This window comes from Lygodium microphyllum, chromosome 10, assembly GCF_053477565.2.
Source record: "Lygodium microphyllum isolate KBCC chromosome 10, Lygodium_microphyllum_v1.1.10, whole genome shotgun sequence".
Taxonomy (NCBI): Eukaryota; Viridiplantae; Streptophyta; class Polypodiopsida; order Schizaeales; family Lygodiaceae; genus Lygodium; species Lygodium microphyllum.
The window spans coordinates 114,297,019-114,441,197 of record NC_141144.1 but is presented as its reverse complement, the minus strand read 5'-3'; the positions used below and the strand labels follow the sequence as shown (position 1 = coordinate 114,441,197).

Genomic DNA, 144,179 nt, shown 5'->3' with positions numbered 1-144,179 from the left:
TTCTGGTTCCTATATCACCTTGACCATATATGCATAGTGAATGGCTGTAAATCCATCATATTTCAGCCTATCCACAGGATACCTAACTCTGGTAGACCTGCGCAAGGTGGGTTCACTCCCAGGTGCTCTCAAAACATCCCTGGTCTTCCTTACTCCAGGTGTAACAATAGAAGGAATACCCAACTCATCATCAATGCTCTATTCTGAGCCACTGGATTCACCATCCACATAAGAGTGACCTGCATTCACATCAAACATGGGCTAATCAACCTTCTCTTTTCCTTTTCGTGATACCTACATACCACTATCTGCATTACTTTGAGAAGATTTTCCTAATCTCAATCTGCCTGTCCATGGTGAAGAATGTAAACCACTGCTAGAGGACGCTCCAGGTCCACTAATATTTTGTGACTGCTGCTGTGAATTCTGTGCAGCATTACCATTTTGTGCATCTACATCATCAATCACATTTACTGGTTTATACCAGCTACTCATCTCATCAAAAATAACATCTCTGCTCACTGTAAACTTACGAGTAGAAGGGTTATAGCATCTATACCCTTTTTGCTGCAGAGAGCAACCAATAAAGATGCACTTCTCAGCTTTTGGATCCAACTTGGATCTCAACTCATCTGGCACATGTACATAGGCAATACAACCAAAAATTTTCAAATGAGAAATATCTGGTTTCCTACCAGTATACCTCTCCTCTGGAGTCATTCCATGTATTGCTGCAGTGGGAGTCATGTTCATTATGTAGACTGCTGTAGCAACTGCTTCAGCCCAATAAAAATCTGGCAGGTCTTTTTCATTGAGCATGGCACGAGACACCTCTCCAATATGTCTGTTTTTTCTTTCTGCAATTCCATTTTGCTGTGGGGTATGACTGCATGAATATTGCTGCTTTATGCCATGCTCCTGCAGGAACCTTGAAAACTCATTTGAGAGGTACTCTCCCCCTCCATCTGACCTTAGGCATTTTATTTGCAGGCATGTTTCTTTTTCAACCATAGCTTTAAGAGTTTTGAAATGCCCAAAAACTTCACTTTTCTTTTTCATAAAATACACCCAAACTTTTCTGCTATAGTCATCAATAAAACTGACAAAATAATGACAGCCTCCAAGAGATGCAGCTTTAGTAGTCCACACATCAGAGTGGATTAATTCCAATGGCTTCTTACTCTCTTGAACATGTCTAGGAAATGGTTTCCTTTCCTGTTTTCCAAACTGACAAGCTTCACATATCTTATGCATTTCTGCAACCTTGAATTTAGGCAATCCTGCAACAATATTTTGGGCCTGCATTGATTTAAGTCGTTGTACATTAACATGACCAATGCGTTTATGCCAGATATCAATATCTGCAACTACACCGGTCCCAGGTGCAAACATTGCTGCACTCAACTCAGACATGTCTGCATCCAACGTAAACATTCTGCCCTTCTTCTTTCCTTTTGCTATCAAGCGACCTTTATTTTTCATATCCTCAACAAAGCATCCATGAGGATTAAATCTGACCTGCAAGCCCTGTTCAACCATTTGACCAACAGAAACCAGATTCTTGGTGATATTTGGAACATGAAATACATCGGACAGGTATTTCTTTTTCCCATCCTGCATAGACAAGGGAATTTTTCCAATATGCACAATAGGATGTGCAGTATCATCACCAGTCTCCACAAATCCTGGTTTTGCCATTTTCCTTGCATCCTCCATCCATTCTGCATGACCTGTCATGTGGTTTGATGCACCTGAGTCAACATACCATACATCATTGCTTTCTTCTGCACTTGTCACAGAATTGTTCATGTGCTGCACCATGAACAAGTGCTCATTTTTGTCATCACCATGTCTACTAGAAGATGCATAATTCCCTTGTTGCAGTTTTCCATTCATGATGTCATTCTGCTTTTTATAGCAGTCTTTAGCCATATGACCCATTTTACCACAGTAGTAGCATTCAACATTGTTGTTTGCATTTTGGCCTCTTTGCCATCCACCACGACCTCTTTGGCTCCCCCTACCTCTAGAGTTACCACATCCTCCTCCATAGGACTGGTTTTCTTGAGTTTGCTGCATATTCTGATTTCTACCACGGCCTCCAAATCGGCCTCCTCTACCTCTGCCTCTACCTCTTCCAGCATTTGAGTAGAAGACAGTTTCTTTTGAAGTTCCTCCTGAAGAAGATGCACCACCATTTCTCTCCTCCTCAGAAATTAGAAGAGCAATCAACTCCTCAAAATCAGGAAATCTTTCACGGACGGAAATGGATGTCCGAAACTGCGCATAATCCTTTCCTAGACCATTCAAGGTCACAGAAACTAAATCATCATCTTCCACTGGCGACCCAATGGAAGCAAGTGCATCTGCAATCTTCTTCACCTTCATGTGGTAGTCATTGATGCTCATATTTTCTCTTTGCACATTGTGCAACTCTTGCTTGAGCTGCATTTTCCTGGCTTGCGTATTTGTGCTATACATCTTTGACAGAGTATCCCATGCCTCCTTTGGCGTACTTGCATCCTGAATATGCACAATCATAGAGTCTGAAATGCTGATAGACAGCTAGTACATAACTTTCCTGGCTCTCTCATGCCATGCCTTGAATGCTTGCATTTGCTGTTGATTGGGAACATCAGGAAGAACTGGTTCTTCTTCATTTCCTGCAACAAATTCCCAATATCCTTTTCCCATAAGGAAATTTGTCATTCTAAACTTCCATGCTTGGAAGTTGTTCTTGTCAAGCTTTTCAGTGACAATCTGTGAGAGAGAATCAGACGCCATTACAGAACACTGCGAAAAATTCTGTCACTGCAAAAACTCAGCTTCACCCTCACAAGGGCAAATCTGCAAAACTAGCGAAAGTGGTATTTGACCACACAGTCACTTCCTAGTGACGATTTTGCATAAACAGGAACCAAGGATGATTCTGTAACTCCCAATGTCTCTGTGCACAAGCATACGATGCAATTTCTATAGAAACTTTTCACCGACCTGTAGAACAGTGGCTGCACAACATAAAACTGGGCCTTTTCCTGAGTGCGTGCAGAAAACTTCCACCTCCAAAACAAGCCCCGAAATGGCCTCAAATAAAAAAAATAAGGTCGCCAAGGGCTAAAGCCCTTGCCCGCAGCATATACTGCCCTCTTGCTTCACCGCGAAGGGCGTCTCAACCTGAGACAATGCACTCCTGCACTTTCCGGCTGTGCTACGTACAGAGATCTGCTCCCAAAACAGAAAATGAAAGCAACACTACTCCTCTTACCAGAACACGCGAGCTTGGCTTGCTTTCTTGAGCTCCTTACCATGAACAAGGCTCTGATACCATGTCAAGATTGTGGGAGAGAAGGAAGGAGTCTCACTTGTATCTTTCTTGCTTGCACAATGGGGGAATACACACAAGGGTGGAGGCTGAAAACAGTTTTCCTCTTCTTAGTTGTGTAAGCCAAAAGAACTCTAATACAAAGAAATAGAAGAACCCTATATATGGGTCTCAAACCAAACTCAACTAACTAAGGTGGCATACTAACTGAGCCACTAACTAGAGTAGATAGGGATAGCTATCATGTAGCTATTATTCATGGGCAGTGTACCAACCGCATCTGCAACTAACACGTCGGTGACATAAATGCACAACGGTCACCCTGGCATATCACGAGTGGAGCTCGATATCTCAACACGTCTGTCTCTAGCAGACCGTCTCACCGCAGGCTCTGCTGCCTGTCTAACTGCCTGTCCAACACCCTGGCCCTGTGGAGGAACTACTGCAGGCTGTACTACTGGCTGTGCTGGAGCTCTAGGCTCCTCCTGAAAGATCACTCTGCGGATCTCAACCACCTTCTTAGGCTGCCTGTGCATCTTGTCTTCATGGAAGACGACATCATGGCTGCGTACTATTTTTCGCGCATGCGGATCCCATAGGCGATAGCCCATCTCTCCTGACTCACCATAGCCAAGGAATATGCATTTAATGCTCTTTGGATCCAATTTACTCCTCTTGTCCTTGGGCACATGGCAGAATCCCTCACATCCAAAGACACGGAGATGCGCATAAGAGGGTGGCTTACCAGCCCAAACTTCCTCTGCAACCTCGAAATCCAATCCACTGGAAGGCGATCGGTTTATGACATGCACTGCCGTACTAACTGCCTCAGCCCAAAAACTCTGGGGTAGGCCTGCATGGCTAAGCATAGAGCGCACACGCTCCTGAATAGTCCTGTTCATGCGCTCAGCCAAACCATTCTGGGGTGGGGTGTAAGGGGTGGTCAACTGACGCTTAATACCCCTGTCATCACAAAACTGCTCAAAAGCATGCGAGACATATTCTCCCCCATTATCTGTCCTAAGGCATTTCAGCCTATACCCAGTCTGGTTCTCAACAAGAACAAGCCAACGCTGAAAGACTGCCAAGACATCGGACTTTTGCTTTATGGGATAAGCCCACACTTTCCTAGAAAAATCATCAATGAAGGTAACAAAGTACTTCGCGCCACCCATAGACATGCAAGGCATAGGCCCACAAACATCGGAATGCACCAATGCCAAGGGCTCACTCATGCGTGGCCTACCCGATTTCTTATGCGTAGACCTATTCTGCTTACCATAAAGACAATGATCACATGAGTCAAAACATGCATAATCCAAAGGCGGAAGATACTGCAAACCAGATAACATTTTCATTCCCTTCAAAGACATGTGCCCTAAACGAGCATGCCAAAGTGATACATGTGGGATAGAACCCACTGCCAAAACATGGTCAACTGAGGACCCAGATACAACAAGAGGATAGAGGCTGGCAGACTTGGCGCCTCTAGCAAGCACAAGTCTGCCTTTGGTAATTTTCCAGGCAAAATCCCCAAAACAGACATGAAACCCTGCATCATCCAACTGTCCTGCAGACATAAGACTGCGCGTAAGCGCAGGTACATGACGTACATCCCTGAGCAAAAAGGAACTGCTAGTAGAAAACTGCAACTGAATATCTCCACAGCCTACAATATCAAGAGACCTATCATCTCCAAGTCTGACTGATCTAGATACAGTACGGTAAGAGTGAAACCACTCACGGTAAGGCGTCACATGGAAGGACGCACCTGAATCCAATAACCAGCACAGTGCATACATACTAGATCTCTCAGTCAAGTGTGAAGCATCAGAAGAACTAGTTGCAAGTATAAACTCATCACCACCATCGGACTCCTTAGTCTGCGTGACATTAATTTCCTCAATCTTGACGCTGGACTTTGTAGGTACTATGCTGCGATCAGAGGACTTCTCCTGCACTTTATCTTTCCCCTTATCCTTGCGCTTCTCATTGAACAACTCATGACACTGTGGTCTAATATGGCCCTTTTTCCCACAATGATGACAAGTGACATTTGCATTGCGCCCACGCGACTTACTACGCGACTTGCCACGAGATTTAGACCGACCCTTCTGCGAGTCACGGCCTCGGCCATTACCACGGTCATACCTATCATTCCTGCCTCTAACTGTCAAAGCATGACTACCACGAGAGGCATCCAAGTTTTTGCGATTCACCTCTTCCTGAAGAAGAGCACTCTCAACATCTGCCAATTTTAGAGTAGCACTAGAGGCACAAAGAGCAGTGCGGAATACATCCCATGACTCATTCAGAGTCCCAAGCAAGAAAAGAGGAGTTACTTCCTCTCCAAAGGTGATATCCTGCGAAGTCAGGTTCTTCAGTATAGCATGGAACTGGCTCAAGTGAGCAGACATAGTCGCATTATCCTTCATGCGCAGATCCATAAGCTGCTTCAACCAGTACATCTGACTCGCCGGACTTTTCTTATCATAAAGATTCTTGATCTTATTCCATAGATCCCATGCACTCTTTGCTTCCTCAAATACATTATAATGTACATGTTCAGTGAGAGACAATACAATCGTGGACTTGCATAGCTCATCAAGTCCAAGCCAGTCGTCATTGTCCATAGTTTCAGGCTGCTCCCCACTCAACTAAACTGGCTTAATCTGAGATTTCTGCACCAAAACCTGCCATATTTGACTCTTCCAGTAAGAGTAGTTGGTACCATCCAACTTTGTAATGTTAAAGATGGCACTATCATGCGAAGATGATGCCATTATGCAGGCTGGAAATGCCCAAACAGTCCAAAACTGCTTGCTGTTTTACTGCAGAAACTGCCCAAAAATGACCAAAATGGGGTCCAAAGGGCAAGCAAAGTGTGCCAAAAGTTGCTGCCCACTTAGTACTAGGTGCGGTACACCAAATCAAGATATTTCAACATGAAAAGTACACCTCAGTCCACCAATAATTGCTTGCTGTAATAAATTGCAGGTATGCAGTCTAGAGAGCAAACTGTCCCAAAATAGGATCCAATGTCAAGCAAACAATGCTAGGTCCAAAGCCGGCATGAAACGGACATAAGCAAGGCCAATGACAGTGAAAAGAACATGAGCTCAACACCGATTCATGTCAAAATAACATCTGCCCCAGTGAAAGGCACACCCCCAGACACTCTAGGCAAAGTGTTCCTATAACTGCCAAAACCTGACACAAATAGGTGTCTGCTCAAAGAGAAAGATCCAAATATGAGACTCAGCTCATAAGCATCCTGTGAACCAAGAGTACATCAATGCATATCCATAAAGATCGGAGTATGATCCCAAAGTCTCAATGCGTATGTAGCTGCTCAAGACATAAACTGCTCCAAATACATGTAAGTGCTCCAATAGCATGCAACTGTCAAAGGTCAAGCAAGCATGTAAAATGCTCCCACTGGCACAAAAGGCATACAAAGCGAGCTCAGAAGCTCAAACAACCCAAGAGAAAGCACCAGTGATAAGTGACCCTGTCAATGCATCAAGCGCATCCAAGAGAGCATGACATACATGAAGCACCAGTCGTATTAACCATGAAGCAATACATAAGCCCAAATAAACTCTCGGTCAACTCAATGACATCCAAATAGCAACCAAGATCAATGATCAAGTAAGCCAGGAATGCTCAAATACATCCAAATCCAAGCTCCAAATGTCGGTATGGCATACACGAACCAAATAGCATATGTCACGAACCAAAGCATGTAATGCAAAAGCCTAACTGTCAAGCAGAGACATGAGGCATAGGCGGTCCACGAGCATGCCAAGTCGGTCCAAATGCCAATGAAGACGGAGCTACTGCGAAGCTCAAAAGCATCCCATAATCTCATACATATGCTCCAAGTCGTCCCCAAATGTCAGAGACATCATGCCAAAGCTCAAAGCATACATCCGGTATCGGTAGGTAAGTGCCAAAGCATGTAAAGTACCTTCAGCCCACTGTTATTCCAGCATGTATTTACTGTTGTAAACAGTAGATTTCAGCCCCGTATTCAAGCCAAAATCGCTCCAAGTCATCCCCAAATGTCAGAGACATCATGCCAAAGCTCAAAGCATACATCCGATATCAGTAGGTAAGTGCCAAAGCATGTAAGGTACCTTCAGCCCACTGTTATTCCAGCATGCATTTACTATTCTAAACAATAGATTTCAGCCCTGAATTCAAGCCAAAATCATGGTCAAACCAAATGCATACATCCCCAATACATCCGGGTAGGAAGTAGACCGCATACGGGCATCAAATAGCTCCAATGGAATGAGGCATAAGCAACAAATGTCAGTGTCAGGGGTGCTGCCCTGTTTCAGCACTATTATGCAATAAATGACAGTTTCAAAACTGAGAATGATCAGCTCCCAACCTCAATGTCAAGCCAAAGCATCAAAATGACATCCAAAAATGGCTCAAATGCCCTCCAAATAGGCCAATGATGAGTGCTCCATGAGCAACAAAGCATTCAACTGTAAAACGTGGAGGTCAAAGTCTGAAAATGGGTGCCATATTCAGCGTGTTGAGGCCTGGAGTGCTGCTTTAATCACGTGGCTGAATGTTGAGTGTGGGGGGGCTCAATGATGGCCCAAGGTAGGCACATACCAAGCCATGAAGGCCCAATGCAAAGGGGAGGGAAGATATGAGCTATGGAGCTCAAGAAGAGTGGCTGCCCTTTGTTCCTGCCCTGTTTCAAACTGAGAATACACTCAAATGCCTGCAAATGCTGAAGCAATACCTCAAGGGCAAGGCCCTGATGAAGCTCAAGAAGGCCGGGATGGAGCTCGGGAAGCCGGGGAGAGTCGGGAGCTCAAGAGGTTGGCTATGGCTGCCGGGATGGAGACCCAATGCGTGAAGCGAGTCGATGCGAAGGTTGGGAAGCACCGAGTCGAGCTTGAGCAAGAGAATGCAAAGCTCTGATACCAATTGAAAGGTGAGAAGGATCGAAGCTTGCACGCGAGCTATGGCGGGAGAGCAAGAGCAAGAAAGAGAGAGACAAGAAATGGAAACTCCAACAGTCACAATGTGTGACCGAGCCTTCCTTTATTCAAACTGTCACTAAAAGAATAAAGAATAAAGTGACATGACGGGCGCCCGCCACCTGCAGTGTGTAGTGGCGGGTACTGTCAGTGTAGTAATACACGGGGCGGCACGGCGGAGGCACCTTTACCCCCAACAATTCTTAACCGCAAATTCCAAGGGGTAAATTGGGTTTGTACAAGATGTACAAGGAGAGTACAAGGAACGTACAGTGTCCCTAAAAGACTTAATATTTTTTATTTGTATTGATCTAACGAAACCTCTAATGGATAAACATGGACACTAATTCTCGGTATATAAAAGACCTTGAGATGAAATTGTCAAAAGTATACTTTTGGTAATAAAACTAACCAAGATCCTTTTTTAATTACTGGCAAGGACCCATGAAAATCCATTGAGAAAAGTCCACCAAGGGAGTTATTCTCAAAAATAGAATTCTTGTTTAGATTCAATCCGAACTAGATCTCGAGGAAGGGGAAATCCGAGAAGACTATTGGAAGGTATTGTCACTTACGCTAAGTTTTGCCTTTATATTATTATTTTTGAAAAGAAAAGATTTGTCTTGGAAATAAAATTGTTAAAATTTTATATACAATGCATGCTAAATAAGATGTTCATGATTATAAGTTAGGTACTAATCTTTCCTAAAATCATGAGGCTAAAAGATGGATGATCAAGTACAGATCGCCAATTAAGGTAATATTTCGATGAGCATAGAACACTGACAAAGGCAGTGTTCTTGATGGCGCTAGACCTCCCCAAAGCCAATGTGAATAAAACCTACTCCAAGGGGGGTTTTTTTTTCACGTCAGTGAGTATAGATCAATCATGACACAAAAGCTTTTATCGTAGGGAACTTTAGTCAGCAAGAGGATGTGAGGAAGCAGCTCGAGCAGGCACGTTACAGTTTGTATCAAAGTGCATGTTGATATAGGACACGATGCAAATAAATAAAACTAGTTATAATCACATAATAAAATATCTTTCCCTTAAGTGGTGAAAATATTCTCTTGTTAATATATGTTCTTCATTTCTGGCACAAAGACAAACCTTGGGAACGATTCTTGATTTTCTAAGTTATGTTTATGTTAGTAATGCACTCTTGTAGTTTCAATTAGAGAAACCAAATGATGTAAATATTAGATCAAATATACAATCCTTCGCCCTTATATTATGAAAGACGATGAATGTTAAGCGAAGGGTATTGTTATATTGATGCAAACCATCTTGATTACCTCCAGAATAATTTAAAGAGGCTAAGGTGGATGGAAACCCTTAAGGTTGCCAAGATTTATCTCTTCTATGAGGCCAGAGTAAACTCAAACATATTCACTGGAGAATGACAAGTCAAATTAAACCGATACATCTATGAGGAGGTTATAAAAGTTATATCAATTGATTGAGTCATGGTTGTAGAACACTCCAGTTACCGTAACTACAAAAAAGATGGATTAGCTTATCTTCTCCTAAAATATAGATTTTTTAGATATTCATTCCCAAAATCTTAATTACTATATGTAATGGATGTATCACAATGCCATGCCTAGATTGTGGTAGAAAAAAAACATTTTCCAAGAATACTATGAGCTCCCAAACTACTCAAATAATGTATTCCCTTTCTATTAACGTAAAGAATTATTTTTGTTCACCCATTTGTCTACTTCATAATCAAGAATAGTGGGAGGATATTATCCGTTTGATAAAATTTAAAAAAAAAAGAAATTAAAACTCTCTTTTGAAGTGTAAACCTTGATCATTATCAGAAGGCAAGGAGAATATGATTGCAAATACCCTAAGAAGCGGTAAATCATTTCTTAATGCTCTTATCCTAGAGGAACCCTCTAATGCTGGAACCCTTGCTACAATGATTTCAATGCTCAGTAACCCTCATAGAAATGGCTAAAGAAGAGGCAGTGAAGGATCCAAGCTATCAGAGATTATTAAGAGAAAATTCCATCAATGATTCAAATCCAAAACTCAAGTCTAAGTATCAAGATTTTTCCATAAACGAGGAGCTTTCCTATTTTAGGACAAGACTATGTATTTCTACAAGTCATGAACTCAAAAAGAAAATACTCTGTGAAGCTCACAAATCTCCATTTTTGGGTCCACCTGGTTATGCTAAGACTTGTAATACAGTGAGAAGAAGCTTCTATCGGGAAAGACTCAAGGGTGATGTACTCAAGTATGTCACAAAATGCCTAAACTGCCAATGAATTAAGGCCGAACGTGTCAAGTTGCTAGCAAAGCTCTAGCCACTTGACATCCCTCAAATGAAATGGGAGTATATCAGCATGGACTTCAGAGTTGGATTACCCTTGAAACAAGGAGAATATAACTCCATAATGATAGTCATTGATATGCTAACAAAAGTTACACACCATATTCCTGTAAAAACCAATTACAAGGATTTTGATATCGCCCGGCTCTTCATTAAGGAAAATTTCAAGTTACATGGATTACCCTAGAGAAACATTAGCGACTGCGATTCTCTCTTCACATTAAACTTTTGGAAGAGTTTGTTCAAAGCTCTAGGAACCCAATCAATATTGCTTACCATCCCCAAACCAATGGTCAAACAGAGTGGGTCAACCAAGTTATTGAAGACATACTAAGAGCTTATTGTAATAGGGAGCCCAAATGGTGGATCCAATACCTACCCTTAGTTGAATTTGCCTACAATGCATCATACCATCAACGTATTCAAATGACCCTTTTTGAAGCACTATATAGGCAAGATTGTCTTACACCATTAAATTTTTCTGATCCTACCGTGCGGGTAGTAGAAACATCTAAGAAAATGTTAGAAGAAATGAATCAACAAGTAAAGACTATAAGGCAAGATATTCAAGCCACCAAGGATCGACAGAAGGCATATGCCGATCAACGAAGACAAGAACGCATTTTCAAAGAAGGTGATATGGTTTTTATATACGAGTTTCATCCAAAGAAAAGTTCCTTATCTTTGGGGCAATTCAAGAAGCTAAGTCCCAAGTATTGTGGGCTATATAAGGTACTAAAGTGTCTAGGACCAAATGCCTACAAGCTGCAACTCCCTAATAACTTGAAAGTACATAACATATTTCATGTCTGTCTATTATGAAAGTGCATGTTCCTAACCGTGACCATGTACTTAACAACCAACAAATTGTGATGCCAAGTCAAGGAGTCCTCGAAATTCAACCAAAAAATATAATTGACATGTAGGAGAAAACTCTAAGAAGCAAAACCCTTAGATAATATCTTGTCCAGTGGAAAGACTACCCTAAAGAGGATGCCACTTGGGTTGACCAAAAATCACTATGTAACTAATATCCCCAGTTTCATTCGAGATGAGGATATCTCGATTCCTCTAAGGGGAAGAGGACATGATATTCTGACTTTATTGTCAATCTTCTTGACTTCTCACAATTAGATTTGAAGAATTCTAGACCATTAAATAGAGGAAGTCTCGAATAAAATAGTCCGAAGTTCATAGCCCAACACGTTCCTAGGTTGATAGGGACTATAGCCATCCTTCACAGAAGTCGCCACACGAACACAAGTCACAAGTCATAAGTCACAATTGACTAAACCCATTTAAAACTTAACAAGCAAGGCAAGTTTAAAAGCTTCAATCTTTAAAGCTTAAAGCTTTATGAAAAAAAGAAGAAGATTAAGAGGAAGATGACGATAAACATGCCCCCCCCCCTTTTTGACAAAAAAGCAACACACAATTTCTCCTAAATCGAAGATCCTGAAAGCATGAGCAAAAGCTTGAATTCTCCTCCTCAATCATAGCAAAAAACTCCATTAATCTCCCCCTCTTCTCAAATATATTGAGGGAAATCTCACAATAAATTTTGCAGTGTTAAATCTTCACTTCCTTTCCATTATTGTGGGCAACAAGAATGCATACAACCATAAGTTGCATTGGAATAGGCATGATAAAGAAAAAAAATGCAAAATAATTTAAATCATTATCACTACATCACTAAATACACTATCAAGATTGAAGAGATTAATACATTGGAGTACTAATCAAATGACTACATATTGGTTGCTTCTTCACTTGCTACCACACAGTTGATTGATGGTCTATCCTCATTTTCTTAGTGTTGGTTATTTGATTTGGAGGTTTCCTTTCATGTGACCTCACATCACAATTGGTTTCATACCTACCATACCATTTTAGGTTCTATATAATTGGGAGATGATCATGTAGGTGACATCATTGGCACTAGTGATTTTTGCTTGTAGTTTTCTACATGTACTTCTTTCGTTTTGGATGATGTATGTCATGTCCTAGCTTTGATATGAAAAGCCTTATTTTTGCTAGTTTTTTGGATTATGCTTGTTTATCATGTCTCATTTTGTGATTCTTCTTATAAGATTACTCATGGTAACCTCATTTTTGCTAGAGGTGCCAAAGTTGGTAGTCTTTATCCCTTGCTTGTTTTTGGATATACGAATCACATATCAGCCATCACTCATCTTCCTCATGTATCTTTGTGGCATCGTCACCTTGGGCACATGTCACTTAAAGAAATGAAAGTTTTGACTCGTTTGCAGTATCTATGGTCCTCCCTACAACATTCTTGTTTTGATTCTTGTGATCATTGCTTATATGGCTAGCAAACTTGTAATGCTCATAAGAAGTTTGGCTCTATGCATGTGGGTGAGTTGTTGGCCCTTGTTCATTCTAATGTTTGTGGTCCCCCATGCCCTATTGGTCTTTGGGTAGTGCTAAGTATTCTAAAAAAATTTTATAGTCATTTTGAAGAGAAAGGCTTTGATGGAGCTAGAGAAGACTCAAGTGCAGGTTACTTTTGAATATATGTTTTCACTTCTTTCCAAGCATTCTTTCAAGCTCCCATGGCAGACTTAAGCATACAACTCCATTTATCTCCATGATATTCATATTTCATGAACAATGGATTGTTGAGAAAGATTCCAAGCTTCATGAGCTTCAAGTCGACTACCATTTTGAAGAGCTTTAATGGAGTAAGGGTTAGTCAATATATCCTAAAGAGCCAATGCATTGTGCACTATTTGAAGAGTAGTAGCCCACAAAAATATGCATTATATGGCTACTTCTATGGCATTTATATCTTGCTTCAAGTGCTAGGCAAGCAATACATCAAGTTTGAAGCATTCTTCCTTCATCTTATTGGCATTTTCTCTTCGAGAAACCATAGGAAGTTATAGAATAGGAGGGACAACCATGGATCTTTCCCAACAAGCATCAATTTGTGCACTCAATTTGTGATCATGGTGGCCCTTCAAGAGTCAAAGAAACAGTTTATTCATGGAATATAAAAAGATATAATTTTAAGTCTTCAAAGAATCATGGACAACAAGAAAATTTTCAACAAATTGATAGAGATTATGACATTCATGGATGTGATTCCTTCTACAAACAATTTTATCCACAAAATTCCCAGGTTCCTAATGCAAGGAATGGACAAGATCAACACATTCATGAGGCACCAAGAAGAGATGACAGATTCACCATGATGAAGACCTTGATGACCTAATGCCACATGTTTAGCCCAACCAAAATCGTCAGCCATATGGGACTAATTCACTTGGTCATTATTCTTTTCACAATAAGAAAAATAGACAACGTTCCTTTAACAATAACCATGGATAGCAAACATTTGGCAAGTTCTCTCATAGACAATAATCAATTGGTCTACCCAACAACAATGGACAATATTACTACTATAAGAAAGGACACAAAGAGAAGATTAGTACACCTCAATTCAAAGGATATAACCATCACAACGGATTTGGAAGAATGGATCAGCAAGTTGAAAATGTACTTTATCATCTATCCATGCAATGATGAAGCAAATATATATTATGCAACCCTAGATCTAGAGGGTTATGTACATACATAGTGGAGATACATGATAAAACTTTTTTTTAAAAATCAAACTTGGGAAGATTTTAAATCAGCCATGACTCAAATATTCATGTTTCCAATGGAAAGATTACAAGGGAAATAGTATGATCTTAGGCAAAGAGGATCTACAGTTAGAGAATATTCCAGCCAGTTCTTAGATCTTTACATGTATATATGGAGGATATATCCAATTCACCAAAATTGAATAAGTACATTTTTGTTTTGATCCAAACCTTTTAGTAGAGGTTGGGCTAGCAAAGCCTACAAATGTACATATAGGCATACAATACACTAAATGCTATAGTAAAAAATTATAGAAGAGAATCGAGCTCTTTTCAACCCAAAATAGGAGTGACTTATCATTAAAATTAATCAATAAGAATTTGAGAGCAGTTTAGCTAAAAAAGAGAGGGCTATAGACAAGAGAACAATGTTCCAAATACTTTTAGCAATATTCCCACTTATCCTACAACATATACTTCTAAACAAGGCAACAACTTTAGGTATGATGCTAAATCAATAGAGGATTTTAAGAGACCTAATGGTGGAGCTAAATAGCCACCTAATAACATCAGCAACAAGCCCTTTTTTTCTAATGATAAGTTGAAAGGATTATGTTCCAAGTGTGGTGAGAAATGGTCACCCAATCACAAACAACAATTTAAAGCCAACAATGCCAACTTTAACATGGTGATCATAGAAGACTTTGATGAAGATGAGCCACAAGAGGAAAGTATATTATAGGTAGAGTAGAGGCAATTCCTACTTGTGATGATCAATGCATTCAAGAGGATTTAGAGCCAAAGAGGTTTCCATTTGATCCACGTGGTTCATTTGATCCAAATGGATTACAGATGGATGATTCTTTGACTATTTCATATTCACAAATGTTATGTTCTATATCCCAAGATCCTTGAATGGTTGTAAAGGAGATAATACACTTCAGCTCAAGGACACTATCAATTCTAATATTGCTCATATTCTCATAGAAATGGGCAACACACATAGCTTTGGCATGCCAAATCATTATATGAGTTGAATTTATTGCCTCAAGAAATAGTCTCTCCACTGAAAGTATAAGTTGCAAATGGAACTCAAGAGTTGAGTAAGGATATATGCCTACAAACTCCCATTGAGTTATCTTAGTCTTGTACTATTAAGATGGACTTGATTGTCTTAGATATGGTTCCCATTGATATCATTATTGGCTATGATTGGCTTAAAATCCTTAGCAAATTCTTTTTGGATCTCAATCATATGTTTATGGAGTTTGCTTGGAATGGGCAATAAGTAACACTTAATAACATAGAGAGAAAACAAGTGAAAATAATTGATAAAAAGAAGAAGAAGGAAATCAATTCTATGTCTTGTATTTTCACACTTTTCCTTTTGAAGGAAAATAAAATCAGTAATATTCTTCACCCAAGGAGTATGATCCATGCCTATGTAAACTTTTGGAAGAGTTTAAGGTTATATTTATGCCTCCTAGATCATTACCTCCTAAGAGAGAAGTGGACCATCCCATTGAATTAACACCTAAGACTATACTTATCAACAATAACCGTTACAAGTCATCAAAGTATGAAAGAGAAAAAGTGGAGAAATAGGTTAAAGACTTGCTGGAAATGGGGTGTATGCAATCTAGTCAGTCCCCTTTTGCTTCTCTTGTACTACTTGTCAAGAAGAAAGATGGCTCCTATAGGATGTGTATTAATTATAGAGACCTCAATAAAAGTACCACAAAGAAAAAGTATCCAATTCCATGCATCGATGATTTGTTGGATGAACTTAAGAATATAAAGATGTTCACTAAGATTAAATTGAGATCAAGATACCACTAAATCAGAATGAAGGAAGGTGATGAGTACAAAATGGCTTTTAAGATAGGAAGGGGTCTTTATCACTCCTTGGATATGCCATTTGGGCTTTTCAATGCACTTGCTACTTTCCAGGCTGCTCTAATGAATAAGATCTTATATCCATTCTTGTATAGATCAATCCTAGTATTCTTTGATAATATCCTTATATACAACAAGAATAGAGAGGACCATTTACAACATGTCTAAGAAGTCCTCCTCACATTGAGAAGACATAAGCTTTTTGCAAACAAAGGCAAGTGCACTTTTATGGCCAATGAGGTAGAATATTTGGGTCACATTGTGGGTGAGAAAGGGATTATAGTGGATCTAAAGAAGGTACAATGCATCAAGGATTGGCCCATATCACAAAATTCTACTTCATCATCAAGAATTATGCCCATGTAATAGCTTCTCTCACTGATAGATTGAAGAAATAATATTTCTTTTGGGATGCTACAACCATGTGGAGTTTCAATGAGTTGAAAAGTCTTCTTATTTCAACCCCTATTTTAGTATGCCCAAACTTTTCTAAGGAGTTTACCATATTTGTTGATGCTAGTGGTCGTGGTATTGGAAGTGTTTTATACCAAGATCATGGTGTTATCACCTATGAAATCAAAAATTTGGATGCTAAAGAAAGAGAACTCCACATCTATGAGCAAAGAATATTACCTATACTCTATAGCATTAAGAAGTAGCATCACTATATTTATGGTAGCCATTTCAAAGTCAAGGGTGATCATTGAGTGTTAAATTATTTTCTTTCATAGCCTAATCTTTCTCACAACCAAAGAAGGTGGTTAGTTACACTATAGGGCTATGAATTTAATATTTATTATATGGTAGGCAAGGATAATGTAGTGGTAGATATATTATCTAGAATGTGGGCATGTTCCGTTTCTACCATTTCTACTCTTCATAAAGATTGAACCTAGGATATTCAAGATAATGGATGAGCACACTACCAATATAATGAAGAAATTATAACAAGACAATGAATCTGAATTTTCCAATGTTATCTACAAAATGGACTTCTTTGATTCAAAGGGAGAGTGTATTTGACTTCTCAAATATCATTTAAGCAACGCATCTTACAGGAGATGCATTCTTCTCTTTTGCAGGGCATACTAGATTATTCAAGACCTTTGACAAGATCTATAAATGCTTTTATTGGAAAAGACTTTGGAAAGATGTCAATGACTATGTGAAGCAATCATTACCATATCAATAGAATAAAGATTCCAATTTGTTGCATAATAGTGATCTATTTTAGCCATTACCCATTTCACATGGTAAATGGATTGACATAAACATGGATTTTATTACAGGATCACCTACCGCTAAAGCAACAAATCAACTCATGGAAGGAATTTTAAGATCTCATGGGTTACCTATGATAATTGTTTCTAATAGGGATAGAAAGTTTATGGAAATTTTTTTGAAAAGCCTCTTCACTTCCATGGGAACCAAGTTAACTCTAGCATAGCCTATCATCCACAAACACATGGACAAACTAAAAGTATTAGTAAATCACTAGAACTCTATTTGAGACACTATTTCAATGATGCACAATATGCATGGGATCCTTGGACTCATCTTGTGGAGTTTTGTTACAATAATACATATCACATGAGTATAGGCATGTCATCATTTGAGGCATTGTATGGATACAAGGTCTAAGTACCTTTAGCATTATTTCACGATACAAGCCTTAATGAAAAAATGCAAGGAAAATATTAGAAAGGCACAAGAGGCAATGAAATCTTATGTGGATAATAAAAGAAGACGTGGATTTTGAAGTAGGGGGATAGGTATTCTTGACGATACTTAAATCTCTTTATGCATCTCTTAAGGGAGGACATAATAAGCTTACTCATCACCATTTTAGTCCATATCAAAGCACAAGGGAGGTTGGAGATCCTACTTACCAACTTGCTTTGTCTTCAACCACATGCATTCACAATGTTTTTCATGTCTCCCAACTTAAGAAGTATATTGGCCCTGACATTCAAGTTCTTGAAGAACTACCTCCCCTTGATGAAGATGGATTGATCATTTATGAGCCCGAAGGGAGTGTTAGCAAGAGGGAGAAGGTTCTAAGGAACCATATTTCATGGAATGTCTTGTTAAGTGGAAGGTTTTCCCATTAAAGAGTCTTGGAAACAAGCTTCATATTTGGAACAATTCCATGGCTTCTTCAAGAGGATGCTTAGTACATTGAACAATGGATAGCTTGTTGGATTAATTTTTTTGTGTTGAGATTAATTGGCCTATCCTCATCAAATTTAATCTTGATTATATGAATGGATACCTTATGAATAATACTTCATTTCTATACCTCATACATGCCAATTTGACATTTCTATTCAAATTTATGGGCTATTTTCTATAGCTACCATATTCATGACAATATGCAAGATTTCAACTATTTGAACTTTGATGATGCTTCTACATGGTTGCTTCAGCATTGGCCTCTCATTTCTTCATTTTGCCATCCATTTACCATTTCATTTTTCAAAGTTTTGAGGAAAAAATTTTGGATGGGGATGGATTGTAATAAAATAAATATCATAATCTTAGTTTAGAGAATTAGCTTATTTTTAGGCTAGAGTGTAAAAGGCAAGAGGGTGCCAATGTGAGTCATCTTTTGCACATTTGTAAGCTTCTCCATTTCTTAGGGCTTGAGAGTTTCTCAACTTTCCCACCAACATTGAGGGTGGATACTCAATTCCCACCATTGCAAGGGGTGGATTTCTTTTAGTAGCTTCTCATCTTAATTCTTGTTGTACATTGATTCAATTCAATTATGGCTACCATGTAATGTAGTTAATACAAGTTTAGCTATGGCATGGCTATGGCTAGTTGATTCATATTGTGTTTTCTTGATTTTCTTGGTATTTTAATTCACGATATGCTGAGTTTATATTGATTTTTAATTCTTGATATTTTAAAAATAAAACACAATATGAATTAACTAGCCATGGCCATGTCGCATGAACTTGTATTAAGTAGAGCACAAGGTAGTCATAACTGAATTAAATCAATGTAACAATGAGAATCAAGATGAGAGGCTACTGCAAGCAATCCACCCCTTGTAATGGTGGATATTGAGTTTCCACCCTCAATATTTTTGGGGAAGGTAAGAAACCCTCAAGCTCCAAGAAATGGAGAAGTTTACAAATGTGCAAAAGATGTCTTACATTGGCACCCTCTTGCCTTTTGTACTTTAGCCTAAAAATAAGCTAATTCCCTAAACTAACTATATGAAATTTATTTTACTACACTCATGCCTCGCTCAAGTGCTTGACCAACATTGTCCAATTAACATGGTTTTTCATCTTTGTTCTCATCACACTTGTGTGTAGCCCTCTTTATAGTGGAGGCCCCTCCAATGTATGTCATCCTCATGTGCCTCCATGGGTTGTTTTGGGTCTTGACTTTCAACTACTCACATATTGGAATCCTCGTCATCATCTAGATGTAAAATGTCCACATGAGAAAAATCATTCCCACTAAAAGCACCCTAAAGACCATTAGCCTTTGGGGTGGCCACAACTCCCATTCTTTGATCAAAGTCCCATCTTAATGGTTCCGCACCCAATGTGGCATCTTTGGTGCACTTTCATGTATGCCTTCTTCAAGTTGTTCCATTAATTTTGGCACTGACTCTTTATGAATTCTATTCCACAACTTGCATTCACATATCTAGAAATTTCAGCCCAATTATTAGCCTTTAGATTCCCTCAATCCAAAGAGATTCATTTATCTTGATAATAGTTTAGAAGAGTGGAAATTTGGAAAGACAACCAAATCTCATTCTTCTTTTTGCATGCAGTTGGCCCTTCCACCACTTGGGTTGGGGTTGGAGAGACTTTTTACAAGGATGGAGTATTTCTTTGTGAGAGGATTGTCCAATGAGAGAGCTTTCAAGTGATGGGTTGTTGAAATGCACATTTGAGGAGGGTTGAGGGTTTGGGACATTGGAAGAGGGTTGAGGACTTGGAACATTACTTGACATTATTGGATTGACATAGTAGACGATTGAAATGGACTAGTCATATTAAGTTATGGTGTAGGGTGGACATTACTATTGATAGGATGTGAGATAGGTTGGGATTTGAACACTATGTCATCTTCTAACTCATTAAGATCAAGGGTATCATCTTGACTACACAATGATTCCAAGAACCTATGGTGTGAGTTAAAAGGTGGTCGTGTAGAAGGGAATCTTATTGGAGGGGGGATGAATGTGGTGGAATGCAAATCCTACCCGATAAATGGGTGATGTATGCCCACCCACAAACCTAAGGTGTGAGGGGTATGTGAATTAATAGGTTGTACTTGTGGGGGCCAAAATACAGTGAACGTGCCCACTCAAAGGAGGACCTAAGTTGGTGCCCTCCATTATGAATACAATACCTAGTCATGATCCCAAAAAGAAGTGAATTAGTGCTCATTGTGCCCTCTTGTTCCTTAAGTTAGATAAGAATTGATTTAGGAACTCTTGCATATATGAGAAAGACTATTGCACAAAGATTAGCAATTGTGATCAATTTATGACATGAATTGAAGATTGTAGATTTAGCAAATGCTCAAAGGTTAGCATTTGGTAGATTATATGTTGTTTTAGGTAAGCCATTGTAGATTATGGATTTTAAAAATGCACAAAGCAAAAAGTTCAGCAATTTATTTTGGATCAATTACAAAAATGAGATACAATATTGGTGCACAAAGGTTATAGATTGAGAATACACATGAGGGGATGAGAGTATGTCCCTTGCAAACGAAGATCAGTAAATTCACACAATGAAACTAAAACTATAGGGTCATATAAATGAAGTTATAAATGATATAAGATCAATAAATTGACTCAAAGAAGTCTAACACAACTTGTTGCTTGTTGAAAGAAACATTTTGAACCACACCATTTTCAAATTGAAACTATAAGATCATACAAATGAAGTTAACAAATGAGTATATAATATCAATAAATTGACACAAAGAAGTCCAACACAACTTATTGCTTGCACAAAGAAATACTTGGAATAATGCACTTATGTATGTACAAAATGTCAAACAACAGTATTGAATACATCAAATCTATGGATCATGTCTCATGTTGTTGATATTGATATAGAGTTACATTTAACATGAAGGTTTGGTATACATAAGAATGGGTATGGTCAAATGTACCCCTTACAAATGTAAAAGGGATAAAATAAGGCTTATAAAGATTAAAAATCACAATGATTATTGAAAGCATTTGAACCCATAAAATTTATTAGAATAATGATTAAATTAAATTTAAAAACATAAATTATAGCTTACAATTTGATTTTTAAAAATGTATAATGGTCTTGGTTGTAGCTAATGAAGGGTAATGGGCAATAGACAATAATAGATGGTAGCAACACTAAAACAAAAATGAGAATAGTAGCAGCAAATGGAAGCAGTAGCTCTTACCTGGGATTGTAGAAAATGGCAAGAAGGATTGAGTAGTAAGAGAACCCCTAGTTTTGTGGGTAGTTTTATGGGGTGCTTCAAATGGCTCTTTCCCCTGTATCACAAACAAGTAGAGAACACATCCTCATCATCATGTTCTAATCCCATTAGAGCCAAGTTGATGGGATTTTTCCTATTTGTGAGGCATTTTGTAATGGGTGATCCTTTATTGCAAGCTAGGTCACAAAAAGTGCATCCTCTTGAGGTATATGTAACTCATGTGTGGACTATATCAATTGAGAAGCACATAATGCTACAAATGTAAAAGGGCTAAAATAAGGCTTATAAAGATTAAAAATCATAGTGATTATTGAAAGCATTTAAACCCATAGAAATTATTAAAATAATAATTTAATTTAATTTAAAAACATAACTTATAGGTTACAATTTGATTTTAAAAAATGTATGATGGCCTTGGTTGTAGCTAGTGAAGGGTAATGGGCAATAGACAGTAATAGATGGTAGCAACACTAGAACAAAGATGAGAATAGTAGCAAAAAATGGAAGCGGTAGCTCTTACATGGGATTGCAGCAAATGGCAAGAAGGATTGAGTAAGAGAACCCCTAGTTTTTTGGGTGGTTTTATGGGGTGCTTCAAATGGCTCTTTCCTTTGTATCACAAACAAGTAGAGGACACATTCTCATCATCATGTTGTAGTCCCATTAGAGCTAAGATGATGGGTTTTTTCCTATTCGTGAGGCATTCTATAATGAGGTGATCATTTATTGCAAGCTAGGTCGCAAAAAGTGCATCCTCCTAAGGTATCTGTAACTCATGTGTGGGCTATATCAATTGAGAAGCACACAAGGCTACTAGTATTCTATTTCTCATTTTGGGGCTAGTTTTTCTTTTCTTGACCCCTAGAGAAGTCCTTGAGTAGTCAACCAAAACACATAGTGTCCACATTCATCACCGTCCAATCTCCCCTCAGAGATAGTACACTTAGTTTAGCAATGCAACTTCTAGTTGTTGTGATGAATATGGATACTAGGGGTTTGGATCAACTACTCAATGACTCCTAGTTTAGCAATGCAACTTCTAGTTGTTGTGATGAATATGGATACTAGGGGTTTGGATCAACTACTCAATGACTCCTTTAGGGTTATAGAGGCAGTTCATGTGTGGTATCAAAACATGGTTCAAATTACTAAGCTAATGAAACTTTAGCTAAGAAAGATAATAACTATTGTTTGGATTAAACTCACAAGACTATTTTCACTGACTTATGTGAACCAGTAATTAGGAATACTTTGGATCATGCAAAAGATGTTTATTCCTCCAACAATTACATGTCCCCTAGGAGAATGATATATGCATAACCTATGGCCACATATTTGGACACATTTGGGAATCTATGCATGCTAGATCTACTTGAAGAGTCTGATGGGGCCAAGAAGTTGAAGATAATAAGTCTTTTTTACCTCTATTCTTGAAGGATTTATCACATCAAGAAGTAATACCTAAAACTTTGTTCATTTATTAGCCAATAACATAAGTAGTTTTGGTGGAGGAAAGAGTTGCTATTGTTTTGAGCAAGTGCCCTACTCAAATTCAAGTTTTCAGATGCCAAGAAGTACTGCCAAATGCTACATTGTTTGCTATCCTCCAGAATGAAGATATGACCCTCGAGGAGCTTTAAGCTCTTCACCTAGTACTTGTATGGATCACCATCTAAGCTTCATAGTGGAATCACATGGGTGAACATAGCCATATTTGTATCACTTTGTTTGAAATTAAAGAATTTGTTGTTCTTCTCACATTTGTTGTGTATTCTCTACTCCTTGCTTAGTTTTTACTGGACATTAGTTATGATTGATTTGAATGTTTTTCATTTTAATGCTCTAAAAAGAATTTAAGTTTTCTTAATAGTGGAGAAAGAGTTAATAAGGAACTTAAATGGTGATTACATTCAGAGTATCTAAGTTCTTTGAAAAAAAAACTCTCAAAATCTTAACACTAAAATTGTAGATAAAGCACTAATAAAGAGTAAGAGAATTTTTATGAGGAGCATCCCCTAAGAGATGGAGAGAATCTAGGGTTAGCCTAGGGTAATTTTCCTAGTTTCTATTTGAGGCCTATTTGTGTATGCTCGTTTTAGGATGAGTATGAGAATGAATGTGGATTTGTTCAATCCTGGGAGTTTGACCAGCTAGGGTAAGAAGAGTTTAAATGCTAGTGCTTGTTGGGCTATAGAAGTGGTTTTCAAGATAAGCTTGGAAGGTGAGCAATGTGTATTTATCAATAGAATCCCGCCTAATCTAGTGCAACAACCCTTGGTAGTGAGCTTGCTACTTGGACAAAAGTGGCTTAGCCTTGTAAGTCAATGAGATTGTTGAGGGTGGCAACAGTTAGTGGCATTTAAGCAAGGGCTGCTAGTGGCACATTAATGAGCCAACAGGTTGTGCAGGAGCAGTTATGACCATTGTCACGACACACGAATGGAGAGAATATCATTGCTAGTAGCTGGCTATATAAGAGGGAGAGACCTACCTAAATAGGAGATCTGAGATTAAGGATTTGAAGGCTTGATTGTATTGTCTCATCATTTTCCTTGTTGTTTTGTTTGTGTGTCCCTGTGACCAATCCTTTGACTAGCATCCTAAGCGCTACAACGGTAGCAAATTTGCCTCTTTTGTATGTCCTGAGTCATGACTCCTAGCAGTAGTACTGCCCTTGTCTTTGAATCACTGGTTGTCTTTGAGTCATGAGATTCTATTGTCTCTCTTAAGTTATTTATCATTAACATTTTCATATATGTTGAGAGTGTTGTACTAGTTTCATATATCAATATACATTTGGGGATTTCTTTGGTTGAGTATTTTTGGCATCCGTTCTCATTGTTTGACTATATTGAGCTTTGTACACTAGAAGCTCATTGTAGAGAGTAGGATGTCAATGTCCACTTATGTTAACTTTGAGTATGAATACACTCTACTCTATGGGCGGTGGTGCTCAAACACGATTACACATGGTGACCATGATCATTGTTCCTCTGCACACTAAGCTAAATGCATGCATGTTTGAAAGGCTTGGCCAATGTAGTTTTGGCTCGTCTAGCTCAATGGTCTAGGTCTGATCAGCACCAAATGGTACGATATCTCGAGGCTCCTTCTATCCTCGACAATGATGTGTCATTAGGGCAGCAACCCTCTCTGCAATTGCAAAAGTACCATTCACATTTCACTCCATGGGCTAGGAGTGCATTTGCACTTCTGTCAATTGTTCTCATTACTCCACTAAACTTGGTGGTTATTTCTTGACTTCTATTCAATCGATTGCTATCTCATCAATACCCCCTCCTACATCTTCACTTCCTATTCCAATAGCCCACCCACCTAGTATTTCATTTCCAAAGTTCTCTACGTCTTCTAACAAGGATCCAAATGCCTTCATCCAATAGTTTGATGTTGCTTACACGATCAACTTACCTAGTCAATTCACAATGAGTGTCACAAAGTTGCCATATTTGAATCTTTGATGTAAAAAAAGGATGCAACTTGCCAACAGTAGTAGAGCATAGATGGCTTACTTGGAATGATTCCCTCATCACATTTTGTATTAGATTTTAATGTAACGTGCCTGCCTATTGGTTGTCCAGGCATGTTTTTAGCGGTCCATCGAATCTAAGCGATGCTGCCTCGCACTCCCATGGAATGTTATGGGGTTTGTCACCTAGGGTTTCTCGAGTCCGCCTCGCAACGGAACGTTCACGACTGAACCCACTAGGATTGACCTAAAATCTAGGTTCCTAGTGGTCAAGGCCTCCTGACAACATTCTAGCGTCGAGTCATGGACATCCTACTTTACACAAAGATACCCAATCCAAGTAGATCCATACCATACTTGGTTTAAAGAGAATGGAAAATGAGAGGGATGTGCCACTCAACCTCTCTACCCGTTCGGCATGGTCCCATTCCGGTCCCCTAAAATGGTGTGAATCAGGGTTCTAACCTAACAATTCCTAAGGATCGTTGATCATCAGTAAAACCTTATGATAAGCCTCCCAGTTCTCTGGAACCACCTTGCTATTGTAGGACAGACCCGTCAGGGGTTCCACCCACCCGCTTCCCTCAATAGGCATTCTTTAGTTATCTAATTAGATCTTATCACATTTATGTGCGACATTTAAAAGTACCTTCCTTAATTAAGCCTTTTAGGGAACAAGATTCGTGTAACTTTCAGCACTAACACAAAAATAGAGCAAGCAGTCCTTTTGACAAGCAAGTTCCTTAACTTATCTTCAAGTTAATCTTTTGTCCCCTGCCCATACAAGAGAAATTAAATGTCCCTTCTTCCCAGCAGAAGTACCCAGTCCAAATCACATGGCACCATAATTTCTATCCTTTATCTAGAATAAGATCTTCCAACACCGCAGATGTTGGGGCCACGGCAATCTTCAACTTCATTCCGGACTTAGCAAGGGGTGTCCAGAGCTCCACCTGACCCATAAGCTGCCTAGGAGTGAAACACCATTTTTGTGGTTGGCCTTTTCACCACTCGACCTTCGGCCCGTGAATCAAGCAATGCCCTTCTCAGGTTAATCTATGGTGCAATCTTGGAGGTGATCCACCTGTGCAAAGAACATTTGCTTAATTAAATCATTTAGGTATCAATCACAGTCAAGGCAATCATCCCTAATATCTTTTTCTAAGAAAACATTCCTTTATCCCCATGGCAATTTGTCATCACAAACCCCCACCATGAAATTACCACAATCCAACAATCAGTTGCATGTAAAAGCATTTAGGGTGTTGTTTGATCAACCAATAAAAATAATGATATTCTTTTCCAAACATTGCAAGAATAGTTGTGATAACCTTTCCATCGCATATTTACTCTCCCCCTTGGGGTCTAAGAGCAATACTATGCAATATTTACTTAACACTCCCTTCCTTTGGCTAACGCGTATGATGAGGTCTCCTACATATATACAATATGTGAGTCCTATCATTTCAATGCGAGATAATCAATCTGGCAAGAGCATTTATGCCTCCTCTCTAAGTGACATTTGTCTCTTAGCCTTTCCCTAGTGCAATACTATGCAGAATTTTAACTTGACTTTATCTTGCTTTCTCCTACAGCAAAGAATGCAATACAAATTTGTAACAATTATAAGCTCTTATACGATGCAAGACTATCTTTCAATGTAAAATAATTCTCGAATTATTGTGCAAGTTGTAATCAATTCATGGTTTGGCAACACAAGGCAAACTCCTTAACCGTTATTTTATGCGAAACCTTCATTGGATGGATGCAAGACTTTAATACAAGATCATTTCATGTAACATTAATGAATATTTCATATAATCTTTCCCATGCATGAATTGTCTATGTGCATAATCCTGAAGGTAACCTTGCGAACCTTAAACACTATTGTCCTAAGTAAAGACTAATCGAAGGCTTATCAATGCTTAACACTTTCTTGGAATCACACATGAGCATCCAAGTGTGGTGAAGCACAAGCCCCACTCTTGCCACATCCACAATGAACTCACCTATATGCTCTACCAAGCACATAGTGACCAAGAATCCCTCATCGTCCAAATACTCATCCATGCAACTCATAACTAGACCCTTTGAGAATGTATTCCACTTGGGAATAGTCATATCCTCTAAAAGAAACATAAGGGTCATAACATATGGGGAGTGATTTTGATGTAAATCTTGTATAAGAGAAAAACGTAGCTTGCCCAATGGAGTGGGACCTAGAGCATCCACAAGCAAGCTCATAGGAAATTCTGCAAATATCAATCAAGTTACCTCTCGACATGGAATGCCATCTTTGCTATAAAGATACATCTTCTGTGTTGCAAAAAACTTGTTGATGCTATTCAAAAAACAACACATAGTCATTGATGCTAAGTAAACAACGATGTAATGCTACATGCAACAAGTAAATTGAGGTTCTTGCAAAATGTGGTCATCATGTTTACCTATCAAGGGTAAATCTATCAATCCGAGTCACATTCACTAGCAAAGCATCGATGTATGTTTGATACTGGAACCCTACAACAATTATTTCAAGTACTATATTTTTAATTATCATACATATAAGTCTTCATCATGAGTGCCAATTAAAGCAAATGAATTTCAAGTTAATATAAGAGATTCTCCCTTAATGAACAAGTCAAGGGTTGCGTCTCCCAACTCTCTAGGCACAAGACATGACTTTGCAACAAAGGAGGTGGTGGGCACCATAAAGGATTGTGTCACATTTTTTCTCCTTGGATTTGTGGGGGTACTTGATTGTTTCATAAGCCATTTTCCTCTCTTGTCAATGGTGCTAGCAAGAGGTGTAGTAGTGGCTCTAGTGGTAGCTTGAGTAGTTTGCACATTATCTTGAGTACCTTGGGTGGCTTGTGTAGTATCCTTGCAAGCTTCAGTGACCTATGTACTTCCTTCTGCACCCTTTATACCCTTAGTTGCTTTCTCTTCTGTAGTAGCAAGCGTGGCAAGTGAATCATGAGCAAAAAGCTCCTCCATGAACCCTACAAGCATGATTCAACCTGTAAACCCTCATGCATGAGCAGAAAAACTAATTCTACAAAAGCGACAAGGTGCTTTACATGGGATTAAGTACTTACTTTCATGCAAATCTTTCTCTTGCTTGGGGCTAACCCCCACATGATAATCAAGCCACCAAAAGGACAAAAATTTTCCTCCCATGTTGTCAATTTCCTCTCACATAATGTTGGAGAATACATAGTATTCTCATCATGGATATCAATCCACTCTCTTGTGAATTCTAGAGCGCATCCAACCTCTTCTCTTCTACACACTATAGTATCCACCTACAACATTCTCAATCCAAATGACTCCATAATGATCAAAGCACTTACCATAAGAGAACAAATAATTATTCCTCATGCATAACCATGAAAATAAACCTATAAATCACGCATTTGGATGGATGCACAAGCTCTAGCATCTTAACATTGACACGTTTTACAAAAACTTAACATTGACATGTACATTAAGAAAAAGCTCAAGAAAGCAATATGAATGTATTGCATTGTTTCAACCTGCATGAATAACTCCTCAAATGAGTTTGGCAGTTGTGGACCTTCTACTTGTATCCTTTGGATCTGTAGCACTACCTCATAATGCAAATGAGCCTAGTATGTCTCTTTCTTCATATAAACCCAAAAGAGCTTGTAATCACCAAAGTGAGAGTATTGGGGATCTTTAGACTTTGTAAGAATCATAAGATGCAACAGTGTTTTTTTCCTACAAGCAATGCATAACAATATGCATAAATAGAAAGCATAGAAGAAAAAAGCAACATGCACACAACTTGCTTCATAAATATAAATTACCTCTCCAAAGAGAATTTTGAGCTTGTAAGACAATAAAACTTGTCTCTTGTGATCTTGAGCATGCTTGCATCATCCCACCTTAGGCTAAATAACAACTTAAAGAAATCATCCCCATTTTGGGGATTGGCAATGCATAAGTACTTGTAACCCCTATCTTTAAGGTGCTCCTCTTCTACTCTTATAAACTTATCTAAAATTTTCTTCCTCTTTGCCTCATCTATACCAACAGCCTAAACCTTCATAGTTTCTTTTGAGACAAAGGCATAAAATTCATCTTATCATGCCAAAAATAAAATAAAATTTATAGCCAGAGATAGAATAGCACATTCCATATAAGAGAGCTAGAGATAGAAGAGCACCTTCCATACAAGCTAAGATATTAAACTCCAAGGAGAGTTATACCATGGAGCAACACCATGATAATACCTTCCCTCTATACTCATCTCAACCTCAGCCCAACCTCAGCCCACTTCCTCATGTCTGGACTCAATCTATCTAGAATGGATTCTTTGTTTGTAGTACCAAACTTTTGGAACATGTGCAATATTTGGAGCAACATATACCCTAGAAATACTTTTGGGAACAAACATAAGCATAATATGAGAATTTAATCATAACATATGACAATGAGGAGCACAATTGAAGGAAGAATACTTATGCATTGGTGATATCCAATGCAACTAGACGCTCTGCTTCCTTCCCCTTTGGCACCTCAATGAATTGACACTGTACACAAATATGGAATTGAGCATTGTTAGAGTACTATATAATTGAAAATCAAATAACATAAGAATAGGATACATGTATTCAATGCCTACATGTATGATGGACAAAGCTTACTTACTTTGATGTGTATCCACCATGTTTTTAGCCTATGGTTCCCATACCAAACCAAGAACTTCTTGCCCCTAAGATCTTGCCATTGTCTCCCAAGACCCCTCTCACATTCCTCATTTCTTTGATGCCAAATTGGACCCCACTCATCTAGATTGTTGGCTACCTAGGCATGGTCTTCGCTCTGGGACCCACAACTGACAAAGGAAGTTTTCCATAGTCGCAAGATAACCAGTGGAATCAAAGGAAGGAATCAACTAGTGGGCATCATCTGTTGCAAATCATTTGACTGCCTCATGAGCCACCAATCTATAAAGAGGCATGGTAGGAGGCAATGTCCTCTTTTTAACATAAAACTTGCTCAGTACATCCTTCATCAAGCTTAGAGAGACTTGCTTACCTAGGTGCCTTGAGTTATTTTGTTGTTTTCCTTCCTCAGCCTCCCCTTAACCACTATCACCGCTCACATTTTCATTATTGTTTAGACCCTTATGGTGCACATTGGTCTCTATAAACATAGATGTTAATAAGCAACAATAAAAAACAATTGTTGCAAAGCAATTATGTATATAATGATAAATAGAAATTAATAACAATAAGCAACAATGATATATAAATGAAATGGACATATAAGTAACTACATGTCCCCATCTACTTGTGCTTCGTCATCAATGAACACACATCTTGTTGGACCACATCATTTCTTTGTTGGAGGAGTGTCTAAAGGTCTCACACATGATGACACTTCCTAGTCTATGATTTGTCGGAACACATCTCGAACGTAGCTTCATGCTAACTTGACGGTTACTATGAGGTGACATATATTTATTTCTCTTGCTAGGCACTCTTTTTGGTGCCATAAGATGCAAATTGAGCATAAAGCACAAAAACAATGAAAATCCACGATGGCCTTATTTACTACTTAATATTTTTGAAATCCTCTTTTAGCATAGTCACAAAGTGAGCACACCCACACAACTCTTTTTGATCTTATGCATGTGTCATCATGTCGGCATATAGGCATACACATATATGCTAAGATACACCTTCTCTCTTGTGGTGGATACACATGAAAAATCACACAACAATTCCATATAGACATATACATATATATGCTAAGATACACCTTCTCTCGCATGGATACACATGAAAAATCACACAACAATTCCATATAGACATACACATATATGCTAAGATACACCTTCTCTTTCGTGGACACACATGAAAAATCACACAACAATTCCATGCATGTCTCCTAAACCCATACAAAAATAGATGCCTAATCAAGCCTATAGGTGGAGGTGGGGATGGAGGTGCAAGTACAACTATCTTGGTCATTGATTTATTGGGAAAAGTTAGGATTGTCTCAAAGGAGGCCAAGAGTAGAGGCAATAGGGTAGTTGTTGGTGCTACCTCCCTACATGCAACAAACCTAAAGTCCCTATAAGTTTGCCACTCTCTCTCTCTCCAATTACCTCTCATATCCACATCCATCCTACCATTTCTCTCTCCCATCTTTGTCTCCATCTCCTCCTCTACCTAGTGACATGTCATTTCTACTACTTTTTCTTAGGGCTAGGATCTACCTCCCCCCTCATTCTAAAAGGGGATGTATTAAGAAACCTATCACATGCACATATTGCGACAAGTTCCACTACAAGGTTGCCTATTATCCTACAAACAAAGAACTACCTTATGAGCCCAAAGCAGTAGACTGGCTAGATCAAACATCCACCATTCATGGATCTTAATGGCTAGAGAAACGAAGTCTAAATTAAAGTAGGTACCATTACAATGGTTGTTAAGTACCAAGGGGATCTCCTAGAGTTGGCACCTGCAAAAGTCATGTCCCTTCGAATGATGCATCAACACTTGCATTCAATTATGCTCTCTCAGGTAGGATTATGTTTGCCCATGTAGAACCTTATGCTCATGTAAGCATGCCACTTTTTGTGTGGGGAAAACAAAGCCTTTAACACAAGACTACAACTAATCGTGTGTACTCTTATATAATTCTCTATTACAAAAAACCAAGGATGTGAAAGCCAATTACAAACAAGAACATAGATAAGGCCAAGAACTCCCCCCTAAACCTTTATGTGGAGAACTGAGTAGGATGTGGGAGCCAAGAAATGAATCAGGTTATCCATGACAAGGATACTATATAAAAGTTTACCATCCACCTATTAGGATGATCTCTTAGAGAACCCAGAATGAGTTCTTTCATTTTCCCAACGGGACTTTATAAGGTCTTAGCTTGAGTTTAATTGGATCATGATCAATATCATGATAATATGAATATGTGTAAAAGTTCTTAATGTAATTTGTTCTTAACATAAGTTGATAATGTTCATTTGGAACCCTTTTAATTGGAAATGGTCCAATAAATGAGTTGGCATGCTATGTAGTAGGGTAGCTATACCACTTATAGTTGGTGCAACAATAGAGATGCACCCAAAAGAACATGGAGACATTTATACCACTTATGGGATAGTCTATAAACAGACTACAAAGGCCTTATCTCTATAATGTACTTGCAATTACATAAAAGAAGTTACACCACAAACTATCCATACATAAGAGAACATGCACCACTTATAGTTGGTGCAACAAAGGAGTCTATCCTCATTGTTTTACAATGGGGTCTATCCTCAATAGCAAAATATTTCTACTCACATGTGCACATACTCACATGTGCACACACACACACTCTCTCTCTCATATATTGGCCTATGCACTAATCATCTCACATAGAATGCTCACATCATCATAATGTGCAAAAGAAAACGGGGGGTGGCAACCCCCCCATCCTCCGTGTGCCACAAATGATGGGGGGGTTGTTGCCCCCTTTTTTCTTAGTGTAGGTGGCAAGAATATGCAAAGGACACTATCCTAAGTTAGTTCACCTATACAACTCCCCTATGATATGCATGTGTGTTTTTGACCCAATTGCTTTGCAATCTAGGATGATGACATGCATCTCGATGACCCAATGCTTCACAATCCTAAGAGAGAGAGAAAGACATACACAAAGGTTGTGTGTATGTGTGAGGGGAGAGTGTCTCTTGGCTCGAATTAGTCAAGGTTTGAAAGAGAGGGGGGGAGGGGAAGATGCACACAAATGTTTGAGAGAGTGAGAGTGAGAGTAAGACATTGACAAAATCAAGAGTTCATGTTGAAAGATGTCTTCTTTGGGAAGGCAACATTCTTAAGTAGGATTGTATCAGGCCCTTGCTAGCAAGGTAGATGGCAATGACTCTAAAGATTATATTACTAGGCCTGGAGGGTCATACTAATGCATGTGTAAAATGTCCTAGAAAACAGCCCAAAGGTCCTTCTGTGTTGTTTTCTTTACATCTATCACTCAAGTCTGTCACTCAACCTAATGTTGTTTTAGAGTTATTGAGTCATCACTAGTAAACATTCACAATGGTGTATCATAAATGGATAGTTATGTGACTCAACACTCTAAAATTATGATGAATCTGCTCATTCATTGTGGCTCTTAAATATTGATGATTCTGCTCATTCATTATTTAGTCTTCTCAATTTGCAATAACATTAACTACAACTTTTATCTTATTTAAACCCTCTTGAGACTTCCTCTGTGCCGCCCTTTTTCCTTTGCATGTTCCTCAATTCGTATAAGTTGTTGCCTTCCCTTTAAAAAATCAACACTATAAGCTCAATATAGAGTTGTCTTATTTTTCATCAAATTCCAACCCAAAAAAGAGCACAACATGTTAAGTTTTGCCATTTTGTCATGGACAATAGCTGGTGACTACATAGAGCACAAGGTTTCATTAAGAAATGGAGCGGTCATTTTGAGTGAGAACTACATGCAGAATCTATTGCCTCTAACAAAAAAATTACAGGGGTTGCAAGCCTTCATAAAGAGCATGAAGGTGGAGCAAACAAGGTCAACTTGTCTCCAAGATGGGATCATGAAGAGCATATGCACTACATGATTAATAGCACATTATCAACCACCTACTTCATCATGCACTCAAATGATTGTGTGCACATGCTGATGGCATTGAGTCAATAAAAGGTGGTATTGGTGGCAAATCAACTTCAGTATATCTTGATATACCCTCAAATGATAGCAAGGATGTTGACCAAGTGATAATGTCAGAATTTGAATACAATGATAGAGGTGTGCAAACGGGGATGCACGATCTATTATCTGTTTCCACTGGACCCTACAATGACATGGTTAGTGATCCATGTTGGGGAGCATGCTCATAGTGTTCAACATGGCAGAAAGAGGGCAACCATTGAAAAGGTGTGGAGCCTTGTTAACAAAGTCCTAAAGATCGAAAAGGGGGGGGCTAAAAAATACATATGCTAGTTGCTTGACAGATGTTGTTTGAATATTTGACAAAAGAAGATTATTCAAATTTGACCGAGGTGGATCTTAATCATTTTTAGGAAGAAATGATGCCACTAGTGTAGAGTAAAGTGTAAGCTTTTGTATCATTACTTTCTACTAATGTTGTATGCCTTGCATTTAAGATAACCATCTAACAAACACACAGGTTCAAAGGTATTGTTTCACAAGAGAGAGCTAATCAAGGTCAGGTCATTGGTGATGGGTATGAAAACATACTTCTTTTGCAAAAAATTGTGTCTTTCCATTTTTCCATGGAAGTAGGTTTCTTGGGCGGCAAGGTGATGCCAAGGAGAAGTGCTTCTTATTTAAAATGTCCACCAAGGGACTAGCATCAAGGATGGACTTAGTGAATTGTATGAGGTGAACAAGAACTGGAGACTTATGAAGTGCACGACTTCAATCACACCCATAGGGTTGATGGGTGGGCAAGAATGTCTTGTTTTGTTTATGATCCTGCGTATGTGATAACATTATTATAACTTAAATTGAAATTGAATTGTTGCTAGCAAATATTATACTAATGTATCAATCATCAACTATTTTGAGAGAATTGCTGGTAATTGTAATATGTGAATTTAAAGAGAAGGATGAAGAGTCTCAAATATTTTGGAGAAATTTGAATTTCATCATGGTTCAATGTGGCCATGATCCTCCTGACTTTGTTGGATTGATGTCTGATGAGGCAAGTGAAAATTGGTTGGTAGTAAGGGATGTATACAATGGAGGATCGCATAACATAATGAAAGGGAGGGAGTGCTCTTGTCTTTTTCTTTGGGAGCAAAGTTTACAAAGGCACATCAAGAAATTAGTCACTATGGATAAACAAATGCATCACATTGAAACGTATGAAGCATAGAGGCTAGCAATGACAAGTCAACAGGTCCCTTCATGCCTCTACTACTCAAGATTGATGGGCACAAAATGTAAACAAGAATAACATTAAGGTTAAAATGGTGGCAGCAAGGAATTGCCCAATTAGGGAGGAATTGAATCTTGTGTAGGTGTGCTTGTTTTCTTAGCTTATTAAAAGAATTGCTACACAATGTATTGATGGGGAGAGATACTAACTTTGTTCTTGGATTTTACTCTACATGATAACAAAATTCCGTGGAAACGTGATCAGATTCCAAGCATAAACTTGTCAGAAAGCGTCCATGGTAGATGGTTAGCTGGTGCATGCGTGGAAAATGAAAGATATCACTCTATGATGCATGTGATAGTGATGTTTTAAATGCATATATTCAATGTGCGAAGAGGTTGGGCTATACCGTAGGTAGGCTTATTGGATTTGGGCCTTCAATGGACTCTTTGATGGCTAGTGCTAGCAAAAGAGAATCCCCAAATCGTGCCTCTATTGCACATGCATTGCAAGGTGTTGTAGCTAGCAATCCTTTGTATGAGGAGCCTACAATGCAAGGTGATAGAGAGATTGCACATAGAAAAAGAAGGGAAGTGGAGCAACTGTAAGTTCCCACAAGCCAAGATACATGATGGAGTCAAGGCAATGGAAAAACAAGGGCAGGCCAAGGATTATACAATTTGATTATGGTGAGATGGAAGAGATATATATTCAGGATGCTGAGGAGAATGAAGAGATACCAATCAAGCCCTCAGAAAGTGGAGTAAATGTGCCAAATGTAGGAACATTGACCTATGTAGAAGAGGTAGAAGGGGCACAAGAGGAGTGGGTTTTACAAAGGATGCCACCTAGCTATGTGAGAAAATGTTTTGGTATGGAGGGTAGAAAGAGTTGCAGTAACAAGTTACAAAGTCAGGAAGTGGGGCTAGTCACACCATGCTTTACGCCTAAGAGAGCCTATAAGGACAAAGCCATTGCACAATGGATATGGTTTCGCAATCATGACTTCCAGCATACAAATGCTATGCATAAACAAGTGATAGTATCACCAATTGTTCCATCTTTTTGGCCGATTGATATAGGGACAAACATATCAAAGGAAGATATCAAAGGAAGAGTGTAGCAATCTAAAACAGGCCAGTCTCAAGTTTGCCTACTTTGTAACACCATCAAGGAATGAGAAGAGAAAACCTCCTACTTTCACAAAGGGTGGTTCAAGCGAGAGGAGACACAAGTGGAGGCATCGAATTACCAAAGATGCACAAAAGAGAATACAAGCAACTACTTGCATGGTTGCAACCTTCTTGGAGGAGATAGTGAAACTTCAGAGGCAGCATTCAATATTTTGAGACTTGACAGAGAGATGTTATGATGTGCACATCAAAGAAGAGCTTGGGTGCACTTGCCTTGATTTTCAAAGAAAAGAATCTACCCAAAAGGCATTTCTTGACTACAAACATATGTATTGTGTGTGCATGCACATACTTCGCCTTCCACCCAAGGAGCACATGGTTATACATCAGCCTACACTAACTCCCACTAGCCTTGCCTTTGTGTTAGGGCAATCATGTAAGATATGCCCCATCATGTGGGAAGCCCAAAGATAAGCACAACTCATTCATTGTTTTGGCCCACTTGTCATTGTGCTCACATCAGTAGGGTGTGGCATGTCTTTTTTTATTGCAAGAAGATTAGGGTGTAGCAATTTTGGAAAATTTATACATATTGTACTCTTTTTGGGAGATGCATAAGTTCCCCATTGCTCACTCGAGGAAGGTGGTATGTACTCTTTCTAGATATTGTACTCTTTTTGGGTGATGTAGAAGTTTCCAGTGTAGCAATCTTGGAAAATTTCTAGTATTTTGTATTGTAGCTTCCTCAATTTTGGATAATATATGTCTTGTTTCAAGCTTGAAAAAGCTCCAAAAAATCAATTTCAATTACAAAATCACAAAATTGAAAGCTCTCAAAAATAACACACTCCCAACCTCATGGGATCAAGCAAGGAGATATGTAACTTCTCTTCGAGGCTTAGACTACACTTTCATCCATGCATGCATCAATGATTTTATTCTCTTATAGAGTAGATATGAAATATATAGATGTGTGTCGCAAGGTTTTACACCATTTTCCCATCATTCCTCACATATAGCATATGTTTAAGTGTAAATTTATAGCTAGCTCACGACATAGCATTCATCTTATTGATCAACTAATGGCAATTAGTGTAAATTTATAGCTAGCTCATGACATGGGATCATCTCATCAATCAACTAATGGTGGCAAGTGGAGAATTCAAGTAGACACACCAACATGGAAGCATATCGATGACATATGGTCAATCTTCAAGGAAGAACGTTGATCCTTGTTGAAGCTTAGTTTGGGAATGGATGGTGTAAATCCATTTGGCATCAAAAGCATCTCTTATCATCTATGGCCACTAATGCTAGTGAACTATAATATTCCACTCCCAATGGCAATAAAGAAAGGGCATGTTATGTTTTCATTTTTGATTTTGAAAAAGCATAAATTCAAGAATATGGATGTGTATCTAGAGCCCTTGATTGAAGAGTTGGACATACTCTAGACAAGTATTGAGATGCATGGCATATGTCGACCTCCATCATCGCAAGACTTCACATTGCGAGCCATCATGATTGGACAATACATGACTTTCAAAGATATGGTGAATGTTTAGGTATGAATCTCAAAACCTCTGTGTGTGTGCGTGTGCGTGTGCATACGCACACACACACACGCACCTGCTTTTTGGATTTAGGGCTAGATTTTATGAGCATGTCATTCAGGTCTCTCTACCTCAAGCTACCATGCATATCCCATTTGTGGTCATCATGAACCACCATAAATTTCTCCCCATTGATCATCCTACATACGAGGCACCTTCAAATGGGATTTTACCACAATCCTGGTCCATGAAAAACTAGAAGGATTTATGGAGTCGCATGAAACATCCACCTCCACATGGCATGAGTCGGCAAGACCTAAAACCATTGCCTATATAGGAATAAACTTTTATATAAATCCTATAGAATATGCATTATGTATTTCTTAGATGAAACACTCTATATTCTTTCAAATACTTTATTCGACCCACCCAACCACCTTCTAGATCCTATGCATGTATTCAAGGATGTGGGCTTTGGCACATATGGGTTCACTTGAGTGGGGTTCAAGATTCTAAGCATGTAAGAAAGGATCGACATAGTATTAGTAGGCAAAGAGCACAATATGCTACAAGTGAAAGTTTGGAGTAAAACACATAAGTTAGAACTATTATTTCTAATAGCATAGTGATTGTGTGCATATGATGTTAGTATTTTATATTTCCTACCACTATCTCGCATTGTACTTGAAAGAAAGTATGAGACACTATATACAAGATGGGGGAGCTTGTAAGATACTATGACTACATACCAACTAGAAATTCTCATATATACAAAATGTAAATAACATTTCATTTTCTTATGCTAATTAATTTTTCATGTTTCTTTCATTACATGTACATTAGGTCAAAAGTAATCAATCCCACAACACTTTTGAATGCTTGAGTGATGGCAATTAAGGCAATGTGCTTGAAGGAGACTTTTCCACAAACCATGCTTGTAAGCCAACTACATCTCATCATACATTTGGTGGATGAGACGACTATATGTGGCACAGTTCATGCTAGATGGATGTTCTTTCTTGAGTACTTTATGAAGATGTTGAAGGATCTAGTGAGGCAAAATGCAAGGCCTGGTAAAGGTTAATTGGTGCAAAAAATCACTAGCACAATAAACACTATACTTTTGTATCTATTTTGTAATTCCATTACTTTTACATATTTTATGTCTCCCATATCAAATTATTCGTGAGGATGTATAGATGTTTAGTAATTCTATTAATAAGTATGATGTTTATTTGTGACTTTACATAACAATGTGCTTGCAAGGTTAATAAGCATTTTTATTTATAAATTTAAGTATTTGACATATTCTTGATGATTTACTGTTTCTCAATTTAAGTAATGCAACAGGACAAAAAGTTATCATGACACACTAAGTACTCTTTTTCATGTTCATTGTATTGTATAAGTAAGCATCCATAGACATGTGCAATTTTGCATAATTTTGTATACATATGTACCTATGCTTAGACAAATTCTTTTCTACACAAATTTAAACATGTAAAGCACCAAACCAATTACGTGCATATTTAACTGGGATGTAGCAGATCCAAGCAGTCTGCACACGTGAACAAAGTGTTTCACGAATACATAGGTGCACCTCCAAATTCACATCAATGGCTCGTGTCTTTGCTTCGGTTCTCTTGTATTGTTTGGGTTAACCCTTTGTCTATAAAAGTATTGCCTATTTTAACTAGATGCATCCCTAATTTCATAGGTTATAGAGTTTCATTCCATAAGATCTAAACCCTTCATTCATAATAACTTCAAATCTACAATTCTAGAAAATTATTATACCTTTTTATTACATTAGGCTTATGTGATAGTTTCAATCTTTGTTAACTACAATTTTGGAAGGACGAATTCAAAGCAAGTCAAAGAACAAGTACCATAATTTATTTTTGGAAGAAGTATTATTTTAGGATTCAACATATTATTTTGGGTTCTTGAAATTTATATAGAAGAATTTCTCAACTTGCAATGCATGTGAGGATTCCAACAATGTACTCTATTTTGTTTTAGCCTAATTAATCTAAGATAGAAGCATGCATCAAGAGGAGGACGAATCATGAGTCCACGAAGTGAATAGGGTGTCCAAAAAATGTAGAAATCCAAGTTCATAAGAGGCCTATTAATGTTATTTGTGTGTGCTCAAACTTTGAGCAACCACTCATCTTGCTTCTATTGTGTGTGTGTGTGTGTGTGTGTGTGTGTGTGTGTGTGTGTGTGTGTGTGTGTGTGTGTGTGTGTGTGTGTGTGTGTGTGTGTGTGTGTGTGTGTGTGTGTGTGTGTGTGTGTGTGTGTGTGTGTGTGTGTGCGCGCGCGCGCGCGCGCACGCACATGCATGCACACATGAGTGAGGAACTTGGAATAGCGCGCGCGCATGCATGCATGCATGAGTGAGGAACTTGGAATAGTGAAGCTCTATTTTATCTATTCCTTTTCTTGTCTTCATTCCATCTAGATAAGAGGCTAGGTTTGAGGTTGTGTGTGAGGGAGAGTTTGTGAAAGAGTGAGGAACTTGATGAGGTGAAGCTTTCTGCTTCTCTATCTTATTCTCTCAACAGTGGTATGCTTGATGTAGATGTGAAGAAGGAAATGTAAGTTGATGAGTTCACTATACCTTGCAATTAGTATTGTGTTGTTTTCTTTCTTGGAATATAGAGAAAGAATACATCATTGGTTAAAGTAGAGTGTGAAATGATTAAGTGAGAGATAGTTGATCCAAAAAGGTTGAAGCTTTTGAAACCATAGAAGTTTTGCCCAATGTCCCAACTATTGTGTGTTTAGCCCAACATTTTGGTTCCATTGCTCGTTCTCATAATCTTACCATGTGGAAAAATAGGAGGCTTGTCCATGATGTGAGTGTGGGGTAGGATGGCAAGGATCCAATCCCTCATATGAGCTCATGACTTGGTTACTCCAAACATGTACAACTAGCTAGCTTAAAAAGGTCAAATCAGATGAAATTGGTTCATTGGAATGAGACTGAGAATATTGGAATGGGCTAGGTGGTTAAATGAAAAAAAGACAAATCCAAAACTTTGAATGAAACCCTAAAATATGCAAAAAGAAACACAATTCATCAAATAGGATTGGTTATACTTATCAAACAAGCCTAGTTGGATTGATAGGCTTAAGTTCAAGAGTAGGCTTAAGTTCAAGATTAAAGGGTGATTGGAATAGCAAAGGCCTTTTGTTTCTCAAGAAGGTTTCTTGCTTTTCTCTCACCTACAAATGTAGGAGTTTGTGTGTTTTGCTTTTGGGCTTTTAGAGATAAAAGAGAGAAATTGATAGCAAGGGGTCTGCATAGCTTCGCATGTACAAGGTGGGTGTGCAAAAAGGGGGAGTGTGCACTAGAATGCCAAGGAGGTGTGCTCACTAGGGTGCACACAAGGATGAGTGCACTATACTAGGTGCAAGGTCAATATACAAGTGCACGAGTGCACTAGTTCAATGTGCAAGATTGGTGCACTAATGCACATGTGCACACTGGTGCATAGGTGCACAATGGTGGATATACATTGGTGTGTAAGAGGTATGCACACAAGGAGTGTGCACAAGATAACATTCAAGGGATAGGACTACTACACACAAAGACTTATGCTCCTGTGTAAAGGTACAAGTGTTGGTTGTTCTTAGGTGCAAACCTAGTGCTCTAATGTGAGAGTCCACTAATGTGACAATGTGTCCAAGGCCCTTTGCATACAAGGCATGTGTCTATAAGTCTCTACATATGAGATTTCCCAACAAGGCTGTGTGCACAAATGTAGAGGTGCAAGAGGCTATGTGCGTGATGCAAGACTTTTTGTGCACAAGAAGGGGCTAGGGGTACCAATGTACCTATGGTGAGATATAGTGAGAAGGATGGTGTGCAAGGGTCTTCTACACTAGGGTGTATGCACTAGGCCAAGTGTGGGGTGGCTACACTAGTACATGCATGCACTAGGTTTTGTGTGTACATATGTGCACAAAGGGGTATACACATGTGCACTAAGATGTAGTGGTGTGCACTATGCTACGTGCAAGGAGGTGTGTGTAAGGTATGTGCAAGTAGTTCAATAGTGTGCACTTGTACACACTATAGATCTATGTAGGGGGCTATTCGATAGCACATGGTGGATGCACTAGTGTATAGGTGCAGAAGTGCACATTGGTGGGTGTACTATGGGATGTGTGCACAAGTGCATGTATATTCAAGTTGCAAGGGTGTGAACTAAATGCAAGGTATGTGTAAGTTTTGTGCACTATTGATAGGTGCACATGTGTACAAGTGAACTCACAGTGCACAATGATGGATGCACGGGTGCACAATAGTGGATGCACCAAGAACACGTATGTAAGGTATGTGTACTGTGTATGGTAGTGTGCATGCATATATGGGTGCATGTAAATATTAGTAGAAAGTGGAGAACTTAATAAAAAGGAGAGCACCCATCATTTTTTTGTGATAGAGTGGTACATGTCAAGATATACCCCCAAAACTGAATGCAATATATTGGCCACTATTCCCTTATTAACTCCCCTTAATCCTCCCTTATGCACAAGGAGGGTGATAGAAGAAAAGAAAGAGGGAAAAGGAAATCACACTTCCAAGAAATTTATGCTACTTGCTACCCCCTCTTAATGATGGTAACATGGATAAAATTGAGGCATACCTTATCTCCTCTATAGCATCCTCTCTCCTTTGATTTATGCTCTTCCAGTAGTGGCTCCTCCTCTATAGCTCTTGATCCTCTCTTTGCAATGTGGTGATGGTGTTATGGGGTTATGGTGGCAAGATGGTTAGGCTAAGAAGGAGTGGATGAAGAGAGGGGTGCATGGAGAGGGTGGTTTTATGGTGAGGTGGATTGTGGAAGTGAAAGGGCTAAGCAAGAGCATGATGCACCAAGTCGCATGGCTCTCTCTCACCTAGCCAACTTACATGAAAAACCTAGCAATGAATCAAAATTCACCATTTGCAAATAAAAGATTAATGTGAATCTTGGATGTAGTGAGTACACATACCTTACTTACCTCATTGTAGTCCTAATACATTGATAAATGATGCTCCATGGTCCATGAGTGTTGCTCCAAGCTCACACTCTCACTTCCATTCTCGCACACATCATGGAGAGGATTTATAGATGATGAGATAGAGGAGTAGAGAAGAAAGAGAGCTTCTCATTGCATGTCCCTTTCTTCCTCTCACTCTTAACCTTATATCTCTCACTCAACTCACAACTAACTGTATAGGGATAGAGAAGAATGGAAGAAGAATAGTAGAGTTTCACACACACTCTCTCTCTCTCTCTCTCTCTCTCTCTTACAAGAAGGAAATAGAGTAGCAAGAAGACATTGGGGTGTATATGCCGCCTTTTATTTACTTCACATGCCATGACTACACACTTGTACACTACAGGTGGCCGATGCCCATCACTCTCATTTTCTTTATTCTTTCAATGATTATTGAATAAGGCAAGGCTAGTCAGACATTGTGATTGTTGGAGTTACCATTTCTTATGCCTCTCTCTCGTGCTCTCTTGCTCCATCCTCCATAGCTCTCATCTCTCTTACTTCCACTTACCCATGATTCCATTCAAGTTTCTCCCTTCAACTAGTATCAGAGTCAACCATTCAAGGAGCTTCTTCTTCATTCACTTCAGTCCAGATTCAAATACCTACAACTCAAGTTCATGGCAACCATTGCTTCAACACTTTAAAGTGAGCATTGATCTTCCACTTGTTCTTGGCTTGATTGGGATTCTTCAAGGGACCCTTGAGGCTCTCTTAATCACTCTATAGTGCTTCATTACTACTATATTCAGATCCAAAAGAGCAACATGACCTACAATATTTTGTACCATTTTTTCAACTCCTACTCCTAGCACTACTGCAAGCATTAGTAGCTCTTGTGGCTCTTGTAGCACTTGAACAATCCTTTGGCAACTCCTTGGCACTGGTACTTGCTTCAAAGCATCACTTGAGAGCTCTCTAACCTCTATCATTGTTGTAATATACAATAGACCCATTGTATATAGATTTGGGACAAATTTGTTTCAGGGTCTAGAGCTCATTCATGCTTCAACCGATGCTCATATGCACATTATTGATGTCGGATCACTTATGGATGTCTTGAACTATCTTTGGAATGCATTCGAGCTTGCATTAACTAAGTTTTGACATGGTATTTACTACTATACACTATTTGGAAAGTAAGCTTTTAAAATGGGAAGGTTATGCTTATTGAGGCTTGATGCTATTCAAGTATGCCCTTTGTATGTATTGATGTCAAGCATTTATACTTGGACCCAAATACTATTATGGATTGCTTTACCACTCAGATTTGAGCTACATTGGATGCTTTGGAGCTTTGGCTTTATGCTTTAGTTTCTTTAGTCATTGACATTACAAATTTGAAGACTTGCTTGGGTTTCATGCTCTCAAATGTATCAGGTGATGTCTATGGGCATCCATGCTGTTATGTATCTTTTGGTGATTCCATATGAAAGATTGCCTATGGGAATCATATTTTTGCTCAAGGTGCCAATGCTAGCAACCTCTATCCTTTATTTGTATCTAGATTCCTTGATCATGTTTTGGTTGTGGTTGACATACCACATGTATCCTTATGGTATCATCACCTTTGACACATGTTCTTAAAGGGAATGAAAATGCTTACTCATTTGCAATATATTCCATATCTCTATTACAAATGTTTTGATTATTATGCCCATTATCTTTATGGCAAGCAAACACGTAATCCTCTTAAAAACTCTAGCATGGCATGCATGGGTGAGCCTTTGGCTCCTGTGCATTATGATGCATGTGGCCCCATGCCTTTTCAGTTATTAGGTGGTGTGACGTACTTTGTTACATTTATTGATGTTTAGAACCAATATGGATATAAGATGAAATGCCTAAGGTGTGACAATAAGGATAAATATATCTCCAAGTCTTTTGAGCAATTTTGTGATTAAAGAGATATTAAGCATCAATTAATTATCCCCTATACCCCACCCCAGAATGGTGTTGCTGAGCACATGAACATGACCCTTTAGAAAAGAGTCCAAAGCATGCTTAGTCAGCAGGCTTACCGCTGTATTTTTGGATTGGGCAATTACTACTACCATACATTTAATCAGCAAATCCGCATGCAGTACTATTGGTTGTCAAGTTATAGGGGAGGTATAGTCTAGAAAATCTCTCTCATATGCACATCTTAGAGTCTTTGGATGTGAGGCTTTTTGGCATATCCCCAAGAACAAACGCAATAAGCTGGATCCTTAGTCAGTGAGATGTATCCTTCTTGTTATGGGGATGCAAGTAAGATGGGCTATTGCTTATGGGATATGCAAGCTCGAAAGATCATCCACAGCCATGATGTTTTTTATGAGGAGAAGATGTATAAGCAGCATAAGCAAGTAGTTAAGATATGTAGGGTGATCTTTTAGAAGAAGTCACCTATTATTGTACATCAAGTTAGCCTGCAGTTGGTTCTCTAGTGGTGGCCAATAACCATGATGTTAGACATGATGTATAGGCCTCACAACCTATTTTATGACGGTCTACTAGAGATAGGCATGAGTCTGATCGGTTTGCACCCTCTATGGACTATGTTATGTTGACAAATTCCGGTGAGCCACTTTCTTAAAAGGTGGCTATGCGCAAAGGTGATAGTCACTCTTGGGAGAGGGCCATATCATCTGAGTTTAATTCACTGTAGGAAAACCATACATGGGATTTGGTTCCTTTGCTTAGTGGAAAACATGTATTACCATGCAAGTGGGTATATAAGTTGAAGAGTGCCCTAGGATGGCCCAAGCCATCATATATTGCTTGATTGGTTAATAAGGGTTTTAAGCAAGAGCATGGTGTTGACTTTGATGAAGCCTTTTCTCCTATAGTCAAGATAACTACCCTAGGATTGGTTTTGGCCTTGGTTGCACAATTAGATCTGAACCTTTATCAAATGGATGTGAAAATAACTTTTCTATATGGGAACTTGCATGAGAATACCTATATATTACAACCTAAGGGCTTTATGAGAAAAGGCAAGGAACATATAGTGTGCAAGTTGAGAAAGAGCCTTTATGGCCTTAAGCAAACACCTAGGGAATGGTATCATAGGTTTAATGCTTTCATGCATTCATAGGACTACACTCGCTGTGATATGGATCCATGTTTATATATAAAGAAGGCCCATGCTAGTAGCCTAAATTATCTTGATACTTGATGTCAATGACATTGATTATTGGGGATAAAGGTGTATGTGCATATGCCGCCCCTTGTTTACTTCACACATCGTGATCGCACCCCTGTACATTGCAAGTAGTGAACACCCATCACTGTCCCTCTATTCTTTATTCTTTCAGTGAGTATTGAATAAGGGAAGGGCGATCACACATAGTGACTGTTGAAGTTTCCACATCTTGCATCTCTCTCTCTCTCTTGTTCTCTTGCTCCATCCTCCATAGCTCGCATCTCTCTTACTTCAACTTACTCGTGCTTTCACTTGGGCTTCCCTCTTCAAAAGATAAGAAGCTCAAAATTGCACACACATAAATAACCTTGCCTATTCCCTTTCATCATTTTATACATATTTTCTAGGGTTTCTTATGCTCATGCGCATCTTGCCCATTTCCATGGTCCAAGGCCAGTCATCTCAAATTGCTTGCACCATACATGGATTTCTTACACTCATGCGCATCCTACCCATTTCCATGGTCCAAGACTTAATCAACTCAAATTGCATGCACCATTCATAGCTTGATTTTCATCCCTAATGTATAATTACTTGTGCATGCTCTAACCAAAGAATTTCCAACTTCACACAAAGGAATGCCCAGCTCTTGTTCTTTACATCAAAATAATTGTGTAACATGTCATAGTTTTCAAAAATTATCCACCATATATCATGACTTCTTTGCTCAATCTTGCATCCCATTGTCATTTATGGTTAACATTTATCACCCTCGTAGACAAATACTATTAGCAGGGCATACATGCATTATTGGCATGCTATTAGATTGTTGGTGTGCTATCCCACTCCTAGCCAAAAGATGATTGGTGTGCTATTAGTATAGTGCACACATGCTATTGTGAATGTCAAGGAATGTTTTGATGCAACAATTCTCACATCATGAAAGCATGGCAAAGATACAAGTATTGATAAGAGGAGAGACATGGATGAAGATATCATGCTACTCACAATTTTCCTAATTATGTTTTTCTTGTCTCACTCTTACATAGTACTCAATTACATTGCAAACAACTAAGAGAAGATGCAAACTTGAAGCTATCAAAATACAATTGAAGAGCACATGAATGTCGGTTGAGGATGTTCCTACTTTGGTGTTCTACAAATCCACCAACTATTCAAAGAAGAGAATGAATCTCATCATCCTAGAAGAGGGTGGAAACCAACACTTTAACTAGAGTTTGTGGAGCACCTCTCCAACATTGTTGGCTAATCCGCCTAACATCAAACCTAACCAAGGTGCAGCACCATGAAAACAAGCTTTAAAGAGCAAAATGAAACCAATGAGTAAGTTGACCACAACTAGAATGCACCAATACTCTTAAGGATTTCACACCACATCTATCACCCATAAACCGAAGCTCTCAAAGAAAACTGCTAGCAATGGATTGACTTGTTGGGACACAAATAATCAAAACCCCATTAGACCAATAGGGGCTGATAAATTCTCCTTGGATCAAACAAAAAGTACATGGATAAGGGTCATGATGCACAAGAAGAGGGAGGAATGGCCACCAAACTCAAAGGTAGGCCTAGATGACCTCTGGAAGTGTCTAGTAAACCACGAGGGCAGGACCACCAACAAAATGAGAGTCAACATTTTAGCATATGTCTATCCTAAACCGGCAAACATTTTAGACCAAGATGATTGTCCATCAGCAAATTGTTTGGAGACCATCCTTCTCATAGTCAATTAGCTAACACCCTTCTTACATTTCTTGGTCCTTTCATAAAAACTTTGTTACCGCAAACCGAATCAATTTGAACTTTAGTCCGTAAGATAAAAGGCAGGAAAAACCTTTATAGGTCATGATGATAGATTGAACAACTTTCAATGGACATGCCAACTTCATATAGACAATTTCCCGTAATGACATGGATCCCCAATTTATACAAAATCCAACCTCAAACACAGAATAATCATAATCATAAGTTAACTTCCGTGGTGCCCAATCATTTGGTCACAGGTTAACTACGTAGCATACACCTTAGGCCATGAATATACAGGGAATAAGAAACCCGATCTGTGGGTGAGAGGCCAAAATTCGTTTACATTTTTTCAGCTGACACATTCAGATTCTGAAAAACTGTATGCATGTAGCTGACTCCAGAACAATCATAAAAAGGGTGGGTGAGTTGTGATAATGGCAGAGTTTCTGACTTGGAAAACTACCTACTGAAATGCTTGCATGGTACACTCAGCTTTTAAACACAAGTCTTCGACAATGTATGCACCAGCTGGACTAACAAATTAGACAAGAACTGTTCAGATGAGCTAAAAAGAGAATGTTGGTAAGAGTCCAATCATCCATTAAAAATGATTGGGTATTATAAGCGGGCAATCGATTCAATCAGCCTTGGCTGAATACTCGAAAAATTTCAGTATGATGAAAAATGACATGAGAATGTATAATCCCCACAATTTCTCCAGCATTTACTGCCTGTTTCATTCTTGCTGAAACAGCATGTGAGCTGTTGGGCTAACTGTAGTACGCAGCAATGTGTCAAGAGCAACAGAGCTTATAGGAAAGGCCCCTGCATATACAAATTTCAGCATTCACTAGGTACCAGAAACCAGTGCAAGTGAAGCAATCTTGAGGACTTCCACGCTCCTGTAACCTGTTATAGCACATGTGGTGATGAACAGCACTGACTTAGCTGTTAGCACTGTGAACTCTAGAAACAATCACCAGTGCCTGTCACCATGACACAAATCGCATCTCATGCAATCAAATCTCCTTTGTGTAGACGATGGCATGCAAAATAAAAACCTAGAACCGATAGTTCATGTCCACATCCATTGCCCATGCAAACTTTGCCAAAAGAGATTTATTGAACACCTGAAAGCCATCACATATCTGTTAATAACAGAAAGGGAGCTAGAGCAGTAGCATATAAATGGGAGACTGCAATGCAATATTGTGTATTGCAGTCTCGTGTTTGAGACACACTATACTCACCTTCTCTATGGGAACCTCATGCCGTTTGCACCAGGCAACAGTAATGCGAGGGTCCATATAATTGATCTTGGATGTCCCAAGAGCTACAGTTTTCAAGTCATCTTTGATCTTCATATCCAGTTTCATTTTCTCTATTTTTTGCTCTGTTTGTGCAATCTTTTTCTCAAGCCTGTCAGCAGTAAAAGGAAAGACTCCGATAAGAACTACTGTGCAGACTCAGAAAGTGTAGTCAGCACAGGAGTAAAAACTCACGCTTCTCGATTCTGATTTCGTTTGGGTTTTCCATCTGCATCCTTGAGAGGTGGCTTCCCTTTTCTTACCCTATCCAGGTCAGTCCGCAACTCCTTGAGTGTTTCCTGAAATCCCCCAACCAAAATCACACAATATTTATTTTCTGTTAAAGAGAGTACAGACTTCCAGCCAGAAGCAGCAAAAGTTGGAAGCTAAAAATTCAATCAAAAATAACTTAGAACAAGTAAGAGAGGAGGAATTGTAGAAGAACAGCCAAATAACAGACTTAAAATGAATCCAGCACACCTTTATACATGATGTGCAATATTAGAATTACCTCAAGCTCTGCCATTTTTCCTTCCAATCTTTCCATCTGAGCTCCATGTGATTTTGACACAGACCTTTGATGGTTACATAGAATTGCGACCTGCCATAGTATTCACGTAAGAGAGAACTGTGGCTCTGGTTTCATATCCATCATTTAGAAACAGGGAAGAAGACTAACGAAAGATATAATACTGTCTGGTTTTTGCTAAGACCAAATCCATTACTCTTAAGATGCCCAGAAATCTAAAAATGCCACCAAAAGAAATAATATTGAGCAGAACCCTAGCTTGAAAGCTGCAGCTTAGATGTGTAGTTCCTGGTTTCATCAAATGCTCTCATTAATATGGAGCACATCGATCGGATTATCTTGCACCACTTGGCCTACTAAAATAAACAATATCAGTTTCTTTATACACATCAATAGTATATTCTTCAATTTTATCATGAATCTAAGCTCCCCTTTAAAGGATTGCCTAGGGGGTAAACCATATCCCAGCATAGCTTCCTTCTTAGCTTTATAATTCGGTAAAAAACATCACCTGCCCCTTTCCCATTCCATCTGTGTCCCTCATTTCATAAAAAGTAGCCTGAATTCCTGTAAGTGTTCTAACTCAGAAAAGTTTTACATAACAGGGACCGGATCTGTTAATCTAAAGAACTTTCAAAGAAAGTCGGTAATATAAGAGAATCTCCACAAAGTTTGGGGCTGTGCTAGCCTTGTAACTTTACCCAAACAAAATACCTAAGAGAAGCTGATTAAATCAGCTGTCAACCCACTTGTAAGGTTACTCAACTGCCCCAGTAGGAGCTTTCCTATGTCAACCTCCAACTGGTCCCAAGTAAAGCTTGAAACCAACTTTCATATTCCACAACGCTGCTTCATGAGAAGCTTGAAGAAGCAACTCCATATAACCAGCAAACACTGATAAGATTACTCCGTCCAACCACAGTAGAAGCTTAATTATCAAGGTTTCTTGGAGTCATCCAAACCACAAATCTCCAAGGAACCAGAAAACACCAAATCACCTTACAAGCCTATCACAAAGTCATAAGTTGTTTCAATAAAAGCTTCCCTCAGTTTCAACCCTCCTATTGGTGATTCCTATACTCAATGATTTTCCCATCCACGGTAAATCAATTAGATCATGAATCATGATAACAGAAAAGAGAACAACAAGCATGAGAATTGGCATAGTTGGTGCTAAACAAGTAATGTACTGGTAATTGAACTCTACTGCATGCACAGGTATCCTCTCTTAAGAAGCTAAGCTCAATGGGAACTTACAATGTAAAAGATAGGACATTAAATGAACATTTCTTTTGTCTTTTCATGCTCTGGTCAAAATCAAGGTACCAAGTGACTCTTAGCATGTTAATACAACAACGACCATTTCTCCAAGGAAGATCAAAAAGAGTGTCTAATTTGATATTGAATGTCACATCAGCTGAAATAAATTCTTTTACAAAAGAATAAGTACCCAAAAGTTACCTCCTTATTAGCCCTTTGATAAGAGGCGATTTTCTCAGGCACAAGATTACCATCTGTTTCTCTCAACTGTAAACACAAATATAAGCAGTAAACAATAAGGCTGAAAAACCTTTGCTTGTGTTGAAACTCGTCTTTAATTTCTGTGAGCAATCAACTGAAAGGACAGTATTCAAAGCCTTACCAGGTTATCCAAAGTGATGGATGCATTGTAAGTACGAAAAACTTTTGCTGTTAGATGAGGCATTATATTTTTTAAATGTGCATTGAGTTTGCTTGTATCCAATTTATCAAACAAATCTCGTCCAGCTTTCTTGGCTGAAAAGAAAAGAAGAGGACCATTATATCAGGTGATGTTCCAGGCTGCCATTATAGAGGCTTAATCATGGCAAGCATAACAGACTGATTCAAAAAGCAACAATGGGTATGAATACATACAAGCCTTGAAGTCACCAATCGCTTTGTAAACTGGTTCAACAACTTCCACACAATTGAAATACCTAATGGAGTCCTTACCAAGAAAATCGAACTGCAGAGCCAAAAGCACATCATAGCCATAATGTCAGCTAGCCATTCCTTCAACAAAACAATAATGCACAATGACAAGCCTTTTAAATGCTTACTTGAAGAGATCTTGGAGGAACAAGGGTGACATGTTCCACCTTCAGAGAACAGCAACCTACAGTATCTGCTTCATCATCATCCTGGCCAAGAAAAATTTGTAAATGTGGTTCAATGAAACCAAAATAAGGTACACTAGAGCTTAGCATCTATTAGTCCCAAAGCTAGTTTGCCAAAGGAACAAACAATAATTTCAATCTCTCTTATGATAGTCGTGAACAATGTTTGCAATTGTTTGTACTTGCTATGGGAGAAACTTATGTTTCGAGGAGAAGTCCCACTTGATACAATTCTAAAAAAATCACTTGATGTGAAGCATGTTGAGCTAAAAATCCATTACCCACTGATGAGCTCTTTAAAACAGCCCCAAAACAGTAAATTACCAAAACTTTCATTAAGCAAGGAGTGGTTCTAGAGAAAGTTTGTGTCCCTCATGCAAAACCCTAATTTGGGAGGATCCTTCTACACATATAAATAGATCAAGCTTCCCACCATTCAGCCCAATCCTTGTCTTCTAGATTTCAGTCCACCAGCCCTCTTCCACTAGCTGTCCAGCCCCCAACAACTATTGCTATGTGGTCTATGCTATCGCCCAGCCTCCCACTGCTGCCAGTGATCAGCTTCCATCATCTACATCAAGCCATTTTTGTGTTTTCAACACTTTGCCTCATCAGTCTCTACTCCAGCTCATGGTTGCTGCACTCGGGATCCATCTTTGGTGGACGATACACATCAATACCTCCCTCAGTCTGCTCCCACAAGAGCCATTGGCTGTGGGACAACTCTGCCCTTGAGCATTCTGTACATTCACTCATTCGGTTACAACATTGATTCATTCACTTCACAATTCTCTTCTCTATTTGTGTTTGTGTTGTTGTGTTTAATGTTCTGTGTTTTCAGTTTGGATTTATCAAGCTTCTCCATCATCAAAGGCCCTAAGGAGGCATTATGGACTCCGTGAGGAAGACGACACTCCACCTTCATCTTCACCTTCTTTTTCTTCTCTTGTTCCAAATTTCAGTCACTTGACAAAGAAGGAGTTTGAATAGAACTTGCGCATTGCGTGTAGTCAAGCTTACACCCCTCCTACCAGCTTTACTACTACATCCAGACCAATTAGTGAGGCTGATCACCTCTCCAATCATGGAAGACATATGACATTTGGAACGATCACAACATCTTGGCTAGGCCCAATGCCAAGTTTATACAACCCCTTTGAGTCGTACGAATCAAAACCCTCTCTTGTTTCTCCTTTTGGTGTGCACCAACTTTCAATTCCTGTAGTGTTTCAGCTGTAAACTAATAACATATATCTTTAGAATCTGTAAGCTTGGGTGCCTTGACACCTTTTCATATAGACCCTCACTTTCTGTGGAAGCGGCAAAGCAATTGATCTCACCTTTTTGCCTAATTTCCCCATTACTTAGTTTATTTTAATGTGCATATACATTCCAAAGAAAATTGATTTATGTTGCACAGCAAGCGTATCTACATCTTCTGCTTCATTTGAGGACACGAACCAATCTTCTCAAATCCCTCCCATCCCCTCCTCTTCTAATCCACACATCAATTTTCTTTCTTCTTCATTCCAAAACCTTGGATTGCACTCCACTTTCGCATCTAAGACCCTAGGAGTTGGATCCTCCATCTCCGCTCCTAGAACTTTCTCTTTCTCCATACCATATTCTACCTACCCTCACTGCAGTGCCTCTTTGCACCATGGCACATCGTTAGGGGGAATGTCACCCTTTAACTTGTGCCTTCCACATACCCATAAGTGAGCACTTCTTTTCACCCTAGGACAGCTTCGATGAGCATCCCCCTCACTACCCCCGATCACTCATCTCCCCATTCATTGACCTTCTAGACACATGGATTTCTATACTCTGCTTATGATGCATTATCACACATTCCATGGGTCACTCCAACCCAAGGATTTCCATCTTTTGCTCGACATCTCTCTCTCTCTCCTCCATGGGCTATTCATGTGGTCACCATGCCCATGCCCAATCAATCCATATCCACATTTGGATCCACTGTGCACGCTTCCTACATGCATGGTGGGCACTCTATTCCTAAGTGTACTTTAGTTCCCCACCTTGCCCTACCTCCCACCTTCCCCATCCTAGGCACACTTCCCCACCTTGTCATGCGTTTCATTGGTGGAGACTTGCTGATGAAAGATTGCAATAGTGGTCACATCCTTAGCTTTTTCTTCTTTAGTCTTCCACTACATTCACTCCTACATACACACTCATTGCATTGTGTTTTTATTTTCATTTAGCTCTCATTTTTTGTTTTGTTTTGCTTTGGAGCATCTCACCACTAACCTCAATATTGTAGATTTTGATTTTGCAAGGCTTTGTATTTTAGTGTAGGACTAACATGCAGGTTTTCACGTGTCCTTCTTGGGCTAGAGACATGTGATACGTACTGTTCCTTCCATGGTTTCACCTTCCTAGGAGATTTTCTCTTCTACCAACATGGAGGCTTCCCTCCAAAGCCAGATTGTGCAACATCTCTCTTGATGCTATCATAACAGTGACTTCTACCTTGCTCTTCCAATTGGGATGCTTCATCCTCATCTTCATCTATCATCATGGTTCTCGACACCACATAAAGATCGACATCATGCTCCTCTTCCTCCTTTAGAATCGACATTCAAGGTTGAGAGAAAATTTTTACCTCTTCTTGGTATTCTACACGATTCGGCACTTGTCTTCGACATTGGCCTCTCTTCCCTATTGTACATCTCCTTTGCATTGCATGACATCATCATCTTTGTAAAGGGCGCTTGGACAAGTGAACAATTTTTCCACAAGGGACACTATCCAAGTGACACTTGTTGCATCCGCATTTTTATCGCGTAGCACGCTACTCTATGCATCTCATTGCACAGAGAAACCCTAGGCAGTGGATCCGAAGCTATCTTCACCAGCGTTTCTTCAACATCTTACCACTACCTTACTATCCTTCGTCCCCCTTTCCCTCGTCATCGACACCCTCGAGTGGTCAAGTAAGCTTGTCTCTTTTGTGGTGTGTTGGATCTAACCATTCCTTTTCATTCTCCCCACAAGGCATAGTTACTTGAAAGGCCACAAACCATATCCATTCTCCAAAAAAAAAAAAAAGGAAAGTTCAATGTGGTTCCATCTACCTTTGCAGGACTTGGTAGGTCACTAGGCAACCTTGAGCACCCTTTGTCCAATGCCCTGTCCTCTCTAGGGTGACTACTTGGACTCCCTTGGTAAGATAACTATCACCAAAACAATTGCTTTAATGGGATTCATGAGTAAAAGGCACAAGCGGCCAAAACAACAGTCAACTACTTGAACTCCCTTGGTAAGATAAGCATATTTTCATAATGCACCAATGAGCTGCTTTGCACATGGACTGTTGTTTTGGCCGCTTCTACCCTTGACTCATGAATCCCATTAAATTATGATATTGTAGAGAGCATTCAATGTATTCGAGCATAAGGATTCAAAGACTTCATTTCTCCTAAAGTTTTCCTCATTAGATTGCAGCCTATAGGTGAGTCTCTTTTGACTCAGACAATACATGGGTGCCAAAGATAAGTAAGCCTTATAGAAAGGTTTTGCCATATTACAAGCTCATGCAATATTTGCAACCTTCTCTAACATTAGCCAAAGAGCACTTTTGAAAGTAGTTACCTAGAATTTTGGGTTCAATCACGAATAAAGGCCTGTGTATCTGAAGACAAGTTTAATTGCATGAGTGTTGTGTTATGCATGAATGAATGTTGGTCTCTATGTGTTGTTAACTTGTGATTCAGGCTTAGAACTGCATTATGACAACACTTCATTTTGCTATTTGGGGCCATAAAATATGGTGTCTTTTGCAGTAATTGCACCTATACACTCCTTTTTTGCCCGCATTTCCTCTTCCAACCTTCTCATGTGCAAATGGTGCCACTTTGCATCCCAAGTGTCGATTTGTTGAAGCAACCATAATTGCATGAGCAGCTTATCATTTAGGATAGCAAATTGAGAGCCTACTACAAAATGCTTTCATCCACCCCAACTGTATCTGCATGTGCACACATGCCATTGAGAAACCACTTCTTCAGTTCACACACTTCATTTAGGGTTTCGCATTGACAATCCACATTTTGGCCACTTTTTCCGTGGGCACCCACACATTGGTGCACCACCCTAGACAGCTTATGCCTATAAATAGGAAGTAACTTCGTTCATTCTTCACTTCTACCGCTCCTACCACTCTTCAATCATTCTTCATCCCTCTTCCTCCGTCATCAAACACCCTTCTCTTTTCTCATCATCCCCTTCCACTACCCTCACACCCCTTCAAGAGGACCATTGTGGTTCGTGGCTTGTGGCTGCCTTCACCCTTCCTCTTCTCCTTCAAGCACCCTATTCCATCATTACGCCTTGCGTTTGGAGCATCTTCCAATTGGCATCACCATTATTTGCTTGGCGTTACCACCCTTTTCCATCAAGGTCCATCTTCACCTGCGTTTCTCAATGTAGATATCTTCTCCTTGCTTGGCATCATCATCTCCAGCTTGGCATCAGTATCCTAGCCTCTGCCGATAGTCTACATCACAGAGCATCAGTGATTTCATCACTCGTCTATCACAAGGGCTGTTGGGACCTGCGTTTTTGCAGCCTAGCTTCTCCTCCATCACCTAGCATCACTCGTCTATCACAAGGACTGTTGGGACCTGCGTTTTTATAGCCTGGCTCCTCCTCCATCACCTGGCGTCACTGGTCTCTCGTAAAGGCCACAAGGACCTACATTTTTGCAACCTGGCTCATATTTCACCATCTCACGTCATCGTTATCCACCTGGCGTCAACATCCAAGCTGACAGCTCTGACACTCTAGGATTAGTGTTTTGCTGCCCAAATCACTCCCCAGCATCCGAGGACTACGGTTCGCTCCCTCGACAGCTGGTGATCATCTTCCACATCTCCGATGCCATTAGAGAATTATGGTTCGCTCCCTTAATAGCTATCTTTTACCTTCCAATGATTACTTCGATAGCCCACTGCTCGGAGGACTGTGTTTCGCTTCCTTCACTCTGCAGATTTCCCACAGGTGTTGTCACCTAATTCAAGCAGGACACTGTAGTTATCTTCTGAGCTTCAACTCCATTGTATCAACTTTTCTTCTCATAGGATGATTCAATGCATCATCACCGTGCTCTTCTTATTTCTAAGTTTCTCTTCTCTCTTAGTGTTTGCCATACGCACTCTATGTCACTCCCGCAAACCCTATTGTCTCTCTGCATTGTTGCTTCTTTTGATATAGTATTAGAGCATACATGTTATTTTTGACATGGTATCAAAGCATACCTGTTATTTTTGACATGGTATCAAAGGAAAGAAGCTCAGAGAGCTAAAGACCTTGTTCATCAGACAAGACACATACAAGTTGCAAGTTCGGCTTACTTCCCCCCTTTGTTTCTGTTGCATCACGAGGAGACAGGGATACCCTTCTCTTCCTCTCCCACCCATCCCTTTTATAGGTTGACACTCAGGTGCTATGACTTCTCCATAGACAGATGGACAAACCATTGGGTGCTCCTCTTCTACCATCACTGGAACCCCCACCCATGCTTACCACCATGGACATTTGCTCCCTACTGTGCCGGAGTATGTGTCTATCCCCAGGCACTCGTGGTGGTACCTCTTCTTTCTGAGCCATAGAGTTTATTCTACACCGGCTTTCAAATTTTTATACTCAAGGCAATAAGACGCATCCGATGCGCACTAGGCCCTTTCGAGCTACAAGAGGATTGACTCGCACCACAGCCTCCTCACGACCGACGTAATACACTACGAAGGTTGCTTCTACTTCTTCTAGGGTTTCAAGAATGCCACCTCGACAACCCGCGATTCTGCAATCTACTCCCCCAAGAGACAGTGATTGTTGAATACCGTTCCCTCAACAGTCTGCTCCTTTGAGAGTGAGGAATTGTTTGACACCTTCCATTACTTCGGCTTTGCAATTCGCTCCATTGAGAGAGAGAGTGACCGTTGCCCACCCTTGGCTCCGCATGAGCCTCACCTCTCCCCAGCCTCAACTACTCAGGTTCAAGAGGCTACCTCTAAGAGTTCGACACCCCAAATACCTTCTTCGGTAAGATCAATAGCACTTCCTTCATCATCCGATGATTCAGAATCTATGATCCATGAGTTTTTAGATTCCCTATCTCAACAAAGATTCAAAGGGAGATATACTTTTTTTACCCTCTAAGGAGCCTCCTACCTATTGGCCTCAGAGGGAGCTATACTCTCTTCGCCCTCAAAGGGGGCTTCCACTTGTTCGACTTCCGAGGGGCCCTTGCACCTCCACCCTCAAGGGGGACACCTACTCATCATGAAGTTCATCACCCTCGATTTACTCTTCAGGTACCGCCTAGATTGGGGCCTTGGAGGTTTTAACCACGACTTGGTGACGAGATCTTTGAATTCTTTCTAGCATGAAGCCAAGAAGCTAGTACCTTCTCTCCCAAGGTGGAGTTAGGTTCTACAATTCATCCTGTCTACTATTCCTTACTACATGTTACCTTTCATGTGGAAATCTGGATCTTCAAGATCCTCTTCTTCTTCATATCTCTCTTCGCTCCTCTTTCTTCATGCCTTTTTGGGCCTCAAAGGGGTTGTTGAGAAACCACTTCTTCAATTCACACATTTCATTTAGGGTTTCCCACTAACAATCCCAAAAAGAGTTAGTGTCCACATTTTGGCCACTTTTTCAGTGAGCGCCCGCACAATGGTGCGCAACCCTAGACAGCTTATGCCTATAAATAGACAATCACTTCATTCATTCTTCACTTCTACCACTCTTGAGACATTCTTCACCCCTCTTTCTTTGTCATCAGCCACCCTTCCCTTCTCTCATCGGTCCCTTCCACTACCCTCATACCCCTTCAAAATGACATTGCCATTCGTGGCTCATGGCTGCGTTCACCCTTCCTCTTCTCCTTCAAGCGCCCTATTCCATCATTAGGCCTTCCGTTTGGAGCAACTTTCAATTGGCATCACCATCATTTGCTTGGCATCAGCACCCTTTTTCTTCAGGCTCCACCTTCACCTACGTTTTTTAGTGTGGAGATCTCCTTCTTGCCTAGTATCATCATTTCCAACTTGACATCAGCATCCTAGCCTCTGGCAATAGTCTACATCATCTAGTATCAGTGATGTCATCAATCCTCTATCGCAGGGGCTACTGAGACCTGCATTTTCGCACCCTTGCTCCTCCTTCATCACGTAGCGTCATTCATCTATCATAGAGATTGTTGAGACCTGCGTTTTTGCAGCCTGGCTCATCTTCCATCATTTGGTGTCATCGTCATCCAACTAGAGTCAACATCTGGGCTGCTCTCCTTGCATTTGATAGCTCTGACACTCTGGGGTTAGTGTTTTGCTGCCCGGGTCACTCCTCAACATCAGAGGATTGCGACTCGCTCCCTCAACAGTTGGTGATCGTCTTCCACATCTCCGACGGCATTAAAGGACTCCAGTTCGCTTCCTCAATAGCTATCTTTCACCTTCCAATGATTACTTCGATAGCCCACTTCCCAAAGAACTGTGTTTCACTCCCTTCATTGTGCAGATTTCCCACAGGTGTTGCCACCTCATGTAGATAGGACAGTGCAGTTATCTTCTGAGCTTCGGCTCTGTTGTATCAGCTATTCTTCTCATAGCATGATTCAGTGCATCACCACCATGCTTTTCTTGTTTCTGAGTTTCTCTTCTCTCTCAATGTTTACCATACACACTATGTTACTTCCCTCGCAAACCCTACTATCTCTCTGCACTGTTGCTTATTTTGACATGGTATCAGAGAATACCTGTTATTTTTTATACATGCAGCTGTGTGTGCATGTGTATGTGGGTGGGCATGCATGCATGTGTGCATGAGTACAGGGGTGTGTGTGAATGTGCAAGTACGTTGCTCTAGCTACCACATCTGGGCTCTTTATACTCCTAAATCTACTCTAAGATAAACTACGTACCAACCAGTAACCTCAAGAGAATGTACCTCCCACCTAGCACCCTCATACCTCAAAGCAAAAAAAATGTAAGAAAAGAAGGGATGGTGGTTATTTATTAAATAAAAGATTCTTAGAAGAAGCTAAAGAAGGGTAATGCTGATAAAGCTTCTTGACTCTGTTGGCAGCTCTTTGGGAAATGGATTCATCACAATTAACTAAAATGCCAACCACAAACCTGAACAAAAAAACAAACAAACAAACAAACAAAACTATCTAACCACAGGTATTGCCATACCCAAAAACAGATCAACTAGCTCATCAATCTTGCATGCTTGCCCCTAGCATGCACATGGCACACCGCCCCTCTTCAAAAGAGCTCGCTCCTGAGCTCAAAACACTCACAACCACTTGTAACCTTAAAAGAAGTGTCACCAATAGTTTCGAGAATTATTTTGAAAACATATTTGTGTCATATGAATCTCATGAGTCATTCTAATTTGACAGTTTTCCTACTCCTAAAAGTAAGCAACTACTATCCTTAAGAGACCTACCTTAAATACTGCTCTCTCTCATTTGAACACTAAACATTACTTTGAAGTTCTCTGTAGAAGAAAGTCAAAAATGGAAAAACCAGTATCCACTAGTGAATCGAAAATTGGAAAAAGAAACATAAACACTGGTCGCTTTCCAAAACACAAAGAAATTGTCAAATATCAACAGACCCTTCGATTTTTTTCCAAACTTGCATCCTGAAGTATCTTCTTAATTGCTCGATCGAGTACCCTCCTCTTTCTTGCACACTGGTAGCTCCACGATCCTTGAGGCAAGCTCAAGCAACCTCAATCCCTCTCCCATGAGCTTCATCCTCCATAGCCATGCGTGAGACAAGAGAAGAGAAGAGAGGAGGGGGAAGATGAAGAGAGAAGATGGAGAGCTTCTTCTCCAAGATCCCTCACTCTCACACAATCACTCCCTCACACTCTCTCAATCCCTCTCTCAAGCACAAGCAAGAAGGCAAGAAAACAAAGTCATGATTGCCTTGCTTGCACATCAAAGGTGTCAAATGCATGTGGCACAGAGGAGTACTATGTATGTAGATGCCCTATTTAGAGAGGATGCTATCACTACCTTTATCAGACTTGCTCCCTTATGTCAAGCTATGGCAATGCTTGCAGCAGCTTGACCAAACATACCTAGGACTCTACATCTTGGAGATTTGCAGGGAATGAGATTCACTGACCCAGACTTGAGCAGAGAAATGTGATATGCAGGACAGCAGACAATGGACATTGGCAGACTTCTTCAGAATCATAACATCACCATCACAAACACAACAGTCAATACTGGCTCCACCCCGTAGAGGACTATTGGGGTGAGTGTAGATAGAGCAACATGCCTATTCTCTCTCTCTCTCTCTCTCTCTCTCTCTCTCTCTCTCTCTCTCTCTCTCGCATGCTCCTCCTTCCTTTTGCAACCATAGCCAGAACAAACTTGCCAAACGTTTTCCTTGAGGCAGTCCTCCTTCGAAGTGGCTTTGGCCATTGTCAAAACCCCAGTCAACTCTGAGATCTACAAACAACAATATACATTTGCAAACACTACAACTCCTGACCCTAAACCATGGAACAGATACATATCATGCTATAGGCACACCATCAACCCAGTACTGCTCGGTCATGGATGACTTGTGAAGCTGTTTACCCCCTCTAGGCTCTCACCCCTAGCTTCTCAGACTGCCAAGAGCACCTACCTCTCCTAAGTGGACCCTCATACCTGTACACGAACAACACCGGCAGCCTATCTATTCCCACTCTTAGCATTTTAACTTATCTTTGTTGTTCCTGGGTCGCTTGGAAGCTAAATTTCATCATGGGAGATCAAGATGGCCTGCCAAGGATCCACAAGTAACAACATGGGAAGTCCCAGCAGGATCCTTCCCTACACATAGATTGTTTGGAGCTACCTGTAGCATGTGCACAGTAAGAGAGTACTTGAGAGGCTTAACCTTGAAGACTGTAGAATAAGCCTCAACAAATTCAAGATGATGATGGTGGACTTTACTTAGCTTTCATGAAATTCAATAGATCTACACAAAAGAGTACATCAAAAATTAGACAAACATGCACTTAGATGCAATGCTAAAAACATGTAGAGGCTCTCTATATGAGCAAGTGCTTCAGCTCTCCTACTATCCTGAAAACGTACGTGTGTGCGTGCGTGTAGAGTATAAGAAATGAATTTGTAAGAAAAGAAGATAGGTAAGTACTAAAAGCAAGTGCATAATTTTCAGATCTAGCAAAAAAGCTAGAGGTTAAAAGTTGCCATAATTTATCTGCAGTAAACAAACCTTCTCATTCCCTGCTCTCAGGGCAAGCCGATCAATTAAGTACGTTGCCACAGCTATCTGCCTTTTCGTTTCGTCTTTAGAAGTGAAGTTCCTTGTATATGTTTGCCGAATGTCATGAATGTAGTCCTGCCAATTTTCCCAATAACTTGAGAATTAATAAGTAGCATTACAAATGAGATCTGAATGTTCAATTCTAAAAACAAATATGTACCTTCAAAGTCCGAGCTTTCTCATACTTTTCCTTGTCACTTTGCCCCTTCAAACTGCTACTTGCAGCCAAAAAGACATATTTGAATTCCTTTGTGTTAATTGGATCATTCCAAAAAGCCAACCACGTGACAGTATTGTCATTGCGAATCTCCTTCCATCTGCGGTCACAAAATTAGTCATAAGCTGAAAAAGAAGTAACTACGATAGGAAGTCAAGTAATTAAGATAGAGAGTCATGAGATCCTCTACAAGAAGCTACCAAAACTATTACAGCTGGTTAGGACTTGATGTCTAATGACCATGTTAAGCCACAAGAAACTGCCCCTTAACTAATCATACTTTTCAGGCATTTTTCTGGCTTTCAAAACAGTCCTAAAAAACATTAAAACAATTAATACAAAACTCGAGAATATCCAATAGGAGAACTGGCTCAGAAAGTTCTATAAAAGGGGACTTACCATGCACTGCCACTTTCATCCCCTTATTCCAACGCAGTCTCCCTTCAGTGCCAGCTCTCCTCGCTGCCTCTAGACCAGTCTCAAGCTTCTCTTCCCCCATCTCATCATCATCATCCTACTACTGCCATACCTTAAGGAGTTGTCGCCTACATCTCCAGCTCTCCTAACATGTCTTTTCTCCCCCTGCTTGTAAGCTGCAGCCCAGCTGTCCTCATCACACCCTACTGCTGTTGGCTGCATCCCCAGCCATGCAGCCTGCTGCATGTTCATCTGCAGCCACTCCCCATAGCTGTGTTTTGTCTACCAGCTGCTGCCCTTGCCTACTAAGGCTGTCACCAAGCTGTCTACCCCTGCATTTTTAAATCTTGAACCCCCCTGCACTGCTGTATCATCACTCCGGTCTACAGCCCTTCTGTCTTCAGTCATCACTCATCATCTATCCTCTCATAACCTGCTGTGTTTGACAGTCCTCTTTGTCTACACTGCTGCCAAAGTGATCTACATCAGATTTCTGCATCGACATTGGTGATTTGCTGGCACTAGGATCCATTCTTGGAGGACAACACTCTCCAACCTCTAACTCACCCTGCTCCCACAAGAGAGACTGGCTGTTGGACAGCCTCTGCTCCTTGAACCTACAATTGTATCTATTTCTCCCTCTTTCATGATTCATTCAGATTTTTCTTCTTCATTTGTGTTGTTGTCTAAGTTCATTGTGATAGTCACGTACGTAAACTGTTTTATGTGCTAACATAGTCTATCCTCACAGGGTATCAAAGTCAATGCTCTTCTAAAGAGCACCCTATTAGCATCGTAAGTATCTTGGGTTGCATGGACATTTGGGCAGAAAAATGGATGGAGTTGGGTGCCTTTCTCACTAAAGTCTAATTAGGCAGGCATTTCTGAGGCTGGATCTTGATTTTTGGCCCTTTTAGTGCCTAGCCAACCTACTCTCATTTAGGCTCCATCTCCTCCTCCATGTAGATCATTCTAGTACGCAGCATCTTGTTGGAGAGGGGGAATCTAGGCACACTAAGCCAATTCATGCCCACAATATCTATGGATTTGTACACACACTCATGCTTCAGTATATGGATTCCATTTTTCCAAGTTTAGTGTCTCTTAAGTTCATATGTTCTTGTTCTTCTATTAATTTCTCTATGTATACAACGGCTTCACTGCTTTGCTTCCATTGCTCTATATCTATCTCACATGGTATCAAGAGTCCAAGCCTCTTGGTTCTAGTCATCCTACTGTTTTTGACTGCTGTTCCAAGTCTTCTACACCTTGCCTGACTACTCTTATGTCTCAAACCTTCCAATTTACTGCTGTCGTCCCACAATTGGCCTGGGTGCAAGCCTCTTGGTTCTAGTCATCCTACTGGTTTTGACTGCTGTTCCAAGTTTTCTACACCTTGCCTGACTACTCTTAGGTCTCAAACCTTCCATTTTACTGCTGTCATCCCACAATTGGCCTGGGTACATCATCTTGCAACTCAACAACCTGCTATAATTGTCACAAGGATGTGTATTTTTAATGCTTAGTTTTTGAAGGGGAGAGAGTGTGCAATGAAGTGCGAGATCGAGGCGTGAGCTGCAGAGCTAAGAGTTAGAGAGAGTGAACGCAGAGATAGGTGTACCAGATCATGATGGTACACAAAGAATAAAAGAATGTATTTATATGTTAGGGTACAATAAGGGTGTTCACACCCATATGACTATATACACAGAGACGAAGGGACTTTATGGAGACGAAGGGACTTTACACCCAACAACCTCCCACTTAAAGGCCCAAAGTGGTACCTTTAAGCCAACCAACTCCCACTAAACGAATGCAATGCTCATGTTGAGATCCTTCACCATACGGCCAAGCCAAATAGCTTCCTTAGAAGCTACTGTGGCTGAAATATATTTAGATTCTGTAGTACTCAGTGCCACAGTTTTCTGCAACCATCATCCAAGACCTGTCGAATGAAGTGATACCAAACATCTATATATTTGGTACGTGCATGGAACATGGCATTCTTAGCCAAACATATTGCACTCTCACTATCACAACCAAGCATTGGAGTACGTGAAGAAAGACCAAAATCCTTCACCAAATGGCCAAGCCAAATAGCTTCCTTAGAAGCTTCTGTGGCTGAAATATATTTAGCTTCTATAGTACTCAATGACACAATTTTCTGCAATCTTGAACACCAAGAGATAGCCCCACCAGCCAAAGTGGTAGATTTCCTAGAGTCAAGATCTCTTGCCATGTTTGAATCACAAAATCCTTGCAACTCTAGTGTACCCTTTCCATAGCATATACACTTTTCTTGTGTACCTTTCAAGTATCTGAAGATACATTTCACTGCTTCCCAATGTGGCTTGCTAGGATTAGACATAAATCTACTAACAACTCCCACTGCATAAGCAATGTCAAGGCGAGTTGCAACCACGGCAAACATCAAAGATCCACAAGCTAATGCATAAGGTATTCTCTTCATGGCACCAGTAGTTGCATCATCCTTAGGGCAATCAGATTTGCTAAGCTTTGTACGTGGCAGTAAAGGCACACCAAGAGGCTTAGCATCAGCCATATTAAACCTTTCAAGTACTTTGCTGATGTACTTGTCCTGTGAGAGAAACAACAAACGCTGCCCTCTGTCTCTTTTAATGCGCATGCCCAAAATGTGTTCAGCTACCTCCAAATCTTTCGTGAAGAAGGCTGAACTCAACTGCCTTTTAAGAGCATTCAAAGTACTCTTATGATGTCCTGCAATCAGCATGTCATCCACATATAAAACCAGCACAATAAGGCTTCCATCATCAGCCTTTTTAGTCTATAAGCAGTGATCTGCATGACTATGTTTAAATTCATGGTTAAGCATAAAGGTATCAAATTTTTTGTACCATTGTCTGGGGGCTTGTTTCAGCCTATATAAGCTGCATTTCAACTTACAAACCAAATGCTCTTTTCCTGGAATAACAAATCCTTCTGGTTGCTTCATGTACAACTCTTCATCTAAGTCACCATGAAGAAAAGTAGTCTTCACATCCATCCAATCCAAGAATGCAGTGAGAGCAAACAAAACACGGAGCGTAGTCATTTTCACCACTGGTGAAAAGACCTCCTGGAAGTCTATGCCTTCCTTCTGTGTATAGCCCTTAGCAACCAGCCCTGCCTTGTACTTGGGCTTCCCATCAATACATTTCACTTTGTAAACCCATTTATTAGGAATAGCTTTCCTATCCTTGAGATAAGGTACAAGCTCCCATGTGTTATTTGCATATAGAGACTTCATCTCTTCTACATAGCAAGCTCCTACTTTCTCTTGTTTTCACATGATTGTGCCTCTTTAAATGTCAAAGGCTCACCCTCATCAGTCAACAAAATGCAATCCAAAGATGGCTCAAACCTCTGTGGCTATCACCAAGTGGTGATACTTTTTGCAGTTGCTTTTCTTATTTACTTATATAAAAATTTTCTTTTTCTTTTCTTTAGTTGTTGTTGCTTCTTACCCCCAGAGATCCCTTGGATTAAGCCGGGATCTTTCCATGGCCAAAAGAGGCAACCATTGGGACAAATTGGACTAATGGTTTGTTTGAGCCTTAGAACCAGTTCCATATTGAATGGGCACTGAAGAATAGAATGCCAGTGGTTTGGGAATGTGTGCTTAGCCACTAGAGATGGTGCAGGACAATGAGCCTGGCCAAGACAGAAGATACAAATATAAGAATGCTCACGGAATAAAAGTCACCGTAACTGAGCCACATTATATTTTTTGATGTGGTTGCGATGATAAAAGTTGCTCATAACAACTTGAGGAATGCAAGGGTCGCCATCCCTAAAATTTAGGGAGTTACTAATTTTAGACCCCAGAATCTGTTCGCGTCATTATCTTCATTTTTGCAGGAGGATTAATTCTCTTGTCTGTGCCGAGATCAAATTTTGCACCGAACATGGAGAATTTTAGACCAGAAGGTTTAAACAGAAAATTTGTTACATGTTTGCCATGTGGCACAAATTTCCAAAAGAGAGAGAGAGAGAGAGAGAGAAAGCATTTTTAAAAAAACGCAATAGGCATAAGAGGCAAATCTGACAATGAAGTTTTGAGGAGCTGAGGGCAGATGGCTGCAAGAACATCAACTATGGAGAGTACTTCTTCGACTCTGACTCATGTACGGAGGTAGAGCTTGCTCCCTCTGGTCAACTCTCTCTTTATTCTCAGAGGAAATGCTCGACATGATGGACTGATTCCATCTAAGGGTTTTTCAGCTCTAATTTAATGCTGTTTGTGGGACTGTTTTAATGTTGGAATGATGCTTTCCCAAAAGGGATGTTATTCTGGACATGCTGGACAGTAAGAACAGTGAATTCAGAGATCTGTAGACTGCAAAATCTGCACATGAATCATTGAGTTTTGGTCACAAAAAATGCTTTCCTAAAAGGGATGTTGTTCTGGACATGCTGGACAGTAAAAACAGTGAATTCAGAGTTCTGTAGAGTGCAATTCTGCACATGAATCATTGAGCTATGGTTACAAAAAATGCTTTCCTGAAAGGGATGTTGATCTAGTCATGCTAACCTGTCCTTATGCAGCTGGGATTTACTTGGAAAAGATGAAAACCAACTGTTCACAGGTTATGTATTTTGGAACATTTCATTTTTGTACTTTTCCATCCTTTAATTGATAAAGAAATACCAAGAGGGGCGCCGGTCTTCGAGCCCAATCTGGTGTTGAGAGAGGGGGTGAGATCTCTGTTTGTGTGTGTGTGTGTGTGTGTGTGTGTGTGTGTGTGAGTAAAAAGGCCAAGTGTTAATTGAAGGAACTGCCGCTTTAGTGAGTCATAGACCGGTTTCATGGTTCCATCCCCGGGATTTGAATTCTTTTCTGTAAGAATTTAAGCTCGGACAAGTTTGGGTGAAAAGGCCATACACACAGGTTTTACAAAGATTATCGGACTAGAGAGATGGCAAACATGGATAAAGGCAAAGGAAAACTCCCTCATGAAGAAGAGAGTTCTTTTGCTCATAGACATCGAAGAGAGAGTATTGGTGCACAGGTGTCAGCACCTTCTAGAAATAACATTGAACCACAAGATGAGGAGCAAGAACAAGAGGACTTGTTTATGCCACAACTCCTCAGTATGGTTGGCTCTTTCTAACAGCTTGTAAAGAATCCTCGGATGCAAAAAATTTTGAAGTCACATAATGAGGATTCTCAGGCTGAGTCATCACATCATACCATGGAGCACTCAAAAAGGCAAACCTCTAATGTGCATGGGCATGTGGAAAAGACACCAAATATGGAGACAAGTCCAGTGCAACAAGAAGCACAAGCACAGGATCAAGGAGTGAATGGTCAAGGTAGTTATGCACAAGTGGGACATCAGACTATTCCTCCTCAGTTTGCTGCTTATCTTTGTTTTTTCTGGTGGGTCAGTTTTTCAAGCAATGGCTGGATTACCCACTAATTATCAAAGATACTTGCCCAAAGGGCCACCAGGAATGATGCCTATTGAGGCGGTGAACCCACTTTATGGTAATATTGGCCTACAGCCCGGTTATCAAACTTTGCAGAGTCCTTATTTCATGCCTGGAGTACAAAATGCAGTAGCTAGTTTTTTTCAGCCTAGTGGGCATATGGCAGCTAAGACATGTGAAATGAATGCTGATAATGCCCCTAAGGGACTCCCTTTTTTACAGCCACCTGTCTATGACAACCTAACACCAAAAAGTGCAAAGCCTAAAGACTATAAAGAGAGTGGTCAGGCATTAAAGTTTGAAACCTTCTGTGGTATGCAAGATAAGCTGAAAGCTTTGACATTTATACAGCAATTTGATGCAACTTACACTGGAGGGAATTTTACTGAGACTTCTAAGGCGCGGAAGGCTACAACTTTTTTTGAAAGGTAATGCTTTGCAGTGGTGGAACATATTCTTGATGCAAGGATATGCACCTACCACTTGGGTCCATTTTAAACAGTTGTTTGCAGCCGCATGGTTAACTAACACGTTTGAAGTAGATGTCATGACTGCATGGCATAAATTGGACGCGGCAAATTGTGTGGATTTAGAAGAGTACAATAAGAAATTTTGGGAAGCACTTTTGCCCGTGAGTTCTCACAGGATAGTGCCCCTGTCAAAACAAATTGAAAAGTACTGTTGCGGTTTTCCCAAAGCCATCAAGGATTATTGTACCAAGACTAGGGTTTCAAATATAGTACAGTTAATTGAAAATGCTAGTGTGGCAAATGCATTGTTGAAAGGAAAAGCTGACAGCTTTAAAGACATTGAAAAAAAGGATTCTCAATTTAAGCAGGATCCTAGCAAGAAGAAGAAGCAATTTCCAGAAAAGACCAGTTTTACAAAGAAGTCTTTTTGGAAAAAAAGATTTCAGCAGCAACCTCAAGCTTCTTTTAAACAGGGCAAAGGACAGAAGATAAGTGCCCACATCAATCTTCCAAAGATGCGGAGGATAAAGATGCGCCAAGTAATAAGAAGCCTAGCATTGGTTTAGTGTCTGATATGTTACAAAATTGTGCAAAGCTTGGGGAAAGATCAAAGATTCCACAGTGCTTATTTTCTTTGATCCTGGAGCTCATGCAAACTTTATCTCACCGGCATTGGCAGCTAAGCTAGGTATACGTCTCGAGGAAATGGGACCAATTGGACAAGCTGATTTGGCATGCCCAAGACATACTGAACCTATCACCCCCATTCTTGGCAAACTCCGTATGCACATTCAGAGCTATGTCGACACACGGAAGTTCCATATAATGCCTTTAGAGGGCTGTGATGTTCTGTTGGCTATTCCATGGTGCCACAGGAAGCATGCTATCTTGGATACTTCCAATAGAACGATTAATCTTATACATAAGGGCAAGACTCATGTGTTAGATGTGAGGCTTAAAGGAGAGTCTGTCCCAGTTGTTTCTGCTTCTGCAATTACTTCTATAATGAAAAATCATATTTCTGCGTATTTGGTTTTTGCAAAGCAAGTTAATGAAGTTGATAGTAATGTGTCTCTACTAGATGAAAGTAGAAGGGCTTTCTTGGATAAATTCAGTGATTGTTTCTCAAATTTGTTACTAGGAGAGTTACCCCCTGAGAGGCCTGAAGATCATACCATAGATCTTATTCCAAGGAATACTCAGCCCAATAGACCACCGTACAAGGTCAATGCAGCACAGCAGAAAGAGATTATAACAGAGGTTAATGAGCTTTTAGAGAAGGGACTAATTCAGCCCAGTAAATCTCCGTTTTGTTCACCTGTGTTGCTAGTTTGAAAAAAGGATGGCTCTTGGCGAATGTGTATTGGCTATAGAGCCTTGAACAAGAACACGATCAAAAATAGGTTTCCGATTCCGAGGATAGATGACATTCTTGATCGATTACAAGGAGCAAGAATGTTTAGCACGATAGATTTGAGAAGTGGATACCATCAGATCAGAATCACGCCAGAGGATATCCATAAGACTGCTTTTAGAACGACATTTGGTCTCTATGAATTTCTAGTCATGCCATTTGGATTGACCAATGCTCCTACTACGTTTAACAGGATGATGGATAAAATTTTCCGCCCTTATCAAAGTTTCGTTGGCACATTCTTTGATGATATGATTATATTTTCAAAGAATGAAGAGGAGCATAGAAAACACTTAGTTACAATCTTTAATGATGCTTAAGCATAATAGATTGCTCATTAATGGTAAAAAGAGTGAGTTCTTTTTAGAAGAGATTCACTTCCTTGGATGCATAGTTTCTAAAGATGGTGTGAAGATGGATCCTGCAAAGACAAAAGCAATTGTCTCTTGGCCAAACTTGAAAGCCGTTCATGATGTCCACAGTTTCCTGGGCCTATGCTCTTACTATAGACGATTTGTAAGACACTTTGCAGAGATTACTTCTCCTTTACATGCGCTTGAAAAAAAGGATGTCAAATGGCAATGGACTGACAAAGACAAATCAGCATTTAGATGTTTGAAGAAGGGGAAAATGACTACAGATCCAGTACTTATTTTGTCAAATCTGTCTAAGTTGTTTGTAGTGCAGTGTGATGCATGTGGAAATAGCATTGGTGCTATATTAATGCAGAATGGCCGAGTTGTGGCATACGAGAGTAGAGTACTTTCTATCGTTGAAAGGACTTACCAAATTTATGAGAAAGAGTTATTGGCTTTGATCCATGCACTCTCTAGTTGGAAGCACTATTTGCTTGGTGCTGATTTTGTAGTGCAAACGGATCATCAAACACTTAGATACTTTCTCGCACAAGCTAAATTGTCGGAGAAACACATGCGTTGGGCAAATTTCCTATCTATGTTTCATTTTCAGATAGTGCATGTGGAAAGCAAGAAGAATGTAGTTGCAGACGCTTTATCTCGCAAACCACAGGTGTCAACTGTTTCAATTTCTTATCACCATGAATTGGATGATATGAAAGAGCAGTATGCTGATGAGGAAGATTTCTCTTAAATCTATGAACAGTTGATCAATGGCCAACATCATGAACATTATGTGTTCAAAGAACGCTTTATCATGATGCATGGAAGACTATGCGTTACAAAACAGCTAAGGCTAAAAGTTTTGTTAGAAAGTCATGCTCCACCGTATGCAGAACATCGTGGTATTGATGCTACAGTCAAAGTGGTAGAGACTTTCTTCTATTGGCTAGCCTTGAGATCTAATGTTGATGCGTATGTCAGATCTTGCCTTGTATGCATCCAAAAGGTCAAATTTGATAGACAGAAGGCACCAAGGTTATTGCAACCACTGCCTATTCCAGAAAGACCATGGGAAAGTATTGCCATGGATTTCATTTTTGATCTTCCAAGAACTTCTTCAAGAAGTGATGGAATCTGGACTATCATTTGCAGATTCAACAAACAGGCACATTTCATTCCTGTAAGGAAAAAGGTTAAGTCAAAACGCATGGTAAATATATTTATGCATAATATCTTCAAGTACCATGGAATGCCACGGTCAATTGTGAGTAATAGAGACCCAAGAATGACTAGCCTGTTTTGGAAAGCATTGTTTGAAAACATGGGCACTACGCTGAAATTTTCGTATTCTTTCATCCACAAACTGATGGACAATCTGAAGAAGCAAATTCAACTATTCTAGATCTACTGAAGTGTTATGTTTCAAATCATAAGACTTCTTGGGAACACTACTTGCCATTGGTTGAGTATGCATACAATAATACAATGCACTCATCTACTAGCAAAGCACCTTTTGAGATTGTGGAACGTGGAAAGAAACTGCCTTCCATTTTACAAACAAAAGATAACATTTTTGAAGCAAATCGTTATGTAAAAGATTGGGAAGAAGCATATAAAAAGGTCAAGTATGCATTAGAAAAGTCACAAGCTAAACAGAAAAGAGCTGCTGATAATCATCGTCGAGAACTCTTGTTCAAAAAGGATGATTGGGTCTTATTGTGTTTTGAAAAGGCACATTTCAGAAAACAAAAGGGCAAGGAACGTTTGTTTCAAAAGCTGAGTATGCGTTATTATGGCCCTTTTCAAGTCTCAGAGAAGATCAATTATGTGGCATATAGGCTGAAATTGCCAGAGAATTGGAAAATTCATAATGCATTCCATGTGAGCCTATTGAGGCCTTTTATTGGTGAAGTGCCAAAAGATATAGTTCAAGAGAAATAACATGAAGTAGAGGAATTAGATGAGATTCTAGTTCCTGAGCAGATCCTGGCACATAAGGATAGGAAAGTGAAAGGTAGAGTTATAAGAAGATTTTTGGTGAAGTTCAAGAACTATTCACCAATGGATGCCAAATGGATGGAAGAGGCTGAATTGGCAAATTCACCTCAGTTATTGCAACTTTACCGAGAAGCTTTCTTACTAGAACCTACAGTGACTTAGAATGCTTTTTGAAGCAATGTACATTCTCTATTGTACAATTGAATAGTGCATCTCATTGAACAATGCACAATGTATGGTTTACACTTAGCATTAACATGTGTATCATTGAATGAAATCTTAGTGCTTTGAAGTTGTATTTGTTACACTTCAGTTGAATGATTATACATGTTGTGACACTAATAGTTCGAGGATATGTGCTATTCACCTTGTGTTGCATTCGGAAACATGTATATTAGAAAGGCTCCTAGTAACCATCGTTGGATATAGGATGTGATCCTCCACCTATGTGAGACTTGACCTTGCAATGGCACAAATGATAGTGGGGTAACTCCTACCATCGTCCCGTGTCATCTGTTAGCAACTGATACATGCGATGGCACTAATAACATGGAGAATCTTGCTATCGTCCTGTGTCATCCATTAGCATGTGTGGCATGCAATCAAGGTCGCTTACTTCTTTCAAGAGGGGGATATGTACCAAGTGGTGATACTTTTTACAATTGCTTTCCTTATTTACTTATATAAATATTTTATTTTTATTTCCATTAGTTGTTGCTTTTTACCCCCAGAGGTCTCTTGGATTAAGCTAGGATCTTTGCATGACCAGAAAAGGCAGCCATTGGGACAAATTGGACTAATGATTTGTCTGAGCCTTAGGACCAATTCCATATTGAATGGGCACTGAAGAATAGAATGCCACTGGTTTGGGACTGTGCGCTTAGCCATTGGAGATAGTGCAGGACAATGAGCCTGGCCAAGACAGAAGATGCGCATGTAAGAATGCTCACGGAATAAAAGTCACCGTAACTGAGCCACAATACACTTTTTGATGTGGTTGCAATGATAAAAGTTGCTCAAAACAACTTGAGGAATGCAGGAGTCACCATCCCTAATATTTAGGAAGTTACTATTTTTTGACCCCAGAATCTGTTCGCGTCATTATCTTCGTTTTTGCACGAGGATTAATTCTCTTGTCTGTGCCGAGGTCAAATTTTGCACCGAACATGGAGAATTTTAGACCGGAAGGTTTAAACGGGAAAATTGTTACATGTTTGCCATGTGGCACAAATTCCCAAAAGAGAGAGAGAGAGAGAGAGAGAGAGAGAGAGAGAGAGACCATTTTTTAAAAAACGTAATAGGCATAAGGGGCAGATCTGACAATGAAGTTTTGAGGAGTTGAGGGCAGACGGCTGCAAGAACATCAACTATGGAGAGTACTTCTTCGACTCTGACTCATGTACGGAGGTAGAGCTTGCTCCCTTTGGTCAACTCTCTCTCTATTCTCAAAGGAAATGCTCTGCATGATGGGCTGATTCCATCTAAGGGTTTTTCAACTCTGATTTAATATTGTTTGACTGTTTTAATATTGGAATGATGCTTTCCCAAAAGGGATGTTGTTTTGGACATGCTGGACAGTAAGAACAGTGAATTTACAGATCTATACACTACAAAATCTGCACATGAATCATTGAGTTTTGGTCATAGAAAATGCTTTCCTAAAAGGGATGTTTATTTTGGACATGCTGGACAGTAAGAACAGTGAATTCAGAGTTCTGTAGACTGCAATTCTACACATGAATCATTGAGTTATGGTTACAGAAAATGCTTTCCTAAAAGGGATGTTAATCTGGTCATGTTCAATTGTCCTTATGCAGCTGGGATTTACTCAAAAAAGATGAAAACCAACTGTTCACAGGTTATGTATTTTAGAACATTTCTTTTTTTTAATTTTCCATCTTTCAATTGATAAAGAAATACCAAGAGGGGCGCCGGTCTTTGGGGCCAATCTGGTGTTGAGCAAGGGAGTGAGGTCTATGTGTGTGTGTGTGTGTGTGTGAGTGTGTGTGTGTGAAAAGACTAGGTGTTAATTGAAGGAACTACCGCTTTATGTGAGTCATAGACCGGTTTCAGTGGCTGCCTTCTGACATGTGTAGACCTTCTTACCCAATGATCTATATTATCAGACAGTGGGCCTACATCCTGAGGAATGTGCACACCATTACCACATGGCTGATTTTCAACATTTTCTTGCTGCTGTAATCTGTTTTCAGCATGTTCTTCTTGCTGTCCTATTTCATCCTGTGCATCTATTTGTTGTCCATGAACTTCTGGCTGTAGCACAATAGATTGCTGCTCATTTTCAACATCAAAAGGGATAGTACTTTCAGCTAATGGCTGTTGAATGGCTGGCTGTTCATGCTGAAATTCGACCTTCTTTTTGTCAAGATCACCATGTGTAGCATTTTTCAACAACTTTGCCTCATTAAATACTACGTCTCCGCTGTGTACTATCTTCCTGCCCTGAGGAAGCCAAACTCTATAACCCATCTCTCCCTCATCTCCATATTCCAGGAAGATGCCCTTGATAGATTTCATGTCTAGTTTGGTCCTCTATTCTACACCTACATGCACAAAGGCATCACAACCGAAGACACACAAATGGTCATATGAAGCAGGTTTGCTAGACCAAACCTCTTTAGCAATGCCATTTTCCAATGCACGATTGGGAGAGTGATTGCATACATGAATTGCAGTTTTAAGAGCCTCCCCCCAAAACCGATGCGAGAGATTAGCTGTGGACAGTAGGCATCTAACTCTCTCACAAATTGCGCGATTAAATCTTTCAGCCATGCCGTTTGATGCAGGATTATAAGGGGCTGTCAACTTCCTTTTAATGCCATGCATCTCACAAAACTTGTTAAATTCATTTGAGACATGCTCACCCCCATTATCTATTCTTATGGCTTTCAACTTAAGCCCTTTCTATGTGGTAACAAAAGCATGAAACTTTTTAAAAACATCCAACACTTCCTTTTTGCTCTTAAATACATACACCCATGACTTTCTACTGAGATCATCAATGAAAGTAACAAAGTATCATCCACCACCATACGAACTAACAGACATATTGCACACATCAGAGTGTACTAAGTCGAGAGCATTAGACTTCTTAACGACACCAAAGTAATAAGGAGACTTCACTTGTTTTCCATATAAGCAATCATTACAAAATTCGAGACCATAGCCTTTTACATCAAATCTCCCTAAAGAGGAAAGAACTTGAAGGCCTTTCTAGCTCATATGACCAAGTCTTTTGTGCCAAAGCTCCATCTGTGAATGGACTTCAGCCACAACTAAGAACTTGCCAAGTAATGCTTTACAATGCAAGTAAAATAAAGTCCCCCTTTTGCTGCCTTTAACAATCAACATAGAGCCCTTATGGACCTTCCAAGATCCACCACCAAAGGTAGAAAAATACCTTTTAGCATCAAGTTGCCCAACTGATAGTAGACTTTTCTTTATGCCAAGTACAAATCTGACATCCTGCAAAATCAGCTCTTTGCCATTTTCAAGGGCCAAGTAAATGGTATCAACACCCTCTATCTCACATACATAGTTATTACCCAAGTAAACTTTGCCTAGGCAACCTGCAATGTAGTCAGAAAATGACTCCAAAGAGGGGGTAACAAGAAAAGAGGCACCATTGTCCACTATCCATGATTGTGACAGCCCATCATGAGCTGAAAGTAAGGCATCAATTACCTCCTTATTGGTGATGTGCATATCACCTGCTGCTACATAATATCTGCATCATTACATGAGGCTACAACAAGTATCTCTTCAGTGTCAGGAAGCTCTTCAATGACCACACTAGATGCAACATTTGCCTTTGCAACTTCTTTTGAGAAAGAGCTGTCATCATCTTTCTTATCATCCTTCTTTTTCTTACCCTGCTATTGCTTTCTTTCTTGCTCTTTCTTGAAGTACCGGCAATCACGCTTTTTATGCCCTTTACGCCCACACTGATAGCATGTGACAACCTGTTGTTTGGCCTTGCTTTGGCTTCTGCTTTTGCCTTTACTGGCTGCATTACCCCTCTTTTCAGACCTGCCTTTTACATGGTAAGCTGAGCCACTGCTTTCACCACTAGACTTTCTTCTGATTTCTTCATTAAGGATTGAACCTCTAACGCCATCAAAAGTCAAAGCGGGGTTGTTGCTAAGTGACACAACTAAAGATTCCCAGCTGTCAGGCAAAGTCATCAATAAGAAAATGCCTTTCAATTTATCATCGAAAGCCACCAAACCAGAGTCCTACACAACTGACTCAAAACCCCTGTGAAGGCACTCAAATGCTCAGATCCTAGCTTAGACTCATCCAACTCCATGTTCACAAGTTTACGCATAAGATGCACTTGATTCACAGGAGTTGTATTTTCATAAGTGTCCTTAAGCTTTTTCCATATAGCATAACCTGTATCAAGACGCTTGATGTTTGTAAGTACATCATCAAGCACTCCCATCTTAATGTATGCAATGGCCTTCTTGTTAAGTCTAGCCCAATCCACATCTATCATAGCTACAAGCTTAGTCTCCAAGAGAGCATCTTCATAGTCCTTGAGAAACAAAATGCCTTGCATCCTATCCTTCCTCAAGTCAAAGCAAGTGCCATCAAACCTCTTGATTTCAAAGAGGGATTTAGTATCACTACTGCTAGAAGCATTTGCAGCCATTGTTCAGCAATACACCAGAAACTCAATGCCGCAATTTATGACAGCAAAAATGAGCTGAATATTCAGCTGATTTCAGCCCAAATTTTCAGCAAATAATAGCAAGATTCAGTCCAAGTACATGTACAGCAGTAGAACGAATGACTTTCAGCAGTATGACTGCAATTTTAGCATATATTAAATGCATATATCACTACTAGGTAACTCCCACTTCAGCAATATCACCAAAAAATTACATCTGCGACAATCCCAGATCTGCAAATGATCACTAAGACTGCTGCAACATGAATAATCAACAATACATCAACTCAATGGGAGCTGTCCGCAACGTGTGTACTGCATACATATGTGCTCGTATCAACTTCTGATACACAAAACACCAAGAAATCTCTGCAATTTCTCCAAAAATGCACAAGCGGGAGATAAAAATGCTCAAATCACTCTACTCATGGCAACAAGATTGCTTCAGCAATATTCCCAAAGTGCATTTCACGCATCAACTTTGCCAAAATCCACAGATTTCAAAAGCCCCAAAATTTCACTATCAAATCTGCCCCAATTGCATTAATGCATGTTCCCTAGAGCGTAAAACAAGCAAATTTGGCAAAATTTCACAAAATTTTGCAAAAGCCCCAAAATTTCCAGGTCCAAGTGTGCACGAATGTCAGCCAATCTAACTCGGCTGAACAAAATTTCACCAATTCAGCAAAAAGCCCCAAATTTTATGGGTCCAATGTTGAGAAATTTTACTCAAATGAGTAAAATTTTACTAAATTTGGTGAAATCCCAAATTTAAACGCACAGAATGTTTGCAATTTCTAACGCAGATGCCTCAACTATGCATGAACAACACTAACTCTGGAAAAGCCCCAATTTTTTGGGCCTCAATCTGCACAAATCTGCGCACTGTGCTTGCGGGCGTGAACCCCCATCAAGACAAGGGGAAATTCAAATAAGATTTTGAAGAAAAACAGATTTTTGACTTTTTGTAAAAATGGAGTGACAGGGTATGTTGACCCATCAGGCGGGTCGCATGACTGACGGCCCGCTGGCGTCCATGCAACCACGTCACGTGACGGCAGGCTATCACTCGTCCAGCCGCCTAACACGTGACGGACTATCACTCATCCAACCACCTAACATGTACACCTTTAATCGCCCACTAGTCACCACGCTGGTTCCCCCGTCAGACCCCGTCTCGTTGCAAACGTCACTTGTCACGCAGCAGTTGCTAGTCTGCTAGGACTGCCCTATCACATGTCGACCACTGCCTATCTTGGACCAGACACCTATTACGCAACCGCTTGTCCTACAACCTAACACTTGTAGATATGTCACCTCAGCTATCGACTACTGTGCAAAGGCAAGCTTATTCTCTTGTGCAGACCTGATTCGCACTTCTTGGGAAGAGTGTACACCGTTACCAATGCTCTGATATCGATTTAAAGGGGAGAGAATGCGCAATAGAGTGCGAGATCGAGGCACAAGCTGCAAAGCTGAGTTAGAGAGAGTGAACGCAGAGATGGGTGTACCAGATCGTGATGGTACACAAAGAATAAAAGAATGTATTTATATGTTAGGTTATTTAAGGGTGTGTTCACACCCGTATGACTATATACACGCAGACGAAGGGACTTTACACCCAACAGTTTGGGTATTATTAAGTTATGCACATATGAGGTACACATGTGAAATGCAAGTCAGTTAAGTAACAGTGAGACCTTGGTAACCTTGTGATCAATGTGTGACATTGGCAAAAGTTGTAATAAGTTATGCCTAGCAGGTACTAGGTGGTACCCAGTGTCAAAACTTAGCCTAGAATATTTAATTAACCATTAGATGTCAATAGTGACAACAGGGAATTGACATTAATTAATAAATTAATTAATGCCTGTTCCGAGCTAATGAGTGCTCAAGATTGCTTGGGTGATAAATTGGCTTGGCTTATTTAATTGTTGGCCAATTATATAATTTTTTTGAGTCATAAATAGTTATTAAATTAATTTTCAGAATTAATATTCTGAAAATTAATTTGATGAAGCTTGATAATGTTGAAATTTGTTTTGGAAGGCTACCACTTGACAAAACTTGCCCATGCAAGTGGAAAAAACGTTTTTGAGATTGGGTCCAACAGTGTTGGGGGTGTGTGTGTGGTGTGGGAATTCCAACCTTGTGCAAACTGAGAGAAAGGGGGAGAAAGTTGCCATTGCTACTCAAATAATTAGCAGGCCATCTCCAGCCAATGGAAGACCCTCCAGGAGCTGGTGGCATGCCTAAAAGAGACTAGAACAATAGGTAATGGCAGTTTTGAGGGCTATTTCATCCAAGCAACATCATATTCGCAATGTTCTATCAATAGAGACAACTTTCATCGTTGTCTAGACAAGGCAACAGTTGATTTATTCCATTGTCTCGAGATGGGAGTCTAAATTTTCTCTCCTCTCAGCATTCTCTCTTATCCTCCGCCCCATTCTCATTCCTCCTCAGCAATTTCCAGCAAAATCAGCCATTGAAGCTAGAGATTTTTACTAATCTTTGTTGTATGTAAACCCTAATTTACAACAAAAATTAGGGTTTGATAACCGCCTTTGGAAGCGTGCAAAGAAATTGAAAGCCTAGAGACTTGAATTTCAATCACTAAAATTGGGCAAATTTCAAAAGATTCAAGTGGCCATTCTGCTAGCAAACATTTGGACCTAAATTTGTCAATAACCAAGGAACACAATTGAAGGATAATCATTGAACAATCCAGAGGCAAGTTGGTTTGAAGGCTTGCCGGTCATTTATGACAGCAAAAGATAACTAAAGAGCAAAGGAGATTTAGGGAATCTCTTGTATTCCATCCAAATTGCAATTCAAGATAAAGAAATACTGTAAGGGGCACAGTTTTGGGGCTAACACACTATCCATTGTAAAAGTTTTGAGACTAACAGTTGTCCAAGAAGTTTTCAAATGCTAAAAAGAGGGGAAAATCTGAAAATAGGACTGAGAAAAGGCAAAAACAGCAAGGAAAACCTTGGAAAACACTTGCAAAATGGAAAGAGTTAATGGCTGCAAATAAATGCTTTGTATGTGGACAAGGACACATGGCAAGGGATTGTCCCAATAGATAGCAAGCTAAAAATAAGAAAGATTAGAGATAAAGTTTCCATGAAGTACTTGGTGGAATTTCAGAATTATTCACCAATGCATGCCAAATGGATGAAAGAGGGTGACTTGGCAAACCATTCTCAATTGTAGCAACTTTACTAGAAGCCTTTCAATTGGAGCCAACTTTAGATCGGGCTCAATCAAGCTCAGCAGAACTTAGAAGATCCAGAGCATTACTTGATGCTCAAGGGGGAGGTAGCACTTCCACTTCTTTAGTGATGGATAGCTTTTGAAACTAACATTCCTCCTCGAATAGGGTGGAATGATATGATTTAGCAATAATTACAGCAAGCATAAAATTCACATAACTGAAAATGCAAATGTTAACCACTTTAATCTTGGACAATGGCTAGCCTATTGGCCCCAAAACTGGCACCGCTAGCATTCCTTTAACTTTTATTATAAATGGATGGAGTACAACTAAGATCCTCTAATCTCCTCCACTAATCCAAGTACCACTTACTATTAAAACTGACCAACAAGCCTCAAAACCAATTTTCCCCTTGGTTTGCTCGGGGATTGGCCTTCACCTTGCTTCTTGAAAGACAAATTCAGCCCCACATCTGATATTGGCTAGCTGGACTCTTGAATCTCCCTAAAATTTCTCAATTTCAAATATACTCGAATTCAAGTCCTAGGCCCTCAATTCTGAGCACACATCTCGAGGTGGCTATCAAACTCTAATTTCAGCTATAAATTAAGGTTTACAACAAAGATTTTCCAATATCTCCTTTGATGACTCAAATGACTAGATTCCGCTAAGATAGTTTGAGAGATAGTTGGGGAATAAGAGAGAATGATATAGAGAGAAATTTCAAAGTTTCGTTATGAAGGCAGGCTGAAAATTTGTTGCTATCCTACTCAAACAGCCATGGAAGCTGTCATCTATAACTTAGGACCACCAGAAAGGTTGTTGCCTCCTCGTGTATGTTGTCACTTGCACTAGAAGGACCTTGGGCCACTGTCACCTGCACCTAGAGGGCTCCAAAGTGTTCTAATCTACTATAGGATTGGTCTCTAATGGCTAAAATCACATGAGTAATATCTTCTTGCTCTCTAACACCCTCCTCCTCTCTCACAATGGCCGAATAGACTTTCACCAAGACTTTCACCAACCCCCAAAAATGTTCTTCCCAATTGTATGGCCAAATTTGCTAAGTGGCAAGCCGAATCTCAACCTCGAGAGATACGTCGAATGCTAGTCACAAAGTGCCAAATAGCAATCCACCATGCAAATGGATGAAGAATGAAGACTTGACACTCCCCAACTGAAAGAGCAAGGGAAGCCTCCACCACCAAGGCAATCGAAATATAATAGTACTACTTGATCCCAAGAGATGGCTTCAATGCTGACCAAGTGTTGCATGCCCGAAATTGAACCTCGAGAGATGGCTACTATACCAACCAAGGATACAAAGGCATAACCACCAAGGTAGCAATCCATCTAACATGAAAAATAAGCAACTTGTAGAGGATGCCCAATCTAGAGACAAAAAATACTCTCTCAGTCTCTATGCTGATAGAGGCAATACTTACCAAGGCAAGAGCCAAAAAACAAAACTTCAGCCCAATTAGGCCTAGTAAAATACTTGCAAAGTTAGTCTTAAACTAAAATACAAAACCTAGCCTAAGGGTCTAGAAAGAAATCTACAGATGCTAGCAATAGTGTTGTATGGGCAAGTTTTGCCAAGTGGCAAGCTAAATCTCAACCTCGAGAGATACGTCCAATGCTAATCTCAAAGCATCAAGATAGCAATCCATCATGCAAATGGATGAAGAATGAAAACTTGAGTAGGAAAAGCCTCAACCACCAGGGCAGTCAAAATATGATAGTACTACTCAATCTCAAGAGATGGCTTCAATGCTGACCAAGTGTTGCATGCTCGAAACTGGACCTCAAGAGATGGCTACTATACCAATCAAGGATACAAAGGCATAACCACCAAGGTAGCAATCTATCTAACATGAAAAATAAGTAACTTGTAGAAAATGATGTTTAAATTATAAAAACACCTATCCATGTTTAGGATCAATCAAGCAGGATGAGATAGGGTACAACCTCAAAAAAGCCTCCATTGTAGGAGTAGTCTGAGAAAACATCACAAGATCCGAAGATAGGGTTGTACGAGCCATCTTGAATCGGCACATGATATATAGTGTGATCAAGAACAAACCAAGCAATCCATGATAACCGCAGGATACTCTTCAAAAGAGCACCAACTCTAATACCATGTGGAGATATGCTAGGGTTTGCAAAAGAAAGCACCAACTGTACAACCATGACTGAAACACAAAGAATTCAAACACAAACAAAGAAGAGAACTCTAAAGTGAATGAATGAATGATGTTATTGAAGGAGAGAACATACAAGATGCTCAAAGGAACAGGTGTCCCACAGCCAATTCTCGTAGGAAAGGGCTAAGGTAGGTGTTGATATGTGTCATCCACCGGAGATGGATCTTGATTGCTCTAACCACTAGTAAAAGCAAAGGCTCATGAAGAAACGCAAAAACCACCTATTGTAGATGATGATGGCATTAGCAAGCTAGAGCGAAACTACTCATGCAAAGTGTACATCAGCCTACAAACCACGTGTATTTAGGAAAATGTACTTCTCTTATAAGACCTGCAAATGTACATTGCATACTATCCATGTGTCTCATACATGCCTTACAGATGTACATCACATCTAAATGTACATTCCATGTACTCCATACATGCCAATAGCCTTGTAAATGCATAGTTTCAAAGCCTAGGTGCAAACTGTTGAGTTAAAAATGCATTAGCCTGACTTAAACAACCCCAAAAAACGCTTCATTAATGAAGAACCTTCTTATAATAAAAAGAAATATGACCCTAGAGAGTTACTATGTCCCACATGCAAAACCCTAATTTAGATGCCCCAAACTTTCTATAAATAGACATGCAGCTCACCACTCTTCCTGGATCTCGTTTTTGTAATTTTCAGGAGCTATATCTCTACTACCCACACCCCTTCACAGAGGACATCGCAATCAAAGCTTCTCATAGCCATTTGCTACCATCTAGCACCTAATTCTAGCCTTTGCCCACATCCTACAGCTATTCCAGCCTTTGCCCTCATCTTACAACTATCGCTTGGTACCCTAGATCTATCACCTACTGCTAGATCCTTGTATTTGCTACTAATGTCATCAGCTCAACCTATTGACATCATCCAGACACAATTGCCATCATCCACAATCTATGTTTGTTGAGTTTGTCTCTCCTTTAACTGTTATCTACACTTCTTCCACAATCGTCCATTGCTTCTAGCTGTCGCCCAGTTGTTCTCTCTCCTCATGTACCTCCATTTTTTTGTTTTCTCTCTCCTACACTGATTGTCTACATCAAATGTAGCCTCTCTGGCTGCATTTGCAGATGTTCGACACACAAAGGTGCCTTGCTGCGTTTTGAGACCCATTCAAAGTACGACACACTCTCCAGCTCATAACCTCTACCTTAATCCCAGATATACAAGAGTTCGAGGTTCAATATTCACTACATAGTGTATTTGCTACTCGAATTCCAGTTGCTAATCTCAAGTACTAAGTCTAAAATTTATTCGCATGGGACCCAAGGTAGTTAACATAGCTGCTCTTCATGAGGGCCTGACAATGGCTGAAAATGCTGAGGGATTTCTTGTAGAGGAGAGAGGAAGCTGACAAGAGGAAGATTTCTGATCTCTATCATGGGAAAGTGCCAAAATCAGCTGTAGCCTGATTTTTTATCGCAAAATTACTGTCATCAACTGCTCAACACCCCCAAAAACCTGTTGTCAGCAGCCTCAACGGCTCGAACAACAGTCATCTAAACCTAGTGCCCTTTTGATACAGTTGTCAGCTGCTGATGGACCTAGTGGCTGGAAAATGATGTCAGTTCATGGCTTAGTCTCTACATGTTAGTGGGCTAGGGCACCAGGATATTATCCTTATTATTTAGGCATTTTTCTTGCCATTTTATGATGGTCATTTCAGCATTAAATGCTGGCTGACCTAACATTATTTATGGCATTATTGTTGCCTATTTATTCAGGCTTCTCCTCCACATTCATGATTATGATCATTCATCACCTAATTGGTTCCAATGGAGGGAGAGGAGCAAGTGCCAATGCCTTCACAGCTGGTGACTCACATTGGTTTTGTACTGTCTCATATCTTGGTGTATGGATTCCATTTTTGAGTATCCCTTTGATTCTGATTTCCTTGTGCAGTGTCCTTTTCTTTTGCAATGTTTCTCTCTCTTTTCTTTGTCTCTTGTGTTTAGCAGTTTTCCACGCTTTCATCACTGCATCCACTTCTGAAATGGTATCAAATTGCAGGATCATTGTTCCTACTACTGTTTTACACTATTTCAGGTCTGAGTTTTGACTTTTTGTCTGCTGATTGGACCTGTTCTAACTGCTGCGACTGATTTACAGCCTAGGCAACCATCTTCTAATCATTTTTGGCCTGACTCCTCAACGTTTTGTAGACTGCCATTTTTGTTTTCAGCTTGTTGGGCCTGTTTGAGGGCTGGGGACCTGTTACTGACCCTTTCCAAATCTACATTTTGGTGTCTACTGCTTGCGTTTTACTGATCGGCACCTTCATTTTGGCTGTTTGCTGCTGTGCAAGGCTGGGCGAAAGTATTTTCAGGCTGGTTCTGGTTATTTTTGGTTCATCTTCTCACTGTGGTACATTGCTCAGCTTTAGAGAGGGTTCATGTGCATCCAGTTGTCGTGTTCTCATCATTACACTCTAGCTACTGTTGATCTTTTCTCTATGTGATTACTTTATTGCTTGGAACTCGTGCAATCCTTGTGAGTCTGTATTTTTGGAATACTTTTCTCTCTAAAGATCCCTTACCTTTCTTCATCTTCTCAGTATCTCCCTCGTGATGGCTCCTCCGGCATCTCCTCCTGATGGTCATCATGCCAATATTCTTTACTCATCTACAAGTGTTCTGTTGGAGACTTGCTATGTTCAGCTTTAGGTTTTTGTGAGGATGCTATCTCTTGGTCCTTCAAATGTTCCAGTTTCAAAGAGGAGTGCCATACCGTGGAAGACAAAGAAGTCTCAATGCTACTATTGTGGCAACAAGGGACACCTCGGAAGGACTGCAGGACATTAGCAGCTTTACAACAAGAGCAGGCGCAGATGGTGACGATGAGTGACGACCCTCTTGGTGAATCTTCCTCTTCTCCAAGTCCAAGTTTAGGCTCCATCTATGTGGCCCCAACAATGACTACAGGGGCCTCCCTTCTTGGCTACTAGTACAGGCGATGGGGTCATCCCTCACAACTCTCTGATGCCAAAGAGGGAGAGAGAGGGTGGTGAGGTGGGGTTGGTGAACCTCATCTATACAGGTATATAGGTGCATAGGTTCCAAAGGGGGTTTTCCCTGACGCACCACCCAAAGTCTGGCATGTTGAAATCCTGGAGCTAGGATTGACATCCAGGTTCATGATGAGCTGGTTATTTGATAGAGAGCGGGATTGGCTCCTAGTCTAAGCTCACATGAGGGGACACTTTGGCGGTCTAGCCAAAGGCAAGGAATCCATGGTCACATGTGTTTAGAGGCATTTACACGATGGTCTTGTATGCTACTACGAGCCATTGTTGATAGATATTGAGAACTGCTATGATTCTTCTCTATTTTCAAGTGCTGGTATAATCGACATCCACATCAAACTCTCTCCAAGGCACCTTGGTAGTGGCTTGCACACCCACTACTTGGGTATCCATGGTTCTACTCCGGTGGTCCTTATTGTCTGTACTATGATGGGACATTATCATTGTATATTGTATTGTATCAGATGGTGTTAGCAGATATGTCAGTTCATGGCTGAGGCTATGCGTGTTAGTAGGCTAGGGCACCAGGATATTATCTTGATTATTTGGGCATTTTATGATGGTCATTTCAGCATTAGATGTTGGATGACTTTGACATTATTTATGGCATTATTCTTGCCTATTTGTTCAGGCTTCTTCTCCACATTCATGATTATGATCATTCATCACCTGACCAGTTCTGGTGGAGGAAGAGGAGCGAGCAGGTGTGCTAGTGCCTTCACAGATAGTGACTCACATCGGTTTTGTATTGTCTCGTATCTTGCTATATGGATTCCGTTTCCCGAATATCTCTTTGCTTCTAAGTTCCTTGTGCAGTGTTCTTTTCTTTTGCAATGTTTCTCTTTCTCTTTTCTTTGTCCCTTGTATTCTGCAGCTTATTACAGCGGTTTCCATGCTTCCATCACTGCATCCACTTCCAACAGAAAATGCCTCCTCTCAACCAGAGCCTACTATCTATAGCTTCTCTCAAATCCCTCTCAGTCTCTACAATGCTCAAAATGGTTGAAATGACCCTCAGCCAGCCCCCAATAGCCTTTCCCCCAACTTGCATGAGATAGTTTCCACTTGGCAGCCTGTTTTACTACTTGGTAACCTTCTAAATGGATTTTTTTCAGTCATTTAATAATTCTGAAAATTAATCTAGCCCTTTGGCCCTACCCAAAACATTAGTAGTGTCCATCCACAATTAAATTGGCTAAGCCATTTTTACTCCCGACTGACACTTATTAGCCAATTAAATACCCTAGGCCAAAACTAGCACCAAGTACCATCTACTACTTGATTAATATCACTTATTACAACTTTTGCCAATATCAAACACTGCACACTTAGGGTACTTAGGCTATTGCCACATGACTTAACTTGCACTTCACATGTGCACAACTTAATAATGCCAAAGCTAAGCATCAAAAATACACATCCCCATGATAGTTTACAATTGTGCGAAGCTATTCTGGAGCTGTCCAAGAATTTCCACAACTGCTTTTAGCAGTTTTGCTAAGGTTCAAGGATTATTGGAGAGTTTTGTCCTGACAAAACATGTCAAACTAGGTTTTCCTAACAAGATCCAATGTTAGGCAAGTTGATCTTCATGTGCTCCATGGAATCTCAACCAATTGATTCAAATCTAGTGCTTTTAGTCTTGGATGATAAGAGCAGTTGAAAATAGGTGCAAAAGCATGCCAGATTCGTGAACAATTGTAATTATCTTTCAATAATGATAAAGAAATACCACAAGAAGAGCCAAGCTTTGAAACTAATGTATTTTTGTGTTATCATGTAGGAGCATTTTAGCTCCACTAATTTATTTTGTTTATTATGTTGCTGTATTTCTATGTTTAAGTGCTTGCAAAGTTGAGATTCACCTACACTTTGATTCACCCAAAGGCCAATTTCAAGTACATTCATGGCACTTTTCCCTATGGTCAAGGACTAACCCTATAAAAATACACCAATTCTAGCTAGGCTAGAGACTTGGATGCTTGGTGTTTTCATACTGACTACACGTATTCCTTGGGCTCGGACATTCATTTCTTGATCAAACCAAAAGAAAGCATGGTTATTGCATCTTGATCCAAGGTTAAATATCAACCCTTGTATGATGATATTACAGAGACCATCTACTTGAAGAGTTTGAAGGCTAGGCTGCATTTTCTGTTTGAGGCTCCTATAGTACTCTAGGACAATAGCCAAAGTGCGATTGCAACTTACTAGCATTCTAAACTTCTTCAACAAGTCAAAACATGTAGGAGTTCGTTACCACTTCACTTGAGCACAAGTGGAACAAAGCGCCATTCCTTGTCTTTGTGAGTTCATCAAGAACCATGTTGACCTATTTATGAAGCTGGTCAACAAATCAACCCTCCAACATCTTCACCAGTGGATTGCTCTCTTCTGTTGATACTTACAAGGATTTGATCATTGACTCTATTTCATCATGTTTTTACATCATCTTCCATTTGTATTAGGATGATCATTCTTGCAAATAGCACTTGACTATGTGAGCAATTCCCCTACAAGGGCACTTGCTTGACTTATACAATAGTATTTATGCATCCCATTTTGATTAGAACTTGCATTAGCGCTTACATCACCCATACATTCCATTGTGTTTATGTGAAAGAGAGCATTTGAAACGGTCACAAACCTATGAGTAGGGTTTCGACCCTTCCAAGGCACCATTCATCTCATCTTTGTGAGTTCATAAAAGAACCATGTTGACCTACTTATGAAACTAGTCAACTGATCGATCCTCAAGCATCTTAGCAAAAGAATTGGTTTTGATCCACCTGCCCCTTCAACAATCATCATAATGGGGAGAGGAGGCCCCATAGCTTCCCTTCCACCTATTGGTGGTGAGAGGTGTTGAGCTGAAACATGCTTTATAACTCATTAGCATTTTTTAACAGCCAAAACATGCTTAATTGATTAAAAACACAAATTTGGTGCATGGTCAGAGAGAGTTTCAATGGTCCCCCAAAATCCTGATTTTTTGGGGCACCCTTCAACATCTATAAATAGACGTGCCCACCATTCTGCCTTATCCTTTTGTGCACGTTTCTCACTCTACCAAGCAGATTTCAGCCATTAGCCACCTACCATCTGCTACTATCCAGCCATCATCAACAACAGCCCATCACTATGTTGGACTAATACGGGCACAGCTGAGAGATAGGGAGATCGAGCAGGATGAGCATGTGAGTGTAACGCCTGAAGAGAGTCAGAGCAAAGTGAAAAGTACAAGATGATTAGAGTGTACCAACAATGTGTTGGTACACAAAGAATAAAATGTATTTATACTCGGGGCACGTAAAGGGTGTGTTCACATGTACAATGTACGTGTATATACACGGAGGTTACTGGGCCTTTATATCCCAACAACCTCCCACTTAAAGGGCCGATATGCACCTCTCACTAACCAACTCCCACTAGTAGAATGCAATGCTCGTACTGAGCTTTGCTTGGACTTTTAGTGAGAACATCTACAAGGTTATCTTGTGTTTTAATCTTGGTCAATGTGATTTGACCATCTTCCAGAATCTGTCTGATGAAGTGATATCGCACATCTATATGCTTTGTGCGTGAATGATACATGGCATTCTCAGCCAGATACACAGCACTCTGGCTATCACATCCCAAAACTGCAATACCCATAGACATGCCGAGATCATCTGCAAGTCTGCTTAACCATATAGCTTCCTTAGAAGCTTCAGTAGCTGATATGTATTCAGCTTCAGAGGTACTCGGCGCAACAATGTTCTGCAACTTAGAACGCCAAGAAACAGCCCCACCACCAACTGTAAAGACATACCTGCTGATGGACCTACAAGTGTCCAAGTCACCTGCCATGTCTGCATCAAAATAACCCTGCAAACTAAGTGCACCCTGCCCATAGCAAATACTTTTTCTTTGTGTACCCTTAAGGTATTGAAGAATACACTTAACAGCCTCCCAATGTGCTTTGCCAGGATTTGACATAAACCTGCTAACAACTCCCACTGCATGAGCAATGTCTGGATAAGTAGCAACCATAGCATACATAAGAGAGCCACAAGCTAATGCATAAGGAACTCCCTTCATAGAATTTGCTTCCACGTCATCTTTCGGGTTGTTGGCTTTGCTAAGCTTGAGATAAGGAGGTAAGGGTATCCCACAAGGCTTAGCTTCAGCCATGTTAAATCTGTCCAGTATCTTTTCAATGTACTTTTCTTGAGATAAAAACAACAGTTTCTGCATTCTATCTCTACGATCCTCATGCCCAAAATATGCTCTGCATTTCCCAAATCTTTCATGGAGAAAGCTGATTTAAGCTGATTTTTGAGAGCATCCAAGCTAGTCTTTCTTTTGCCAACTAGTAACATATCATCCACATACAAAACAAGTATGATGGGGCTGCCATCTGTATCCTTTTTCACGTACAAGCAATGATCTGCCTGCGTGTAAACTCATAAGATAGCATAAAAGTGTCAAACTTTTTGTACCACTTCTGTGGTGCTTGTTTCAGCCCATACAAGCTACGTTTTAGCTTACACACCATCTGCTCTTTTCCAAGAACTACAAAGCCCTCGGGCTGTTTCATGTAGATTTCCTCATCAATGTCACCATGCAAGAAAGTTGTTTTTACATCCATTTGATACAGCTCTAAATCCAAAACAGCAGTAAGAGCAAAAAGCACACATAAAGTGGCCATCTTCACAACAGGTGAGAAGACCTCTTGGAAGTCGATCCCTTCCTTTTGTGCATAACCTTTGGCAACTAGCCTTGCCTTGTACTTGGGTTTCCCATCAACTGTCTTGACTTTGTACACCCATTTGTTTGAAAGTGGATTTCTTCCCTTGGGCAATGACACAAGATTCCAAGTATCATTTGCATATAGAGATTTAATCTCTTCCTGCATAGCTAGCTCCCACTTACTGCTGAACTCACATGACTTGGCATCTTTGTATGTAAGAGGCTCACCCTCATTTGCAAGCATCACATAATGCAAAGAGGGGTCAAATCTATGTGGTTGCCTTCTTATGCATGTAGACCTGCGTACCAATAATCAACATTTTCAAGAATTGGGTCTACATCTGGAGGTATATTATCCTCAGCATTTATCGACTGCTGTAAACCATTTTCAGCATTATATTCATGCTGTACACCACCTTCATTTTCATTTCCAGCACCTGCATTTTCATAATCAGCTAGCCTATCTTGCTGTCCATGACCTCCTTGTGCTTCTATTTGCTGTCCATCATCATCTGGCTCCAAAATAACTGGCTGATCATCAGTTCCAGCCTGTAGTAACAACACCTTGAGGCTCATTTTCTGAAGTAATGGGTGGCTGTAACTCTGAAATTTCACCTTTTTCAAATTTTCATTAGAGGCTAAGGTGCCTTTCAGCAATTTTGCCTCATTAAACACAACATTATGGCTGCGAATAATTTTCTTGGATTGAGGTAACCACACTCTGTAGCCAAATTCAGCCCATGAAAATGCCTTTGGTGGATTTTGGGTCAAGTTTATTCCTCAGCTCATCCCTAACATGCACAAAAGCATCACGGCCAAATATGCATAAATGGTCATATAAGGCCGATTTGCCAAACCAAACCTCCTCACGGATGCCATTATTTAAGGACCTGTTTGGAGAGCGGTTGCAAATGTGAACCGCGGTTTTGAGTGCCTCTCCCCAAAATGCATGAGGGAGATTAGCAGTGGATAGCATGCACCGCACTCTTTCACATAAAGTCCTATTATATCTTTCAACCACCCCATTTGAAGAAGGGCTATAAACAAAAGGACTTGAATTCAATCAATGTGAACTCACCCCCATTATCAGTTCTCAACCATTGTAGCTTTCTACCTATCTGAGTGGTCACAAATGCATGAAAAGTTTTAAAAACAGCAAATACTTCACTTTTTTTTTTCGGCAAATACACCCAAATCTTCTTGGAACAGTCATCAATAGAGGAGACAAAATATGCAGCACCACTCAACGATTTCACGGGCATACTACATACATCAAAATGCACCAAGTCCAAGACATTGGACTTACGAGAGACACCAAAGTAAAATGAATTTTTTATTTGCTTTCCAAACTTATACTCATTACAAAAATCAAGTTTAGAGCCTTTTCCATCAACCCTCTTCAAAGAGGTAAGGACATCAAGTCCTTTTTGGCTCATATGGCCTAATCTCTTATGCCATAACTCCAAGTGGCTGCAAATTTCAGCAACTGCAAGAAACTTGCCATTCAAGGCTTTACAATGCAAGCGACACAAAGTGCCCCTCTTGGTTCCTTTTGCAATCAGCATGGAACCCTTTTGCACTTTCCACAAACCACCACCAAGCAGTGTGGTGTAACCATGCAAGTCAAGCTGACCAATAGATAGTAAACTCTTTTTAATGCTAGGCACATATCTGACATCTTTCAACACGAGCTCTTGTCCACTGTCTAAAGACAAGTGTATTGTGCCAATCCCATCAATGCTACAAGCATGGTTATTTCCAAGATACACCTTTCCATTACTGCCTGCATTGTACATAGCAAAACACTCCAAGCAAGGAGTCACATGGAAAGAGGCACCAGAGTCTACAATCCAAGTCTGAGTGACACCATCATCAACTGACAAGAGTGCATCAATCACATCAGCCTTGGTAATCTGCATATCTTGCATGTGACATATAAGGGAATCATAATCAATTGCACATAATACATCAGCCTCTGTATCTGAAAGCTCTTCTATGACCACACTAGAGGCTACATTAGCCTTCTCTATGCCTTTGGTTGTCTCCGATGCATCTGTCTTTTCTTCCTTCTTTTTATCTCCTACATTCTTCTTTCTCTCTTGTTCCTTCTTGTAATACTTGCAATCAACTCGTGGCCCTTCCGACCACAGTGATAGCAAGTAATGTCACTCTTTTCCTTTCCTTTGGTCTTGCTCCTGTTTATCTGCCCTGCATTTGCATTTTTCTTTTCAGCCCTACCTCTTACATTATAAGTTGAGTTGCTGCCTTCTCCACTAGACATACATCTAATTTCTTCATTCAAGATAAAAACCCTCACCCCATCATATGAAAGATTGGGGTTATTGCTGAGTGAAACAACCAAGGTTTCCCACGAGTCCGACAGTGTCATGATCAAAAAGATCGCCCTCAACTTATCATCAAAGTCTAAATTTGCATCTTTGAGCTGATTTAGAATCCCTATAAATGCACTCAAGTGGTCAGCTGCAGGCTTTGACTCATCCAATCGCATATTCACCAACTTGCACATTAAATGCACCTGATTAACAGGTGCGGTGATCTCATAAGTAGTTTTCAGCTTTTCCCATATTGCATAACATGTATCTAAATCCTTAATGTCTGTTAAAATGTCATCCGTAACACCCATCTTTATGTAAGCCACAGCCTTTTTTCTCACTTTGGCCCAATTTACATCAGACATTAGTGCGGGTTTATCTTCCTGCAAAGCATCCTCACAATCCTTCAGGAACAAAATGCCCTACATACGGTCTTTCCAAAGGTCAAAGCCTTGACCATCAAACCGTTTGATCTCCATCAAACTCTTGACGTCTGAAATGGAAGAAGTTGCAGCCATTTTATCACGAGCACAAGAGTAAATGCACTAATCTGCAAAAACACAAGCTGTACCAGTAAAATGTACTATTGTTCTTTCTCAACCAGAAGTAAATTCTGCTATTTGTACATGAACTAGCCAACAAACGGGTAAAAGGTGCAGAAATTTACCAAATTCTGCACAAATCCCCAAAATTTCAAGTCCAAAATTGCATGAATGTCAGCCAATCTGACCCAGCTAAGTAAAGCTTTGCCAATACATGAAAAACCCCAAGTTTTTGGGGTCCAATGTCAAGAAATTTTGCTCAAAGGGACAAAAATTTGACTAATTTGGTAAAATCCCCAAATTAATTTGGGTCACCGCTCGCAATATCTGCGATTTCTGGCTCGATAGTCACTGACAGGCATGGGCTATGTCAAATTTGGAAAAACCCCAAATTTTTGGCTCAAATCCTCACATATTTGTGATGTGTGCTTCTAGCGTGCGAACTCCCGTTAAAAATGAGAGGATAAAGGGATTTAAGGAAAAAAGAATTTCTAGTTTTAAAAAAATGGCGAAAAGGGGGTTTGTTGACCCGTCAAACGGGTCGCATGGCAACGCTTGCCTGTTGCCTAACGTTCAGCTGCATGCGCGTTGACTTGTCATGTGGCACCCTGACTCGACAATGTCTGCCCGCTATCGCCTAGTCGCTCGCCCAATCGCCCATCGTCGCCCAACACGCTTCAGCCAGCGTTGTCCTACGGTCGTGCCCAACACGCTGCAGCCTGCACCTGATTGCCTTGTCGCCCGTCACACGACCACTATGCTTGCCCGCCACTAGACCTATCACATCAGCTGCCCGACACACTGGTCTCCCAGAGCTCGAACTATCTGAAGGTCGTGTTCACCCTTTGCTCTGATACCAGTTGTTGGACTAATAGGGGCACAGCTGAGAGAGATGGAGATCGAGATGGAGTGAACGTGTGAGTGTGACAGCTAAAGAGAGTCAGAGCAGAGTGAAAAGTACGAGACGATTAGATTGTACCAACAATGTGTTGGTACACAAAGAATAAAATGTATTCATACTTAGGGTACGTAAAGGGTGCGTTCACATGTACAATGTGCGTGTACTATACACGAAGGTTATTGGGCCTTTATATCCCAACACACTATCCAGCCCTAGGCACCCTATTTTCAGCCATTGCCTTCCTATTTGGAGGTCTCCATCTACTACATCATCATAGCACCTGATCAGCCGGTGTTTTCAGTATCTGGTGCCAAGCAATAGGCTGCTGCCATCTCTCCCACTAGGCAACTGTTGCAGTACTTACGTTTTTGCTGTCCAACAAGCTCTCTACATCAACAAACACCTCTCTTGTTTTCACCTAACAATTCTCTACCTCGGGCAATCAGTTTTCAGCCTTCTCTAGTGATACACTGCTACATTTACCAAATTTCAGCCTCTGACTACTATGCTTTGGTGATCAACCTGCTGCCCTTCATTATTCAACACTCTCTTATCTCCAACACATGGTTACAGTGCTCAAGATCCATCTTCAATGGACATCACTGTCCCCCACCACATTGCTCTACCCTCGGGCATTTTGTACACTCTTACATTCATTTACAACATTCATTCATTTCATAGTTTCTTCTCTCCATGTTAGTCTCTATGTTTGAGTTTAAATTTTTTGCATTTTGTGTTTTGCATTTAGGATTTGAGTTTTGTCTAAGTCTTTGTGTTTCAGTCTTAGTCGTGCATGTTGTGTTTCCTCAATGCAAACCCTAGCATATCTTCACATGGTATCAGAGCCGGTGATCTTCTAAAGAGTATCGTGTGGTGATTGTGGAGGCTAGTCTTTATACGAGACTCACACGCAACTTGATTTTGACTCATAATGTCTCAGACGCCTTCTTCTAGGGATCCTATGATGCCCTATCAAGGTTATCTATCATTGGAGACTTTGAGAAGGTATCATAGTCTCGAGGAGGAGGTAGACACTGTTCAGAAACCACCTCTTTAGTTTGCACACTTCATTTAGGATTTTGCACTGACAGCCCCAAAAAGGGTCGGTGTCCACATTTTGGCCACTTTTTCAATGGGCACCCATACAGTGGTGCGCCACCCTAGAAAACTTATGCCTATAAATAGGCAGTTACTTCATTCATTCTTAACCACCACACCACTCTCTTCAATCATTCTCCACCACCTTCTTCGATCACCACCACTTCCTTTCTCTCACCAATCCCTTCCACTGCCCTTACACCCCTTCAGGAGAACATTGGGGTTTATGGCTCGTGGCTGCCTTCATCCTTCCTCTTTTGCTTCAGGTGCACTGTTTCAACTTCAAGCTTTGTGTTCAGAGCATTTTCCATCTAGCGTCACCATTATCTGCTCGGTGTCAACACCCTTCTCCATCAGGCTCCACCTTCACTTACGTTTTTTAAGTTGGAGGCCTTCTTCTTGCCTGGAATCATCATCTCCAAATTGTTCTCAGCATCCTAGCCTCTGGCGACAATCTCCATCATCGAGCATCAATGATTTCATGACTCATCTATCACAAGGTCTGCTAGGACTTGCGTTTTTGCAACCTGACTCCTCGTCTATCACTTCGCATCAGTCATCTATCATTGAGACTGTTGGGACCTACATTTTTGCAGCCCAGCTCATCCTCCATCATCAAATGTCGTCATTATCCACCTAGCATCAGCATCTGGGCTGCTCTCCATGCGTTTGATAGCTCTAACACTCTAGGATTTGCATTTTGCTACCCTAGTTACTCCTCGACATCAAAGGACTATGATTCATTCCTGCAATAGCTGGTGATCATCTTCCACATCTCCGATGGCATTAGAGAACTACGGTCTGCTCCCTTGACAATTGTCCTTCACTTTCCACTGATTACTTCGATAGCCCACTGCCTGGATGGCTACATTTCGCTCCCTTCACTGTGCAGATTCCCCATAGGTGTTGTTGCCTGATAGACAAGACAGTGCAGTTATCTTCTGAGCTTCGGCTCCACAATATTAGCTTTTCGTCTCATAGCATGATTCAGTGCATTATCACTGTGTTCTTGTGTTTTTTAGTTGCTCTTCTCTCTCAATGTTTGCTGTACACACTTAGTGTTACTCCCCGCAAACCCTACTGTCTCTCAACACTGTCGCTTATTTTGACATGGTATCAAAGCATACTTGTTATTTTTTATAGACACGCCTATTAGGTTTGTTGGGTTTGACTCACGCTACACTCACAGAGGAGTGTGGATGATCTTCAGTAGGACACTGGGTTACTTTTTACTCTTTGTATGAGAGGTTTTTACCCCCAGATTTATTCATTTTATTTTATGTGCCTATGTTACACAGTTTTAGGCATTTATCATGTTTCACACACTTCGGGTGTGAACACCCTCCTACAACCCTAAGACAATTCAAAGACAATTCAAAGATTTAAGGATTGTACTTTGTACTTGCACACACACTTCAAATTATTGCATTGGGTGTCATGCTCTCACACTCTACACTGTCTACTCCACTCTCAGCTAAGCTTCAATCTCTTCCTGCTCTCACATTTGGTATCAGAACTGGCCCTCAACTCAACTCAGACTATAGCCAGCTAATCCCCTTGGCATTCAGCCCCACGTCAGCACGTAACTTCAGTAGCCTGCACCAGAAGTCCGCCAAAGGCCAGCAAGTCCACCAACAGCTCCACTCGCCAGCCTTGAGCATAGCCTGCAGGCAGGCCTGCTGCCACCAGAGGAGTCGCCCGCCACCAGAGGAGCTGCCAAACTGCTCCAGGCCTGCCGCCTACCTCATGCCACCTGTCAAGCCCCACCTAATCAGCGCCACCCCCTGCGCCCGGGCACCATTGAAGACCTGCTGGAGAACCACCAGCTACACTTGCCCTGCTGCAGCTTTGACCTACCGCCCACCAGCTTCGACCTGTAGCCCGCCAGCTCAAGACCTACCTCCCACCAACTCAAGACTTGCCACCCGCCTGCTCCAGGCCTGCTGCCTGCTGCCTTAGTGTGCCGTCTGTTTGGCCTCGACCTGCATGACCAGCATTCACCCGCTGTGGCTGAGCACTACCCCTCCACCTGCCAAATCCATCTGAGCTACGCTTGCCAGTCCAGCAATCAGAGGTAAAACGTTTTTTTTTAACAAAAAAATCAATTTTTTAATACAAACTCGCTTCTTTGGAAGGGGCCTTTTGCCCGAACAGGCATTCTCAGCATCAGTACGTGTCTGGGACACGATTACAACAAAGATTTCATGCATTTTGGGCCAGACATTTGGGGCTTTTGCAGTTAGCTCAATGATTGACACATGTACATCTGTGACAATCTGAAATGGACTGATTTTGTACATTTTGGCACAAGAAATTTTGGGGCTTTGGCATTTTCAGTGCTGCTGAACATTAATTGCTCCTTGGACAGTGTGCACTTCAAACAGTTTTGATAGAGTGTGCTTCAATTTGCTAATTACAGCAAAGTCCTTGCTGTAATTTCTGAAAATTCTGACATTTCCAGGTTAGTCCAGCTTGACACATTGCTCTTTTGCTCTCTGATCAGCATCATTTATCATGGCAAATCAGGGAGGTGATGTATTTACATATGTATCCAAGGAGGATAGGTTGGATGGTAACAATCCCTCTGGTCCTTCATGATGAAGAATGTGTTGATTGTGAAGAATCTTTGGGATTATGTCTACAGTGAAGAAGTCAGGCCTGAAGTTGTGGCTCCAGCTACTCCTCCTCCAGGAGGATGTGGACGATGGGCGACCCAGCCTGTTCAACCTGCTCCAGCTCAGCCACTTCCCAAGAAATCAGCAGCACAAAAGGCTTGGGATACACGGGATGCATAGACTTTGTCCTTGATTGCATTAGCAGTTCAAAGGTCTATCATCAATCACATTTGATCTATATCTTCTTCATGAGAAGGCTAGCTAACCTTAGAGCAAATATTTGCTGGAAAGAATGAGACACGCATCTCTTTCCTAAAGAAAAAGCTTGAGACTGTGAAGATGGATGAGGGTGATTCTATGCAGGATCATCTAAATAAAATTTAGGACTTGCATGAGCAGCTTATGAATGAAGATGAGCATTACTCATATGCACAGATGATATCTACCACCTTGAATTCATTGCCACCCTCGTACTTGGCCTTTCATACGGCCTTGAACCTCACCAGGAGGATTGCCCCACAGCCACTCCCTGTACTATTCAGCCCACTGTAATTGCTGGTTCAGACCTGTTCCGAAACCTGTTTTCAGCTCTTATTGTTCCCTGCACTGTTCTGCATCATCTGTGCCAAGTGCCCCTTGATTCTGACATCAATTGGGCTCTGAAATAACCTCTAAACAGTCCAGAATCAGTACCGATTTAGTGCTGTTCCAGACACTTGCTTGGTGAGGTTACCACCCTCACCTGTCCCTACTGGGAACTGCAAACAACTGCTCCTATTCCTGAAGAAAGGAGGCTCTTGCCTCATGCAAAAACAGCATATTGCCACACAGCTGTACCTGAATCAGAAGAAAGGCCCTTGGGGTAAAGTTAGGGATCAACATGTACTCATTTTCTTTGATCTTGGAGCTAAGGCAAACTTTATCTCACCAAAGTTGGCTTCTACTTTGGGCATCAGAGCAGATGAGATGGGCTACACAGCAGAGGGAGGGTTGGCATGTCCTGGCCACTCAGAGTCTGTGACACCCATTCTTGGAAAGCTGTGTCTTCATGTACAGTCTTATGTTGATGCAGAAGAATTTTATATCGTGCCACTTGAAGGCTGTGATGTCTTGTTGGGAATGCCATGGATGTTCAGAAAGCATGGTGTGTTGGATGCCTTTAACAAGACACTGACTTTGGAACATAGGGGAAAGACTCATGTGCTTGATGTGAAGCTTAAAGGAGAATCTGTACCTGTTGTATCGGCTTCTGCCACTACATCTGTAATAAAAAATCATCTTTCTGCGTACCTGATTTTTGCACGTGATGTCAAGGATAATGATGAGTCAAATTTCTCTATGTTAAATAGAGACAGGTTTGCTTTCTTGTCTCAGTTCAATCATTGTTTTTCTGACTCATTACCATCACAGTTGCCACCAAAGAGGTCTGAGGATCATGCGATAGATTTGGTGTCAGGCAGTAGCCCACCAAATAGACCTCCGTATAGGGTTAGTGCAGCCCAACAGAAAGAGATATTGAGCCAGGTGAATGAGCTGTTAGGAAAAGGGCTGATTCAGCCAAGTTCATCTCCTTTTTGCTCACCAGTGCTCTTAGTGCAGAAGAAGGATGGCTCTTGGCGCATGTGCATAGATTATCGAGCGTTGAACAAGAGTACCATCAAGAACAGGTTCCCCATTCCTAGAATTGACGACATCCTTGACCGTTTGGAAGGAGCGTCAATTTTCAGCAGGATAGATTTGAAGAGTGGATACCATCAGATCAGGATTAAGCAAGAGGATATGCATAAGACTGCATTTAGGACCACGTTTGGTCTCTATGAGTTCTTGGTAATGCCATTTGGACTTACTAATGCTCCTGCTACGTTTAATCGAATGATGGACAGGACTTTTCGTCCATACAGGCAGTTTGTTGGTACATTCTTTGATGACATGATTGTCTTTTCAAAGAATGAACAGGAGCATAGAGAACACTTGAAAGCAGTCTTTGATGAGCTTTGCAGTAGTAGGTTGCTTATCAATGGCAAGAAGAGTGAGTTCTTCTTGGAAGAAATCCAATTTTTGGGGCACATAGTGTCAAAGGATGGTGTCGAATGGATCCTGCTAAGGTTGAAGCAATTAGAACATGACCAAAGTTGAAGACTGTCCATGATGTTAGAAGCTTCTTGGGTTTGTGTTCTTACTACAGGAGGTTCATTCGCAATTTTGCAGAGATTACTTCAGCTTTACATGCTTTACAGAAGAAAGGAGTCTCTTTCCAGTGGACACAGAAAGAGATTTCAGCTTTTAACCTTCTTAAAGAAAATATGACTTCTAGTCCAGTGATCATTTTGCCAGATCTTAGGAAGTCATTTGTTGTCCAATGTGATGCCTGTGGCAATAGCATTGGTGCAGTGCTAATGCAAGATGGCCGGGTAGTGGCTTATGAAAGTAGAATCTTGCGAGGGCCAGAGAAGACTATGCAGGTCTATGAGAAAGAATTACTGGCTGTGATTCATGCACTTTCTTGTTGGAAACACTACCTACTTGGGGCAGATTTTGTTGTCCAGACAGATCATCAGACATTGCGTTATTTCTTAACTCAGACTAAGCTGTCAAAAAAGCATATGCGTTGGACAAACTTTTTGTCAATGTTGCATTTTCAGATTGTGCATGTGGAAGGCAAAAAGAATGTTGTGGCTGATGCTTTGTCAAGGAAGCCACAAATTTCAGCTGTGTCAATTCCTTATCATCATGAGCTTGATGATATGAAGGAACAATATGCTGATGATGAAGATTTTGCAAGAATCTTTGATCAGCTTGTCAATGGACAACATCATGAGCATTATCTTCTCAAGGATGGTTTCATGTTGATGCATGGTAGACTATGTGTGACTATGCCATTGAGACGGAAAGTTATAACAGAGAGTCACTCTCCACCGTATGCAGGGCATCGTGGTATTGATGCAACGGTCAAAGCAGTAGAGACATTCTTTTATTGGCCTACTTTGAGAAGAGACGTAGATGCTTTTATGCGGCAGTGTTTGATTTGCCAGAAAGTCAAGTTTGATAGGCAAAAAGCACCAAGGCTTTTACAGCCATTGCCTATTCCAGATAAACCGTGGGAACGCATAGCTATGGATTTTATCTTTGATCTTCCAAGGACACAGACAAGAAATGATGGGATATGGACTATTATTTGCAGGTTTAGCAAACAAGCTCATTTCATTCCTGTCAGAAAGAAGATAAAACCACATCACATGGCATGTTTGTTTATGTGCAATGTCTTCAAGTATCATGGTATGCCACAGTCTATTGTCAGTGACCGTGATCCATGGATGACAAGTCTATTCTGGAGAGGCATATTTGAGAACATGGGCACAACGCTTAAGTTCTCATCGTCGTTTCATCCACAGACTGATGGACAGTCAGAAGAGGCAAATTCTACTGTCTTGGATTTGCTTAAGTGCTATGTGTCAGAGCACAAGTCAAAGTGGGAGCAGTATTTGCCTTTGGTCGAGTATGCATACAATAATACTGTGCGTTCGTCAGCAGAGGCAAAGCCCCTTTTGAAATTGTTGAAGGTGGTAAAAAGGTTCCTCCCATTTTGCATACAAAGGATAAGATCTTTCAGGCGGATCAATATGTGCAGAGTATGGGTGAAATGTATCAGAAAGTTAAGCATGCCCTTGAAAGGACTCAGGCAAAGCAAAAGAAAGCTGCTGATCATCACCGTCGTGATTGATATTTTCACTTGGTGATTGGGTATTGTTGCGGTTTGAAAAGGCACGCTTAAAGAAGCGGAAAGGCAAGGAAAGTCTTTTCACTAAGCTAAGTATGCGATACTATGGGCCTTTTCAAGTAACAGAGAAGATTAGTGATGTCAGCTATAGGCTGAAATTGCCTGACAATTGGAAGATTCATAATGCTTTCCATGTAAGTCTTCTTAGACCTTATGTGGGTGATGTGCCAGAAGATATGCCAGCTGAGGAACAGCCCGAAGTTGAGGAACTTGATGAAATTCTTGTTCCAGAACAGGTACTGGCACACAAGGAAAGGAAAGTGAAAGGCAAAGTTGCTAGAAGGTATTTGGTTAAGTTCAAGAACTATCCAGCTATAGATGCTAAGTGGATGGACGAAGGTGAACTTGCAGAGTCGCCTAATGTGTTGGAACTTTACCTTGAAGCATTTTGCTTGCAACCTGCCTTGACCCCTTGTATCTCTAAGCTGAAATAGATTGTCAAAGTGACAATTGCTTAAGAAAGAAATTATGTAAAGAAACAGATTTTGTACAGGTTAACACTTATTGTGTCCATATGGTTTTCTCAATGCTAAAGAAGTAAGTATTGCTTGCAAGAATACAGTTTTTATGTCCATTGAATTGAATACATGTTGTAACAATGGTTACTCGATCGGGCATGTATTCCATGAATTGACTCAGTGGGTATATCATTTTGATGTACCAGCCACTAGATCTCTAGTCAGGGTGATGTGGAGTCATCAAATGAGAATATGCCACTATGGGGATATCATTGTGGTGTACCAGCCACTATATCTGGAAACAGTGATGTAGTGTCACATGATGATAGTCTGCCATGTTTCACAGTTAGAACATACATGTGTTAATAGTGTGTTCAGTTCACAATGTTGACTGATAGCATGTATGTGTTGTACATGTGCTGCCAAGTGTAAGTTCACTGGGTTAGCTAGAAGCATGTGTGACATTCATGCAAACAAGGACGTTTGCGATTTCGAGAGGGAGGTATGTCACAAGACTGTGACAACTATTACCTTTTTGTTGATTTCTTTATTATATACTTTATTTGGTTTTTCTTTTTGGAAGGATCCCTTTTGAAATCTAAACGCCTGAGTTGCATGGCCAGTATGTGAAACGGACAGGAATGTCTAGTGAGTCAAGACTGGACAATTAAGGTCGAGTACAAATCTGGAAGAGACTTGTGAAAGTGTATATGGACAAGTGTGTTGAAGAACTAGCCTGGAAGAGACTAGTTCAAAGTGAAGATGGTCAAATCTCCAAGAGATTAGTCCATGTGGGGTCATCAGTGGAAATTCACTTTCAATTGAGCTACATTACAAATTTGGATGTAGCCATAGTCTGCAAAGATGGTCAGAAGGCTAGTGGAATGCAATGGAAGCAACTCCTAAAATTTAGGGAGTTACTATTTTTAAACCTCAGAATTTGTTCGCGTCATTATCTTCGTTTTTGCACGGGGATTAAACCTCTGGTCTGTGCCGAGGTCAAATTTCGCACCGAGGATGGAGAATTTTAAACCGGAAGGTTAGAACAGGAAATATCTTTCAGTGCTGCCATGTGGCACAAATTTGTGCACTTACCTCGTGCAGTTTTTTGGGTCTGGAAGGGCTCATTTGAAGAGGAGGAAAAGTGGCTGATACAGAATTGGTTTTGGAGAGCTTGCCTACCTTATCTATGATACACAGAGGCTTGAGCTTGCTTCCTACTCTCTTTCTCGCTTCCTGACAGTATGGTTATGCTTCAGAATCAAGGGCCTTTCTTCTGATTCAGGTACAGCTGTGTGGGAATATGCTGTTTTTGCATGAGGCAAGAGCCTCCTTTCTTCAAGAACAAGAGCATTTGTTTGCAGTTCCCAGCAGGGACAGGTGAGGGTGGTAACCTCACCAAGCAAGTATCTGAAACAGCACTAAATCAGTATTGATTCTGGACTGTTCAGAGGTTATTTCAAAGCCCAATTGATGTCAGAATCAAGGGGCACTTGGCACAGATGATGCAGAACAGTGCAAGGAACAATAAGAGCTGAAAACAGGTTTCAGAACAGGTCTGAACCAGCAATTACAGCGGGCTGAACAGTACAGGGAGCAGTATGAGTTGAAAACAGGTTTCAGAACAGGTCTGAACCAGTAATTACAGCAGACTGAAATGGTCAGTTCTGCACTCCAACCAAAAGTTTCAGACTTGGGCAAAGTTTCCCCTCTTGGTCAACTTGTTTTGGGTCAGTAATTGTACTGTTATGCTACCAAATTTCACCCAGAATAGGTGAAAGACAGCCCATTGTACTTTCTCTCTTTTTAAAAATAAAGAAATACCACAAGGGGCACCTGACTTAGGGGCCAACACGGTGTCTATGTCACAACAGGAGCATTCTAGCTTCATGTATGTCTTCTTGGTTCTGTGTCTTTAAGTTCAGGTAAAGTGGGCGACTGTGAATTGGGTGAACGCATTTATGCATTTTGGTTGTACACTACCGCCCTTCCCAGTGAACAGGCCGGTTACACACTTACTTTCCTTTAGCTAGTCAGTTTGCTCTTAGAGGAAGAGCAAACACAAAAGAACAGTGGTGTGGATGTTATAGCCTCTAAGCAAGCTTTTATAGCACAGCAAAAGGGCAAGGGCAGCCAAGTAAAGAATGCTCCACAAAGCTTTGGGACTTCAAGCACTTCACAGGACAATAAGAAACGGGGGGGGATGCAAGCCAAGAAGGGCAAGTGCCACTATTGCAAAAAGCCAGGCCACTACATCATTGAGCGTAGAAAGCGCATAGCCAAGGAGAAGGAGTCAAGGATGTCTGTTTCTAATACACCTTCCACTGCTACTGAGTCAATGTCCTTTGTTGTAGACAAGGACTATTGTTTTTAACACATGCAGTTATGACTCTTCTTGGGCTAATAGAGCATTTAGCTCTACTGAGAATGCATGCACATGGTTCTTTGACGGTGGTGCTTCTAGGCACATTACATCTCGCAGAGATTTGTTTGCTTTTGTTATTGCAGCCCCAGTTGGCAAGTCTGTATAATGTGCCAACAATCCATCGTACCCTGTTAGAGGTATTAGGGAGATTGTGTTGACAGCCATTGATGGCTCTATTCTCCACTTGCAAGATGCCTTGTTTGTGCTAGGTATAAAAAAGATTTTGTTATCTATTTCTTCTTTGGCAAGGTGTGGTTTGCAGGTCACCTTTGATGATGACAAATGCATGGTGAGAGATAAGGAACACGTGACTTTGGTTTTAACTGGCACTCTGTCATGGGTTATATGAGTTGGATGTTTTTTCAATTGATCAGTCGGTCTATTTAGCGTCCACTCTGAATCCTGCTATGAAACATGCGGAGTTATGGCATGATTGCATGGGGCATGTAAACTATGGTAGCTTAATGCTTTTGCAACATACACAGATGCTTGATGGTTTACCTCTCTTAGAGAGACCTCCTGAGCAATTATGCGAGGGATATATTTTAGGGAAAATGCATCGTTTTTCGTTTCCCCGTGATGTTGCTTTTAGAGTCACTAGCAGGTTACAGATTGCACACTCAGATGTACATGGCCCTATGTAGACAAAGTCATTGGGTGGTTGTTACTACTTTGTCACTTTTATTGATGACTTTACTTGCTTCTGCTGGGTTTATTCTTTGGTGAAAAAGTCATAAGTGTATGATGCATTTTTGGCTTTTGTAGCACTTGTTAAAAATCAATTTGGCTACAAGGTGAAGACTCTTCGTTCACACCAAGGGGGGGAATACATGTTCTCTATGCTGAATTCTTTTTTGAAGTAAAAGGGCATTGTTCATCAGTACACTACTGCTTATACTCCATAGTAGAATGAGATTGCAGAGAGGAAGAATCGATCACTCATAGAGATGGCCAAATGTATGTTGAAAGCAAAGAGCTTGTCACAATTTTTGGATGAAAGTAGTTATGTGTGCTTGCCATGTCTTGAATAGGTGCCCCTTCAAGGCATTAAAGAATGTCATGCCTTTTGAGGCTTGGAACAGCCGAAAACCTTCTGTTGGGCATTTTCGTACTTTTGGGTGTCTTGCATATGCACACATTCCCAAGGTACTCAGGAAGAAGCTAGATTACAAGCCTGTCAAATGCAATATTATGGGGTACAACAGTGAGAGCAAAGGATATAGATTATATGATCCTGTCTCTAAAAAGGTATTTGTCAGTAGGGATGTGGTTTTCGATGAAAAATCAAAATTATCCCTTGCTGGTTTTGACACATATCAAGCTGCCAATGATGTATTTGAAGGGCTGCTGCCCATTTCTTTCAGTGATACAACTGGAGCTTCAGCAAGTGAACTTAATGTTCAGCCAGCTGCTCCATTGGGTAATGCAAAAAATCAGCCCATGGCTGATCTGAATATTCAATAAGGTGCTGAATCTGAAAATCAGCAAGAGCTTGTACATAGTCACGAGGCTAGACAAATGCCTAGATGGTATTTGTGGACTATGAAAGATAGTCATTAGGATGCTCCTATTGCTGGTCATACTACAAGGCAAGCTCATATGCATGATGGTGCACATACCATGGAGTTTGTTATGGCAGCAGATACATTTGATGATGAGGAGCCTAAATGTTTTGAGGATGCACAACATAGTGTGCATTGGATGGCAGCAATGCAAGCTGAGTTCGATTCCATCATAAAGAATCAAACATAGGATTTAGTATCTTTGCCTATTGGGAAGAAAGCCATTGGTACAAAATGGGTCTATAAGCTGAAAAGGAATGCAGATGGATCCATTGACAAATATAAGGCCAGGCTTGTGGCCAACGGCTACGCACAAAAGAAAGGCATTGACTATGAGGAGATATTTGCTCCTACCTCGTGGATGTCTACCATCGGGTCTATGGTTGCTTTGGCTGTCCATTATGAATGGACTATGCATCAACTCGATATAAAGACTGCATTTTTACATAGGAAACTTCAAGAAGAAGTGTATGTGCAACAGCCCATTGGTTTTGCACTTGAGGGATCCGAACACTTGGTTTGTAAGCTGAAAAAGGCTTTATATGGTTTGAAACACGCTCCTCGAGCTTGGTATGCAAAGATTGATGCCCTTTTACTCAGCCAAGGGTTCATAAACAGCTCATCAGGGTCTACCCTTTACGTATGTAAAGAGGGGGGATCCTTGCTGGTCATATGTCTACATGTTGATGATCTTTTGCTTACAGGGATACATGCTAATCAGATTTCAGTACGGTCGCTACGTAACTGGTGTTGCATCGAGAGTCATAGGGATATTATGAGTCATGACCCTTGGATCTAGTCCTTTTAGCTCATCTAAGGACCAAGCAAACACATCCATGTTGTTAGCACATTAGTCAGCTCATGGTTGAGTCCAGACTTGTGGTTCAGCAAACTGGGCACAGAGACATTTTAGGCATTTTATTTGCCATTTTTTATTGTGGATTGGCATTATTTGCAGCCAGTCGGCCAACATTTAATACTGGCCAACCTGTCATATTTTAGGCATTTATTTTGGCCTATTTATTGTCAACCTCCCTCCCCCACATTGATTCATCACTTAATACTGGCCGACCTGTCATATTTTAGGCATTTATTTTGGCCTATGTATGGTCAGCCTCCCTCCCCCACATTCATTCATCACTGGACAGTTCTTGGAGAGAGGGAGTAGGTGCTAGTGCCTCCACAGCCGGTGACTCACGTTGTATCTGTACTATCTCGTGTCTTGGTATATGGATTCCATTTCCCGAGCATACATCTGAGTTCTCATCTGTATCGTGTTGTCTCTTTCTTTTCTTTTGTCTTGTGTTCAGCAGTTTATTTCAGCACATGTTTATGCTTCCATTGTTGCACCACTTCTAACACATGTATGCTCGCAAGAGAGCGACGAGATCGACCTTCTCTTTCTTAGTCAAGTTGTCTGCTACGAACACGGGTCGAGGCTCTTCCCTTTTTCCTACTAAGTTAACTTTCTCAACCTTAGCAAGCCCTTCTATTGGTTCACTTGCATGTCCTTGCCTCTTAGCTCCCAGTAGGATCACTACCCTGTCGCCCTAACTTTTGAGATGTCAGATTTGGAGCCTTTGCACTATTACTTGGGCATTCGGTTCATTCATGATGCAAAAGGCATTGGATTGTCATAGTTGAGATACATTGGTAAACTTCTTGAGAGGTTTGGCTTACAAGATTGTAAGCCAATTTGTACACCAGTGAAGCCTAGACTGAAGTTGTCATTGCATGATGACAATGACTTGTTTGACATCCATACATATCCTCCAGCAGTTGGATGTCTTATCTACCTATGCAACACTAGGCCGGACATATAGCTTGTAGTTTCAGCCCTGAGCAAATATATGCATCAACCACGCATGTCACATTGGCAAGCTGTCGAGCATGTTTTTCGTTACTTGCAGGGTAGTAGGACTCTTGGATTACTTTATGCTAAGGGGGGACCACCGCACTTACTTACAGTGATTTTGATTGGGCTAGTGATTATGATTCTTGTCACTCCACCAGTAGCAATTGTTTCTTTCTTGGCTCATCTTGCATCTCTTGGCTTAACAAGAAACAATCCATTGTTGCCACATCATCATGTGAAGCTAAATACAAGGCAACTTTCACTACCATAGTTGAATGCATATGGCTTAGACACTTGTTAGTTGATTTGGATGTATCCATCACAAAACCTACTCCTTTGTTCACTGACAGTCAGAGTGCCATTGCAGTGGCATGGAACCCAATGTTTCATGCACGTAGAAAACACATGGAAATCTATTATCACTTTGTCAGAGAGAGGCTACATGCAAGTGATATCAGCCTTGTCTACTGTCCTACGACCAGTAATGTGGCAGACATCTTCACCAAAGCTCTTCCTCGCAACAACTTTGAAGCATTTCGCAATGCTTTGAATTTGATCTCCTTTGGTGGATGACCCTTGTATCTTGATCACTCTTCACTCCAGGGGGATTTGTTGGGTTTGACTCACGCTTACGCTCACAAAGGAGTGTCATTAATCTTCAGTAGGACAATGGGGCACTTTTTACTCTCCGTACAAGAGGTTTTTTTCCCCCAAATTTATTCCTTTTATTTTATGTGCCTATGTTACACAATTTTAGGCACTTACCGTGTTTCACACACTTCGGGTGAAACATCCTTCTACAACCCTAAGGTTTAAGGATTGTACTTTGTACTTGCACCACACACTTTAGATTATTACATAGGGTGTCGTGCTCTCATACTCTACACGTCTACTCCACTCTCAGCTAAGCTTCGATCTCTTTTTGCTCTCACAACACCTTCATCTTTACCGTCTTCTTCTTCTCACTTTGGTCACCTTACAAATGAAGAGTTTGAGGAGTACTTACACATCACGTATAGTTCGGTTGACACTCCTCCAACGAGTGCTATTAGTCTATCTAGAGCGATTGATAAGATTGGTCATCTTTTTTACCTTGGAGGGACCATGAAATTCGGCACGTCTAGCGATCCATCTTTATCTCAACCACGCCTTGCGTCAAGTTTGTATAACCCTTTTGAGTCATATGAGCCAAAACCCTCTCTTGTTTCTTTCTTTGTTGTGCAAGATCTCGATGATCTTCAGTATATTAACTTTAATAGAGAAGGCTCTTGAAGTTTATATTCTTCATTAAGTATATCTCTACCATCAATTTCATTTGGGCAAGTAAACCACACTTCTCAAATCCCTCCCATCCCACCACTATCTTCTCCACATTTCGATCTACTCATATCTTCATTTCAAAATCTTGGATTACATTCCACTTCCACTCAAAGCACACTAGGGATTGAATCTTCCATCTTCGCTCCTAACACTTCTCTTTCTCCATCCCACCATCTACCTATCCTCCATTCACTCGACCTCTTGGTGCATTGTTAGGGAAGAATGCTGCCCTTTAACATTGTACCTTCTACCTACCCCCACATTACCACATCCTTTCGCAATGGGATGGTTGTGATGGGCATCCCCCTCACTACCCCCGAACATTCACAACCCCCCCACATGACCTTTCAGACACAAGGATATTCATCATGTGCTTATCAGCTATTGTCACACATCCCTTGGGTCACTCGTATGCATGGATTTCCATCCTCTGCTCTCCATGTCCCTATCCCTGCACCTTGGGCTCCACAAGCAGTTACCATGACCATACCCAGTCCGCCCTTGCCCACATTTGGATCCGCTATGCACACTTTGCTACTCCCCATGTCCCTATCTCTCCACCTTAGGCTCCACAGGCAGTTACCATGCCCATACCCAATCCACCCTTGTCCACCTTTAGATCCGCTATGCACACTTCTTGTATACTCCACTTCCTCCCCCCTATCCCCCCCTATTCACTCTACCCCCATTATACACCTTCTCCATCTCCTAGTACTATCACTCCTATTACAACGGCCAAGAATGCTTTCACAGACAAGACACGTTTTAACGCGTCAAAGTTCACCACTTGGTCAACCTTCATGCAACAAGTGCTTGAATCTTAGGGACTTTGGGGTCTCGTCGTTGGTACCAAGTCATGAACCCTCGATTAGCTCACCCTAATCACATCAGTCAATGGAGAGCCCACAATGCCACAGCCAATAATGAGTTAATGCAAGGGTTGCTTCATGAATTCCACTCTCAATTACAACATTTCCCCTCACACCTGAGTGTTGGAATCATCCCATTGACCGCTATGTGGCTTGAGATCGCACTCAACATCTTAATCCCAATTTTGAGCTTCAAGAGTTTTCCATTAAGAAAGGGGATGATCTAAAAGTCAAGTTGGCCAAATATCAACGGGGTTACTCACCGAGTTTGCCACTACTCGCTCCCCGAAGTCAGGCGACGATTAGGTCACATTCTTCTTAAACAAGTTGTCCGACAAGTACTTTCATTTTATCCAGCACATTATCTCACTACCTAGATTGCCAACCTTCTACAAGTCTGAGCGCTAGTTCTTGCGTTATGCGAGGTTGCATGATCAAGTCCACAAGAAGTCCTCCACACACATCCATTCAAAGGGGCGAGGGTTGGTTGCCTCTTCTTTAGGAGGGAAAACCACCAATGGCAAGAACTTGCAAGATACGAAGACAAGCCAAAATAAGGGTGACATCACCTCCTCCGATGGAACCAAAGAAGCACGACCCCTTCAACAACAAATTCCTAAGAAAAATAGGTTTTGCACACACTACCAGAGGTTGGGCCATATGGACAAGGAGTGTCGTATCAAGGCCCAAGGTCTTCCTCCTAGAAAATCACTACAGACTGCTACAACTATCTCCACTACCACTAGCCAGTGGAACTACGCCTCCTGCTACTACACCATCTGCTCCATTGGCTTTTGGATATGTGGGACATGGACAACCTCAGCAGCCTATCTCCTTCATCAATATTCCTGAAGGATTGGCTGATTGGTCTGCTAGTGGCTCGCCTATTGCACTTTACGTATCCTTTCCTAGGGCATCCATTGCACCTTCTAGGACCCCTTTCCCACCGTGCTATACACTATGATGGCCAACACTTAGCCTTTCCCTTTTAGACTTCCGCTACATACTTACATACTCATTGCATTGCACTTAGCATTGCTTTCTTTTATTTTCATTTCTATTTTTGGAGCATCTCACTACTCATCTCTATGCTTGCACAATTTAATTGTTGCAAGGTTTTGTATTTCAGTATAAGGCTAACATGCAAGTTTGCACCCATCCTTCTTCAGTTGAAGACAAAAGCTACGCACCATTCTTTTCATGATTCCATCTACTTGGAGTTTTGTTCTTCTACCAGTATGGATGCTTCCCTCTCGAGGCGGATCATGTCACATCTCTCTTGATGCTATCATGACGGTGTCTTCTATCCTTGCTCTTCCAGTAGGAATGATTCATCATTTTCATCCACATGGTTCTCAACACCACACGAAGACCGACATCTTCACACTTCTCTTCCTTCTTCAACATCAACATCCAAGTTGAGAGGGGATTTCTACCCTTATTAGTATTTTGCAAGTTTTAGCACTTATCTTCAACATCGGCCCTTTCCCCTAATTGTACCTTCTCCGATGCATTGCATGATTTTATCGTCTTTGTACTAGGGCACTTGGGCAAGTGAATAATTTTCCCATTAAAAACATTGTCCAAGTGACACATGCTGCATGAGCATTCTTCAATATGTATCCCATTGTATAAAGCACCATTGGACGAATCATAAGCTGTTTCCGTCAGCAAATTACACCACCCTTCTTCTTCCCATGATACTTCATCACCTTTCCCTTATTCTCGACATCCTCAAGTAGTTGGGTAAGCTTGTACTATTTTGTGATATGTTGGGTGTACCATCCCTACTCGTCTTCTAGGTCACTATTACTTAATTGGGCACCACCCCTAAAATTAACTCTCCACCAAAAAAAAAAGTTCAATGTGGTTTCATCCGCCTTTGTAGGGCTTGGTAGGCCACTGGGCAACCGCCAACAAGCACCCTTTGTCCGATGCCCTGTCATCTTTGGGGTGACTACTTTGACTCCCTTGATAAGATAATCACCTTTGTCGTCTTGGTAGGCCACTGGGCAGCCAACATACACCCTTTGTTCAATGCCTTAGCTACTTTGGGATGGGACGCCTTGGGGTGAACATTGCCGGCCTTTTCTTTTAGGCTGAGAGGGGATGTTAAGCTAAAATACACTTTATAACTGATTAGCATTTTTAAACAGCCCCAAGACACACTTAATTAATAAAAAATGCAAATTTGGTGTGCAGTTCGAGAGGGTTTCAGTGGTCCCCCAAAATCCTAATTTTTGGGATATGGCACCCTTCAGCATCTATTAATAGACACACTGCCCACCATTCAGCTTTATCCTTTTGTGCACATTTCTCACACTACCATGCAGATTTCAGCCATCAGCCACCTACCATCTGCTATCCAACCATCGCCGACAACAGCCCATCACTATCCAACCCTAGGCAGTTTGTTTTCAGCCATTGCCCTACTGTTTGGAGGTCTCCATTTGCTATGCCATCATAGCACCTAATCAGCCGGCATTTTCAGCATCTTGTGTAAGGCGATAGGCTGCTACCATCTCTCCCACTAGGCGACTAACTACTATGTTTTGGTGACCAGCCTGCTGCCCTTCATTATTGAGCACACTCTCATCTCCAACAAGTGGTTACAACACTCAGGATCCATCTCCGATGAACGCCACTCCACTCCCCGACACTCCATTGCTCTGCCCTTGGGCATTTTGTACACTCTTACATTCATTTATAGCATTCATTCACTTCAGAGTTTCTTCTCTCTATGTTTGAACTTTGAGTTTTTGCATTTTGCCTTTTGCATTTAGGATTTGAGTTTTGCTTGTCCCTATATGAGTCTTTGTGTTTCAGTCTTAGTCGTACATGCTATGTTTCCTCAATGCAAACCCTAGCATATCTTCACAAGAGGAGGCTTCTTCTACTGATACAAGGATTTGATCATTGACTCTATTTCATCATGTATTTGTATCATCTTCCGTTTGTATTACGATGATCATTCTTGTTAAAGGGCCCTTAGGTATGTGAGCAATTCCCTCACTCTCGCACTGCTACACTCGTGCATCCCATTTTGCATTACACCTCGCATTAGCCCTTGCATCACCCATGCATTGCATTGTGTGTATGTAAAATAGAGCATCCGGAAGGGATGAAAAGCTACAAGACTAGACTCCCCCCGAATAAAACCCTTGCATTGCATAAGCACTCCCCCTTTTACCTCATCAAAGAATGCCCAACTTGGATGCCCATGAGCAACAATTGCACTCACCAATCATAGTAGCAACTTTCCCTCTTCATTACTTCCCCTACACTTCGCTACCAATACCCTTGCCACATAATTGTTCTTTATTGGGGGGATTCTACTACTACTTTGTATGTACACACACACACACACACACACACACACACAAAAGACCCATTACCTTCCGCTCCCCAAAAGAAGATATAAATTACCTCTTAAGATCCAAATAGGCCCTTGGGTAGTCCATCATGACTGCCTGTGTATTACTACACTAATAATACCTGCGCCTGCAATGTGCAGGCGGCGGGCGCCCGTCACAATCACTTTATTCTTTATTCTTTTAATGACAGATGAATAAAGGAAAGACCGGTCACACATTGTGACTGTTGGAGTTTCCACATTGTGAGTCTCTCTCTCTCTTGCTCTTGCTCTCCCGCCATAGCTCTCCCGTGCAAGCTTTGATCCTTCTCACCTTTCAACTGGTATCAAAGCATGGTTACTTGAGCATTCGAGCTTGGTCCGTGACTCCTTCAGCATTCATTCGAATCCCTACACCATTGGTTCTCACTCTTGGCAGCCATACCCAACTTCTTCGAGCTCCGATCACTCCCCGACTTCCCGAGCACCTACCCGATCCATTTGGGCACCCTCAGCGCATTCCTTCATAGGTATTGAAGCTCTCTTTTATTATTTCACTTCAATCCACAGGTTTTGTGAAGTAGGGCAGCCATGTCCTCTTGCTTCTTGTGACACCTACACTCTATCGGTGACTTTGCCCTTCAAGAGGGAGCTCTTGGGGGTCCTTGACTACTCCCCCAACCTTACCTTGACCTTACCCAACCCTTCCACAAGCCCCAGATCAGTTTGGGCCAGCTTGAAGACTTGCACACCCATCAAAAAAAAAAAACGTTTTTTGCTTCACCCCTCCCTTGGCACTCATTGGCAGCTTAAAAACACTTCATTTAGTACTTAGGAACACCCTCTTGATGCTCGACATTGGTGGGTTATCATTGGCATTGATTTGTGGACTAATTTACCTCAGTCCATGACTGTTTTCCACAGTCCACAGACAGCCACAAACAGTGTTACATCAACACTTTATGTTTATGCTTAGTTAGCATTGACATTTAATGCCCGATTGGTCCCGAATGGTTCCCAAATGTTTGGGGAATGTATGCCTATTGATTGGCCATCATTTGGAGCTGATTTAGTGACCTAAAATACTCAATTTTACACAGTAAATCACTACTGTACACTCCAAGGCTGACGCTTATTTAGTCACTTTATGCTCTGCCTATTGGTCACAGGTGCTTCCCAGGTATTTCATATGACTATTGGGATACAAATAAAGGTTGGCAAATGCTTTGGATGGTTCCGGAATGTATTTTGAGCCTTGTTTGAGCTCCGTATTGGTTGGCATTTACTTGACATTGGTCTACACTGGCATGCTTTGTGACAGAGGTTATACCAATGGTCTATGTATAACCCATTGGTACATGCTTGATGCTTATGTTACCTACACATGCTAGTTACATTGTTTGGACTTAATGCTACTGAAACTTCGTTTCGGCTTGACATTGGATATTCTGGAGCTTATGTTGGTCTTGCTTTGGCTCGTCAAAGATTGATTGGGATTGTCTTCATGACATCGGATGCTATCATTGGATACTTGACTGCTCATATGCTCTGGATGTCTCACTGATGTGGGAGCGTCTTTGTACGCTTATCATACATTGAGTAGTGCGGGTTATGCATATTGAGTTTTTGGATCTTTGAGACCGGGATCTCCTCGTGGATGATGTATGGTTGATATACCTTGGTCCGTGTAGATGTACTTGGGCTGATTCGGCTTTGTATTCACTAAGCACACACCGACTTGTGTCACGTCTTGGCAGTGGTATGTACATTTTGCCCTGTTGATTGGGGAATATACCGACTTTACTAACGGAATTTGTCTGACATGCTTGGGTGTTGACTCATGTCTATTTGATTGTTGCATGCTTGTCGATGCCCGCTTGATGTTGGTTTTGCATTGACAGTCAATGATTGACTTTGAATATTGGGTTTTGTCTACTATCAGCACTCATTATACACTACTATCACAAATTACAACAAGCATATATCTCCGGACTATCATGTATTTTTCATACTGAATCATCCTGGTTTGATGTACTTTTGATGGTACTTGGAGGGCAGCATCATTAAATACTCGTTTCTCGTCATTTTACCTTGGTTTTGGTGGTTTTTTTTGTCATTTTCTGTAGTTTACAGCAAGCAGATTTGAACTGTCTACACTATTTCAGCTTGCAGTATGGCATCTTCTTCCACTAACAGTGCTATTTTCAACATCACTAAGCTTGATGGTACGAATTATACCTATTGGAAGAGCCAAGTTTGGCAGGTATTGGTGCAAAAATCGCAGATAAAGCCACTAAGGTTGAGTGGAGAACAGCCTGAAACTATGACTAGTGACGAATGGATGGAGCTTGATAAGTTATGCAAGTCCACCCTCATCTTGTCTCTCACTGAACAGGTGCATTACAATGTGGTTGAGGAAGCATAGAGTGCTTGGCAGCTTTGGAATAAGATCAAGAAACCTCTATGACAAGCAAAGTCCTGCAAGTCAAATGTATTGGCTCAAACAACTTATGGATCTCCGCATGAAAGAGAATGTGACAATGTCAACTCATCTAAGCCAGTTTAATGCTATTCTTAAGAACTTGGTTTCGCGGGGCATTGATTTCAAAGAGGATGTCACTCCGTTGTTCTTGCTTGGAACTCTTAATAAGTCTTGGGATGTATTCCGCACTACCTTATGTGCTTCTGCCACTACTCTGAAGCTATTTGATGTTGAGAGCTCTCTTTTGCATGAAGAGATAAACCGTAAGAATTTGGATGCCTCTCGTATGTCTCATGCTTTGACAGTTAGAGGCCGACATGATGGAAATGCAAAGAATGACCGCGGTAATGGCCATGGACAGGATTCACAAAAATCTCAGTCCAAGTCTCATGGCAAGTCGCGTAGTAAGTCTCATGGGAGAAATGCAAATCTAACTTGTCATCATTGTGGAAAGAAAGGCCACACTGTCATGAATTGTGCAATGAAAGGCGCAAAGACAAGGGGAAAGAGAAAGTGCATGAAAAGTCTTCTGATCGCAACATAGTACCTGCTAAGTCAAGTGTAAAAATTGAAGAGATCAATGTTATGCAGCCCGAGGATAGTAATGGGGATTATATCCTTGCAGCAGCTTCATCTAGTGCTTCGCAGATGACAGAGATACACTGTATGTATACACAGTGTTGGCTCTTGGACTCAGGAACGTCTTTTCATGTGACACCTTGCCGAGAGCACTTCCATTCATACCGTTCTATTTTGGGTTCTGTGCGCTTGGGTAACGACATGTCTCTTGAGATTGTCAGCATTGGTGATGTTAGGCTACAGTTTCCTTCTAGCAGTAGTTTTGTTATGCACAATGTACGTCATGTACCTACATTGAGACGCAATCTCATGTCCGCTGGATAGCTTGATGACGCAGGATATCATGTATCTTTTGGAGAGACTCTACATGGAAGATTACTCATGGCAAGCTTATGCTTGCGAAGGGTGCCAAGGCTGGCAACCTCGACTCCTTAGTTGTTTCTGGATCTAAAGTTGATCATGTTTTATCTGTGGGGTCTTTACCTCACGTATCTCTTTGGCATGCTCGTTGGGGCATGTCTGTTAAAAAAATGAAAATGCTTTCTGGTTTTGCAGTACTTACCACCCCTTGACTATTCTCATTTTGATTCTTGTGATCATTATCTTTATGGCAAGCAGACTAGGTCTACGCATGAGAAGTCTTGTATGTTACGCATGAGTAAGCCCTTGGCTTTGGTTCCTTCCAATGTCTGTGGGTCCATGCCCTGTCAGTCTATGGGTGGTGCAAAGTATTTTGTTACTTTCATAGATGATTTTTCATGTAAGGTATAGGCTTATCCCATAAAGCAAAAGTCCGATGTATTGGCAGTTTTTCAAAGATGGCTTGCTTTGCTAGAAAACCAATCTGGACATAGGCTAAAATGCCTTAGGACAGATAATGGGGGTGAGTATGTCTCACGTGCTTTTGAGCAGTTATGTGATGAGAGAGGTATTAAGCATCAATTGACCGCCCCTTACATCCCTCCCCAAAATGGTATGGCTGAGCGGATGAATAGGACCATCCAAGAAAGGGTTCGCAGTATGCTTAGCCATGCAGGCCTACCCCAGCACTTTTGGGCTAAGGCAGTTATGACTACCGTACATATCATTAATAGATCACCCTGTAATGCCATTGATTTCCCAGTTGCAGAGGAGGTATGGATAGGAAAGCCTCCCTCTTATGTGCATTTACGTGTCTTTGGATGAGGCATTTTACCATGTGCCCAAGGACAAGCGTAACAAGCTGGATCCTAAGAGTGTTAAATATATATTTCTTAGCTATGGAGATGCAGGAGAGATAGGTTACCGTCTATGGGATCTGTAGGCGCGGAAAGTCATCCACAACCATGATGTAGTCTTCTACGAAGACAAGATGAATAGACAAACCTGAGAAGATAGTAGAGATACGCAAGGTTATATTTCAAGAGGAGCCACGAGCTCTCGTACAGCCAGCTGGACAGCCTGCAGCAGCAGCAGATGCTCATGGCCAGGATGTTGGACAGAATATTGAACAAGCAGCAAAGCCTACATTGCAAAATTCCACTAGAGATAGACGCCCACCTGACAGATTTGAGCCCTCCATGTACTATGTCTTGGTTACAGATGCAAGAGAGTCTCTCACCTATGATGCAGCAGCAGATGCTCATGGCCAGGGTGTTGGACAGAATATTGAACAAGCAACAAAGCCTACATTGCAAAATTCCACTAGAGATAGACGCCCACCTGACAGATTTGAGCCCTCCATGTACTATGTCTTGGTTACAGATGCAAGAGAGTCTCTCACCTATGATGAGTTTATGCATAGGGGTGACAGTCACTCTTGGGAGAGGGCTATGCAGTCTGAGATAGACTCCTTGCATAAGAATATGACTTGGGATTTAGATTCCTTGCATGCTAGCAAGAAGGCTCTACCATACAAGTGGGTGTACAAGTTGAAAAGTATCCCTGGATACCCCAAGCCAGCATACAAGGCTCGATTGGTAGCAAAGGGTTTTAAGCAAAAGCATGGTATTGACTTTGATGAGGTCTTCTCTCCTATGGTTAAGATGGCCACCCTGTGCTTAGTCTTGGCTTTAGTTGCACAGCTTGACTTGGACTTGTACCAGATGGATGTCAAGACAGCTTTCTTACATGGGAACTTGCATGATGAGATTTACATGAAGTAGCCTAAGGGCTTTGCAGAGCCTTGCAGGGAGCACTTAGTGTGCAAGTTGAAGAAAGGTCTCTATGGCTTAAAGTAGGCACCTAGGGAATGGTATTATAAGTTCAATACCTTTATGCAATCACAAGGATACAACCGTAGTGCTATGGATCCATGCTTGTACACAAAGAAAGCCCGTGATGGTTCTTTGCTTATTTTGATACTCTATGTTGATGACATGCTATTAGCAGTGAAAGCTCATGATGAGCTACATGCTCTTAAGGCTTAGCTCAAGAAGAGCTTTGAGATGAAGGATCTGTGACAAGTCTCTCACATACTTGATATAATAGATCCTCTTCTTTATTAACATCCAATGGTGGGCGGCAAAGAAAGCGGAATTGAAGCAGCAGGGTTTCTTTAGTAAGGCCTTTATTTTACTTTATCTGCTGCAGGACGTGAAGCCTATTGATTGTCCATTGCCTTCTTATGTGAAGGTATCACAGACCGATTGTCTGCAGACAAATGAGCAAAGGGCCGAGATGGCCAAGATTCCCTATGCATCCACAGTGGACAGTCTTATGTATGTCATAATAGCCACTCGTCCAGATATTGCCTTTGCAGTTGGTATTATGGCACGCTATATGACTACACCTAGCAAGAAACATTGGGATACCATGAAGGGTATCATGAGGTACCTGAAGGGCACTGCAAATATGTGCATATGCTATGGCAACCATAATACAGGAGTCGTGGGGTACAGTGACTCTGATTATGCAGGACATACAGATAGTAGGAAGTCCACTTCTGGCTATGTGTTCACCTATGAGGTTGTTGGGGGTAAAGACACCTCCGTCTAACTGCCCATGTATTACTACACTCACGGTACCAGCGCCTGCACACTACAGGCGGTGAGCGCCCGTCACCGTCATTTTATTCTTTATTCTTTTAGTGACAAATGAATAAAGGAAAGGCTGGTCACACATTGTGACTGTTGGAGTTCCCACATTGTGAGTCTCTCTCTCTTGCTCTTGCTCTCCCGCCATAACTCTCCCATGCAAGCTTCGATCCTTCTCACCTTTCATTGGTCTTTTTGGGGTGGACCTTTTGGGTAAAAGAAGGTGGAGTTAAGACTCTCTCTCCCCTCAGCAACTTTTTGGACTTGAGAGGGGGTGTTGAACCATTAATTTAAGGCCTACATTAACACAAAACTACCATGCATTAAGGGAGCCTATGTTTTGATGCTCTTGAGGGTTGCAAGCACACGTCATCTTCATCTAACCTTTTTACTATTCATGGAGCTGCCATCCAGCCAGCATAACTTGTGTTTTGGCTTTCCAAAGTCATCTCCAACACCCTTCCTTATTTTTTGTGGAACTACCATTCTAGCCAGCATACGTTGTGTTTTTTAAGTCTGGAATCCTCATCAATATTCTAATGCCCAAAGGACTGTGTTTCACTCCTCCATTGCTGCCCACATTATCAGTCTACACATTGGACTGTTGCTGCTATGATTTGGGATCCGTCTGGAATACAACACACTCTTGGAGTTGTCCTCACCATTTTTGACATCACTCTCAGCTCACCTCTACCCCAGTCCTTGAGACATGGAGACTCGAGACCCTTCATATCATCTTCATCTCTATACACCCTCATCTTCGTTTGACCATTCCTCAAATTATCTTATTTGCATCTCATACTGTTTGCAGTTCTCTATGTTTGTCCCAAGATGACCAAGGAATATGGAGAGGATCCATGGTTGTCAAAGGTGGCAGATGAAAGTACCATTTCCTCAAAGCATCAAAGATGGGGAAACTAGATAAGAGGATTCAAGCTTTGACAAAGGTTGAGTTGTCACCCAATTTTCTTGGAAAATTTTTCCTTGTCATTAGCAAGTATACGTTAAGTTTGAAATTGAACTGTTAGAGCACCTAGAGGTATTGGGCTATGAACAAATAGGACATCAGCAAACAAGAGTGTAAGGCTTGTAGCAAAAGGGGGAGCACAAGGGTCAATGACACTAGAGAGGCAGTCAAAGCTGTGCAGAGCTCAAAGCAAAATGCCTGGATCTCCAACATTAGCAGGTAACCAACAATCTATCTCAAAACTACAAAGAAAAATCAATGTTTTGGGTACAGGAGGCAAACTGTGCTTGGAGGCACTGAGGCTGCATTTGCTGATGCACAATGCTGTGTGGCAGGCGGAAATAGAAACAAAAGCCAACTAAGGAAGCTGCATGGCAAGGAGTAGCGAATCAAGGTGGAACAGCTGTGTTTTGAGGGCTGGAGCAGCACTTAAAGCCGCCTGGAGCAGCCTAGGGCAGCAAAGGCTGTGTTTTGAAGCAGGCAAGTCCAGACAACAGCATTTGATGATGTCACAGTAGCATGGAAGGCTGGAGAAGTCATGGATGTCACCGGAAGCTGGCAATGGGCAGCAAGAGCCCAGATTTTGGGACAAGACAGCACCATGCAGCTGGGGATGTCGCCAGGACAGAAAAGTAATCATGGTACTGATGGAGCTGGCATGGAGGCTGGTTGCTGCAACAGAGTAGTGAAGTTGGGCAGGTCACCAGGGCAGCAATGCAATTGTGGTACTGATGGAGCTGGCATGGAGGCTGGTAGTTGGCTATCCCCCTTTATAATGTTTGGCCAGGAATTTGTCCTACCTCAATTCAAAAGATGACTTAATTTTATTTTCCTTTTCAGGACTGTTTAAAATTGGCCAATAATCTTATAATGGATTAAAAATCATTCTGGCCCAACTTTTCCTTGCTTAACACATGCTGCAACACACACAAATATTACATCCTTGTCGACTCAGCACCTTCAATACGTACCTACCAAATTGATTGGCATGTGCAGTAGTCTTTTCATAATATACACAAAATATATAAATACTGTGTTTTGAGTGATCTAATTATGGTCAAACCAAAAAGAAAAGAACATCACTTCACAACAAAAACTGGTTAGATGAAAAAGTACCTATGGCCCTGCATTGGGCATTCAGGTATGGGTGCATCTTTGCCAATGTTTATAACTATGTCTTCAGGAAATATGCGCCGCTTCAATTTGCCCATCTGTTTCATAGAGAGTTTGCTATAAGAGTAGAATGTGTAATCACTATGCTAATAGTAACTGTTTATGACTTTAGACAGACTTTCTTGTTTCTAATTCTGAAAAGCATTAACAAATACTACTTGTAGACAAGGCAACTTTCATGGAGTTTAAAATTGGAAATACTGCATTATCAAGTCTCTTTCTGACGATAATACAACTGATACTGACTTATTCACAACAGAACAATGTTAAAGGATACCAGGTTGGATATTAAAACATTCCAATTCAAATTGCAAAGTTGCCAAGAGGCTGCAGAAAGTGACCCCAAAGAAGTACCATGGGTGTTCTTGCAAGAAAATTGTATGCTACAAGAGTAAGCTTCGAGATATAATGCATGGACCAGCTGAGTGGCCCTTCTTCTTGTCACAAACTTAATGTTACTCCTCTCCTTGGATCAGTTTCTGTCACGAATCTAATTGCCTCCAAGATCCTGGAAGATCTACCACAGCAGTAAAACACAAGAAACGCAACCCCAACCAATGAAAGAGAAACATATATTAAGTCCAGGCATACTCCGAACCCAACCATAATGATTTGTACTCAATCATCCCCACTAGCTAGAGTATCACAACATCTATAACCATGCACAAGAAGCCAGGCTCATAGAAACAGGAAATGACCGGAACGGCCCCCTGGCACGCTGAAATGCCATCCCCCGCACGAAACCATCACGTGCTGTGTTCCCAAACTGCGAAACGTTCCCTGTCCCGTTTCTTCCCAAACTACGAAACATTCCCTGTCCGAAACCAGACAGGGAACGCCATGTGGCATTCCACTTGCCCTCCTACGTGCGCCTCATTTCGCCCTAATCTGCTCCCACCCGCCCACCTGCAACTGCTCGCTCCCGCCCGCCTTGTTTGCTCCCGCCTGCCTGCAGCTAGCTACTGCTCGCTCCCGTCCTCTGCTGCCCCTGTTGCTCTAGCCTCCCACCCGCCTACAGCAAACACCTCATGTCTCTTCCTCCTCCTCCAGGTTCCAACCTCCCTCTTCCTTCTTCCTCTACTTCCCTCTTCTCTCTCTTTTGAGTTCTCCATTCTTCTCCTCTTCTCTTCTTCCTTCTCCCTTCTCTCTTCTAAGTGCTAAGTTCTCAACTTCTCCCTGGACCCTCACTCTTGACTCTTGAGCCTTCTCCCTTCTCTCGAGCCATTTTTATTTCAGTTTTCAGCCTGAAATGGCTTCATCTTGCCACCCCACTCATCATGCCGGTGGTCAAGGAAGGTCCAATGATTGGTCATGGTGGGAAGAAGCAAATGTTGACCGCCCATCGAGTGGTGGAGGATCTCGACCATGGGCTTGCAAGCTTTGCCCATGCAAGCAAACCAATGGAGCAAACAAGGTAATCCGTTGAACCGAGCATTTCTATTTCGAATTTTTATTGATTTTAATTTTTCAAAGTTACTTAAATATTAGAATATGGAATACCAATTGCCACTTGTTCCGTTTTATGCATATACATGAGCCAAATTCAGAGGTACAGTTTTGTCCTAATGTGACCTTGGAGAAGCAAAGGGAGCTTTGTGACCGTGTAGCAAGTCAAAAAGCTTATCTTGCATCTAGACCACGACGTGTTGCACTTAACCCTACAACTTTTGTGGCACCATCCCATCTAGAGCATGATCAATATCAGGAAGTGCTACCTCCATACCTATTGCAAGCATTGCATCAGCCATGGCATCAACAACACCACATGTTGCACGTAGACAAAGCACACTTAATGCTAGTTGGGATCCCAAGAAAAAGGAAGAGGTGGATACATCAATGGCACGTTTTTTTTAATCATGACCACATTCAATTTCGTGCAACCAGATCAAAGTATCTTAAATTGATGTGCAATAAGATTGGTGAGTATGGCCCTTCGTATGTACCTCCATCATTAGAGACCTTATCCACCGCTTTGCTCGATAAGGAAAGCGCCTTGTTGAGCAAGCAGCATTGACCAGAAAGAGCCTATGGGCTAAAAATGGAGTTTCGTTGATTATTACTGATGGTTGGAGTGATACATGCAAGCGATCCATTTATGGTATGGTTGCTTATTCTCGTGGGGAAATATTTTTCATATCTTCACATGATGCATCGGAGACAAGAAAGTCGATAGATATACTTGCAGCAAAGTGGGTTACAGGTATTGAGCTTATTGGCCTAGAGCATGTGGGATTTATTGCAGATGGAGAGCCTGCAAACAAGGCAATAAGTACTATTATCCAGGGATATTATCCGCATGTCACAATTTCATATTGTATGGCTCATTGCTTGAATAACCTACTAAAGGATATTGGTAGCCTGTCATGGATTGCACTTGTCATAGAGCAAGGAGCTCAAATGGTTAGCTTTGTTTTGAATCACCAGTTTCTTCGCCATCAATTCTCTTTGTGGTCGAAGAAGACACTTTTAAAATACTTTGATACTAGATTTACCTTTAACTTCTTGATGCTAGGCAAATTAAGAGAATGTAGTGGTGCCTTGAGGCAGTTATTTCTTAGTGATGAGTTCAGCTCATCAACATTGGCAGATACTCCTACAAGTATCTTATGCTTGGAGAAAGTAAATAACTCCACTTTTTGGGATGATGTAAAGCAAATAGATGCTATGGTATCACCTATTGTGCATTTATTGAGGATTATGGATGCTATGCAACCTTGCATTAGCAAGGTATATGAGACTATGGATAGACTGAATGAAAAGCCGCAGGAGTTGGCACCAAATGATGAGGCATATGAGGAGATATGTCATTTAGTTGTGACGAGGTGGAACTCCTATCACTGACCCATGCATGCAACTACATTTGTTGTGGATCCTAAGTTCCAGGGCAAGGGTCAAGAGAGTGACATTGAGGTTATGCATACATGGAGACTTATATTGTCTCGTCTAGTGCCTGATCATAGCACTAGACGAAAGACCAGAGACCAGCTTTCATGTTATAGGACCTTTCGGGGTTCTTTTAGTTGTGGGGATGCACAAGAGGATTGCTGTAAGATTGGGACAGCTTTGAGGTGGGAGGACTATGGTTCAATTTGAGTCAACCAATTAGCTCCTCTTGTTTGGAGCAATTATGGAATACATATGCTCACATTGCTTCAAAGAAGAGAAACCGTCTTGGTGTGGAGAGGGCAGAGGATCTAGTATTCGTTAGTGTTAATTTAAGGATGTTATGTAATAGTATGACAACAAAGCCCGATCCATTCAGAGAGTGGGAGATGCACAAGAAGAGGAGACACATGTTGACATTGAGGTAGGATGCAACAGTTCATGGTGCACATGATGATGAGGCTAGCAATTCAGGAGTAGCTAAAGCAGCCTTAGATCATGATGATGATCTTTAACTTAGTTTGCTTACCATGAGTCTCATGATACATGACACATGTACATTGTATATGATATTATGATCATCGATGACAATGTGACACTTGGGTTGTTGTGCCATGCCGACATTATATTTGTACTTATAATCTTGCGGTTGCTCTTTGGGCTATTTTGACATGCCGCTTTTTGCTTCGGTCTAGAGATTAGACTTCATATTTATAGTCTTTTGAAATTTTTGGCAATGGGACCATGGGCATGTTCTTTCAGCTTAGACTTTAAAGTTCAGTTCATTGTTCATTGTTTTATGGCATATGTATTATGCATTTTATAATTGAATAGCTTAACTCTTGAGCCTTGTAAGTTGTAATTCAATTTCTAAGGAGTAGTTTTAGAATGATGCAGGATATCTTTTAAGTTAAAACTTAACATGATTTGCCCTTGTTGATTATATACCTTGGTTTTAACACTCCACATGGATTATGAGTGAAATATTAATTTTTTTTCATGAATTTTAATTTTTTAAATGTTGTTCATGTTCCCACATCCCCATTTCCTAGGTTTGGCGTCCTTGTCACCATCACCATCCCTGTTCCCCATTTCATGTTTCTATGGCTAGGCTAGACTTGCGCAGCTCCTAAGCACCTTTGTGTTTTATCCTCCCAACTCCTAGCACCCCTAGATGTACTCCTGGGAGGATACATCTCCCAAAAGGAACAGCATAGAGAAACAATGAATGCTAAGAGACAAGAAAACAAACAGAGAGAGCCTATATCATCCAAAAAAGTTCAACTTCTTAATTGCCAATCTTATATTTATATCCCTAGAATGCACATCTAACTCTTGAGCTCCAAAAAATCAAAAGGGATAGTTGAACTGGCAACACTAAAGAAATGCCTCTACTAGTTAAAGCCAATAGCTTCAAGAACTATAAAAGACACTGTGTGTCAAATGAATCGCATGGGTGATTGTAGACTCGTACTAGCCAACAACTATCCCTAAAAAGGTTTGCTCAAATTATAGCTATTTTCCAATTGATGTCACTTTTCTTTGAAACTCACTTTGAGTTTGCTTTTGGAAAAAGCCAATAATGGGACAAATGGGAAAAACCAAATCTAGGACTAATTTTGGAATGAATAAAAGTAATCATCAATTATTGGGTAAAGCAACCATAAATTGGCATGCCATCCACAAAAATATAGGTCCGTGTTTGTAGGCCCCTTGAGCCATCTAAGGTGGTCTTGAAGCATCCAATGGATCATGGCATTTCAAACCACCATGATACAAAGCTACAAGTCTATAAAACCAATTCATGTGTTTATTGTGATCTAGCAGTAAGTTATAACTTCTAAAAATTTGGCCACCACTATCTATTGCCACAAGTTGGAAAATTCTCTTGGAAGGAGAAAACTAGTCAAGGCAAATGATCGTAAACAATCTTGTGTCAAAACTACCTTGACTGATACCCCAACTGAAGTCAACAATCTAAACCATTTGATTTTTTGAAACTACACTTACATGCATGAGTTTTGCTAAAATTAGAATTGGCACTAAGTTATTCTAAGTCATGAAAACTACCTTTGTGCTCAAGACTTGTAATCCATACTTAGGTTGGAAACTAATGTTAATTCCCAATATTGTAAATTTAAAGTTGGCATCTCTCCCATCATGGACTTAAAGGCAAACTAACTTCAATAGTCCCCCCCTCCCCACCCAATGGCCTCAAAAATCGTGAGGAGTCACAACATCACTAGGGCTAGAACACGGATTCTGTGGTAACAACAGCCTTGGCTGCCAAACTGCAATCAAAGTCAAAGACGAACAAAGATGAAGAATCCAAAACATCTTTGCCCTTTGTCTCCTCTTTTCGCAATGCCACTAGCTTCTAACAATCCTTCAGAAACTACCCCTTCTTGCCACACAAGTTGTGCTTCCCCTTCTTCTTTTATGGTGCTCTCTATAGCCATAGGCATTCTCCTATAGCTGCCTCTACCTCTAAAAGGCACTGATCCCTATAATCTGAGAGCAGATACATGTTGACCTTGGAGCTTGTCCTCTTTGTTAGTACATAGGGGTGCCATCAAAGAGAACTGAATAAAGAAATGATGAAGAATACTTGGGGAGATTTAATGGTCAAAGAGCCCAAACAAAAGCAAGACTTTAATTCAAAAGACTAACATATTGTACCATGAAGGGCACACCTAAGGTCCAAGGGCTTTGGTTACTTAGGATGCACTACAACTGCAAACAGCCAATCCAATGGCAGCAAATGCTCCCACAGCTCTCTTATGGACCATCTTCTATAATTGTTACTCGAGGTAGGCATGTTCATCATTTATGACCTCCGTCTATGAACACACTTTATTGCATGTTAGTGTGTGCATACAGGTGCAGACACCTACACCATCCAGTATTTAATAAGGGTCAAAGGTTTTGGTGTACACCTCCACATACTTATCGCTCTCTCTCTCTGTTGTTCGTTCAATCCACCATAGTTCATCATTGTCTCTTGCAGACTCCAACATCCAACAACTCTCACATGCAGATGTATTCCATGATCCATTGAATTTACTTGCTAACACTCAACCTGTACTAATGAGACACATTCCCTTCCAGTCTTTGTGCCACTTCCCCTTGTACTAGGTCTACTGCTATAGTTGGTACACCTGCCTATTGCTGCTGCTTCTATTATTGCTACCCAATTTTATTGCCACTGTGCATGTCTCTCTTACTCCACTTTCTGATCGTTCCATGTACAATGCTATAAGGTAGGAGGACAACCTTGCGTATTGCACTCATACTTGAGTCTTTCCAGACTGTAGGTTAAAATTAATTATCTGTTGAGCCACTAAAATCAAGGTTAGCAATAATCTCAACTTACAGTGCATCAATCCCTATTTACTCCTTAAAACAGTTCCAAAAAGTGTTAATTCTGATTACCAAAAATGAATGGCTTTATTTTTTACCAGTAGGACAAATGAACAGTAAAATCCTCTATAAATAGAGGCAACTGTGGGCATCCCATTTACCCCTGATTCATTCATTCACTCCAACCTTCAGCCATCAGCCCTTTGCCCTCACACTACTGTCCATACCCTATCCAGAGCTGCTGCTGGTCATCATTCAGTTGTTGCCATCATTCCGGCCTGTTGCTGCCTGTTGGAGGACATCATCAATGGAGTACCTGCTAGCACCTGGCACCAAGCCTGGCATGATCATCTGGAGCTCCTGACTGCTGTTGCCATCATTGTGACTGCTGCTGCCTCTTGTTGTCATCAGCTCAACTGCTCCTAGACTGAATTTTAGAGTCCGTACTGCTGAATTTTCAGTCAGAACAGGCTGCCCAGCTGACATCATCATCATCAACTGTACCAGCTGCATTATACAATCACCTGTCTGTGTTTTGCTTCTGCCTACACTTCCAGCATCCGACTAACTGTGGAGGACTGTGTTTTGCTCCCTCTGCTGCATCTACATCATGATTCAACCTGGTGCACACCTGAATTTCACGATCTGTCACAAGTTTCACACTCTCTGAGCTGTCCCTGGCATCTCCAACACCAGTCTCAACTCACCTCATACCCAATCCTCGAGACACAAAGGTTCGAGGCCCTATTATATCACATTTAGCATATTCATTATTTCATTCATTCATCAAAGCATTCCACATCTTGAGTTCCACTATGGTCATCGTACTTTTTGTGTGTCTCTATCTATGCCTGAGCATTTGTTTACACTATGAATAGTTCACTGCAGTTAAAACAAGTGAAGAATATGAATGGATTTCAGGCTAGCATATTTCTTAACTGTCGTCTGTTTGAACTCCTAGACATAAGTGAACTGCTTGAAATGACTTTTACAAGAAAACACTTCCATTTGACTTCAGAAAGTAAAGTGCAAATCTCATCTTACGAAATCAACCAAACCAAAATGCTGATCAGAGTCCACTCAATTAGTAGACCCACAATATAAACACAACACTAGTTTCAGAGGCTCTGAAAACTACTTTCCCATACAAATGACTCGTACCTTTGGATGTTCTCCTCTTCCACGAAACAAACCAGGAGGCTCCACACGAAAATTTCCAACCTGGATGAGTGAATGATAATGAATAATAGAACAGTGAAATCCAACCATCATAGTAAAAGCACATGAACTAATGGTTAGACCTTTTCTTTGACACCATCTACAAGTGCCCACATGTACTTCTCCTCCTGCTTTTGTTTCTCTTCCTTTTGCTTTTTCTTCTCCTGTTAGCATTTTACAGAATAAGCAAAATGGATTTTATTATAACTCCATAATCTCTATTTGAATAAGAGAAATCACCTCAGCAGACATTTGCTTTTTTTTCTCCTTTTCAGCAAGATGCCACTCATAAATGGGTGTGAAGTCACATCCCTCTAGTTTCTGTATCACATGATGTGGGCCCAATATTTTCTTCCAGTCAGTCCAGAAGTTTGACAAGAATTTCGGCTTTGTAACATAATCAGTTTCCCGCATAACAGCAAACATTGTAGCTACCTGCATCCAGGAATAAGGCATCATTCAATAACATTCACTGCCAAAGCTCACTAGCCAGCTCATGCAATCAAGGTGTGAATTCATGGTAAGCACCAATAAATGAAGCCCTAATAAAACACTTCTGAACTTGGGATGTTATCTGCATGCTTTTGAATGGTTAGCTGTAACAAATAAACTGGTATGCTACTCCTATGGATGTACTGACACAGCCAAAAGTACACAACCAACCTCCTCCTGCTCTGGAGTAAGGTTTACAAGCTTCCCCTCATAAAGCATTTTGATACCATGCGGTTTGTAGGGAGGAGGAAAAATAACTCCATTGTGCTCAAGGGTTGACCATTTCTGGCCTCCACCTGCACCGGGGGCATTCTTATCAGACTTTGCATCCCTCTTCTTCATCATTTTATGTTTTTCTTTCAGCTTAGCTTTCCTGGCCTCGACCAGCTTCTTTGCAGCTACAGCTGCCGAGGTGCTCGAATGTTTCTTAATGACTATTGATTTCTTTACATCCTTGGCAACAGGAAGCCGCATTGCTAATGGAACATCATCCTCCTCATCATCTATATCCATCTTCGCCGCAGCATTTGTCTGTGTGCCAGATAATTTGAGCTTCTTGTTTTGATCATTTGCGTTTTTGACTCTCTCTTCAGGTGGTGGCCTCTTTTTGGCTGTAGAATCCACCATTGCAGGAGCTTTACTTTTGTTTGCAGATGAAACCCCATTAGATGGCCTTTTCAAAATCAGAGGCCTGTCATCATCAGAATCTTCAGAATTGTCTCCGGTGGAGATCACTTGTGCAGGTTTTGCAGGCAACCTGCTTGCTAGTGGCTTGTCATCATCCGAGTCATCAACCTCATGTTCACCAGCCAATAGGTGGGGATTGGTGGCATTGGTATTTACTGTGCCTGCATTATCCTTCCGAGCATAAAGTCCATTTTTTGGAGGAACCTTCCTTTGTGGGACTGGCTGTGCGACCCCCTTAGCAGCATGAACGCGAGCAAGCAGGGGCTTATCATCATCTGAATCTTCATCAGCTAGCGATGGTTTGGCCGTCGTCGGCATTCGAGAAGTAGATGGATGGCTGTTCGGGCGAGGTGACAGCTTGGAAGTCGGAGGGGTAGCTCTACCAGATGTTACGGCACCAGGCACCTTGGCAGCAGCAGGCTGCTGGGGAGAGTGTCCAGGGCCTGGTGTCTGTCCTGAGGCTACACTTTTTCCCTTGGCATTGCCATGGGCAGTCAAAGGAGGCCTCGCGTGCGTCCCGCTGCTAGACTTCTCCACACCTGTCAGTTAATCTGAACTTGATGAATGGTGAATGAATCGCTTAAGTTTGAACAGGTAATCAGGGGAATGGAGCCCAACATCATCAACCCCAAACCCAAAAAACAACATGCAATACATAACAAAAAGAACACAGGAAAACAGGACAATTGCAGCAATTCTTACTCAATTGAGACATGGTCGAGTGGCAATCTCTGGGAGCGCGTGCTGAGCATTAAAATCGCTCGAAAGGAGAGATCCCCAAAAACGCCGGAATCCTGCCAAAAAAAAAGCTGCGATGGATATGGCGGCTGCCCAAATTTTCCTGCACTGGCACACAAAATTCGATTCTGTTTCTGTTTTTCTGGATTATGGCTGATTGGAAGCCTCCTCAGAATTCAATCAAGGAAGCACGTATAGAAACAGAGAGGGGAGACAGGAAGAATGGACAAAGAAGAGATGCAGGATATCCAGTCAGGAGAAGATCACAAGTGTTGACAGCGTTATTTGTTGGAAGAGGGCCCTTTTGTATTTCCTTCTTCCTGCTTTCCAAGAGCCTGCAAGATACAAATATATAACATGCTGCCTTCTCCAAGGGAAGTATCCACTTCCCTAGCCTCCCCTTATAAGCTCTCCTATTTTTAATCCTCCATGCTCTCGAGATAGGTATAGAGGGAATTCTTGACTTCTCTAGGAAGTCCTCTGCCTAGTCAAAAAGCACACCATCATGTGTTTGTGTGGGGAGTCCATATGATCATACACCATGTGAAACCTACATTACCTTGTTGCTTCTTACCCTTTCATTATTACCTGGTAAGATATGGAGGATCATGTTGATCCCCCTATAAATACAATTCAAAGCCTCCAACAGTATGCATCGTCATATATGGCACAACATGTAAAACATTCCACAATTTGTTGCTTAATGTCATTATTACAAGGCATGTTGCTTGGAGGATGATGTTGAACCCCCTACATATAAAATTCAAGCTCCCCAAATGTCCATATGGTCATATGTCACACATCATGTAAACCAAGCTCTATCTCCCTACATATATAATTCAAGCTCCCCCAAATGTTTACAATGAGAAGTGGTATTAAAGGGAAGAACCTTTGAACCCTCCCTCATACTTTCAAGCTCCTTGAAAGTCAAGAATGTCATAAGGATAGAGAGTTTGCTAGTCCTCAAAGGATTGAGATAGAAGGCCCTAGTCTTATATCACACAACATGTAAATCGTCCCATACTTTGTTACTTGCGAACCTTTCATTATTACTTAATAAGATATGGAAGATCATCAATTCAAGCTCCTCAAATGTTCAATAGATCATACATCAAGCATGTAAACTATACCATGCTTTCTTACTTCTTGCACTGTCATCTATAATTATACCACATACAATTGAAGAAACTAGCAAAGGAAGCGCCCAAAACACGTGGCAAAATTACAATACCCCAAATTTTGATCTTTATTTCAAAAACTTAAAAAGTTAACTTATGGATATTTTGAAAAAATAAAAATTCATTTTTAGATAGGTCCCACTGCCCTCTCTCAAATCCCCCCAAAAATACTCTTCCCTTATATTAAATTTGAATCTCACTCTCGTACATATATGTGCTAATTTTGAATCTATGTTCCTCCGCGTATGTGCTGAATATTAATCTCTCTCTCTCTCTCTCTCTCTCTCTCTCTCTCTCTCTCTCTCTCTCTCTCTCTCTCTCTCTCTCTCTCTCTCTCTCTCTCTCTCTCTCTCTCTCTCTCTCTCTCTCTCTCTCTCTCTCTCTCTCTCTCTCTCTCTCTCTCTCTCTCTCTCTCTCTCTCTCTCTCTCTCTCTCTCTCTCTCATATTCATAAACATACACACACACACACATGTGCATGCATGTGCACCCACAAATGCATGTATATGATGTGCAAGTCGATGTTAAACTAGATGCATAGGTCAATGATGGGATGTTGAATATCTCTTGCGATCACCATGAATTGAGTACCTCTTCTCATTACATCATCGTTGGCAACAACCACAAGCCCCTGAAGACAACCATATGCAATTCTTCAACTAAGAGGTTTGTCAATTTAATACTTATGCCAACATAATCTATGAGGGCTTGAGAGGATTTTGAGGCCATATTAAGAGGGGAGGAGCTCTTCATAGCCATGGAGAGGAATTAAGGAGTTGAAAATAAACAAAAGATTCACAAAGGTGTCCAAATGAGGGCAATAATGCAGTGGGTTTTGGCCATGGCACAAGTTTAAGGTGAAGGTCAATTTTTGGAGGATGAGCTAGAAAGGTTGGCAATGCTAACTAGCTATGCCAATTCAAAGGAGGATGAGCTAGAAAGGTTGGCAATGCTAACTAGCTATGCCAATTCAAAGGACAACGTTGTTTTATTTCCAAACCATTATTCAGAGGAGCTACCATTGCAGTACCTAACACCAAGCATATCCCTCACCTTTCTACCATTGCCTTAATATTTTGTCACAATTGATTTGCAGTGTAATTATTATATTTATTATGTTGTTTCAAAGTATGATTCGGTATTGGTTGCATCTAGTTATTGAAGGCCAATTGGCCTATGCATGGAACTCCCTAAATCCCTTTAAGGTAGTAGTAAAGGACATGACCATGTGTATCATGAGAGTTTTGCTTTAAAAGTTTGTCCAATAATCAACTATAAGCATGTCCTTTTCAATGTTGAATTTAATCTCTCTTAGGCAAAATATAAATATGGGTAACCTTGCAAGTGTGGTGACTAGGGATCTTCGATTTATTATCAATGATTTGTCGTGTCATGTGTGGATGGTGGGGGGAGAGAGAGAGAGAGAGAGAGAGAGAGAGAGAGAGAGAGAGAGAGAGAGAGAGAGAGAGAGAGAGAGAGAGAGAGATTTGCTTGGAGCATTAAGAACGAAGTGGATGAGATGACTCTTTTAGTTGAGGTACACTATGCAAGCAAAGTCCACTATTTGAGGTTTGATTTCCATTCGATCTTATTTCACTTCCTGTTTCCATGTAATGCTATACACTTTTCTAAAATTGCATGTACATCTATGAAAATAAGTTTTCTTTGTAGATTTATTTAAGTTTATCTATCTTAAAACTTCAAAAGCATACAACTATTCACTCCTTTTCTTCAATGATGTGTACCCATGTAAGCAACAATCACTTAGAGTATTTATATTGACAAAAGAAATTTGGGGAGATTGCTTAAGCAAACTACAAACGACGCACAAGAGAGAGAGAGAGAGAGAGAGAGAGAGAGAGAGAGAGAGAGAGAGAGAGAGAGAGAGAGAGAGAGAGAGAGAGAGAGAGAGAGAGAGAGAGAGTGAGAGTGAGAGTGAGCGAGTGTGTGTGTGTGTGTGTGTGTGTGTGTGTGTGTGTGTGTGTGTGTGTGTGTGTGTGTGTGTGTGTGTGTGTGTGTGTGTGTGTGTGTGTGTGTGTGTGTGTGTGTGTGTGTGTGTGTGTGTGTGTGTGTGTGTGTGTGTGTGTGTGTGTGTGTGTGTGTGTGTGTGTGTGTGTGTGTGTGCGTGCGAGGAGAGAGATGCTCCACAATCAAAGTGATGGGATATTGTGGCATTATCCGTCCTTGGACTACATTAGGAATACCAAATGTTTTCTTATCTTTAGTTCTACAAGGTGGTGATTGAAAAGAGAAGTAGTACTCATAGAGATTTAAAAAATATAGACCTAAGTTTAAAAAACACTACTTAGCTTTAAGGTCACTCTTAGGGTATTTAGCCTTATAATGTGGTCCTATTCACAAGGCATCCCACTTGTCCCATGCTACTCAAGTTAGAGCATAAGCCAATGATACTTTTGACTACAAGACATCAACACTCACCACCTAGGGTGTAGTACTTAGCCACTTTGCCTAGATACAAAGGTCTTTCTTGGCTCTCCTACAATCCCATCTTTACAATTTGGGCTACTCTAGCTTCATTCATTACAACTATGGAGATTGTTGTAGCTTTCTCTTCCTTGGATCATAAGGGTCAATTTTGAGGCCAAACAAGCCATGTAAGGATTTGGATTAGTTCTTTGTCACATCCTTACTACTATCGGGATTACTTTTGCTTTATCTTTCTTTGGATCATCGGGCCTAATTTTGAGGTTAAATAGACCATGTAAGGATTTTGATTAATTCTTAATCACATTCTCACTAGATAAAAATGGGAGAAGAAGGACATCTTACAACTTGTTCATTTTCCTCTAATTTTAGGGTTGAATCAATATTAAATAGTAGTTGCACCTCTCTCTTTTCTCTCTCTTCCTTTCCTTTTACATTTAATGGCCCCTTTTCTAAAAAATTAGACTAGGACCTTGAGAAGAGTATTCCATTCCCCGAATATTGATTATAACCTCTAGACAATTGTCTTTTGAGTTTAATTACATTTTTCTTTTGGGCTTTGATCATTTTTAAGCTATTTTACTATTGCACTTTCTGTTGTTTTTGTTTGTTTCTTTTTTTATTTGTTTTCTTTCTATTCTCTCTCTCTCTCTTGTATGTGCCACTGGAAGAATCCTGTAATATTATTTATCTCTTGCTCTCTTTCTCTTCTAACCATTTTTCTCTCACCTACTCATACGTGCCATTGGAAGAAGCCTGAGATATATTGCTCTTTCTCTCATCTATCTCTTTCTCATTTCTCTCTATACTTCTCACCATTTCTATTTCTCATGTATTTTTATAGATCATTCGAATTGTAAGAAGCAAGACTTCATTAAGGTATTATTGTTTGGAACACAATGATTATTCATTTTCTTATGTTTGCATTTACATGAGTTTTAGAAGTTGTAATAAACAAACGTTTGGATTTTTTTGTCCTTCCTCTTCGCTCTATTTCTTCTCACTATTCATCTTTCTCTTCCCGTGTATTTATATCTACTATTGGAAGAAGCTTGAGATTTCATTAGAGGACAAGAAGCATGAAACTCTGGTACTGTTTGGAATATTGAGTGCAAAATTTTCTTTATGTTTGCCCTTATAGTAGTTATTAGATGTCTTAATAAACATATATTCAATTCTTTAGGTCTTTATCTCTTCCCCCCAAAAGGAATTTGTTAAGCACTTGAATACACCATAAAGAGATACATATTTTAATAGGAGTGTCAATAGCACTCTTTCTTTTGAATCAAGATGACTATTACCTCAAGGAGATTCTCATGTATCTCCAAACTCTCTTTTTTATTTTTATTTATGCCTATAATTGATGTCTGGGTGGATAGAAGATTATATCCAATTGGTTTATTAATAGGTGAGCTACCCAAATATGCATGCTTTACGATACATACAGGTTTATTGGTGATGTAAATAGTGGGTTGTTGTGTTACAGTAATTGTTTCACTCTTAACATGAAATCAATATACATAATGTGAGGCAAATGCTTAATCAAAACCATTATGGTTGGGAGGCAAATATCTTTTAAACAAAAAGCAAGTAGGCTAGCTAAGGCAAATACAAAGTTACACTTATTGAATGTCCAAATAGAGAGACTAAGATAGGAGAATAGAGCAAAAATATCTTAAGGGGAGGCAATAATATCAAAGAGGATGAATAACCTCTTTGGATAAACACAATAGTAATGGCTTCTTGTAAGAATATGTCATATTTTAGTTAATAAGTGTTCTTTCTTTCAACTTGAGCTTATAAGTTTTGTATTTTCTCTTATAGCACCTAACATGTTCTTTTCTTATGCAACATCATGTTATCAAGGCATGGAATATCCTTTGTTGATAATTTGGGACCATTGTCAATATGGGACACCTAAGTCATACCGAAATCTAATACCAAGCAACAACATTTTCCTTTATAGCTAGTAGACGTGGCAGCATACTAATAAAGGCCTGCAACAAACTGAGGAAACCTAGAAGAAGATCTAAATGCTACTCAATATGAACTTTCTCATTAGTGCGATAAGAGCATGTAAAATACATGTGACTTTAATCACATGACTTTGTAGAGAATTCAATCAAAGAACCTTTTTGCTATTTTCTTCTCATCTTTCTTTTTTCTTTTGGCAATAGATTATTTTCTTTGCTGTCTATGAGATACTTTTGTGCCTTATAGCCTTGAAATTGGATTTTTCAAAGGATTAACGGGCAAGGCATAAGCACTATAGTCAATAACTTTTAAAGCTTGGATCATACCCAAAAATCCTAATTATGGTATATTTTTAATAAATACAACCTTGAGTCTAGTTATGGATATGTGGGAAAGCTAAAAATTTTGAAGTAGCACAAAGAGTGGCATAATGGAGTCGTTTGAGTCTTAATCTTCAAAAGGTTGATTAAGCCTTGGTAAGTAATGGGCAAGGTGTAGAATCCACCTCAATCTTAGAACTCTCAACATAATTTAGCAAAAGGTATTCCTTCCCAAGTATAGGAAGGAGGAAAGATTTTCTTGAGTGAGTGACTCACTAGCCTTTGCGATACCTTTTCTGTCTACTTCTTCAATTAGATTTTCCCCTTTAATTTTTGTTAGCATTACCCTTTAGGGCACATGCTTATACAATAGTATGGTGACAAGGTGGCATAGGTCCCAAAAAAATTACCCACTATTAACTTGAGTGAAGTGGTCTATTTAGCCATAAAATATGTGGATACCTTACTTTTCTAGAAAGAAGAGTTTATTTTAGAAAATGAAATAAAAATGGTTTTGTCTCTCTCATCGAGCTTATTTTAGAAAAAAGGGTTCCCCCTTCTCTCTCTCTTTAATTTTTTTTCTGTAATGGACGCAGTGCTCTCACACGTGATAGTGTGCCCTTTTCATGTCAAGTTTCTTTGGCATTGCCTTCTCCTCCTTAATGGGCAATACCTCCTTACTATCCATGTCCACATATTCAACATATTCAATCCTCGTGTAGTTGACTTCTAGTATGTGAAGTCTAGTTGAGTTGGTTTGCTCTTCTTGGTCAACCAAGAAACAAACAAATCTAAAATAGAATTCAAAAAGCTCACTTTTATGCTTGGAATGAACATTCCAATGTTGCTCGGCAATCTTAAGGAAAATTTTATAGAATTTTATTTACAATCCCCCTTTGGTTATTGAACCTTTCCCAAAATGGATAAGGGATAAGATTCTTAGATTCTTTAACCACTTTTCAATCTCCACCGTTTCTTTAAAGCTTTGGAACTCCTCATGGAAGTGTAATATGTTTGACAAGATGATATGCTATATATTTAATGGCACATTGAAGATTTACCATTATCAAAGCAATAACTTTGTCAAATTTTTGTAAAGGAAGAAAAATAACTTTTGAGCTAGGGGTTTCTCTTCACTGGAAATTTCTTGTATAGTATGATTGAGCTTTAGGACAGGGTCCATTGAGGCTTCTATATCAACTACTAACTTCTCTCCAATGTCTGGATTCTAGGGACTATATGTCCAAATGATTTGGTTGTTATATTCTCATCCTCTAGGATCTCCATCTATATTAGATTACAAAAATCATCCATGAATATGGTAGATTAGCTAAATCTAGACCTAAAACTTAGTCGAACCCTATGGTGCACACAATTTTAAGTAGTAAACGTGAGAAGCTTACACAATGCCTATGCAAATTCCCTCCATCAAACAAATTGATACCATAATGTAACGAAAGGTGGCAAACTACAATGGAACCTCTTACAATTTAAAGTATTAGCCTCCTTATATCTATGCGAAGAATCCACTCTTCTCTAGTTAATATTGTATGGATAGTTTTTAAAAAATATATATACTAAAGTATCTACTTTTTTGTAGGCTAGCTTTCAATTTGAGAAGTCTAGTTGAGTCAATTGGTTCTTCTTGGTAGGCTAAGAAGCACATAGACCCAAAATAGAATTAATACATTCACACTTCTATTTATGAAATAAATAGGCAATCTTACTTTGCAATCTTTAAAAAGCTTACATAGCCTTTTCATTACAAACTTCCTTTGGTTGTGCCCTTCCCTAAAATGGATAATGAACAGGTCTTGGAATTTGTAATAACTTTTTCAGTCTTATCCATCTTAAAGCTCTTGAATTTGTATTGGAAGCTTAACATGTTTAACAACATGACATACAGTGTTTTGAATGGTATGTTAAACATTTTTCTAGCATTATTCAGGGAACAAGTTTACTTGGTTGTATAAAGGAAAAAAAATAAATTCTTAGTTGGGTATTCCTCTCCATTGACAATTTTTGCTCTAACATTGGTGTCTACTATCCCAAGGTTCTCTATAGCTTCTGTATTGACTTCTATTTTCCCTCTAATGTTTCTCTCCAACGTCAAGGTCTTCTAGGAGGTCTCTTTAACCAAATGGTATGGTTGCTTTCATGTTCTCCTTGAGGACCTTCATTTGTACCTTAACGAGAAAAACAAAGAAGAATAGGTTGAAACTTGTGATATAAATGACTTAGAGAAAAGAATCATTGTTCGAGCTAGCATCATAACATGTTGAGAATATAATAATACTAAGTACTTGAAAGAAAAAAGATAGTTTCATAAATTGAGTTGCAAGGTAAACATTGGAAGAAATGAAAGAATTCTAGATGCTTTAAAAAATAAGGTCAGGATTTTGATCGTTATAAGTCCATAAATGAGCTGAAAATGCTTGTTCCAATCATTTCGAGTATAAATATGACCCCATTCTGAGGTGTGGAGTAAAAGTTATGGCCTTTTTTATAGTGTAGTCTACTTGGACGCTACGGAGTGCTTGGCAAGATTGCTCTTACGTGCATCATAGGGACTTGTAGAGTGCACCACCAAAAAGGCCATGACTTTCACTCCATAGCTCCAAATGGGATCATGTTTATGCTCAAAACGATCGAAATGGGCCTTTTGAGCTTATCTATGGCCTTAAATGATTAAAATCCCCACCAAAAACATTCAACATCAAGAATTCTATCATTTCTTCTAGTGTTTACTTTGCATCTCAAAATTTAGCTCATGAAACTATATTTTTCTTCAAGTACTTGCTATTACCATATGTTTAAAAGTTATTAAGCTAGCTTAAACAACTATCCTTTTTCCAAGTAATTCATATCAAAGCTATCTAAATATATCATTGCTACGCTTGGACATGCCAATAAATGCTAACTACGATAAATCTCCACCTTAAAGTATCTCAAGATCTCTTCATCTTCAAGACCACTTCACTTTAGTAAGGTGATCATCCATAAATTTCAAGGATTCAGAGTCTTTTACATTGCTTATGAGGTTTTTGGGTTATAAAACAAGGTCAAACCCTATAATGCATTGAGAGATAATTCGGAAGCATGGGGTTGTCTCCTAGCATGTCATAGAGACTGACCATTTTTTGTAGTGTTTTTATGATATTTGCATAAAAAACCATTATAGAGTCATTCTTTCTTGCTTTTCCAATCCCATTGCTTCTCATTGGAGAAAGTTTAGAGCTTGCTCAAACAATATTTGTTATACTTTTGGTAGCTTTAAGCATTAGGAAAACTTGCTTGAAAGTTTATTATATCATAATACCCTATCATGAGGGGTAAATTTTTACAATAAGTACATACTAAATAATATTTATTATCAAATGATCTCAATTTTTCTAGGAGCCTAATCTTGGTTGTCCATGGAGCTCCTGCCAAAGGGTTGCAATATTTCATCTCTAAAGTAGATGTGGTTGATGAACTTTCTCCAAGGATTTCATAGAGATGTAAAAATATAAGTGCACATTCTTTTTGGAGTATAATATCTCCATTATTATGTGGATCCTAATAAAATTTGAAATAGGCTTCAAGAATAGTCTATGTTGTCCCATGTAGAAAGGGACAAATGAATAACTTTGCATACTCTTCAAGTTTCTCACCAGCCAAACAATAGTACTTATGGATGGAAGTAATAACGAATGCTTGGAGGTTTTTAAAAGCAAAGTTTTGCTTGAAAAAAAGAGGATGATTATAAGTGATCTACATAGTTATTGAAATTTTATTTTCATTATTATAAGATACCGCATATCATCCTCTCTTGCATTGTAGCATGTACACGCCTCCATGGAGTTAGATGGTTGCCTAAAAGAAGCCATGGAAGAAGAAGTCTCCAGTATTGATGAGAAATGAGGTTAGAATAGAGTAGATGCAATGTAAAAAGAAGCTTGGAGAAGCTAAAGTGTCAAAATAACGAGAGTTATGAGAGATGAATGCATATAAAAAGGGTGCAAATTACAAAAACTTTTGAAATATCTCTTAGATCAATATAAAAGTTTTTTAGCTTTTTATTTTTAAAAATTAAGGCAACTTAAAAGAACCCCACTTTTCAAAAGTCACATCAAGGTGTTAAAAGTAAGAAAAAGGATGAAAAAAAATATCATTATCAAGGATGTCCTTTGGTTGGAATTGTCTTGTGAGGATAAGTTTGGGGCCTCTTTTTACCTTTTTACTAGAGGTAGATGAAGTTTGGTTGAACTAGTAGAGAGTCAAATGTTGCATTGAGCCACATATGGCAGTGTCCCATTGATCTATTCACTAATCTCATCATGAGTGAGCACTAATTAAAAGGCTAGTTTAAATTGGCCCCAATGACTAAGATGTTCAAGTTCATCAAGTTGTCTCTTGACCCACACCACCAATGGAGATCCTATGATAGGAATAACCTAGAGTAAACTAGCTACAATTTCAACCACCCAAATGACCTATTTGATCCCAAGGGAAAGAATATCCTGTTACACCAAAGGATACAATTTATACCACTAGAATAACCTTGGTAACCCAAGTTCATGAGGTTTTTTGAAGCCACCCATGAGATAGACACAAAAAACATGTGAAATCATCATCGCGACAATCATATTTGTCAACTAATGATATATGGATCAAATAAGCCATCCAAAACTCTCTTTGATCATAATACATTGACTTTATGAAAAAGCTTCTACGATTGTGGGTTGGTAATAGAAAGTCATGGCAAAACTAGTTGCTGCTTGGACTAATAAACAAGTCCATGTGATTGATCCTAAATAATAGAATATATTCACATGGGAAGGAATATACTTACTCATAACATCATGGGCAATCGCCTAAATCTCGAGACACTCTTCAAACTAATCCTACACTTTATCAAGCTGGGTAGACTTCCAAAAATTTTAAAACTCTCATAAACTATATGTGAGGGTCTATCCTCATACAACTTAGACAAAAATGCTTATTAAAATTTTCCCTTTCACTTAAAACATAACTTTTGTAGCTTTTTCCAAAACAAAAAACTCCATTTGATCCAAAAAAAATTCACTTATCTTCAAAGCAATTCCTTACAAATATCGAACTCTTCTCATCAATTTTTATCACTCAATCATTTTGAGGAAAAATTTGGTTTTATGAAATTTGATCTTATGAATGAAATGAAAAAAAATTGGAGGATTCATTCACAATAAAAATTGTACAAATCGTCATTTTCTTGAAATAAATACCAAATCAATGTCTTGTTTCTTCATTAAAATCAAAAGGAGGGATTTGAATCACTAGACAAAAAATGGCCATTTGATTATATCCAATAAACAACCAATTTTATTTAAAACTCATGGAACACAGTGTGTGCACGTGCATGCATGTGTGTGTGTAATTATATCTCACACACTCCCTCTCCAATATGTGTTCCATCCAAGAAACTCATCCAAAAAAGAAGAATAGGTTTGAGGTGCACGCACGCACGCACGCACGCACGCACGCACACACACACACACACACACACACACACACACACACACACACACACACACACACACACAGAGTGCCACTTTCATGAGCAAAGAGATTGATATGGGTGCACAAAGCTTCCCATCACATTATATAGCATACATATCTTTGCATTGTTTATATTCTAGCATGCTTGCATGTTTCTCACAAGCATCCTATCCGCCGATATAAGGACATGAGAAACTTAAGGTATCTTTATGAATATAGTTTCTCCAAGGTGTGGTTTTTTATGCGCATACATTGGTCCTTCTAGTTTTTATGAGCAAAAATGGCAGCAACTACATTAGAAACGTAAGGTGTCTATTTCTAAACATAGTTTCTCTGTGGTGTGGTTATGTGATGAGCATAGCTTAGGCCCTTTTATTTTGGTTGAGTGAAAGGGTTAGCAACTCCACAATAGTGTAGGAAGAAAACTTAAGGTGTCTATTTGTAAATATGATATCTACTAAGGTGTGGCTATCTGATGAGTGTAGCTCGGGGCCTTTTGTTTTTTTGTGAGCAACAAGGGTAGTAGCTACACAATAATGTAGAGTTAAACGATTGCTTTCCTTTGCCTACAAAAATGCAAATTGAGCCTACCCAATAACACACATAAAAGTCAAGTAGTAATTCATGAAAGATTGAAACATAAGGAAACAAAAGACACGTAGAGCTTCACTAGTAGTCCCAAAATCCTTTGAAAAAGGATACCTAGCCTATAAAAAACATGGCCTTGTGGAGAGCCATTGATGACAACAAAAAGTCATTTGGAAGGAGATTCTTCTAGTTTTTGTGTGGTGGCAAGTCTTAAACATTTAGAGGCATTATTTAAGTAAATGTACATGACAAATGTTATGTTTGACATTTTAGAAAACAATTATTAATTTGGGTAGCAACCTAACTACAAGAGAATTGTGCTTTTCTTTTTTAGCACGAGTACAATGAGATTTTAAGGTCCAATTTGTTATTGAAGTGGGGAGGAGTCCAGTCTAGTTTTCCTTTGGTGGTAAGTATTAAATGTTTTGAAGAACTATTAAAAATGACTTGATCAAGGACTTCCATCATTGTCATTTGATTTCTTAGAAACCAAATGTATAACAACTCAACATGTGATGGATCTTTATGCATGCCCATCATTGTGTATAATCCAGTGTGCCCCCATAGACTTTTAAAATGGTGTGTGTAGACATTGTCACAAATGCGTTGTATGTTTTTTTTAGTGTGACAGCAAAACGTTTCTTGAGCTGATTCCCTTAGTCACATGTTTGCAAGTAATAACTTTATCAAATAGTTCTTGTTTCATATATTACACAACATTGTTGAAGGCAAGTTTATGAAAGAAGCTAACTAATACAAAGTCTCCAAATGAAATATGGAACCTTGCATGTAAATTATTAGAAAAATAGACAAATAATATGCATGTTCAAGGGTGTAATATCTCAAGCTCTTCTTAGATTAGGGTTAGTATTGAATAATAAGGTTTAGATGAAATACTATAATTTGAATCATTTAAGTATGAAGATAGACAATAAGACTTTAAGAACTATAAGTCTTCACTTGGCTTTATTACATTTGAAACTATATCAATCAACTTGAGTGAGGTCTAGAATCTTCCAACTTTTATTTTATCTGGAATTTCTCACATTTATCACATGAAGCTTAAGTTTTCAAATTTTAAGGATTGATTTGTATCTATAGTTTGATGGAAAAAAATGGTTTGAAATTGTCAAGTTGTAATAGTAGCCAATACACAAGGTGTCTTAGGAAAACATTGAATGGGGTTAGATTTAAAAAGTCTTATTGTCCCCTTACCTATGAGCAAGTTGGAAACTCTAATGATCTCTTCA

General features: G+C 40.3%; 1 protein-coding gene and 1 pseudogene across 2 annotated transcripts; one reads left to right on the top strand and one right to left on the bottom strand.

Moving 5' to 3' along the window:
• Window positions 1-48,236: 48,236 nt before the first annotated feature.
• LOC148030459 (DNA topoisomerase 1 alpha-like) lies at window positions 48,237-131,326 on the bottom strand. Of its 2 annotated transcripts, none has more exons than XM_087686783.1 (16): window positions 130,870-131,326; window positions 129,652-130,706; window positions 129,229-129,423; window positions 129,072-129,152; window positions 128,932-128,991; window positions 121,471-121,565; window positions 62,135-62,291; window positions 61,924-62,049; window positions 51,593-51,673; window positions 51,408-51,498; window positions 51,154-51,287; window positions 50,973-51,038; window positions 49,494-49,583; window positions 49,178-49,281; window positions 48,926-49,094; window positions 48,237-48,805 (listed from the first exon to the last, which is right to left on the bottom strand). In XM_087686783.1, exons 1-16 carry the CDS (start codon window positions 130,880-130,882, stop codon window positions 48,737-48,739), a joined length of 2,586 nt encoding a protein of 861 aa, XP_087542909.1. In that variant the 5' UTR covers window positions 130,883-131,326; the 3' UTR covers window positions 48,237-48,736. The 2 variants fall into 2 exon arrangements, with proteins under 2 accessions (XP_087542909.1, XP_087542910.1); XM_087686784.1 differs by having other exon boundaries at window positions 129,652-130,718; window positions 130,870-131,325.
• LOC148030460 (uncharacterized) lies at window positions 101,325-101,905 on the top strand (annotated as a pseudogene).
• Window positions 131,327-144,179: the final 12,853 nt, after the last annotated feature.

Excerpts from the sequence above, each read along its gene's own strand:
- LOC148030459 (XM_087686783.1), bottom strand. Across the intron at positions 128,992-129,071 it reads TAGATGGTGTCAAAGAAAAG|GTTGGAAATTTTCGTGTGGA; the intron begins GTCTAACCATTA and ends TCACTCATCCAG. Across the intron at positions 62,050-62,134 it reads AGAAAGCTCGGACTTTGAAG|GACTACATTCATGACATTCG; the intron begins GTACATATTTGT and ends GAAAATTGGCAG.